Source organism: Rhinopithecus bieti, unplaced genomic scaffold (genome assembly GCF_001698545.2).
Source record: "Rhinopithecus bieti isolate Rb0 unplaced genomic scaffold, ASM169854v2 scaffold_66246, whole genome shotgun sequence".
Classification (NCBI taxonomy): Eukaryota; Metazoa; Chordata; class Mammalia; order Primates; family Cercopithecidae; genus Rhinopithecus; species Rhinopithecus bieti.
The window spans coordinates 394,906-517,896 of NW_016826110.1; the positions used below are offsets into that span (position 1 = coordinate 394,906).

The window sequence follows — 122,991 nt, forward strand, 5'->3', positions numbered from 1 at the left end:
GCCACGGCGCGGGGCGGGAGGGGGCGCGGCGAGGCCCGCGGCGGGGCAAAACTGGCGTGGGCCCTGGCGGCCGCCGGAGCGCGTGCGGCGTGGACTTTGCCAGGCTCGCCACCAGCCCCAGACCCGTTTAGGACCCGGAGATCGAACGCAGCGTCCAGCCGGGGAGTTTCGGCGGCGTTCTCCGGGCACTGCGCGCGGGAAGCCAGACGCAGCGGGGGGACAGCTCGCGTTGGCGTTGCCAGAGTGAGGAAGTTAGCAGGCAGGACTTGACGAGGCTCTTTGGTTTTTCTAGTCCTCAGCCACTGAAGAGGAAGCTTGATGCTTGGCTGTCAGAGACATGAATTACGCACGGTTCATCACGGCAGCGAGCGCAGCCAGAAACCCTTCTCCCATCCGGAGCGCGAGTGAGAAACGGGGCGACCATCACTCCTTTGGGGTGGGACATTCCTCTCACAGCCTCTAAGGAGGGTTCCCTAGCAAGCCACCGCTTGGTTACATCCATGCATACCCCTGTGCACGCTCGCGTTGAGCCATACTCTGCGTGCAGAAATGAAATAGGCAGAGCCTTTGTTCTCAAAGAACTCGGGCTGAAACGGAAGGCGGGTATTTCTGCTGGAGCAGAGTCCGAGCAGCTGTAGAGAGGCGCAGACTGCTGAGGGTCACGGCCTTGGAAGGGAGGGGGCGTGCTAACGAGAAAGGCTCTTCCTGGGAAGCTGAGAAGGGGCAGGCACAGCGTGCAGATGGGTGTGCAGTGGAGAGGGCCAGGTAAATGGGAGAGGTAGGGGTGGGCCATGAAGCTCACAGACAGGTCGGGGCTAAGTGGAGGAGGGCTTCTGCTGTTGTGGCCCTTTGCTGTCTTCCTGATCCCTCTGCCTTCTCTTTGGTTACCTTCATTTAGTCCCTCCACAGGTGAGGCAGCCCAGAAAAAGTTATTCTGTATGTTTATTTTAGACTAGCGTTTGTCTTACTCCATTCAGGCTGCTATAACAAATACCACAAACTAGGTAATTTATAAACAATAGAATTATTTCTCACAGTTCTGGAAGCTAGGAAGTCTAAGATCAATGTGCCAGCAGATTCTGTATCTGGTGAGAGCCCTTCCTTATAGACAGAGGCTTCTTGCTGCATCCTCACGTAGTAGAAGGGGGAACCTGTGTCCTCACATTGCAGAAGGGCCAAGGGCATTCCCTCAGCCTTCTTTTATAAGTGCACCAATCCCATTCAGGAGGGTGGATCCCTCCTGACCTAATCACCTCTAGAGACCCCACCTCTTAAAACCATCACATTAGTATTAAGTTCCGAGTATGAATGTGGGGGGAACACCAACATTTAGACCCTAGCACATTCGATCACTAGAAATTGTTACACTTTATAGTTTTATTGATTATAATGCATGCTTAACTATCTGCTTATAACAATCTTCAGTGAAATTGTTTCTTCTCTTCCATGTGTATTGTAGCTGAAATATCTAGCAGAGGACCAAAATCGATGATCTCGTTGGCTGGTGGCTTACCGAATCCAAACATGTTTCCTTTTAAGACTGCTGTAATCACTGTAGAAAATGGAAAGACCATCGAATTTGGAGAAGAGATGATGAAGAGAGCACTTCAGTATTCTCCGAGTGCTGGGTAAGTATCAATACTTAACATAATTTTATTGGCTCATTTTCATGAGAAATATTCTAAGGCCCATTGATAAAGAATATTAAAGAAATATTCTAAGGCCCATTCATAAACATTCTAAGGCCATTGACTCATTTGGTCATGCAGTGACCAAATACTCACTTGATCACTGAATACTAACCAAGTGAGTATTCAATAGCTAGGAAGGTCTGGGGAAAGGTTTTCAAAGATAATTAAGAGCAGAAAGGATATTGAATGCTGAACACTCCTCAGTGATTGCTTCTCAATTGCAAATGACCAAGAAGGCTTCTAGAAGGAAATACCATTAGAGCTGAGTCCAAAAAAATGAGAAGATATCCAGGTGAAAAAAACATATCAGGAGAAATGAAGAAATGGAAGATCCAGGAGGCAGCAACTTTAAGTCCCCAGGCAAATTTTTAATAATTATATTCCCTTTCTAAACAAGCAGCCATGCAAATACATTGCCCTCATGGGTTCAAATGCCTTTAATTTCTTAAAGGCAAGCTGAAACATATCTGACGACTTTCTTTAGCTGGTCTTCTTCCAGTGATAAAGCATAATTTATGGAGAATCTATAAATTATACTTTATTAAAACCTTCTTTGTTCTTTGATTGAAAAGTATATTGAAATATGTTATTCATGTATACATGTATTAGTTATATAATATGTTAAATATACATAGTCTTATTCGAACATTCCGTAATACAAACAGCTTATTGAGCCTGAACTTCTAGATAGCCATAGAACTCTTCCTAGAGAGAACAAAGAATCGATTATGCAATGATTACTCTAAAGACTTCAGGTTTGGAATAAGAAAGATGTAGATTCAAATCTCAGCTCATTGATTACATAATTGACTTTATGAAAATTTCTGGCTGATTGACTTATGGGAATTTCCTAATCTCTAAGTCTACTGCCTATCTTTTAAATAGGAATATTAATACTGGCAAAAAGCATTTGAGGGTTTTTTAATTAAGTGTACAAAGTGCTTGGTAAAGCTGTCATTTATTATTTCCTGTCTACTACTATTACTATGATTTTTACTACTATGAATTTAAAAATACATTTTATGCTTTAGAATTCCAGAGCTTTTGTCCTGGCTAAAACAGTTACAAATAAAATTGCATAATCCTCCTACTGTCCATTACCCACCCAGTCAAGGACAAATGGACCTATGTGTCACATCTGGCAGCCAACAAGGTCTTTGTAAGGTAAGACTGAAAGGAAAACTCAGCCAAAATGGGGAATTGGAAGCATTCATTTCTCTAGTCATCTCTCAACCACAGAGAATCATATTTTATGGATTACTGGTAGTCTTTCTTGTCTTCACCTAGAATTATAAACAGGCAACTAAAAGACAAGTCATAGGATGCGGGTGGGAGCAGTTGTGGCCGTGGATGGCCTAGGGTGGGTAGGGGATGTTGACTGTAAGCAAAAGCCAGGTGGAAATATTGTAGGTTGATCTATCAATCTTTCCCCTTCGTTTTCCTCATTGTGAACACAAGGACTTTGAAAAATTATCTGTTCTTAACATCATTTGCTAGCCTAATCTGTTAAATACAGAGCATGTGGTCAATTATCCAGACCTATTAACCATTAAAGCAGGATTCCCACTAAGGGAGTACTCAACTCCTACCAACAGCTTAGTGAACACTGCTTAATTTCATCTGGCTCAAAAATTCAAGTTACATTTGATTTCTGCCTATAGTTAGGAAATTTCAATATGATTTTTAAATTTTTTAGAGGGCATACCTTCATATTCCTGAGATAAAAATATTTATATTCCTTTGCATATCTGTCTATGGAATCTCTGTGCTTGCCACTGCTTGTATCTTGTCCCCCTCTTGGTGCATTTCTCTAGATCTATTTATATGTCTGTATCTCTGACTTCTTACATGGATTGGTTCTCTCTCTCCCTCTCCTCGTGGCATTAGTTAGTCCATCTTCTTCCCTTCTGGGTTCCAGGAACTCCACAGATGTAAACACCACTGGTTAGTTGTCGCAATAAAGAGACCACATCTGTGGTCCTCAGTTTAATCTGTTATTTTCTTTTCTTTTTTCTTTTTGATTTTTTTTTTTTTTTTTTTTTTTTTTTTTTTTTTTTTTTGAGACAGGGTCTCACCCTGTCATGCAGACTGGAGTGCGGTGGCGCAATCACGGCTCACTGTAGTCTCGACATCCCTGGGCTCCAACAACTCTTCCACCTTAGCCTCCCAAGTAGCTGGGACTGCAGGTGCACACCAATATGCCTAGCTAATTTTTATATTATTTTGCCATGTTAGACAGGCTGGTCTTGATCTTGTGGGCTCAAGCAATCTGCCCACCTTGGCCTCCCAAAGTGCTGGTATATTTTCTCCTTTGTTTTCCATGGATAAGAGGATTCTCTATATTCATTCTCAGATCTAGATTAATCTCTGACTCCCATTTATCTTTATCTGAAACCAGAGTATTTTCTTTTTCATGGAAATATGAAAACTGTAATCTGGTTTGCTTTAATGAATTTTAATTAAATTATTGTTATGAAATAATGAGTTACAGTAGTGAAAACATTTTTTAAAGTTTTACAAATTAAAAAAACTTACCATTTTTGTATATAATTAGGAAAAGTAAAAGAATTAGTGTTTGAGTCTTTGCTTGAAGAGAAACATTTGTGGTTGTATAAAATGATATAAGAGTATTTTTCAATGAAATTCTTTCCTCAAGAAAGGGTGCTGTGGACTTTTTCTTCCAGAAAGTTGCTCAAGACAGTTTCTTCTTTATCCATCACAGCACCAGTTATACAAAGAAGGAAGACAGCACAGATGGCTAAATACGTCAGTAACTTACTACTTACAGACATGCTTATTACAGGGGCACTAATATGTATCTGGTTTAATATTTCTTCCACGTTGTTCTCCAGGATTCATGTTATTTTAGGCTCCTGTGTTTCTCTCTCATCTTTTAAACAATGCTCCCAGATGATAAACAGCCTTCCCTTCTAATTTAATATATTTGAAATTTGTATGTCCCCTAACTGATGTGGAAAATATATTTACAGTTGACCATTGAACAACACAGGGATTTAAGGGCAATGACTCCATGCAGTTGAAAATCTGCATATAACTTTTGACTCCTCTAAAACATAACTACTAATAGCCTACTCTTGACCAGAAGCCTTACTGATAATATAGTCAGTTACCACATACTCTGTATTTTATATGTATTATATACTATATTTTTACAGTAAAGTAAACTAGAGAAAATAAAATGGTATTAAGAAAGTCACGAGCAAGAGAAAATATATTTACCATTAAGTGGAAGTGGATCATCATATAGGTCTTCATCCTCATCTTCATGTTGATTAGGCTGAGGAGAAGGAGGAAGAGGAGGGGTTGGTCTTGCTGTCTCAGGGGAGGCAGAGGCAAAAGAAACTGTGCATATAAGTGAACCTGTGCAGTTCAAATCCATGTTGTTCAAGGATCAACGCTAATTAGGTTTTCCTTTGATCTGTTAATATGTGCATGCCACCCAAGTGATTCCTTTGGTCCTAGGATGTCTTGTAAAGCTTAAGTCAATTAGAAACTTTTCAGAGGAGGATACTGTTTGTCATAAGATGCCAAAAGCTCATAAGGAAAAGATAAACTGAACATCACAGGCCAATTGGGAAACAAAAGTCAAGTCTTCTATCTCAATTGATAATGGCTCTACTGTTTGTGGTGAGATGTGGGTTGATAAAATGATAGGAAAAAGGACTCAAACTGGGGATTGTGAAACATCACATGTTAAGAAGCAATTATTCTGTGACTTATGTATGATTTAGTCATAATAGACCCCTTTGATTTAGGCTGGAAAAATCTATTGCCTGGCTCTAGTGATTGTAGTCGAAATCATATTATCCACATAATTTCCAAAGATTTGTCAAACTTTCTATTGACCTAGAAATATCCTTTAACACTGTTGATCTCCCTATCCATTTTATTTTTTAAAATTAATTTTTAATTTTTTCTATTGCCATAAAATATATATATAAAATTTGCTATCCTTGCCATTTTTAAGTATACAGTTCAGTGGTAATAAGTACATTTATATTTATTTTTTCTTTCACCCTATCTCCCCCATGTCCTTTCCATCCTCTGGTAACCACCAATCTACTCTCTATCCTTATGAGATCCACTGTTTTAGCTCGCACAGGTGAGGGAGAACATGCAATATTTGTGTTTCTGTACTTGGCTTATTTCACTTAACATAATGACCTCCAGTTCTATCCACGTTGCTGCAAATGACAGGATTTTTTTTTTTTTTTTTTTTGAGACGGTGTCTCGCTCTGTCACCCAGGCTGGAGTGCTGTGGCCGGATCTCAGCTCACTGCAAGCTCCGCCTCCCGGGTTCACGCCATTCTCCTGCCTCAGCCTCCCGGGTAGCTGGGACTACAGGCGCCGCCACGTCGCCCGGCTAGTTTTTTGTAGTTTTAGTAGAGATGGGGTTTCACCGTGTTAGCCAGGATGGTCTCGATCTCCTGACCTCGTGATCCGCCCGTCTCGGCCTCCCAAAGTGCTGGGATTACAGGCTTGAGCCACCGCGCCTGGCCTAAATGACAGGATTTTATTCCTTTTTTATGGTTGAATAATATTCCATTGTGTGTAGACCACATTTTCCTTATCCATTCATCAACTGATGGACACTTAGGTTGGTTCCATATTTTGGCTATTGTGAATAAGTGCCATAATAAACATGGAGGTGCAGATACTGCTTTGATATATTGATATTTTTGTTTTGGATATATACTCAGCAGTGGGATTGCAGGATTATATGGTAGTTCTATTTTCAGTTTTTTGAGGAACCTCTGTACTGTTCTCCATAGTGGCTGTACCAATTTACATTCCCATCAAAGTGTACAAGGGTTCCCCTTTCTCTACCCTCATCAGCATCTGTTATTACTTGTCTTTTTGAAGCTAGCCATTTTGACTGTGATGAGGTAATATCTCATTGTGGTTTTGATTTGCATTTCTGATTGCATTAGTAATATTAAACTTTTTAAATGCCTTTTGGGCATTTTTATGTCTTCTTTTAGAAATGTCTGTTAAGATCTTTTGCCCATTTTTTAATGGGATTATTTGGGGGTTTTGCTATTGAGTTGTTAATCCCTTGTCAGATGGGTGGTTTGCAAATATTTTCTCCTATCCTGTAGGTTGTTCTAGTTCCTTGAAGTGCATTATTAGGTTGTTAATTTGAAGTCTTTCTACTTTCTTGATACAGGCATTTATTGCTATAAACTTTCCTCTTACTACTGCTTTTGCTGTATTCCACAAATTTTAGTATATTGCATTTCCATTTTCATTTTTCTTAGTAAAACTTTTAATTTCCTGCTTAATTTTTCATTGACCCATTCAGGAGCACGTTGTTTAATTTTCATGTGTTTGCATATTTTATAAAGCTCCTCTTGTTATTGATTTCTAGTTTTATTATTGTGGTCAGAAAAGATATTTGATAAGTTTTTTTTTTTTTTTTTGTTCAAACTTGTTTTATAGCCTGAGGTATGGTCTGTTCTGCAGACTCTTCATTGTGCTGATGAGAAGAATGTATATGCTGCAGCAGTTGGTTGAATATTTTTGTAAATGTCTATTAGGTCTGTTAGATCTAGTGTGTAGTTTTACCTCACTGTTTCTTTATGTTGATTTTCTGTCTGGATAATCTGTTTGTTACTGAGAGTGAAGTGTTAAAGTCTCCTACTATTATTGTATTGCATTCTGTCTCTCCCTTTATATTTATTAATACTTGCTTTGTATACTTGGGAGGTATGGTGTTGGGTGCATATATATTTATAATTGTTATATTATCTTGCCGAATTGACCCCTTTATCATTATATAGTGACCTTCTTTGTTTCTTTTTACAATCTTAGATTTGTAGTCTATTTTACGTAAGTGTAGCTACACCTACTCTTTTTAGGTTTCTAATTCCACGGAATATGTTTTTCCACCTCCTCACTTTCAGACTGTGTGTCTTTATAGGTGAGGTAGGTTTCTTGTAGGCTGCATATGATTGGGTCTTGTTTCTTTATCCGCTCAGCCACTCTCTGCCTTTTAATTGGAGAATGGAAACCATTTACATTCAGTGTTATTATTGATACATTAGGACTTACTACTGGCATTTTGCTGCTTGTGTTCTGGTTGTTTTGAGACTCCTCTCTTCTTTTCTTCCTTTCTTACTATCTTCCTTTGTGGTTAAGTGATTTTCTCTGGTACTATTATGAAATATGTTGCTCTTTATTTTAGTGAATCAATTATAAGTTTTGTACTGTGGTTACCATGAGGCTTACAAAAAAAAATTATTGATATAAAAAGTTATTTTAAAGAGGTAACAACTTATCTTGGATCAACTTATCTTATGTTGGAGAAGCAAACAAATGCAAAAAACACACACAAAAAAATCCTCTATTCTTTAACCCCATTCCCCGCACATTTTGACTTTGAGATATCTCAATTTACGTATTACGTATCTTAACAGGTTGCTGTAGCTATTAATGTTTTTGATCGATTTGTCATTTGGGCTTCATATGAGAATTATGAGTGGATCACACACCATAATTACAATCATAGAGTATTCTGGGTTTGTCCACATACTTAATTTTACCAGTGGGATTTTTACCTTGAAAAGTTTTCTTTTGCACATTAGTACTTTTTTATTTCAAGTTGAAGAATTCCCTTTAGCATTTTTCATACGATCTGGTGATGGTAAATTCTCTCAGCTTTAGTTTGTCTGAGAAAGACTTTATCTCTCCATCATATTTGAAGGATAATTTTGCTGGATACAGTATTCTTGGATGATTGCTTCTCAGCCTTCTGGCTAAGATCAAGTGTACGATATTCTTGGATGGGCCAGGAATGGTAGCTCACACCTGTAATCCCAGTACTTTGGGAGGCTGAGATGGGAAAATTGCTTGAGTCCAGGAGGTCAAGACCAGCCTGGTTAACATAGCAAGGCCCCATTTCAATCAATCGATCAATTAAAATAAACCAATGTTCTTAGACAGCAGCTTTTTTCTTTGGGCACATTGAAAATGCCATATCTCTTCTTCCTGGCCTGTACGGTTTCCATTGAGACGTCTGTTGCGAGACAAATTAGAGCTCATATGTATATTATTTTCTTCTTTTGTCTTGTTGCTTTTCATATCTTCTGTTTGTCCTTAGCCTCTGAGAGTTTGATTCTTATATGCTTTGAGGTAGTTTTATTTGGATTGAATCTGTGTGATGTTCTCAGACCTTCTTTTGTGGCCTGGATATTTATCTGTCTCAAGTTTTAGAAACTTTTTCTGTTATTATTTCTCTAAATAAGCTTTGTACTCCTTGCTTTTGCTCACCTTCCTCTTGCAGACCAATGATTCTTAGATTTAGTCTTTTGGGGTAATTTTCTATATTTTGTAGGCATTCTTTGTTCTTTTTTCTTTTTTCCCCAACTGTATTTTCACATAGCCAATCTTCAAGCTTACTGATTCTTCCTTCTGCTGGGTCCGTTTTGATTTTGAGAGCCTCTAATGAGTTCCTCAGTTCAACAATTCTGAGTTCAGTATTTCTCAGTTCCAAAATTTCTGGGGCATTTTATTTTTATTATTTCAATCTCTTTGTTAAATGTCTCTGATAAATTTCTGAATTGCTGTTCTGACTTATCTTGAAGATCACTGAGTTTTCTTTTCTGGTTTTTTTTTTTTTTTTTTTTTTTTTTTTTTGAGACGGAGTCTCGCTCTGTCGCCCAGGCTGGAGTGCAGTGGTGTGATGTCGGCTCACTGCAAGTGCTGCTTGCCAGGTTCACACCATTCTCCTGCCTCAGCCTCCCAAGTAGCTGGAACTACAGGTACCCACCACTATGCCCAGCTAATTTTTTGTATTTTTAGTAGAGATGGGGTTTCACCGTGTTAGCCAGGATGGTCTTGATCTCTTAACCTCATGATCCACCTGCCTTGGCCTCCCAAAGTCCTGGGATTACAGGTGTGCGCCACCACGCCGGCCCTGAGTTTTCTTAAAACTGCTATTTTGAATTTTTGGTCAAAGAGCTTACAAATTGCTGTCTTGTTAGGATCAGTCACCGGATTGATGCTCTCTCATTTTGGGGAGGTCATGGTTTCCTGTTTGCTATTGTTTCTTGTAGGTATACATCTGTTTTTTTGCATTGAAGGATTAGTTATTTATTCTAGTTTTTTGTTTGTTTTGTCCGGCTTGCTTTGCTTTTTATTGGATATATTTGCTTAGTAAATCTCTGTTGCTGGGTCACTGCTTCCTTGTTGGCATCTTCGTAGGTAGCACCTTAAGCCCAGGTTTAGTAAATAATTCGAGAATAGCCTGTCCCAAATCAGGGAGGTCCCAAAGGATTTATTCCATTGGCATGAGATGACTAGCAAAATAATTATACCCAGGAACCTCTGGAGCATTCCTCCTGCAGTGTGGTGCTGCTGAACAATCACTCTGATTTGGCATGCCCTTTTTGCTGAGTTACAGTGCAGAGTTTCCAGGGCTTGGGATTGTAGTCCTGCCTCCCCATTTTGTCTCTGCCTTTCCTCAGGGATGTTTTTTGCTCCAGTCAATCATGATGCTTCCCGAGGGTTAAGGCAAGGACAGGACTCCTGCCAGGGAACCAAAGATGGTGGGGAAACTCTTGGCCACCTCAATCTCCCTTTTTCTAGTGTAGAAGCCATGAGTTAGGGGGAGATTTTCCATGTGCTTGGTGCCAGGCAGAATTGGGAGGAGGAGTATCCTAGATGCAGAAGTATGTTTTTCTTACCATCTGCTCAGAGTTTTTTCACTTCTCTATAGTCCTAGGAACTGACTCATCCTCATATTTGAGTTCTGGGTTGTTTCTGGTGAAAATTTTAGCACTGTATATTTGTTAGTGGTTTTGTGGGCGGGAATGAAGCCAACTTGCTTCTACACCACCATTTTGGAACTGGAAGTCTCCCCCGCCCTTTTGGAAACACTGTCCTCCTCCAGCTCTCTCAGTAGCATGTTGTGTGGTTCTCCTCCAGCCCACTTGCCCTGCCTTCCTTGCAGTGTCCTCCTCTACCCAGTCATTATTTATTGGAGTTCCCTGTAGCTCCATCCTTGAACATCTCTCCTTAGTCTATGTACTTTTCCTGGGTATCTCCATTTACATTCACATGATCAACCATATGCCAGTAACTTCCAAGCTCCTTCCAAATCCATTTGTCCATCTATCCATCTGACATCATCACAGGATGTTTCAAAGGCATCTCACACTAAAACAAATCATTCTCTCACTCAGATATGGATGGCTTTTTGGTTTTGCGTTTCAGTGAGTAGCACCACCCCCACCATCTATCTAGTTCCATAACCAAATACCTAGGCATCATTCTTGACACCTCCTCTTCCTCATTTCCCTATTGTCCATAATCATGTTCCATTACTTTTCATTTCCTAATACCTCTCAGTTCTTCTCTACAATTCCACTGTCACCACTCTAATTTAAGATGACCCTTATCTGTTTCCAGGACTGTGGCAGTAACTTCCCAAACAATCCTAAAAACTTTCCAAACTTTCCACATGTATTCTCACCCTTCTTTTATTCTTTCATCTCACCCTTCTTTTATTCTTTCATACTGCAGCCAGATTGATCTTTTCAAGATGAGTATCTGATCATGCGACTCTCCCTCCCCACTCTCTTCTTAAAATCCTTGCTTCCCTCCCTTGGCTCAAATGCCTACATGGTTGGTCTCTGCCCACTTCTGTCTGATCTCACACCACTCTTTTCTCTACCTTCTGCCTCAAGACACATAATTATTTTGGCTTTTCAAATGTAACTATTGTCACCCCCTACACCAACTCATCACTTCCTCCAGGATGCCTTCCCTGAGTTCCCTCAATGCCTAGGTCTTCCTACAATGAGCTCTTATGTCATTGTGCATCTGTACTTAATATCACTTACCACTGTTTTTAATTGCACATTTATTGGGTAGTTATTTAATTGGTGTCTAGCTTTCCCAGTGGACCAGTAGCTCCATGAGAGTAAGAACCATGTCATTTTGCTTGCTATTTTATCTCTGACACTTTACACAGGCCTGGCTTATAGTAAACATTTAATAGATTTTCAAAGAAGCAATGAAAGGAATAAATGAATGTTAGGAGCCAAACCTCTGTTCACCTTACTCTGGAACAGGAGTTGGCAAACTATGGTTTGAGAGCCAAATCCAGCCCTTCATCAAATTTTGTAAATAAAGTTTTATTGGAATGCAGTCACACCCATTCATTTATATATTGTCTATGGCTGCTTTTTCACTATAGATGCAGAGTAGTTGCAACAGAAATACTATGATCCTCAAAATGTTTACTGTTTGGCCCTTTATAAACAATTTGCTAATTCTTACTCTAGAATCATGTGAGCTCAAACTAAAAAATGGGCTTCTGAGCATGGAAACAGTACTAACCTATGCTGACTAACAAGCTAACCTATGCTTCTTTTGTTAGGTGTTTGAAATGATCATTAACCCTGGAGATAATGTCCTCCTAGATGAACCTGCTTATTCAGGAACTCTTCAAAGTGTGAGTATACATTTTTACAAAAGGCAACTCTGTTGTAGTAAATAAGAAGAAAACTTATAATAAACGTTTTATAACTTTATAATAATAAAGTCAATATCTTATTAACTTTAGAATAATCTATACACAGAAAAATGAAGTAGCATCTTTTATCCATAAGCAGGATAATCTTAAATGATATATACAAAATATGTTAAATGTACCCTCTTCTTTATACATTTCTTTTTAAAAATCCAAGTGTATAGGCATTAAAATTAGGTTATTCAAAATCATGTCCAATTCTCTTAATATTTCACTTTAAATGTAACTTAAATTATAAAAATTTATTTTTATTACTATCTTATTACCATATGCATAAGTACAACCATGTTATATGTCAGTTTAGTATACTAATATGGTATAATTAGGACTTTCCACTCCAAAGTTAGATCCGTGGAACTGTGATATACAGAATGAGGAAGCTGATGATCTGACTCTGCTCTGCACTGGTCAGAGCACATTGCTGAGAATTAGGTTTGTTTGGGGCAGTCTACTTTAAGAAAGAAATGTCCACAACTGGAGCATATTCAGAGAAAGATAGTCAGAGTAAATAGGGAATTGGAAACCATACCATATGATGGATGTTGTAGGAACTGGAGCTATTTTCCCCAGAAAGAAAAGACTCAAGAGAGGCATGAAAACTGTCCTCAAATGCATAGAAGTTAGTCATGTAACAAAAGAATTAGATTTATTTGTACATGACCTTAGGTTAATAGAACTGGAACCACAGGGAAACAATTTCAGCTCTATATAAGAACATGCTAACTGTTGGCCTTACTGGACTTCATAAGAGGTTATAACATTGCCCATCACTGTAGGTGCTCAGTTACTTTTGACTGCCACCTAACACAAATACGGCAAACATAATTCTAGCTTAGAGTAGGGGAATTGAGATGACCTTTATGCTCTGTTGATTCCAACTTCATGGATTCTCTTATTTTTTTTAATTTTATATTATTTTTATGAAAATCAACATATAAATATTATAAAACAATTCCATTTGTAATAGCATCCAAAAGAATAAAATACCTAGGAATGAATCTAACAAAGGAGGTGGAAGACTTGTACATTAAAAACTGAAAAATTTTGCTGAAAGAAATTAAGCAAAACTCTAATAAATGGAAAGACTTCCACTGTTCATAGAATGTAAGACTTACTATTGTTAAGATATTAATACTACCCTAAGCAATTTACAGATTCAATACAATCCCTATCGATATGCCAACAGCCTTTTTTGCAGAAATAGAAAAGCCAATCCTTAAATTGATGTGAGTTTAAAGGACCTAAATAGCCAAAATAATCTTGAAAAAGAACAAATTTGGAAGACCCTCACTTCCCAATTTCAAAACTGCAAAGCTACAGTAATCAAACAATGTGGTACTGGCATAAAGATAGTCATATAGACCAATAGAATAGAACTGAGCATCCAGAAATAAACCCACAAATCCAGTTGATTTCAGTAAGGGTGCCAAGATCATTCAGTGGGGGAAAGGGTAGTCTCTTCAACTGTGGTGCTGGGACAACTGGATTTCCACATGCATATGAAAGAACTTGGACCCTTACCTCACACCATATGAAAATTTAATTCAAAATGGATCAAAGACATAAATATAAGCGCTAAAACTACTGACACTTAGGAGAAAAATAAGGCCAAATTTTTATGACCTTAGATTTGGTGGATTTTTTAGATATGACCAAAAATATGAACAACCACCACCACCACAAAAATAGATAAATTGGACTTGAAGATTTAAACGTGGTTGTGTATCAAAGGACATTATGAAAAAAGTGAAAAAAGAGTCTATACAATGGGAGAAAATATTTATAATAATATATCTGATAAAGCTTTAATATCCAGAACATATAAAGAACTCCTACAACTCAACAACAGAAAGATAACCCAATTTAAAAATGGACAAAGGACTTAAATAGACATTAGTCTGAAGAACATGTGCAAAAGACCAATAAGCACATATAAAGATGCTCAGCATCATTAGTGATTAGAGAAATGCAAAGCAACATAAATCAACATATGAAAGCTGCAAGTTCCATGATCGTGTAGTGGTTAGTACTCTGCAATGTGTGACAGCTGTACCTACAGTCTGATTATTTGGCAAGACTCAGGCTTGGGGAAAAAAATATTTTTAGGTAGAGAAATGCAAATCAAAACTACTGTGAGATACTACCTCACACATACCAGGATGGCTATTATTTAAAAAAAAAAATAGTGAATATGTGAAGAAACTGGGTTCATTCATTGCTGGTGGAAATGTAAAATGGTATGGCCACCGTGGAAAAGTTTGTCAGTTCCTCAGAAAATTAAAATAGAATTACCGTGTGACCCACAGTTCCACTCATGGGTATATACCCAGAAAGAATTGAAAACTGGGACTCAAACAGATACTTGTATACAAATGTTCATTGCAATATTATTTACAATAGCCAAAAGGTAGAAGCAACTCAAGTGTCCATCAGTGGATGAATGGATAAATAAAATGTGTTATATACATACAATGGAGTATTATTCAGCCATAAGAAGGAACACAGATCTGTTACATGTTACAATATGGATGAACCTTGAAAGCATTTTAACTTTAAGAAGCCAAACACAAAAGGACAAATATTGTATTATTCCAATTATATGAAACATCTAGAATAGACAAATTAATAGAGATAGAAAGTAAATGGGTGGTTACCAGTGGCTGGGAAGAGTAGAGAATGGAGAGTTATTGATTAATAGGTACAGAGTCTCTATTTGGGGTGAGGAAAAAGTTTTGGAAATAGACAGAGGTGATGGATGCACACATTGTGAATGTAATTAATGCCACTGAATTGTACTCCTAAAAATAGTTAAAATGAACTAGACAAGGTGGCTCACGCCTGTAATCCCAGCACTTTGGGAAGCCGAGGCTGAAGGATTACTTGAGGTCAGGAGTTCGAGACCATACTGGGCAACATAGCAAAGCACATGTCTACAGAGTTTTTTTGTTTGTTTAATTAGCCAGGCAGAAAGCAGAGGTGGAAGGATCACTTGAGCCCAAGAGCATGGTATTACAGGGAGCCATAATTGCACCACTGCACTTCAGCCCAGGCAACAAAGTGAGACCTTGTTGCTTAAAAAAAAAAATTGTCGCTTAAAAAAAAAAAAAAAAAAAAGGTTTAAAATGGAAAAAATTTTACCACAATAAAAAAACTAAAAAAAAATAATTACTTTTTCTTAATGATTGGATACTCACAATTTACTTTCCTAAACTCCTAAGATTTAAGATTACATAATGCCTGTGAATGTAAAACCAGCGTCTACCTACAAAGCGCGCATATACACAGATGTTTTCACATACCCAAACAGAAAAACAGAAGCTGTATGCCAAACTTTGAGGAAGTATGCTAATAAGCAGTATGCGTTTATTGTATGGCGCAGTATTGATTTGCTTTATTCATGGTAGATGTGCGTTATAAGATTAAGGCCTTTTAAATTTGTCATAAGGAGGATCTGAATTGTTCTTTTTTATGCATAATTCTACCTTTGACTGCTAAAAGAGTGTTTGCTTTTCATTTGCAATTTTTTTAGAACCTCATTCAATTATTATTTCTTAAGTTCCTTTTTTTATTTTAATGCTCAACCATGAATGAGATTCCACAAATTTGTATAAAGCTAAGTCTATAAGCAATGCCAGTACATGCCAGTACAGACTTAGCAATTGGTAAAATATGGAAATTCTACTGTATTGCTTGGTGATCTCCTCATCCCATTCATTGTCCCACCACCACCTGTAATCTCAGAACTTTGGGAGGCCGAGGAGGGTGGATCACCAGTTCAGGAGATCCAGAGCATCCTGGCTAACATGGTGAAACTCCGTCTTTACTAAAAATACAAAAAATTACCTGGGTGTGGTGGCGGGCGCCTGTAGTCCCAGCTACTCAGGAGGCTGAAGCAGGAGAATCTCTTGAACCAGGGAGTCGGAGGTTGCCGTGAGCCAAGATCGCACCATTGCATTCTAGCCTGGGCGGTAGAGCAAGACTCCATCTCAAAAAAAAAAAAAAGTGTATAACCTCAACCCTCAGGAGCTGAGAGCTGCATGCAGGTTTATATATTTTTATGGGTATGAATGAGCAAGTTCTTGGTTAGAAGGAAAAAAAAATAGCACTTACATTTTGTAATCATGACTGACTCAGGCTTTCTTTTGTGCTCAACAGCTGCACCCACTAGGCTGCAACATTATTAATGTTGCCAGTGATGAACATGGGATTGTTCCAGATTCCCTAAGAGACATACTTTCCAGATGGAAACCAGAAGATTCAAAGAATCCCCAGAAAAACACCCCCAAATTTCTTTATACTGTTCCAAGTGGCAACAACCCTACTGGAAACTCATTAACAAGTGAACGCAAAAAGGAAATCTATGAGGTACTGTAGAATGGGTTAAAGCAGTTATGTTCCTGTTTCTTTGTGACTTTTTAGAAGAGCACTATGCAAGCTCCCTTTCTTATTAGCCTTTTGCTTTCAAGGAATATAATTTTTAATAAAAGGAAATCATATATGCTCAGGGTCCTAATAAATTTAGACAATAAATTTCTGCATCTTTCCTTAGTTATGAGATTTTTCTTTCCCCATAATTGATGTTTTAATACAAAAGAAATAGCATCCTTGGCCTGATGTTAAATTTTATGAGATTATTTAATATTTTACCCCAAGTTTGATTTCCATTTTTTCTGTGTTGTTAACTTGCCTGTTCTGCTTCCTACTCCTTGTCATCTTAGGTTACCAAGAATTCTTTAAAAATAAGAGGCATGCTCCCCTTTTATGAAATCTCTTTGAGATACCTATGATGCCTAGCTTTTCACTATAAACATTTTTTTAAGTATCAAACGTATGTTAAGCTCCACAGAAATCTTTGAAAAATAAGAGAAATGTGCCTTTTAGAAAGTCTCTTTTATGTACCTGACTGTGCCCCCAGCCTTTTACTACAAATAGCTTTTTAAAATAAATACCAAACCCTTGTTAAACTCTATAGAATTTAGTCACATCCAGTGGAATCATAGGAAAGATTTCAGCCAGTTCCTTTTACTTAGAAAATTTTAGGTTCAGGCTGGGCGCAGTGGCTCATGTCTGTAATCCCAGTACTTTGGGAGGCCGAGGCAGGTGGATCACAAGGTCAGGAGAACCATACTGGCTAACACAGTGAAACCCCGTCTCTACTAAAAATACAAAAAATTGGCCTGGCATGGTGGCGGGCACCTGTGGTCCCAGCTACTTGGGAGGCTGAGGCAGGAGAATGGCATGAACCCGGGAGGTGGAGCTTGCAGTGAACCGAGATCGTGCCACTGCACTCCAGCCTGGGTGACAGAGCGAGACTCCATCTCAAAAAAAAAAGAAAATTTAGGTTCAAAATATTGTCTCAGGTTGGGTGCAGTGACTTACACCTCTAATCCCAGCACTTTGGAAGGCTAGGTGGGAGGATTGCTTCAGCCCAGGAGTTCGAGACCAACCTGGACAACATAGCAAGACTCCAACTCTAAATATATATATATATACACACACACATATATACACACACACACACATATACACATCTAATACATATATATAATACATGTAAGTATATCTATATACACATATATATATAAACCACAACATATATTTACACATATATATACACATGTATAAACACACATATACACATGTATATATACACATATATATACACAAGTATATATGTACACACACCACATACACCGTCATGTTCTTATGTTTGTACTTCCCGGGCTCTGTCCTGAGTTGTCTTCTTTGTTTACATACCCGCCAGGCAGCCTTGTCCGGTTTTGTGACTGTCTATTCCATTACATACACAATGACTGCCACATTGCCTGGCCCCTACCTCTTCCCTGAGCCCCAGGCTTCTGTATCCAACTTTCTACTGATATCTCCACAGAGATATCTAATAGTCATTTCACACTTAACATGCCCAAAATAGAACTCCTGATTTTCCACTGCCCCACCCCAAACCTCTGACCTCCAGCCTCTCACATTCTCCATCTCCATAAAGAGTGCAACTATGAATGGTTACCCTTTATTCCTGTCTTTCCCTCCTCTGCCTCCCATTCCCCACATCTAGTTCCTCCTGTGGACTGTACCACTGAGCTTATCCAAGTCCATCCATTTTTCTCTGTTGTCATCACTGTCCCCATCTTCTGAGCCCCTGCCTGCCCTCACTGGACTCCTTCAGTGCCTTCTTCACTGCACCAGCTGCATTTCACCCTGCCCTCTAACCAGTCACACTCTTCACACAGCAGCCAGCCACATGTATCCCTGCAGAAATGTCAGTATAAAGCCAGGGTCCGGGCTCCAGTGGTTTCTCCTTGCAGTTAAAATAAAGCCCAAATTCTTATATCTGCCCTGCAGAGCTAGGTAACATGGTCAGTCTATTCTCAAGCCTTCTCTCTTATCATTCTTCTTGCTGCACTTGGGGCAGCCGCACTGTCCTTTTTAACCCTTAAACATGTCAAGCATTTTGCGTATCCTGCCACCTTTGCCCTCATTCATCCCTCAGTCTAGATTCTTATTCTTTTGATATTTGCACAGCTGACTCCTTCCTGTCATTTTAAGCTCTAATGTTACCTGGTCCAGAAGGCCTTCTCAGTGATTGAACCTGAAATAGCCACCCTGTCACTCTCTTCCCTCACCTGTTGTAATGCTCTGCCCAGCACTTTAAAACCACCCATCTAGCTGGGCACAGTGGCTCACTCCTGTAATCCCAGCACTTTGGGAGGCTGAGGCAGGTGGATCATTTGAGGTCAGGAGTTCGAGAGTAGCCTGGCCAACATGGTGAAACCCCATCTCTAGCAAAAAATATAAAAATTAGCTGGGTGTGGTGGTGCATGCCTGTAATCCTAGCTACTCAGGAAGCTGAGGCAGGAGAATCGCTTGAGCCCAGGAGGCAGAGGTTGCAGTGAGCCAAGATCGCGCCACTGCACTCCAGCCTGGGCGACAGAGTGAGACTCCATCTCAAAAAAAGAAAGTAAATAAAACCACTCATCTAATATTTATTCTGCTCATGATCCACAGGCTTATGTATATGCTATCTTTTCCCCTGGAATCTAACTTCCATGAGAATAAGAGCCTTTAATGCCTTGTTCATCTTTTTATCCTCATTGTCTAAGACAATAGACACACAGTAGTTTTTTGAATGAGTACAAAGAATTACAATTCCAAGTGAATTTAATTTTAGATAACTTTTAAGGAATAGATTGCTTTAAGAAATAAACAATTACCTCAACCTTTTTTAGCTTGCAAGAAAATATGATTTCCTCATAATAGAAGATGATCCTTACTATTTTCTCCAGTTTAACAAGGTAAGTGATGATGTGAACTTATTTCACTATTAGAAGATAAGTTGTTGTAAGTTACTGCACTGTGTTGGATATTAGGCTGACTGCGGAGTCAGAACTAATCCACTTTTACATAGAAAGTAAATCAACGATGATTAATTTGCTACTACTTTACTTTTCAGTCTCCCAGTTTTATTATGGAATTAGTACCTTTCTTTTTTGTTATTACTGCTCTTTCCAGAAATTACTTACCTTCAAAACAGTAGCTGGCTTTCTGTACCAGGCACTGGGGCAAACAGTAGATCAGGGCTGATGGACATCTTGAACTCCACATCCAAGTTCACAGCTCCTCAAACATCACCCAGGGATGTGAACTGAGTTTCATCTTTGGCTGTCGACTTCTGTGTCTTGGTAGTGGCCAATTAGAACAATGTATGAGAAGGGTTAGGAAGCCATGCTCAAGCTGAAGGAGAAAGAGGGGTGTGCTCCATTAGCAATGTCTCCCATGGACACAAGAGGAGTCATCACAGGCAGCACACCACACATTTGCCACCCTGTCATTTATGTCGTGAATCTTACTGCAGAGTAATGGGCATTTAGATTGATTCTCACACTATTATGTATGTGTGCTACCTTTCATGATGATTTTTTCTGATAGATGATAATAATAGTAAGACCAAAGCCTGATTCTTCAAAAGCCAACACTTTCTTTGCTCTCAGGGCCGCAGAGAACATACACTTGGATTCGGCTTGCCCCTTAAATATACTGGGAAGAGATAAGAACTCTTTATTTCTCTACAGGGTTTCCTAAAACATCACTTTTGCCTCCTGCCTCCCACCATCAGCATGCCAGCAAATTTCCTTTCTCATTTGTAACTACTTTTAAAGTAAATGTTGAAGTCAGTCTTTCATATTGACTGATTTCTCATCTTCATTCGCATCATTTTTCCTTCTGTCGATCGTAAGGATCAGCTTTCTCTCTGAATACCCTTGAGTGCTGCTGGCCATCTTCATTATAGTCTTGTTCAAACCAGTGTTTCTTGAGTCCCTCCTGTAAGTCTGTTAATCCTGGATTTCAACCTCTGGGGTAAAGAGGACCTGTTTGAAGTTTCCCTAAGTTCATAATAATGGCATCTGAAGCAAATAATAAGCCCTTGTGTGTGTTTTTGGCAGAAAAGCCATGAAGACAAGCAGATGCTAATAAAAGAACATGCATCTTTGTTTGTTATTCCATGTTAAAGGGTTGAAATAAAGGTAAGAGAATATTTGTACTGTTGTTATACAAATCCATCTCCTGTCTACTCTCTATTCAGGATAATCATACAGTGACTAACAGAGCTTTCAGATCAACAGTATTTTTTATTTTTCATTTTAAGTTCAGGGTACCAACATTTCTTTCCATGGATGTTGATGGACGTGTCATCAGAGCTGACTCATTTTCAAAAATCATTTCCTCTGGGTAAGGCCCTGTGTCTCTAACTTGACGCTAGATCTAATAGAGCCAGAGACAGTACCTCAGTATCTTTTAGTCTAGACAAATTTTTTCATTTAAAATGCTTGTAGTCTGCTTGTCTTAAAATATTAGTTTCATTATTAATATTAACATAGGCCTTTTTTTCACTTTATTCACCTCCAATAATCAAAGATTCTTGGCTGTTTATCTAACATTGTAGTGGGACCAGTCAGGTTTTTGATATCAGGTATGAAAGGGCACATTTGGAAATACATAGTCAATCTTGTTTTAAATGTACACTTAAATTTATTTTTGAAATAAGAAGTAGTTTTATTAGAATGTTTTAATTATCTAGATCCTTTTGTCCCCAGGTCACAATTGTCTGTCTGATGAAATCAGGAAAGTGATATGTAATAATTGTTAATATGGAATATCGTGCCTTTTCTCTTTTGACATAGGTTGAGAATAGGATTTTTAACTGGTCCAAAACCCTTAATAGAGAGAGTTATTTTACACATACAAGTTTCAACATTGCACCCCAGCACTTTCAACCAGGTAAGGACAATTTAGGAAATAGGTGTTTTTTTTTTTTTTTTTTAATAATCAGATCAGAAGTTTTAAAAAAATAGATGGTAGAGAACAAAACTGCAAACCTGTTTAGTGACCCATAGTTTGCCTTCTTTGCAGACATGCTTATCTTTCCTAAAGAAATTGGTTGGAATGCATTTTAATTAAAATAAAGTAAAATTAATTTAAGAGAATATGTAAATTTCCTTACAAACTTTGAGAAATTATTGGATCCCTCTGTAACACAACCTTGTAAGAATGAATAGAACAGAAAAGTTTGTGTAGAATAGGACACTTGTTTGATGTATGTTCTATAAAGTGCAGATGGCCCCATGTTTTGCCAAGTTGGGGACTTTTTTCATATTTTTTGTATGTGTTATCAACAGAAGTTCACATATTTTTATATCTGTTATCAACAGAATTTCACTATCAATTTATAACATTTTAAACTTTTTTTTTTTTTTGAGACAGAGTCTTGCTCTGTCACCCAGGCTGGAGTACAGTGGCATGACCTTGGCTCACTGCAACCTCTGCCTCCCAGGTTCAAGCGATTCTCCTGCCTCCGCCTCCCAAGTAGCTGGGATTACAGGCACACATCACTATGCCCTGCTAATTTTTGTATTTTTGGTAGAGACAGACGTTTACCATGTTGGCCAGGCTGGTCTCTAACTCCTGGCCTCTGGTGATCCCCCCCGGCTGGGCCTCCCAAAGTGCTGGAATTACAGGTGTGAGCCACTGCGCCCAGCCTAGAATTTCTATTTTAAATAGAAAATCTCCAAATATGTCATGTAACTTTACATATCTACTGTACATTTTTATATTTAGAGAAGCGGTATAGTATGGCAATTAACAGCACGGGTCAGGAGCTGGATAGCCTGACTGAATTCAGGCTGTGGGACTCAGAAAAGTTAACTTAACCCTTGTGCCTCATTAGTAAAATAGAAATTTATGGAGATTACATTTGGTAAAATATATTAGTATCTTACAATAGTGCCTGCTACATAACAAGTACTGTATCAATATTTGTTATTTTTACTAGTATTGTCATTGTTATTAATTGACATTTGTTTTAAATCACTGACTATATAAGCTAGGCTCAGCTTGTTATATCTTATTGTGGTTTACATGTAATCAAAAGTGATTTGCTTTTATATATGGCGAAAGTTATATTTTCAGGGGATGAAACATGGTATTTTTGATTTTATCTCTTTTAGCTCATGATATCACAGCTTCTACATGATTGGGGAGAAGAGGGTTTCATGGCTCATGTAGATAGGTATTGTATCATTTCTTTAAATATTTATGAACAAAATAGGAGCCCAGTGAACATAATACAGATCACCTACAGTACTGATTTATTCTTCCTTCCTAAGTATCCTGGGAAAGGAGAGACAATAGGAATGGTCTACTATAAGTCAAAAGTCCATTCATTTTCTTAGCGCTTCACCTAGCAAGTCTTCTCAGCATCCAAGGTGTGGTTTGAGAGCAGTGTCCACCCACTCCTAAGGTAGTCCAAAATTCCCACCAGGTTAGGATTTACTGAAATGATGTAATGGGTAAACTATTCATACACATAAATATTTTATTTAATAATGATAAATTGTGAAGGATACATGACATGGGACTTGGCTCAAGTAAAGATGAGTGTGAACATAATTTCCCTAAATAGTCTGTATATTGGTACAAGTTATGGATTACTTTAGCTGTGTAAACGTGGTACCTCCTAGGACATTTAGAAATAAGGAGGAATGGGTTATTTGCATCCCCAGACCAGTGATTCATTATTTCAATAGTATTGTCTTTTATCCTGAGTGATGAGAACCAGTATTTAGACAACTAAACACAAAGATTGATCCTGCTACTTCTAGGTTCCATATTTTACATAGAAATGGACTTGTCTTTTTGAATTTTTATTTTGTAATTATTCTACAGTGAAGGAAAAAACACAGCGGTTAAGTTTATCACAAGTGAAACAAATATGCTCCATTCTTCTATCAAGCATTCAACATTTTAATCAAGATAGAAAACAAATTCTTATAGCCTGGACTCTGGAGCCTTTTTTGCTTCTGCAATCAATGTACTGAGCACATCTATTTCATTGTTTTCTTCTTCTAGGGTTACTGATTTCTATAGTAACCAGAAGGATGCAATATTGGCAGCTGCAGACAAGTGGTTAACTGGTGAGTGGAACGTATATCCGTCCTCATGATAAACAGTGTAAGAGTAGGGGATAAACACTGCATAAAGAAACAGTCCAGGAGTATTCTTGCTAAGGAAACATTACACCATAAATCCTCTTAGAAGCAACATTTGATAAACCTGGGCACAGGCTTTCCTATCCACTTTACCTGTCTGCTGCAAAGAATTTGTGATTTAAAAAAAAAAAAAGATCTAAAAATCAACCTCTAACTTACTTAAAGCTTAATAATACCTATTTTCAAAAATTTTAGTTATTTCAGAATTTTACCCCAAAGGGTAAAATTGTCAAACCATGCTTCTTCTCTAACTAAACTGTACAAAGGCAGATGTCTCATTGACACATTATTTGCCTTCTAATCATTAACCTCATTTATCTCTGTAGTATTATCTATTGCTAACTTGATTACAAGATGTTTTAGATTCATTTTTCTATTATGAAGGTCAAATTAATCACATGGCTTTAATTATATTACTAAAATGCCTTTGATATAAATAATAGTAAACCAAAAATAGCAATTCCTTATTTCTGTCCTATCTTATTTTCTATAAAGTCTTGGTAAAAACAGAATTAGTGGCCGGGTGTGGTGGCTTATGCCTGTAATCCCAGCACTTTGGGAGGCCAAGGTGGGTGAATCACCTGAGGTCAGGAGTTCAAGACCAGCCTGGCCAACATGGCAAAACCCTGTCGCTACTAAAAATATACAAATTAGCTGGGCATGATGGCGGGCACCTGTAATCTCAGCCACTCAGGAGGCTGAGGCAGGAGAATCGCTTGAACCTAGGAGGCAGAGGTGGCAGTGAGCCAAGATCATGCCATTGCACTCCAGCCTGGGTGAAGCAAACCTCCATCCAAAAAAAAAAAAACAGAATTAGTATCTTTTTGACAAGAGCACTATTTTACCACTTTCCATAATAGTACTGAAGAAAAACTTTTGATCAACAGCAAGTTCTTTTTTAAAAAAAATAGTAATGTAAATCAAAATCATTAGGCTTTGTTTTGATTTCTGTATCCTAATACTCAATGAAACATAAAGCCCACAACTACTTCTGGAATTCTTGAATTTTAAGTATTTCTTTTCATAATTAATTACATTCTGATAAAAACGCTAATCCACTGGACATCTAAACTGTTACAAGAATAATAGGATTTGTTGTAATGCTGAAAGAATCCACAAATAATGGAAGACTCCTCTTCTAAATTGAAATAGCCATGTTTGTCTAAGTATGGTTCTAAGTGAAGGAGAGGTGAGTGGGATTTCTTGCACTACCCTAAGACTGACTGCGTTGTAAATATGCACACGTGAGCTATCACTTGCCCACCTTACCTCTCCCTTCCTCCCTCACCCACAGTAACTCGTTGAAATAAAATCCAGAACATCAATTTTCAAGGCTCACAAAATGATATTTTTTAAAATGCTATAATTGAAGGAACTTTTTTAGGAATACTAGTTTCTACTTACTACACTTATGCCATTTAACAACACACTTTGATATCATCCAAAATGCTTTACTTTGGAAGACATTTATTCTCTTCTTTTGTTTGTAGGTTTGGCAGAATGGCATGTTCCTGCTGCTGGAATGTTTTTATGGATTAAAGTTAAAGGCATTAATGATGTAAAAGAACTGATTGAAGAAAAGCCGTTAAGATGGGGTAAAACTGGGAGGCAAAGGGCTGGGAAACCTAAAGAAAAGTTACACTTTTTCTTTAATATTTTACTTGAATAGAAATGGAAAGAGATGCTTCTTGTTGCCCACCAGCCAACTCATAACTTACATAATTATCCAGCTGGTCTAAATTAGTGGAAATACGGTTGTTCATCTCAGCTACTGATTAGCATAGTGGCTGAGCGTGGTCTCTGGAGTCGCACTTGTTGGGTATGAATCCCAGCACCACCCTTTAGGGGATGTGTGGCCTTGAATAGGTTATCCTTTCTGTGCTTTGTCTGTAAAACAGAGGTAGTAAGAATCCCTCTCTCATAGGGTTGCTCTGATGATTAAGTGAGTTAATATGTGTAAAGCCCTTAGACTAGTATGTGGCACATACTCAGTGCTCAGTAAGAGCCACTGGTATTTAAAATGAAGGGTTTTTTTTCTGATGATGAAGATAAAGTATACTCATGGTAGGATATTTGGAAAATGTATAAAAGCATAATGAAAATTTTTTAAATAGCCCATGATTTTACCACCCAGATTTTGTGACCATTTATAGTATAGTTTCTTGAAACGCTTGTTCTTTTAGTATTTTGGCTGTGCACTTATGTTACATGGTTAAAATTATACGGAAAAGTTTGTATCCTGATTTTTTTTTCACTTAAAATTAGCTCATAGAATGTATTCTAGGTTTCTTTTTTTTCCCTCTTTTATATTTAAATTATAAGTCTACTTAGGTTTCATTGGGGCATCAAGTAAGCCGAAAATTCTGAACATTTTTCTGTGTAGCTTTCCAGTTTACCAGATAAATTATTCCTTCTCCATTAATCAAAGCCATTAGCATGTTTGTCAGTCTTTTACACACACTGAAACCTACTGCTAGAGTCAGTTTTGTCTTGAATCATAAGAACTAAAGGACAGATTGGACTGATGATGGCAAAGTGCCATGCTAGTGCCTAAGAGACAAGGTGCTCTAGAAGTTAGATCTAGAGACAGACTGCCTGGACTTCAGTCCTACCTCCACCGCCTTGGGAAAGCTATTATCCTCTCTTAACCATCTTACTTGAGGGCAGGACTCAAACTTTATTAATTGTTCTAACCCTAATCACAGCACATAGTAGGTACTTGATAAACACTTAATTGACTTATTTCAAATAATACATTGTAGTATAACAAATCAATTTGCTACATTCTTTTCTGTCAATGCCATCATCCTCAAAATATGTGGTAAGTGCTTATCTATAGGTATGTCTGAGTGAGGTGCTAAGGATATAGACTTTGTTTTTACTATGCTCTTCTTGAGTCCTCTTCATTTATTCCGTATATCCTGCTACATGTTCTTTTTTTACCTTTACTAAATAATCTCCAGCTTTATCCCCACTTCGTTAGCCCAGATGTTGGTTATCTTGCAAAGAGATTATTACCACTCCCTTCTCTTTCAGCTCCTTGCTTCTAGTACATCCCAAAACTTATCCATGCTACTGGGAGAAATGATGGCTTTCATTTTATTTTTAACCAGGACAGAGAAACCCATCTTCTGCCTTGAAATCTTTTCCCCAGAGTACTCCAGATCGTGTCACTCCCAGTTCCTCTTGTTTTAGCAGACAGTGTAACAAGCAGTTACTTAATGCTTTTGAAGATCGTGATTATACTGGTCAACCCTAACCATCGTAGAAGATAAACTTGAAAATCTCAAAGACTTAATAAGCAGTAGAAGTTTATCTCTGACTCGCATATAATTCTAAGATGTGACCTGCAGCCTGCTGTGTTCCAACAGTGATTCAGAGACCCGTGTTTCTTACATCTCGTTGCCTTTCATTCTTCAATACACAGATTCCAAGATGGCCACAAAATGGAAAGAGCGTGGCAGATCACACACGGGATTATTTGTATGAGACAGCCTTAGACGTCGCTTACCTGGCTTCTGCTCACATCCATTGGTTAGGATTCGCTCTCATGGTCACACACAGCTAGAAAGAGGCTGGGGAATAGGGTACATGTGATGCCCAGGAAGAAGAGGAAATGGAGCTTACCATCAGTGAGCTGTCTGCCTGTGTGGCCATCAAGAACAGCAGCTGTTCCGAACACCCCATCTTGACACGCTTGCTTAATACTTGTATTCCTTCATTTTATACATTACATCTTTTACCTCCTTTTAGTTCTTTGCACCAATTTTCTTCCCATCTCAGGGCCTTTACTCTATGTATCTTTGCCCTCAAATACTGCTCCCTGCTTTTTGTCTGACCTAATTTGTCTTTCAGGCCCCAGCTTAAAAGTAACTTTCAAACTTAATTACTTAAAAATCACTTTTCTAGTTAAACATTTGTTTGTATTTGTTACCATTTATCTTTCTTTAGTAAACTGTCCTTTCTACATTAAAGCTGGAATTTGAGTGTTCTCAGTTTTCCTGTATTCCTGACAGTTTGAGAAGAGATAGCATTTGCCATATTTATTCTGAACATTTTTTCAGTTTCTATGTGTTTAGTTTTGTTCATTGTATGACATACACAATTTTTATATAAATTAGTATTTTTTCTTGTGATTTCTTTAACTGCTTTTAAATTTAAAACATCCTTCCCTACTCTGAGATTAGGCTGAACTATATTATCTTTGAGTTTTTCTTTAGTGGTACATTACCTATCTTCCACAAACTCTCTTAGGTATTAATGCTCCCTGGAAATGCTTTCTACATCGATAGCTCAGCTCCTAGCCCTTACTTGAGAGCATCCTTCTCTTCAGCTTCTCCAGAACAGATGGATGTGGTGAGTGTAGTATTCTCTTCAGAGTAATACTAGCTAGCAGTTCTATTTTTTTAATGCATGTGTATACTTTGTAAATTAGAATATTACTTAATATCTGTTTGGGTTTCTAAAATTCAGGTATTTGTTGACCAGTCATGAACTATCATTAAAAGACCCATTTTACTTTGTTGCTAGACTTCTATAGAAATGAGACTAAATTGGAGTTAGAATTTATTGTCTGCATGAATAATGTTATCACAGCCTACTGAGCTGGGTAAATTGTCATGTTATGAGGAAAACTTCTTTCCTTCCTTTAATGAATTAATATGAGCCAGAAGTACAAATTCATGATGGCTGTCAGTCTCTTTCTCTGAAGAAAAAAGTATCAGCAAGGGTCAAATAGAATAATTTTCTTAATCGCAATCTAGCTTTAATCAACATAAGCTGTGTATGTGGAAATAAAACAGAAGAGCTATAAATTGAACAGTGCCATTAACCTTGAGAAGAGTTTATATTTATCCTTGGAAAGGGACATTTTTGGCATGTTCTTTATTTACTTGCATTCTCATGTCATTAAATGTGTTTTTCATAAGTTCTCTCTGTTGTAATTTATTAGTGGAGTTGGGCAATTGAATCTATATAAAATGCAGGTAAGAGGTTATATAAAATCTAAAATAATTCATGTTATGGATAAAATGGAAAATGATCTTAAAGGCCACAGTACAACAACAACAAAAAAAATCCTGGAAATCCAATGTACTTCGGTCTTCATATTTTAATAGACATTGATGGCATCCTGCACGGATAAAGTTGATGTTCAACTTGACTTTCCAATGCCTTCTGTCAGCCTTAGACAGATACTCTTTGTTTGGATTTTTAAAGTTATTACAGTTTTCCAATGTAGTATCCTAATTTAATTAATTCTAATATTTTTTTCTGTTTTAGGCCTTCCAGGTATTAGCACAACTTATAAAAGAATCTTTATGAAGAAATTAAACTAGGTTGGGCATGGTGGCTCACACCTATAATCCCAGCACTTTGGGAGGCTGAGGAGGGAGGATCACTTGAGCCCAGGAATTCAAGGCTGCAGTAAGCTACGATCACACCACTGCACTGTGGCCTGCGTGGCAGAACAAGACCCTGTCTCTTAAAAAAGAGAAAGAAAGAAATCAGACTAATCATGCTGCTCATAGATTTTTCCAATAAATTTCTTGTTTTGGCAGAAAGAAATGAACACTGGTATTATTAGACTTACAGATTAAATTGAATTTCCTCAAACATGTCCTATCTGTAGTAGTTCAACTAGACACCTTTTAAAGTGCCTCTAAATTCATCAGACGGCCAAAATGTATTTATAATCCACTTAGGCATTTTGAAAAATTTTCAACCTGTAAAAAATTACTTTTATCTTGGATTTATTATAAAGAACTTTATAGTTGCTTTATAATTTCCCATAAATTGTCTTTGAAACTAACATTTTACACTGAATTATTTTGAGATTTTAAAGATATAATTAAGTTCAAAATGGTATATAATGTGTACTTTTTCTACTTTTAGGAAAATTTAATGAGAGCTTATTGCAAAAATTGTTATAATTTGACCGTTATAAGCGACTTTTAGTAAAAGTACCATAAACATTATGTTATGCCACAGAAATTCCTTTAAAATAAAATTCTTAAACTAAACATACCTAAAGGCTTCAGACCCATTAATTCTAAGTAAGGAGGGGAGATCATGGACTTAGGAAAATTTACTACGTTGTATTTTCATAATAGTACATAATCTACAAAAACACATTCTTAACAATTATGTAATTTGAATCTACTACAACCCTTTAAGGTATTGGGAAATACTTTTTTAATGATTTTTTTCTCACCTTTTAAAATCTTTATTAAAGTAAGATATGCTCATTTTAGAATTTTCAAACAATCCAGAATATATAAGGAATAAAGTAAAAGCCACTCACTGTCTCACCCCCAGTGATAACTGCTGTAAGCATTTAGCATTCTTCCTTTGCAATGTTCTTCTCTGCATACACATGTAATATGTAGAATAGGATCTCATTGTGACAGTGTATCATAAATATCCTGTATTCATTTTCTATCGCTGTTTAACCAATTGGCGAAGTGTTCCGTGACCCAGTAATTGTAAAGTTGTAAGTATCTTTGAGGAATTAGGAAGTTTATGTCATTCTTATTGATGCCATCCCTTGTGTATATAAACATCTCCATCACAGTTATTATTTTCCTGGACATCTGGATGAGATGTTACATCTTTCAACAGCTAAAATTCTCAGGCAGAAATCTCATCCTCAAAGATCAAAGCAGCTGTGACCCCAAGCCCAAATCCCTATTTCTAAGGCAACCATTAGTAATTATGTAGGACCGATTGAAGAGACGCAGGGCCTGGAGGAAGACCAAGATGATGAACCTGACAATTCACTGTGGGAACAGAAAATTATAAATTAGACTTATAAAAGTAAAATTAGCCTTCCCCTTACTTTATTCAGTACTTTTCAACAATAACCAAAATTGCTTAGCCCAGCATTGCATAGATGAGTGCCTTGCTTTGGTTTTGTTTGTTTTTAAGTCACCATCATAGAATAGTTGATTTGTAGATCGACTTATAATTCCCAGCTTTCAAGCAAGGGATTACTCCTAACCACAATCTTAAGAAATCTGTTTCTTCAAAGAAAACAGAGCAAGAAAAAGAGTGGGCACACACAGTGCCTTATGACTTAGTGTTTGTTTTGTCTGCTGAGATTATCTTTCCCTCACTAGGAAACTATGAAGTGTTGGAAAATGGAACGTTATTCATTGCTATTGCCATTGTGAATTTTTCCAACCTTCTGGAAAAGCAGTTTGGCAGTGTCTACCAAGAAACGTTAAAATGTTCATACCCTTGAATGCAATGTGTTAGATACTGTGGATTAGCTCACTCAGCATAAATTCTAATTTCCTGCTTGTATCTTTGAGCACTGTAAATGCAAAATGCTCCATTTCCAGATGCCCCTGCAGCTACAGTGTCAGATATGGCTGTCATTCAGGTGCCCAGATTCAGAACTGAGTTAAGAGGGCAGCAAGGTAAGATGTAAGGCATGTGTTTTGCTGACATGGATCCTAGCTAAGGCAGTATGATTTTTATAGCAAGTAGCTTATTAGTTTGGTGGCTTTCTAATTCTGGCAGAAGCAGTGAAATGCTGGTGCTAGAAATGGTTCCTGGAAGCTGCATCTACTTTTTTAGCAATTCCAACATCTTTGGAAACCACAGAATACATGATAGTAAACAATTTTCAACAATTTTGGAAATCAGAATACATGATAATAAACACTTTTTGCTTTAATCAGCTAGAATAGTTTTCATTATCTACAACTGAATGCCAATCAGTATAGCCAGGGGTGTCAAAGGTCTCCAAGCTTGACGATTTACTAAATGGACTCAGGTGTGATTGTGCACGGAGCAAAGTCTGGAAGAAACTTCCAGGCACAAGTTTCTGAGACTCCTGTCTCAGTAGAGTCTCCCTGAGGTCCCAGAGGATGTACTTAATTCCCCTCCAGCAAGGATGTGTGATAACACACGCAACCACACCTCACCTGAGACTGGTGGCCCAGAGATTTTTGTTGATTGCCAGTCACATATGCATACAGTGCCTGCATGGCTGACCTCAGTTACTAAAGCTGCACCCCACAGAGGGAACGCAGGTGTTCGCTGTAAATCACGTTGTTAGGATAAACTAAATGGAAAAACTAAATGGAGTACAGTATGGCTGAAGACCTCCCAGCATGCAAAATGCTCTTATCAGTCAGAATATTGCAAGGGCTCAGTTCCAAGGAGCCAGCCAAGGGCCGCCTTCCTTGGTAATGTGCATGGTTTAAGTGGCCTAGATCCGCTCAATTAACCCTTTCCTCCCCGCCATGGATCCCACTTGTAGACATTGATAGTAAACAATTATGCAAACTATGGAAAATACTTTAAAAATGTGAAGATAGTAATTGCAGTTTCAAAAAGCAGAAAGTTGGGGATGGGGCAGAGCTGTTGTGACTAAAGGTTTCACAAATAGGAAAATGGTTGTCAATTATGGTTCATCCACTTAACTGAATATGAGCCAACCACTAAAACACCATTATGAAGCAGTATTATTCATTTTAGGATGAGATGGAAAGGTGAAAATGAGTATAATAGGAATGAAAACCCAGGGTATAAGAAGCATAGCCATAGTTTAATTACAATATTAACCCTGTGTAATGTTACACAGAAAACATTACCAAAATGGTAACAGTTGGGTACTTTTTTCCTTATTTTCAACATATTCTATAACATGGCTCTTTCATCATTTACAAATACATTTAACACCTTAAGTGAATTGGTGACATGATTCCTTTTTCAGTTGGACAAACAGATTCCTAAAGGCAATGGTAAAAATATATAAATATCAGGTGGCAAAGGGGCTACTACCAAACAGTAGGAATCACATGGAAAGTCACATCCGTGCAATCACAGTCAATGTGGGCCTGGACAAAAATTGCATGGGTGTCCTACCGTTAGTCTGCTTAGCTTCTGTGTGGAAGCCATGGTCTCCCTGGTCAGGGTATACAATGACTTCAAGCAGCTGGAGTAGCTGGTCCTGGTGGTGTTCAACATGGCAATTTCAAGGTGGCCGATAATGGAGCAGTTGTCACTTGGCATAGTTTTCTTGTAATTTAAATTTGACTATTTATTGGTCCAGTTTAGGAATTTCCTCCCCTGCATGTAAGATGCTTTCCCTATAATTCTCATAGAGCATAGTATATCTTCAAATTTCTTTTCTAACACAGCTAATTAAATACTCAGTGGGTAGGAAGTATTAACTTTATCAAAAGTAGGTTTAATTATTCTAGAGAATCTAAAGTCTTAATGAAAGTGCAATATCAGCCAGTCATACAATTTTCACTAGTGATGTGTGTTTATTAACATTTTAAGTTTTCTGAAGTCCAGAACCATACTCTGTTTCTCTAGGACCCAGTGGTAACTAGGAATATCTCATTTTGAAAAGGAATGTATTGGTTAGCATGCCTTCACAGTTACCCTAGTTCCAAGCTTCAGGATTTAAATTTTCACATATATATGTGTGTGTGTGTATATATGTATATATATATATGCGTGTGTGTATATATATGTGTGTATATATGTGTGTGTATATATGTATATGTGTGTGTGTGTGTATATATATATATATTTTTTTTTATTTTTTTTTTTTTTTTTTTTTTTTTTTGAGATGGGCTCTCACTCTGTTACACAGGCTGGAGTGCAATGGCATGATCTCAACTCACTGCAACATCCACTTCTCAGGTTCAAGTGATTCTCCTGCCCCAGCCTCCCAAGTAGCTGAGATTACAGGTGCCCACCACCATGCCCGGCTAAGTTTTGTATTTTTAGGAGAGATGGGATTTCACCATGTTGGTCAGGCTGGACTCCTGACCTCAGGTGATCCACCTGCCTCCGCTTCCCAAAGTGCTGGGATACAGGCATGAGCCACCGTGCCTGACCTTTACTTATATATTTTATTCATTCATTCAGCAAATATTTACTGAGTGCCTGTTACTCTAGACTCAGCATATACCAGTGAACAAATTAAAGAAATTCTTGACCTTCATGGAGCTTATATTTGGGGTAAGGGATTGGTGAGGGATGACAGTAAAATTTATTAAAGTACTTTAAATAGGTTAAGTGCTACAGAAAAAAATAATACAGGGTAAAGGGATAGAGCATAAAAGAGCGGGGATGCTGTTTTTGTTTTTTGTTTGTTTGTTTGTTTGTTTTGAGACGGAGTCTCGCTCTGTTGCCAGGCTGGAGTGCAGTGGTGCGATCTTGGCTCACTGCAACTTCCACCTCCCAGGTTCAAGCGATCCTCATGCCTCAGCCTCCCAAGTAGCTCGGACTACAGGCATCTGCCACCATGCCCGGCTAAATTTTATATTTTTAGTAGAGACAGGGTTTCACCATGTTGGCCAGGATGGTCTCGATCTCTTGACCTCATGATCCACCCGCCTTGGCCTCCCAAAGTGCTGGGATTACAGGTGTGAGCCACCGCGCCCAGCCCGGGTGCTGTTTTTAATAGAGGGCCCAGAGAAGACCCCCAGACCAAGCTGCATTTGAGCAGAGAGCAGCAAGGGAGTAGGCCATGAAAATACTTGTGCAAAGACACCAGGTGGCCTGAACTTGCAATGCAGAACCCCTGAGGAGGAACTGCATCTGGCCTGTTTGAGAGCCATAGGAGTCTAGAATGCTAAAGAGCAAAGAGAGGTGTATTAGTTCACTTGGGTTGCTGTAACAAAGTACCACAAACTGAGTGGCTTAACAGAAATTTCTTGTCTCACCATTCTGGAATGTTGAAGTCCAGGATCAAGGTGCCTGCAGGGCCATGCTCCCTCTGAAGGTGTAGGGAAGGATCCATTCCAGGCCATCTCCTAGGCTTGGTATTTCCTTGGCTTGTGGCAGCATCACTCCAGTCCTCATGAGGGCATTCTCCCTGAGTGTGTGTCTGTGTCCAAATTTCCCCTTTTTACAAGGATACCAATCATAATGGATTAGAGGACCCATCCTACTCCAGTATGACCTCATCTTAACTAATTACATCTGCAACAACCTTATTTCCAAATAAGGTCACATTCTGAGGTATTGGGGGTTAGGACCTCAAAACATGAATTTGGGAGGTAGGGAGACACAATTCAGCTCACAACAACAGGAAAGTGGTAAAGAAAAGTCAGAGATAGGAGTGAGATGGTGGCCAGACTAGGTAAGGCCTTACAGGCCATGTGAGTGTCCGAATTATTCTAATAGAAATTGGAAGCCATTGGAGGGCTTTAAACAGCAGAACAGGCCAGGCACGGTGGTTTACGCCTGTAATCCCAGCACTTTGAGAGGCTGAGGCGGGCAGATCACAAGGTCAGGAGTTCAAGACCAGCCTGCCCAACATACTGAAATGCTGTCTCTACTAAAAGTACAAAAAAAAAAAAAATTAGCCAGGCATGGTGGTGCATACCTGTAGTCCCACCTACTTGGGAGGCTGAGGCAGGAGAATCACTTGAACCCAAGAGGCTGAGGTTGCAGTGAGCAGAGATCAAGCCACTGCTCTCCAGCCTGAATGACATCTCTAAATAAATAAATAAACAAACAGCAGAACAGCATGGGCTGACTTGGGTTTTAAAAGAGCACTCTGACTCCAGCACAGAGAATGGATCAGAAAGAAAAAAGATAGAAGCTGGAAGGCCATGTAGGATTCTGGGGACAGACGCTCTATTTTAACTAGTGTGATCAGGAAAGAACTCTGATGTCATGGCATTTAAGGCAAGACCTAACTGAAGTGAAGGGCAATTCACAAAGGTGTCTGAGGAGAGAAGCAAAACTATTTTTTCCAAGAAAACTGAACATAAAAGGCCACTCAATGAATTTAAGGTAAAATAAGTATTACATGCCTCCTCCTCTCATATAATTTGAATATGTAACGCATCTTATTTCTCTTTTTAGTGTGATTTGACCAATTTGCTTTTGCTTTCCTTATTCCTGCTTTCAGATTTTTTAATTTCCATTTTATTTCATGTGCTTCTTGTAAACGACTTCGTGCCTTTTTTTATTTGGAATTTAGAACTGAAATTGAAATTTTCAGTACTAACCTGCAAAATGGTCATAATTTCAGTACCACTTAGTATTTAAAAGGCTAGACTGCCCAGATGCTACAATAATGTGTTCATCAGAGTTACTGAAAAGGCAATCAAAATTAGAACCTAATAGAGTTCTTCAATGACTTTCCATTTAAGAAAGAAACTAAGTAAAGAGAAAATAGGCAGGGCGTGGTGTCTCATGCCTGTAATCCCAGCACTTTGGGAGGCCTAAGCAGGCGACCACTTGAGCTCTCTGGCCAGCATGGGAAAACCCTTTTCTAACAAAAAACAAAAACAAAAACAAAATTTAGCTGGGTGTGGCGGTGCACACCTGTGGTCCCAGCAACACAGGAGGCTGAGGTGAGAGAACTGCTTGAACCCAGGAAGCAGAGGTTGCAGCGAGCCAAGATTGAGATCGCAGCATTGCACTCCAAAGCGAAACTGGAAGAAGGAGGAGGAGGAGGGGCAGGGGGAGGAGGAGGAGGAGGAGGAAGAGGAGATTTCTCACTCCACTTCAGATGGAGGAGGAGGAGGAGAAGGAGAAGATTTCTCACTACACTTCAGATCTACTGGAACCTGATCTCAATGTTTAGTGTTTGTGATGCTCTTTATACTTGAGACATTGCAGCTACCTGCCAGCCTCAGTTTGCAAGGATTTCCCAGAGGGTCTTATTTTCCAAGGCTCTTGGAATCCTATCTGAATCATCTTGAGAAGGAAGCAGCAAAATACCGGGGACTTGGAATTCCCTAGACACCTAAACCACCACCCTTCCAGAAATGTAATACATAGGAAAGGTTTAAGCAAAAAGAAAAAAAGAGAGTAAGGGAGGATGGATCTGCATACATCTCGACCTAGCAATATCAGTTCTAGGGCTTTGCCTTAAGGAAATAATTTAAGGCCCTTCATTACATCATTTATTAGTGAAATAATTAAACAACCTACATATCCATCCACAACAACCTTCCAGTCCCCCTGTCAGCTGTTCTCCCTTCCCTTGCCTGACTCCTACTCATCCTACAGGGCTCAGCATAAATTCCACTTCCTGGCAGGACCCTGCCCTGGGCCCTAAGACTAGTTAGGGTCTTCTGTTAATTACACATAGGACACGCAGTCTCTTTTCCTGTGTAGCACTTACCACAATAAGAAGTAATTATTTGTGCGAGTATTTGTTCATTTCTCCCTGTTCCCTTCTCCCCACAGACCATAATCCCTGTGAGGGCAAGAACTGTGTATCTTCACAGCTGTAACCTCAGAGCCGATTGCAGTGCAGACGTCTTGCTCTCAATAGATATGTGTTGCCATGGAATTGTACTTTATTATTATTTTTTTAATTTCTTTGAGATGGAGTTTCACTCTTGTTACCCAGGCTGGAGTACAGTGGCACGATCTTGGCTAACCACAACCTCTGCCTCCCAGGTTCAAGCAATTCTCCTGCCTCAGCCTCCTGAATGGCTGGATTAGAAGCACTCACTACCATGCCCAGATAATTCTTTTTTTTAAATTTTTAGTAGAGACGGGATTTTGCCATGTTGACCAGGCTGGTCTTGAACTCCTCACCCCAGGTGATCCACCAGCCTCGGCCTCCCAAAGTGCTGGGATTACAGGGGAATTGTACATTTTAAATGGGTGGATTTTATGCTATGTGAATTACATCTCAATAAAGCTGTTTTGAAAAAAAGGTTACCATGAAAACAAATTAATTGCTTGATTAATTAAACTTTAACTGATGAAAACTGGTATACAGTGGCCCATGATGCGGATAGAAAAAGTATTTGAATTGTATTGAGAGGTGACAACATGCTAGCAGCCCTCACTCTCGGCTCCTCCTCAGCCTTGGTGTCCACTCTGGTGGCTCTTGAGGAGCCCTTCAGCCAGCCACTGCACTGTGGGAGCCCCTCTCTGTGCTGGCTGAGGCTGGAGCTGGCTCCCTCCGCTTGTGGGGCGGTGTGGAAGGAGAGGCGCCGGCGGGAACCGGGGCTGCATGCAGAGCTCACAGTCCAGCGCAAGTTCCAGCAAGCCCTGGCATGGGCTTGGCAGGCCCCGCACTCAGAGCGGCTGGCAGCCCTGGGCAGTGAGGGGCTTAGCACCTGGGCCAGCAGCTGCAGAGGGTGCGCCAGGTCCCCCAGCACTGCCAGCTCGCATGCACCACGCTCAAATTCTCGCGGGGCCTCAGCCGCCTCCCCGAGGGGCAGGGCTCGGGACCTGCAGCCGGCCATGTCCAAGCAGCCCCCTCCCCGGTGGGCTCCCTCAGACCCGAGCCTCCCTGACAGGTGCCGCCCCCTGCTCGGTGGCGCCCAGTCCCATCGACTGCCCAAGGGCTGAGGAGTTCAGGTGGGGCTCGGGACTAGCAGGCAGCTCTGCCAGCAGCCCAGGTGCAGCATCCATTAGGTGAAGCCAGCTGGGCTCCTGAGTCTAGCGGGGACTTGGAGAACTTTTATGTCTAGCTAAGGGATCCTAAATACACCATTCAGCACTCTGTGTCTAGCTCAGGGTTTGTAAATACACCAATCAGTACTCTGTATCTAGCTAACCTAGTGGAGACTTGGAGAACTTTTCTGTCCAGCACTCTGTGTCTAGCTCAAGGTTTGTAAACACACCAATCATGCTCTGTGTCTAGCTAATCTGGTGGGGACTTGGAGAACCTTTGTGTCTAGCTAGAGGATTGTAAATGCACCAATCAACACTCTGTGTCTAGCTCAGGGATTGTAAACTCACCAATCAGCACTCTTTGTCAAAACGGACCAATCAGTTTTCTGTAAAATGGACCAATCAGCAGGATGTGGGTGGGGTCAGATAAGGGAATAAAAGCAGGCTGCCCCAGCCAGTCAGGGGCAACCGGCTCGGGTCACCTTCCACACTGTGGAAGCTCTGTTGTTTCGTTCTTTACAATAAATCTTGCTGCTGCTCACTCTTTGGGTCCATGCCACCTTTATGAGCTGTAACACTCACCAGAAAGGTCTGCACTTTCACTCACGAAGCTGGCAAGACCGGCAAGACTATGAACCCACTGGGAAGAATGAACAACTCCAGACTACTGCCTTTAAGAGCTGTAACACTCCATGGGAGGGTCTACAGCTTCACTCGTGAAGTCAGCGAAACCACTAACCCACCAGAAGGAAGAAACTATGGACACATCTGAACATCTGAAGGAACAAACTCCAGACTACCATCTTTGAGAACTGTTACACTCACCACGAGGGTCCGTGGCTTCATTCTTGAAGTCAGCAAGACCAAGAACCCACCAATTCTGGACACAGTATGTCTATTGACATAAGAACACATTCAAAAAATATGAGGCTGAAGAGCCTTTGTAAGGCAGTTTGTACAATACAATCCCATTTTTATTTGCTAACAAAAGGGTATGTTTATTGAAACTGTGTATATGGATGCCCACGTTGCCAGGAGTCGTTTGGAGTGCTTGTGACCTATCAGTGAATAGGTACTTGTTATCATGGAGCTTACGTTCAAGTATGGGGAAAGTCCATAAGTAATAAGCATCATAGGCCAGGCTCAGTGGTTCACACTTGTAATCCTCGCACTTTGAGAGGCCAAGGCGGGGGGATCACTTGAGGTCAGGAGTTTAAAACCAGCCTGGCCAATATGGTGAAACCCCACCTCTACTAAAAATAGAAAAATTAGCTGGGAGTGGTGGCATGCACCTGTAGTCCCAGGTATTCGAGACGCTGAGGCAAGAGAATCACTCGAACCCAGGAAGCAGAGGTTGCAGTTGTGTTCCCTGGCAGAGGGGGCGGTTCAACATGGTGGGCTGCAGGTCCCGAGCCCCGCCCCGCGGGGAGGCGGCTGAGGCCTGGTGAGAATTCGAGTGCAGTGCATGAGGGCCAGCAGTGCTGGGGGACCCGGTGCACCCTCTGCAGCTGCTGGCCCAGGTGCTAAGCCCCTCACTGCCCAGGGCCGCAGGCAGCTCTGAGTGCAGGGCCCTCGGAGCCCGCGCCTGGGCCCGCCGGAACTTGTGCTGAATTGTAAGCTCCATGCGCAGTCTTGGTTCCTGTCCGCGCCTCTCCCTCCACACGTCCCCGCAAGCAGAGGTAGCCCGCTTGGCCAGCCCAGAGAGGGACTCTCACAGTGAAGTGGTGGGCTGAAGGGCTCCTCAAGCACCACCAGAGTGAACGTGGAGGCCGAGGAGGTGCTGAGAGTGAGGGCTGCTAGCCATTGTCACCTCTCACAGTGAGCCAAGATCAGGGCGCTGCACTTCAGCCTGGGCAACAGAGCAAGACTCTGTCTCAAAAAAATAAAAAATAAAAAGGAATAAGCATAATAAATAAGTGCATTGCATAGTATGTTAGAAGTGTAAAAGGACCGTGATGGGTTGGAGAGGGTAAAGAAGAGGGTCTGGGAATGCAGGGGAGGGGCATGTTGCAGCGTTCATTTGGGAGGTAGCTCAGTCCTCATTGAGAAGGTGAGAAAAGACCCATGTTAGACAAGCAGTGGCTGAGGGAAGAGCAAGGCCCTAAAGCAAGTTTGAGCCTCCTCAATTCAGCAGCCCAGGAACAGGCAGGAGACCAGCATGGCAGCAGCAGAGGAAAACAAGGAGTGTGCAGGCCTGCCTCACTTTATTGAGCTTCAGTTTATAACACTTTGCAGAGACTGCATTTCTTACATAGGGAAAGTTGGTGGCAACCTTCGGCATCAGCGCCATTTTTCCAACCGCATGCCTTCACTTTCTGTCTCTGTGTCTCATTTGGGTAATTCTCACAATATTTCACTTTTTAATTATTATTATATATGTCATTTTGTTTGATAATTATCTTTGACATTACTATTGTAATTTTTGGGGGTGCCACGAACTCTGCCCCTGTAAGATAGCAAACTTCAATAAATGTTGTGTGTGTTGTTTCATATACCAGCCATTTCCCCATCTTCTCAGGACTCCCTATTTTCTGAGATGCAACAATATTGAAATTAGGCCAATTAAGAATCCTACAATAGGCTGGGCATGACCTGTAATCCCAGCACTTTGGGAGGCTGAGGCGGGTGGATCACGAGGTCAGGAGATCAATACCATCCTGGCCAACACAGTGAAACCCCGTCTCTACTAAAAACAATACAAGAAATTAGCTGGGCATGGTGGCGGGCACCTGTAGTCCCAGCTACTTGGGAGGCTGAGGCAGGAGAATGGCGTGAACCCGTGAGGTGGAGCTTGCAGTGAGCCAAGATCGCGCCACTGCACTCCAGCTTGAGCGACAGAGTGAGACTCTGTCTCAAAAATAAATGAATAAATAAAAATAAAAGAATCCTACAATACCAGCCGGGCAGAGTGGATCATGCCTGTAATCCTAGCACTTTGGGAGGCTAAGGCGGGTGGATCATTGGAGGCCAGGAGTTCGAGACCAGCCTGGCCAACATGGTGAAACCTCATCTCTCCTAAAAATACAAATCACTCCTAAAATACAAAATAAAACAAAACAATACACCTAGCCAGGCATGGTGGCACATGCCTGTAATTCCAGCTACTTGGGAGGCTGAGGCAGGAGAATTGCTTGAACCTGGGAAGTAGAGGTTGCAGTGAGCTGAGATTGTGCCACTGCACTCCAACCTGGGTGACACAGTGAGACTCCATCTCAGTAAATAAATAAATAAATAAACAAACAAACCTACAATAGCCTGTAATCCCAGCACTTTAAGATGCTGAGGCAGGCAGATCACTTGAGTCCAGAAGTTCAAGACCAGCCTGGGCAACATGGAGAAACCCTGTCTCTACAAAAACTACAAAAATTAACTAGCACCCTGGTGCACACCTGTAGTCCCAGCTACTTGGGAGGCTGAGATGAAAGAATCACCTGAGCCCAGGAAGTGGTGGCTGCAGTGAGCCAAGATCGTGCCACCACACTCTAGCCTGGGTGACAGAGCCAGACCCTGCCTCAAAAAAAAAAAAAAAAAAAAAAAAGGAATCTTACAATAGCCTCTAAGTGTTTAAGTGAAAGGAAGAATCTCAAGTCTCTCACTTTAAATCAAAAGCTAGAAATAATTAAGCTTAGGGAGAAAGGCAGGTTGAAAGCCGAGATACGCAGAAATCTAGGCCTCTTGCACCAACCAACTAGCAACCTCCCAGAACCTTGGTTTCCTCCTCATTTGTAAAATGGGGCAAATCTGCTTCCAGTTGTTTTGAACATTAACTTAGGTAATGCATGCAAAGCACATAGCATCATTGTTGTTATTTGTGAGCCTTAGAAGACTCTGCTATACATGTCTATTATCAGCAGTTAAAAGGTTCACCGAGATGTGACGCATGACTTTCTCCCTCATCTTTACTGCCAAATCCATTTTTTATTCTCGTTTTCCTTTCTCGTGTACTTTGAAGACCTCCTTCCTTGGCAGACAGACTTTGCAATCCCAGGGACTCCGAGTTTCCTGCATCACCCTGAGCACCACAGAATTCATCTGGAGCCTGGGGAGAAATGCCCCGGGCGCCCTCCAAACATTTGAAGCTTCTCCAGCTTCGCTTGTCTGTTTCTTACTTAGTCTGTGCGCATTCCGCCTAACTTTGTATTTGCTAGATGAAGGGGATAATGATTATGACTGTTTCAGTAAGCAAGAGCAAGTGAGGCAATTAGTTCAATAAATGTTAATTAAGTGCTAACTATATGCAGCTACTCTGAGAGGTGCTGGAAATACAAGACCAGGAAAAGAGCCCCTGTCCAGAAGAAGTTCACAAAAATCTCTTAACTATTTTAATCCCAACAACAAAGTAACTTTCCTGGCTGTTACATAATGTCACATTTGAATTTATCAAGATTTCCTTTTTACCTTTCTTGGTCTTACAAATTTCACATGCCTGAAGTTTCTCATGTTTGCCTTTTTTTCCTCAATAGAGTTGATAGATACCTCTGCTGGCTGGGTCTCTCTTGGCCATCCTGAATAAGTGGTGTTCATGATGCAAATTAAGCATTTGGAAAGCACATTCATCTTTTTAAATGCAGTATTTAGCAAGTTCTTGCTACCTGGAAAGTGTTCCATAAATATTTGTCTTAATCATGAAAAGGATTTTCAAGTTGTCAGGGTACAATTTAATTTCAACATGCTCAGTAAGTCTGGGGAGAGCAGACAGGATGTGCATAATTTGGTATTCTTGGGAATAAGGAGAAGGTGGAGCAATGTGTCGGAACTGAAACTGACACCCAAGAACTTGCATCTGCACTTTGTTTCTTAAACCTGAGCCCCTTGGAACTCAGTATCAGCCTCAGGTCAGGGCAGGTTGGTGGTTGAAGCATTTAGGGAAGGATGTTTATAACAACTTATTATTTTACTTATTATAAAAGGATTGCATGCTCATCACAACCAAAATGAGTAATTGAGGTAGCCAGGGGTAGAGCAGGCCTTCAAACTCCGGTTATCTGTCCCCTAGAGTAGGGCTGCCCAACCCCCAGTCCATGGCCCATTAGGAACTGGGCCGCACAGCAGGAGGTGAGCTTCATCTGTATTTACAGTCATTCCCCGTCACTGCATTACCTCCTGAGCTCCGCCTCCTGTCAGGTCAGCAGGGGCATTAGATTCTCATAGGAGCATGAACCCTATTGTAACTGCACATGCCAGGGATGTAGGTTGCACACTCCTTATGAGAATGTAATGCCGGATGATCTGTCACTGTCTATCGTCTCCCCCAGGTGGAACCATCAAGTTGCAGGAAAACAAGCTCAGGGCTTCCAGATTCTACATTATGGTGACTTGTCTAATCTTTCATTATATATTGCAATGTAATAAAAATAGAAATAAAGTTCACAATAAATGTAATGCACTTGAATCATCCCAAAACCATCCCCCCAACCCCGGTTTGTGGAAAAATTGTCTTCCACAAAACCAGTCCCTGGTGCCAAAAAGGTTGGGAACTGCTGCCCTAGAGTCATGATACAAGACTGTGTCATCTTAGGGATGAGCTGAGGATCACCTGAGTGATGGGTGACCTTGGGGCTGGGCTCAGAGCCAGTGAGAGGAGTGGGGGATATCTTTATGCTGGGGTTCCAGAAGAGGACAAAGCAGCATTGCCAATATGTTTGTGAGATGTTGTCAGAAAAAGATAAGGTAAAGGAATGCAGTTATGCAGCAGGTTCAGCAACACTTAAGAGATCTCTCACCTACAGATGGATGCTTAGCTCACACTGCTCAAGAGAAAGTAGCATAAATGCAACTTAGCCCCTAAATTGTACATTTCAAAGACTCAGAAATATGCAGCCAGAGATTTGTTATCAACGGTCACCAAGAGGGAAGGACAAACACGAAAAGCTTGTGGGAATGATAATTATTAGAACGTTCAAGCATCAATAATTTGTGACAATCTAGGACATCTCAAAAGTCTTTATATTGCATCGCTTTGAATTGTATTTATCACATCCTCTGCTATAGTGAAAAACAAGTTTGAAATGTGAGTGAAGTAACACATCGTGACCAGCAGGCAGCAGTCTTACTTCATATAATTTATTTAAAAGCTTGCAGAAAGAATTACAGTAAATTATTTTATTCTATGTGATATCTCAACAGGAATCTAAATATAAAACTCATATTTAGAATGAATTATAAATTCAATATTATTTAATCATACCATGGCCCGGAGTTCTATGACTAATGTTAACTAAACCTGTTCATTCAACTAACTGCAAAAATACAAGATAGTACATGTAGTTATTAGTTGAATTTATCATCAAGGCATATTTCAGCACACTAGATAGAAAAGTATAATGTCGAGACTACTCTAAGTCATAGGGGGGCAAATATAGTTAAATATCAATTTTCCAATTAAAATATTTAATTTATTTTGCCTTCCTATTTCAGGCATATATACTTTTATATTATACCTTAGAAGTCTCATCCATTTTTTTAAATGTATAAGTTTTCACTTACTCTAAAGAAATATTACTCTCAATGTTTTAGAAAGGTTAATATATGGTTGCAATTTTTATGACATTTAAAAGCATATGTCACATATATAGTCCATTTTGTGTTGCTATAACAGAATGCCACAGGCTAGGTCATTTATAAGGAAAAGAAGTTTATTTGGCTCATGGTTCTGGAGTCCTGGAAGTCCAAGTGCATGATGCTGACATCTGGTGAAGACTTTAGTGCTCCATGATCCCATGGCCGAAGGCAGAAGAGCAAGAGAGGGCGAGGGCAAGAGAGGGCCAAATTGGCTTTTATAACAAACTCATTCCTACAACAACAACATTAATCTATTCATGAGGGCAGAGTCCTCATGGCCTAAACACCTCTTAACAGTCCCACCTCTTAAACCTGTCACAGGCTGGGCACAGTGTCTCACGCCTGTAATCCCAGCACTTTAGGAGGCCGAAGCAGGTGGATTGCCTGAGGTCAGGAGTTTGAGACCAGCATGAGCAACATGGTGAAACCCTGTCTCTATTAAAAATACAAAAAATACTCAGGCGTGGCAGCAGGCACCTGTAATCCCAGCTACTTGGGAGGCTGAGAGAGGAGAATCACTTGACCCAGGAGGCAGAGGATGCGGTTAGCCAAGACCGGGCCATTGCACTCCAGCCTGGGTGATAAGAGTGAAACTCCATCTCAAAAAACAAAAACAAAACCAAACAAAACAAAAAACCTGTCACAATGGCACTTAAATTTCAGCATGAATTTTGGAGGGCATATTCAAACCATAGTACATACTATTCAAAATTAAAATGGCAAACTCCACTTGGTAATTATAGTAAATTTATGTTTACTTGCAAAATATTTACTGAGTCTATTACAGTAAGAACACATTTTTCTTTTTTTCTATTTTGAGACAGTCTCACTCTGCTGCCCAGACTGGAGTGCAGTGGCGTGATCTTGGCTCACTGTAACCTCTGCCTCCTGGATTCAAGCGCTTCTCCTGCCTCAGCCTCCTGAGTAGCTGGGATTACTGGCGCCCCCATCATGCCTGGTTAATTTTTCTTTTTAGTAGAGACAGGGTTTCACCATGTTGGCCAGGCTGATCTCGAACTCCTGACCTCCAGTGTCTGCCTGCCTCAGAATCCCAAAGTGCTGAGATTTCAGGTGTGAGTCACTGCGCCTGGCCACATTTCTCTTTATTTACTTTATTTACATTCAGGAAATCTCTGGCTTCACTAATGCTAATGTAATACATTAATAAGCATGCCTCTGCCCCCAGAATTATGCTGGGCTTTAAGAAGTAAAAGAAAAGTTTCTCGCCTTCAAGGAGCACATAACCTTGTTACAGAGACAGGCCCAATAGACTCTGATGTCCCTGGAAACTCTCAAATTCCCAGATACATGATGGCATATACATTCTCAGCAATTTGCTTATGTTATCAAAGTGGAAAATGGCAGCTGGCTTGCTTTTTGGACAATGAATAGTCAGCTGAGTACTCAATGATTAACAGACTCGTTGCCACCTCACTCCTCAACTCCACTCCAACACGTTCACACATCCACTCTTTTTTCTTTTCTTTCTTTTTCTTTTTTTTGAGACGGAGTCTTGCTCTGTCACCAGACTGGAGTACAGTGGCGCAATCTTGACTTACTGCAACCTCCACCTCCCAGGTTCAAGTGATTCTTCTGCCTCAGTCTCCCGAGTATCTGGGACTACAGGAACATGTCACAACACCCGGCTAATTTTTGTACCGGGTTTCACCATATTGGCCAGGCTGGTCTCAAACTCCTGACCTCATGATCTGCCCGTCTTGCCCTCCTAAAGTGCTGGGATTACAGGCGTGAGCCATTGTGCCTGGCCTACATATCTACTCTTAAGATTAATTAAGGTGATTAATCTTAAGGTGGGAAAGTTTCATGTGCCTAAGTATCAGAGTTCCTTTTCATAATAAAACCAGGAAGTGCTCAATTTATAAATGCCAGGAACCTAATAAATGCATGGCATGATAGATAACATATGGTGGTATACAAGCTTTAAATATCAGCTAGAAAAAAATCAGGAGACAGAATGGACCAAATTACTAGAGGTTGGTGGTGAAGATTGCAAGTGCAGAGTTGGGCAAGGTCCCTGCCAATGAGAACAAAGATTTCCTGATGACAATAAGGTCAGCTGGAGCTGAGATGATGGGGAAGATTCAGAGAGACAGAGAGGAGGAGAGGGGCCACTGGATTGGGAGAAAGGCATGAGAAGGCCGGGCGCGGTGGCTCACGCCTATAATCCCAGTACTTCGGGAGGCCGAGGCGGGCAGATCACTTGAGGTCAGAAATTCAAGACCAGCCTGGTCAACATGGTGAAACCCCATTTCTACTAAAAATACAAAAATTAGCCTGGCGTGGTGGTGAGCACCTGTAATCCCAGCTACTTGGAAGGCTGAAGCAGGAGCATTGCTTGAACCTGGGAGGCAGAAGAGGTTGCAGTGATCTGAGATAGCACCACTGCACCCTAGCCTGGGCAGCAGCAGAAGACTGTCTCAAAAAAAAAAAAAAGAAAAAAAGAAAAAAAAAGGAAAGAAAAAGAAAGGCATGCGTAAACATACAGGAGCCTTCATTGTTATCTAAAGGGAAGATCCTTTACTTAATTTAATTTAAAAAATAATTTGTTCTCTACTGTCCAGTGATCTTTTGTGCAAAATAAGGTTGCACCCAAGAATCTTGCAGAATCCTACTGGTGCTAACCCTCCGTAGGCTGGTTATTGTCATTGTGTCCCCCCAAAATTCATGTCGACATCCTAACCCCAAGAACCTCAGAATGTCAGCTTATTTGGCTGTAAGGTTGTTGTAGATGTAATTAGTTATGATGAGGTCATGCTGGAGCAGGGTGGGCCTTAAATTCAATACGACTAGTGTTCTCATAAAATGGGAATATGTGGATACAGACACACACAAAGGGAGAATGCTGTGTGAAGACTGGAGTTTGCTGCCGCAAGACAAGGAACTACCAGAAGTTGGGAGGGAAACCTGGAACAGATGATTCCTTAATGCCTTCAGCGGGAGCATGGCCCTGCAGACACCTTCATTTTGGACTTCTAGCCTCCAGACCTGTCAGATGATACATTTTTGTTGTTTGAGCCACGTCTGTGTCCACATATTCCCGTTTTATCGGAACACCAGTCATATTGAAATTAAGGGCCCACCCTACTCCAGCATGACCACATCATAACTAATTACATCTGCAACAACTTTATATCCAAATAAGCTGACATTCTAAGCTTCTTGGGGTTAGGATATTAACATGAATTTTGGGGGGACACAATGACAATAACCAACCCATGGAGAGTTAGCACCAGTAGGATTCTGGAAGATTCTTAGGTGCAACCTGTTTATGGTACTTTGTTCCAGCAATCCTAGCAGACTAATAACACCTATCAATCAAAACACACTGCCTTTATCTCAATATTTTATACGTATAAACATATACAGTGAAGTCCAACATAAGCAGTCAGAGGTAGTCACCCCATTAGACTTGCAGATTGGGGAGAAACTCATGCAGAGGACTCTAAGTAAATTCTCATTCACCAATTTATTTATTTATATTTATTTATTTTGAGATGGAGTTTATTATTATCTTATTATCTGTTAACCGTATTTCCCTATAGCAGGCTCAATAACAAAATATAACTCCTTATGTAGGAAAACTCACTTTGTGAAAAATGTTTTGTGTATGTGTATTTCTGACTTGCTCTTGTTGCCCAGGCTGGAGTGTAATGGGGTGATCTCGGCTCACTGCAACCTCTGCCTCCCAGGTTCAAGCAATTCTCCCGCCTCAGTCTCCTGAGTAGCTGGGATTACAGGCACGCACCACCAGGCCCAGCTAATTTTTTTTTTGTTTTTTGTTTTTGTTTTTGTTTTTTTCAGTAGAGACAGGGTTTCACCATGTTGGCCAGGCTGGTCTCGAACTCCTGACCTCAGGTGATCCACCTGCCTCAGCCTCCCAAAGTGCTGGGATTACAGTCATGAGCCACTGCACCAATTTAAAATTAAGTGTAGCTGGTGGTGGAGGCCAGCAAAAAAGTAGCAAAAGGGTCCATATGAGGCTACTCTCTGGGTTTTGCATGAGGTAGAAGGCTGGTTGCACCAATGCTCTATAAATCATCAGCTTGTTGGAACATCATCCTGGCTTTAGGTGTCCACACTAGCTTTTGAGTCATTTTTCTTCTTCTCAGCCAAACATTGCCTCAGCTGACTCATGTACCCTGTGCAGTGGAACTGGGCTTTTAGCTTGGACTACCACTCTGAAAGATGATCCAGAATGCCCCGATACTGATCCTCAAACCTATGACTCTCCATCTTCAGGGTTAGTACTGTGCTGATTCTGAGAAGAAAAAAAAATCTGTCCATATATCCTTGTTTATTTAGTGTACTTATTTCATTGGCATCCCTGTTTCCAAAAAGGACTTGAAATGACTTACAATAAAAACACCTGGCCAAGATGAACATTATCAACCACATGGCTTTTGAAACGGACAGGGTAGTTACACATTCTGTCCAGTCAGCTTTCACGGAACGGTAAGTTCTACTCAGATACCAAATGGAAATGCATGCCTGGTCTGTGCTATTAGAACAACATAGGCTTATGTTTTGGGATCCTTGGGGTGTTGCTTCTTCTTTGGAGTGTCCGGTGGCACCTTTGCCCAAGTTCTTGTCCCACATCCAGAAAGAATCCAGGAAGAATGAGGTATGTAGACAAATGAAGTGTGAACAGGACGAAGAGGAGCTGTATTAAGTGCTGGAACACTTAATTTTAAATTGGTGCAGTGGCTCATGACTGTAATCCCAGCACTTTGGGAGGCTGAGGCAGGTGGATCACCTGAGGTCAGGAGTTCGAGACCAGCCTGGCCAACATGGTGAAACCCTGTCTCTCAGAGGAGAGCCACAGTGGGTGGCTCCTTTCTACAGGAAGCTTGTCCCATCAACTCTGCAGTTCTCAGCAGGGAGGAGGCTCCTCCCAATGGGTGCTCAGCTCTCAGCAGATAGAGTAGCTCCTCTCTGCAGCTGGTCATCCCATCATCTTCCCAGCTCTCCACAGAGAGGGCAGCTCTTCTCTGCAGCTGGTCCTCTAGGGCTTCTCCGTCCTCTGCTCTGCTCTGGCTGAGCTGGGGGGCGGGGTGGGAGTTGCGTCTATGGACCTCATAGGGTAGGAAGCATGTGCCAATTGGTTCATGGGCAGGTCCAGAAAAGGCACCACAAGTCCCCACTCCAGTCGGTGGATCTGGAAGCCCCTTCCGCAGCCTTCTGGCCCTCCCTGGCCCCTTCCACCCAGGAATCTGTCTGCCTCCTGCCATTCATGGCACCCAGGCTTGGCCAGACTTTGCTCCAAGATCAGAGCTGGTGCCAACAGTAGGGAGAAGCCACGCAGCAGGAGCAGGGAATTCCAAGCCTGCAAGGGCAGGGGAGCCTTCCTGGGCTCCCAAGAGTGCAGGAATATCTAAATCTGCAGCCACTGGTTTGGGCAGCTGCAGCTGCGAAGCAGATAGGAACAAGGGCGGGCTTTACCTTCTCCCAGCCCCTAAGAGCCCCCAGCTGCACATTGGGATCCCTCTCTGCCTGATCTCCCTGCTCCCCTGTTGTGCTGCTCCCCCCTGCAAGCTGTGGGGGAAAGTGAGGGGGTGTCCGCCTCGTCCCCATGCCCTGCAGCAGCTGGTATGATGGTAGCCGCACCAGACAGCTGCTGCTGCTGCCATCACTTTCAAAGCCTGAAACAAGTTTTGTCTGCCATAACATTACTTTTTACATAGAGCAGCTAATCAAAGATAAATTGGTTAATATAATGGCAGGAAAAGTGGGGGGAAGTTCTCATTTCTCATTCTTATTATCTGTTAACCATATTTCCATATACCAGGCTCAGTAACAAAATATAACTCCTTATGTAGGAAAACTCACTTTGTGAAAAATGTTTCATGTATGTATGTTTCTAAATTGCTCTTGTATATACTTTTTTTTTTTTTTTGAGATAAGGTCTCACTGTCTTGCTCAGGCTGGAGTGCAGTGGCATGAAGACAGCTCCCTGCAGCCTAAACCTCCCAGGCCCAAGCAATCCTCCCACCTCAGCCTCCAGAGTAGCTGGGCCCAGAGGCATGCACCACCCTACCCAGCTAATTTTCTTATTTTTTGTAGAGACAGGGTCTCCCTATGTTACCCTGGTTGGTCTCAAACTCCTAGGCTCAAGCAATCCTATTGCCTTGGCCTCCCAAAGTGCTGGGATTACAGGCATGAGCCACCATGCCTGGCATTTGTATGTACTCCTAAGTGACAGCACTAAAAAACAAGACACAGAAAAAACTATAATCTGAACCAGTTGTATAACAGGAAAATAATGAGTACAAAAAAAACCAGTAGAAATAAAAATGAATTAAGTCAGTGAATAAATAATTGTTTCTAAGGAAATAACAATACAAGCACTACAAACACAATTCAAGAAAAGAGGTAGGGGTGGGGAATGATTGATGTAATTTAAATGTTTTAACAAATTAATTTTGATTTTAAAAGAAGAAATCAGAGCCCAACAATTTATTTTAGAAAGAGCAAAATGATCATGGGCCTTTTCTCTCAGATATCTTGAATTATACTAAAGTGTCCCAAAACAAACTAACAAAAAAGAACCATTCTTCAAATATATATATATACAGTAGGGTTGCATTTGAAACACAATTCCACATGTACCACCTACACATTACTCCATGGCAACACGGCATGCTCTACTCTGAAAGCTTCATTAAATCACATCCTTGCAGAAAGAAAAACTCAGCCAGTCATCTCAGCAGCCCATTGCACTAACATGACAATAATATTGGCCCCTTCTTGAATTGTTAATCAATTGTCTTGTTGTAAGCCAATTCCTCTGTACTGGCAGACTTGAGTCACAGTAAGACTGATGAAGGATGATACTATGTCTGTTTTGGATGAATGTTTTCTATTTCTTTCTTTCTTCTTGAGACAGGGTCTTTCCCTGTTGCAGAGGCTGGAGTGCAGTGGTGCAATCTCGGCTCACTGCCGCCTCCTCCTCCTAGGCTCAAGTGGATTCTCCCACTTCATCTTGTCCAGTAGCTGGGACTACAGGCATGCACCACCAGACTTGGCTAATTGTTTATATTTTTTGTAGAGACAAGGTCTCACTATATTGCCCAGGCTGGATGAAAGTTTTCTTCTGCTCATATGTGCACAGTTGTCACACAAATCCAGCAGAATTGAACCCATGACTTTTGAATCTGCAACCCAGGCTGTGATTGTGCTAACCATACCACCACTAAAGTCATGGGACACATTTATATGGAGCTTCACTTTCAAATGGTGCACTCCACACTTACATACATGAGGTCACAAGCATCTGAGAGAAAGACCATTATCCCCATTGTGGAAATGAGGTGGTGACGCAAAAGGTGGGAACACACAGGCGCGAGGAGAGAAGGGTGCATTGCAGGCTGGCCAAGGATGCTGGCTGGAGGGCCATCTGCAGAAGACTCCTTCTCCTGAGTAATTCAGTGTGTTGGGGGGCATCTACCCTGCCTCCATGTAATGCCAGCCCATTGGAAAGGGGTTTATTACATTGCACTCTAGGTTGGAGGTATGAAGTGAAATTAAAATGAGAAGAGCACAAAAATTTATGGAGCCCATAGAATCATGCTCTCCATCACTTCGTTTTTGCTCAACAGTGTGGCAAATGAAAGTGCTCTTGTGACCCCCAGGAAACCATTCTGAAGCTGAAGCTCTGCGTGGAATTTTCAGGAATAAATCTCATTGCTCAGTCAGGTCACCATGGTTGCTGATATCTGGAGTTCGAACTTAAGTCAGCATTCCTAGCAACTAAACCATTGTTTCAGGATAAAACTTGCACCAGCTTTGACCATACAGGTTCTTCCTGCCCCGAAATACAAACAAGTTACAAACAAGGCCCTGGATAGGCCTTAAATTAGTAAGGATCTCATTAAAAGAAAGGCTGAGAAATGTACAGCAGGCTCACACCAATGGACAGAAATACTACATCTTTGCCCAAAAACAGTAGTGATGAACTTTGAATGCATAATCCACTTTAGACTGCTCACCAGATTTTGCACGTTTTCCCCAATCATGGTGACACGTTGCACTAGTACACTATGCCTTATACGGTCTCCCATGACCATCTTAAGATGGTTGGACAAAGTCTTCCTAAGACCCAGACTAACGTGAAATTAAATTTCAAACATAAATGATATTTTGTAGCTCATCATGATCTGAGATCACACTGTAGTTCATCATGATCTGAGAGCAGTGACCAACCAAACAGGACTTCATCAAGCAATTCTTTACAGGATTTGAACTTCTCTGAGCAAACCCCACTCCAGGATGGCTAAAGCATGAAGCTCTAGCAACTGTGAAAGGATGGAACTGAATCCGAAAACTGCCATGGATCTCCAGTCTCCTTTCACATCAGATAAAACCATATTCATAAGATAAAGGGCAGCAGGCTCCCTGACTTCAGCATCTGGCCCTTCCCTCCATAACACACAGAAAAGGCGACTCCTTATCAGTTTTAAACCTCATAGTGATACATATTAAAGCCATCACGGTTTAATATTAAGGCTGAATGGAGTAAATCCTGTGGGCAAGCAGGAGCCCCTGGGACATCTCGCCCTAGCCTTCACTCACCTGGCAATTTGACAAATCCCTTCAAGACAGATGGCTCTGATTGTCACCCAGCCATTGGCATAGGGACTTTCCTTTTATCCCTCATTTTGGAAGTTTTTGTGTGCATAAGAGTTACTGCATATATTATACACTCAAACATATGTTAAATTTTATGGTCAATGCAAGGGATTTTCTAGATTCATTTTTACTATGTACTAACTTTGGAACCTAAACCTCCCTGAGAAGCCACCTCCATGAATACCAACTGGCTTCTAACCAAATAATCTTTTCTTTTTTCTTTTTAGAAAGAAAGAAAGAACAGCTACTCAAAATGAAGTCATTGCCTTTCTTTCACATATCTAGTTCCTAATATAGAACAGTTTATTTGAAAACTGTATACATCAATAGTAAGTTTATATTTTCATTAACAGGCACTCAGCAATACCTTTCTGTGTAGAACAATACCTGGATGCAACAGCTGCAAGAACATGAGATATGTCCTTTGTTCTCAAGGGGCTTTAGTCCTAGTTTGGGAAGATGGGCAATGTACATTAATATAGTTTGCATAATGAAACAATTTTAATGTGACTGATAAAAACCATATCACTTATTTTGTTGTGCAGCAAAATTCTTCAGACTGATTAAAATGTAAAATTCATTTTATTTTATTGTTGCTGGCATTTTTTTTCTGTAATTCTGTCACTGAAAATACATTCATCACGTTTAATGTTTTTATTAATCTTCCACCATAAATAAATCATGGGATAAGAGTCACTATCCAATTTATTTTACGGCTTGAAAAAAAGGCACTCTAGTTCTTTCATAAATGAACTGTCACAATAAATTATGCAATGTTCCTAAACTGTTAGACAAATCTGGCATATTTATTTTAAATGAATTAAAATGTATGCAATGGACTAGATTTCCCCACTTATTCACAATACTCGTTTCACTGGTCCGAAATATTGAATCTAATCCATTCTAAAATGCATGAATCATATGGCTAATTTCTCGTGGTGACATTAAGAGCAAATCGTACTGAAGCTCATACAATATTTCCCAGTTTACCACTTCAGAGACACGGTGGTGATGTGTAGTCATCTTAATGTCTAGAATGATACAGTCTGAGAGTTAATATGCAACAAATGAAAAATATTCTCTCCCCAAAACAATCAATATGCATTTGTTTATATTAAATATATTGATTCCATTAAAAAGTTACACTTGGTTGACAAGAGCATAAGATGAAGACATACCTACCTGCTTCTTAAATTCTGTTTCCTGTCATTCCAGGGTCCCACCCCCAGGCCTCTCTCAAGCAACTTCTTGCTCTAACTGTCACCCTAGACAGAGCTGCAATTCTGAGAGGTGGAGTAGATTTTAGGGGATTCTGAGGAAATTCCCAGGGGTCATCCATAGCACCCAAGGTATCTTGAATAAAACTGGGGCAGGTGTAACAGTGCCTGAAGAAACTGGCAAGAAATTCGCAAGCCCGCAGCCCATGCTTGGGGAAGCAGGGACAAGAAGAGGACAGTGGAAGAGTCCTTTCAGCCCCAACCCCAGGCTTCAACCTCTTCTGCCATCAGGAGGAGCTGGGAGGCCATTGGGTAGTTAAGGGCAGTGGTGAATGACTACCACATTCTTCCATCATCCTCAACCCTGGTGACCAAGGACAGGGGCCAGGAAGTGGCTGGAGCATGAAGCAGGGTAGGACACTCCTGACCAAAGGTGACCTTGAGCACTCAATAGGCCTCCATCCTCCTGGGCTGCTTCTCAGCTTCCAGGCCCCCAGGCACTGCTTGCAGAAAGGTATACTCACACCATGGCCTTCTCCTTGAGGAAGTGAGACCCTGATGGAGCCAGGGGCAGAGGCACTTCAGGGGAAGCTGGGGAGGTTAAGCAAGGACACCTTAAAAGGGAGTTGGTAATACAGCAGCCTCTTTGAAGCAGGCAATATTGATTTCTTAACAGTTAAATGCATTCTGTAGGTTGATCTCACAGATAAACAAATGGTATATTCATGGTGAGTCAAAGAGTCAGAGATCCTTGAATTATGTAACTTATGTGTTCCTGACTTTGTATCATATCTTATGTCTAATGCCTTAGGTTAGACAACAACTGCTATTTAAAGCAAATCTATGCCTGAGCCAGTGTCTTATAGGAAATAATCAACCATTTATGCTTTTAGCCTTTGAAAACTGTCCTGGAAGTCAGGCCGACAGGAATGCTGTTGGAGGCTACAACCTGGCTTACATCTGAGAAGTCTCTTGGATGCTTCTAGTAATGGTTTTGGTTCCTCATTTTCCCATAAGTGTTCCCATAATATTATGAAAGAGGGCAAATAATGCTCTCAAGAAAAATAAGTAGCATGAGAGTCAATGTGAGCAAAAACAAGGGGTAGAGACAGAAAACCAGATTAAGCCCTTTAGAACTTGAAGCTTCCAAGTACCACAACAAGCAGGCAGTCAACGCGCAAACAAGTCCAAGCCATAAAATGAGTGTAAGGCAGGTCGGAGGAGCACGACTGTCCTGTGATGACTATTTTGGTACTCTTTTGTAATACTGACCTTTTTAGAGCTGTCTTTGATTCTCCTGCTTTTCTGGTGCCCTCAGAAGGGGGGCCTGGTGCTAGGTAAATCACAGGCTGGTTAATGGCTAAGCAATAACCAGCAGTTTTGCTCGGAGTAAACTCATTACCTACCTTGTCTCTTATGGGCAATAAGCTACAGTTGATTTTCAATATAATTAAATGTAATATTAATGTAACAGTCCAAGATTCCTGAAGGCATCTGGCAATTCCCTTTTTAATCTTAGTCCATTTTCAGTAATTAGTACTACAGGCCAAAAGCACATACATACACAGCAGTATACATCACTGAAATCAATCACATTGACAGAGATCTGCAGGGTCCCTTTATACTCTACTTTCTCTCTCTCCCTATCATTGCTAACTCACATCATTATGCTTATTTACAATTCTTAACTGCCCTTCCTACCCTACGCTCCATACTTCTGAGCAGCAAGTTGTAATTTCTATTCATTTTAGGAAACTGTCCCATTTCATTCATAAACACAATGACAACATTCTTCAAATTTTAGGGATGGTTAATTTCCACATGCTTTTAAAATTCCTATAAAAGCAGCAAGGAAGGCTCATTGGAATTAGCAGTGAGGAAGGCTCACTGGAACAAGTAGCAAGGAGGGCTCACTGGATTTAGCAGCAAGGAAGACTCATTGGAATTAGCAGAAGAAATGCCCACCTGTGACGAGAGAGCCCATAAACCATGATGCTGAAAAAACAGCCATTGCTTCAAGGTCATCTGTACATTCGGTCATACATTCATCATGGATTAATCAATTTTGTCTTTTTGCTGGATGACTGAAGTCAGGGAGAAACATGCTGGTAAAAGATCTGAAACATGTCACTAGAGAGAAAAGCAGAATCAATACCAAATAGACTTGAGGCCAAAGTCTGAATGATATTTCAGACAAACCAAGTGGACTGATGGTCATCTGTATTTTAAAATGCCTTCCTCCAGGATTCTCCAGCACGAGGTTCTACCACCAACTTCCAGCAGATAATTCAACAAAATGTATTGGCATCTCTTGTGCGCCAGAAACTTTACTAGATTAGACCAAAAAGACTCCTAAAGAAAAGCTGCAAAGCTTATAAATGCCTGAATATCATAAAAGAAACATAATTTCTTAAGAAATTAGGTCCAAATAAAGAAACCTACTTCCTCAGCTGGATAATTACAGTTATGACATATGCTCCACATAATCCATAAATAAAGAAAAACTACTGATAAGCATATTTCTCCATGATGGAGAACAAAACAAACCAGCCAATCATTCCTGGAATGAAGGATAGAAATGGTATTTATTACTTTGGGAAGACAGAGCCAGCATCATACTGAAGGTGACAGCATTTGGCCTCTTATGATGGGGAAAAAAAGGTTCAATCTGTTAGGAAACTTCATTTCTGGGGTTGGATCAAGTCAAAATTGTGACATCATCTAAAGTAGACTTTAGTGTCAAACACACTTTCCCATTGTGACAATCCACTTGCACGTGGCCTAGGTCTTTGGGCTCCCCACTGTGGAGCCTCTCACAGTGGACCCAGGCTTTGGGTAGCTGGCTCCATGCTCTAGCAAAGCCTCACTTAGCAGTAGGGAGGTCCCAAGAAGAGAAACCAGATACCCATATAAAGCAAGCCTGCTTAGCTTTCCAGGGTCCTTCAGCTCTTACCAAATGAAAGCCAGCTTGCTCCAACTACTGCCAAGCCAGCATCTTATTCTCCCCATTCTCATCTCTGTAAGTCCCCCAGACACCACTATAAAGGCCTTTGTACACCTCTACCATCCACCTCAGCCTCATCCCTCCTGGCCTTGGCCATACCTTGGGGCTTCTCCTCAGCCTCTGCCTTCAAAAGAGCCACTGTGCCCACACCAGGATATTTGGTGTCACGATTATCCAAACAATAAAAAGACAAGGCTGGGTGTAGTAGCCCATGCCTGTAATCCCAGCAGTACTTTGGGAAGCCAAGGTGGGAGGATCACTTGAGGCAGGAGTTGGAGACCAGCCTGGGGAACATAGCAAGACACCCATCTCTACAAAAAATTGAAAAATTAGCCGGGCATGACAGTGTGCACCTGTAGTTCCAGCTACTTATGTGGCCCAGGTGGGAGGATTGCCTGAGTCCAGAAGTTGGAGGCTGCAGTGAGCCATGATTGCACCACTGTACTCCAGCATGGGCAACAGAGCGATACCCTGTCTCAAAATAAATAAACAAACAAACAAACAGAATTCTGTTTCTTCTCTCTTAATTCTAGTAAACAACTACTCAAAAAAGAGAGCCATCAAAGTTACCAGCCTAGAAAATTACAATCAACTTCATGAGCTTCATTTGGATTTCTCATCATGCAATAGCAAAGTCACAGTTATTCCTACTAAGATCACAATGGCGCTGTCAGAGCCTCCCCTGAGCTTAAGAGCCCCCCTCTTCTGAGCAGCATTTGGAGGTGAGTGGCGTGGTGTCCCTGTCAAGTCTGGGGACGAAGGATTCACCTGGTGGGCCGCACTCCTGGAGAATATGTTGGCATCTTTGTATGTTTCTTTTCCCATATGTTGTCTGCTGATGTTTGTTTCCTTGCTTGTTTGTTTACTTGGGTCACCCAACTCCAACATCCTCCATTGTATAGTGGGAAAGTGGATGTCTGGCTTTCCTTCCTTCCTGAGGAAATTATGAACTAGAAGAACAAACTCCAAGCTAAATACAAGTCATGACTTTTCCAGAATCCAAAAGCAAAGTAACTGTGAAGTCAGATTCTTTACAAAGGGGTCCCCTCTAGAGCTCAGCCATCCCCCTACTCGGAGTCTCCAGGGCTCTGTTTTGTACTTCTCTCACCAAGACATTCCTTTTCTAACCTTCCTCTGCAAATATCCACCCACCTTTCAAGAAATGCCACCCCTACACGCAGGAGGCAAAGTTCCAGATGCATCCTTTCTCCTGCCAATAATCCATGGCCCCACATCTGAGTTACTGACTAAAGTGAAACCCTGGTGGGGTGGGAGGCTCAGCTGTGATGGTCATTAGTGCCCCAAGCTGGCAAACTGTTCAGGAGGCAAGGGCTTTGGTGTGGTCTCAGAGTGAGGTCCAGGAAGGATGTGACCCTTCACGCTGGGTCTTCTGCCCGCTGTGAGTTGCAAGCATGCAATTTGATCTCCTGATTCTTCCAGCTGGATAACCACTTAACCCACACACATGCACACCCCTCCAAGGGACCAATGTCAATGCTGAGTCCAAACCCAGAATGAGGAAGGGGAATATCTTCCTAATACAGTATTGACTCAGCCTTTTCAAGAGGCCTTGCTCTCCTTAACCAGCAAATCACAAGACTAGAGAGAAGTACTAGCTTTCTTTCATTCTTCCCCTAACCCTCCTTCTAATTGTGCTGTTTCAAACTCCCAGGAATAAGGGAAAGCCTAATGTAGGTAGGATCATACACCTTTTATTGTCCTCTTCCAGGAAGAGTGTGAGGTCAAAACTTCCAATGCTCCACTCACTCTCTGTTGGAGGGGTTAGAATTTAGGAGAAACTGGAGAGTACAACTGGGCCTTGCATCAATTACCAAGTAAAATCTCTCTGTGGTTCAACAAGTGGAAAAACAAGCAACTACTTTACCAGGTTACTCTTCTATGTTCTCCAGACCCTCTAATATGTAATGCACAGCTATGTAATAAGCACAGATATAAACAACACTTTTATTAATGGGCAGATACCTCTCCCACCCACATAGATCTCTCTGCCAAAGAAAACCCAATACAGGGGCTACTTGAAGTTTTTGACCAAGAGTTATTATTCTTCCTTTTATCCATATGACTTAGAACTGTTTCTCACAAAGAGTGTGTAGAGTCACCAGGAGGACTTGTTAAAAATCACTGCCTCCTGGACTACTCTATCCAGAGGTCTGGAATGGGAACTTCATCCCCCAGGTGATCCTGAAGCTGGTGATCAGTTTGCCCACCCATAGTTAGTACCAGGTGCCCCCAGCAGACACTATGAGCTGATAGAACTGTAAAAATTATGCTAATTCCCAAAAGGCTAGTCTGCCCTCCTGGGGTGCCATGCTTTCAACAGAAAAAAATAAACTAAATCTGTTCTAAGGAGTAACCACATAATTAGAAGGTTATTACTACATTGTGGAAAGAAATAAATACAGTGATAAAGAACAATGGAATTTGCAGGTTAATTAGTACTACAGTGCTGAGCTTCATGCAGTTACAGACCAATAAAACAAGGACATCAGACTGGCTCACAAAATACTTCCTGATTTCTGAAGCTGAAGAAAATTCATTGGGCTTAAGGAGGTCAAATTTGAGAGCTCACTTTTCTTAGTCTTCTAACTTAGGGTTAGGAGCATAACCATTCAGCAAGTTGTATATGATGTGACTTCATTCTGGCATTTTTGCTTTGCAATCTGTTTATAATTCTCAGCAACAATTTTTTTAATTAATAAACTTTAAACATTATATCAGTCCATATGTTTAGTATTCATTTATTAAGTAAAATTCTATTGAAGACTAAAAACGAAGATGCAAAGATGGCTGAGACACAGCCCTTGCAATCAGGTTGCCTACAGTGTAGCGGAGATGAAAGAAAATCAATCAAGGTTAGGTGTCAAATGAAAACAGGTGAAATACTCAAGAGGAGTTCACCTTGGGAAGATCAGAGGACACCCTGCCTGAACTGGATCTCCAAGGCTTAACAGCTTGTCAGGTGAACAAAGCGGAAAGAGAGACAAAAGATCTAACAGGCATACGGCGGCGTGAATTCACATGGCAGGTAATTTGGACTGGTGAGGATATGGGATATTAGGAGACACAGGCTGGAGACTAATCTGGAAAGGAAGGCAGCAGCCAGTTCATGCTTCAAGTTTGGACCTTATACTGAAGGCATTATGAATTCACTTCAGGATCTTTAGCAGACATATTGTAATATAATTTGCTTAAAAAGAAAAGTCTGAGGAGCTATGGAGGATGCACTGGAGGAGACAGAGAGAGGATCTATCTAGGAGTCTGTTGGTCTGTGGTTGATTAGGAAGATGATGGGGACTGAAGTGAGCAAGACAGGCGATGAGGCAAGGAAGGAAGGTGTTCAGAGATTAATAAGGACAGGATAGATAATGCCAGGCGACCAGCTGGATGATGGGGGAAAGGCAGATGAATGAATCGAGGGTAACGCCAAGATTCGTAATGTAAGTGACTGAGAAGAAAGGGGTACCTGCTAACCAAGCTAGGAAATACAAGCAGAAGAGTAATTGTAGGTCATGAGTTCTGTTTGGGTCATACTGCGTTCAAGTTTCTTGAGGATCATACCAGTCAAGATATTTGGTAGATCACATATGAAAATCTGAACTCGGGGAGATGTGGAGAGGAAGATGTGATTTAGGATAAAGATGACATCCAAAATATTAACAAACAGGCCTGTGATCCCAGCACTTTGGGAGGCTGAAATGTGCAGATCATTTGAGGTCAGGAGTTCTAGACCAGCCTGCCCAACATGGTGAAACCCTGTCTCTACTAAAAATACAAAACAATTAGCCAGGCATGGTGGTGGGCGCCTATAGTCCCAGCTACTTGGGAGGCTAAGGCAGGAGAAGTGACTGAATGAACCTGGGAGGCGGAGGTTGCAGTGAGTCAAGATCGTGTCACTGCACTCCAGCCTGAGCAACAGAGTCAGACTCCATCTCAAAAATAATAATTACACACACACACACACACACACACACACACACACACACACACACACAGAGTATGGATAAAGGGAAGACGCTGACCAATCTGAACATCTACCTGATCAACCAGAAAGGATTCCAGAAACGAACACCTAGCATGGCCATGTGAGAACATACCAGCTAACACCCCTTTGACAGCGGCAATCATCAGAGAGAATGACAGCCCTCAGGGTGAAGAGACCACAGAACACCTACAATGGGGTGGTGCAAAGGATGAAAACCTGGAGGAGGAGGATGAGAAGAAACAGTCAGAGAGAGAGGTAGGAGAACCAAGAAAGATTAATGTCATGACAGACTCAGCAACAGAAAGCTTCAGATGGATAGAAGTGGCAGTAAAAAATGTTGAAAAGACATCTTGTCCACCTTTGTAAGGCTAGGCTATTCGTGGTGTGAATGTCAAGGGGCACCTGGGCAAGTTCAAGGGCAGTGCTCAGGGCATACCAGCAACAATGGATTCTCAAAGCACAGGAGGAGGATGGAGGGGACACTCCAGCACAAGCTAGGATTCCATGGTGGAAGCAGCTAAGTAAATGTATTCTTCCAGTGACCTTCCATAGAGATAGTGTCTCTGACCACGCTGAAGCTGAATTGGAGCTGGGCAAGGCAGAGAGGTTCAAATGAAGGGTGACCCCCACTATCATACCAAGCCTCACTGGGCAGCTGTCCTGCTCATCCTCTCCTTCCTTAAGACAGAAGGCGAATTCCATTCGCCTTCCTGCTCTCAATGAAAGGCTCTCTTTGGGTTCTTTACTAATCTCGAAACTGTAAAAGTATTTTCCCTGTGACTTTTCTCCATTTCAGTGCTGTCTTCTCTAAATGAGAATTAAAAGCAAGTTCCCCACACCGACCTCAAGTGGTTTCTAAGATAGCAAGAGTGCATTTTGCAGGTTCTGAGAATTTAAGAGACGGGGGAGGGGAGGAAATAGAGTGAATGCAGAAATGCTGGAGAAGAAAACTTGATATAATACTGCGGAATATTTTCATAGTGGGGACACAAATGTAACAATCAATAAAGCAGGTGGAAAGTTTGTGCTCTGGTGCAATTGTAAAGAATGTTTATTAAATACTTAAAAACAAAGAAGATTTATGTTTCTCGAAAGAACAGCTGAAAAATCCCTTGAGCTAAAATGTGTTGCTATTCGAGATGCCATAAAACTGTTAAAATATGAGATCTCATTTCAATCTTTTTTGGGGAAAAAATCAGGCTTTGACTCACTCGTAAGACAGATCCCACGCACCCACCCACCAACATGGCCCTTGGCATGGGCGACCTGCCCACGTGTCGATGCAATCGTGCATCTATAGAGCCCTGCTTCCATCCGTTTCCCGAGCTTCAATGTCGTGACGAGAGACCGCGGCTACATCAACCTTGGGCAACCAGATGCAGCCGCGTGCAGCAGCCTGGCACTGCCCGGAGCATGCTCAGTCGGGTCCTGACCCACTTCTGCAGGTCCGACCTCGGGGCGTGGGGTCAGAGGCATTACTTTGTCAGTTTGCCAGGAACAGAGAGGAGCAGAGAGACTGAGAGTTGCTAAAGCTCCTCTCTTGGCACAGCAATCCCTGACCCGGCGGCGGAACATGCCCAGTCTGGCTGCCGGAGTCGCCAGGAGCGTCAATGTGCAAAATCCACCTTTCCGGGTCTTCGCAGCAACCCACCGGGAAGAGGGCGGAACGGGAGTAAAAAGACGGGAGTGGGGCGTGGCCAAGGGGCGGGCACTAAAAGCCTGGGGTGGAGCCTGGTCCCGCCCCAGAAATTGAGTCTCTCTCTTTTTTAAAATAAAAAAAAAAAAAGACGGAAGGTAAAGAGGGGAGGAAGCCACTTACATTGTAGGATCGTGCAGCAAAACTTCTGTAGGTACTTAATAATTTTAGAGTACTCTACTTTTAATTAAAAAATCAACTTATGGTTCATCAGAAAACGTGGAAATTACAAATAATATTTTAAAGAAAATGAAAAAAAAAAATTCCTGGAACCCCACCACTCATAGGTCATCAGGGAACGTCCCGTTGGGTTTTCTTCCAGACTCTTCCATCTGTGGACTCTGCTTTAAGAGACGTTTAAGACTGACAGCGCAGTCGCCCGGGAAGGCCTGAGAAGCTTTTGGATGCAACGTGGTTTGCTCTTGATCGCATTTCATTGCAAGGAGACAGGGTAGGCTTGGGGGTGGATTGATTGGTTCCCATTTAGTGCCCCAGGATGGGACCTTAAGAAGCCTTTTCCTGGGTGTCCTTGAACACGAGTGCGATAAGACGCCCACAAAAGTTGCGGTGGAAGCCCCGGGAGCGCCCCGCCCCACGACGAGGGTCAGTCACGTCGCCCCGGCGGGAGAGACAGCGGAGTGAGAGTTCCACACTGCCGCGGAGGCCCTGGGCTTGCGGGTGCCGGGCTGAGGGGGCCGCCGAGGCCCGGCCCAGAGGCTGAGGGGACTGAACGCTGGACTCCCCGGTAACGACAGCCTACGCTGGCTCCTCCACTGGGTCGGTCCGCTGTTCCGACTGGCTCGCCCTGCACCGCCCGCACCGCCCGCTCCCCTGCCCCCGCCCGCGGCTGTAGCGAAAACCCGGAGGCTACACCCGCGCCTCCGCGCCGCGCGGAGAGCCGCACTGGGCATGCTCGGCTCCGGCCGGCCCAGGCTCCTGTAGGTGGGAAGCTCCGCGCTCCCGGCAGCCGGCGCCGCAGCCCGCAACGCTGTGAGGCGCCGGCGGAGGCGGCTCGACCGCAGTAGGCGCTACCGGGCGTCCGGCGCAGAGTGCGGCGCAGCGGCCGCTGTCGGGCTGGCCATGGCGAGGGGTGCAAGGCGGCCACCTGAGTGGCGCGGCGGTGTCAGGTTAGCTGGGGGCACCCGGCGGAATGGGGCGGAGGGGCACAGGTGGGGGCCAGCCCCGCACCGGGTCGGCGCCGGGGCCGCGGAACTTTCGGGTGTTTGGGCTGACTGAGACTGCGGCGGAGGCTGCGCTGCGAGGCGCCGCGTGGTCCCGGCAGCAGGCTCCAGGGGGTCGCAGGATGCTTCGAGATCCGTGCGGGGCGGGGGCTGGCCGTTTGGGGACGGCCGCATCCCGGGATCGAACCGTAACCTTCCGAGGGCAAGGAGCGCGGAATCCACTGCCAGCTGCAGGCGAGCCTCCTGGAGGTCCTGGGGGAAGGGGACGCCGAGCAGCTGTGAGGGCTTTCGCTGGGCTCCGGATCCCTCGCATCACTGTGCCTCAGTTTCCCCGGACAGGGAGGAGGGTAAGCTGGCCAGGGCTCCGGAGAACGTGAATGCGGGTTCCGCGTCGGGAGGGCGCCCTGTCCTGATGCCGCAGGAGTGCGGGCGGCTGTGGGTGCTGTGAGCCGCCGCCTCGCGACTGAGGCTCTCGGAGTTTGTCGCATTTGACTCCATAACAAGTTGACATCGAATGGCTTCATGGCGTGGAATGGGGAAACGTGCTTCATCGGATTAAAATACAGAGTGATTGCAGAACCGATTTATTTTAAGCTTGATCATTAATCTGTCTTCTCCATCCCTGAAAAAAAAAAAAAAAAAAACTTATCTTGCAAGATTTATAAAGCAAGCTCGCAAAAAAAGGTTTGTAGGTGTATTATCTGCTCACGTTGTAGAAGACAAGATACGATCGAAATGTCATTATTTTTAAGGATACTTAGCAGAAAAGTTTGGTTACTGTGGCAATCTTTGTTTTGCGTTATCTTCGATTTAATGTTAAAAACTTGGAAACCGAGCATTGCAGAAGCTCAGTGTTTTTTGTAGTTTTCTCACTTTTGTTTCTAGATGAAACACATTTTTTTCAGTTGCTACTATGCTGAACATAGTAAAATCCTTCAGGATGAAATACAAGACGGAAAAAATTGTCTTTTCATGAGACCATAAGTTACAAGAGTGTAGTTCTTCTGACATTTTACTTACACAGAAAGTGCAATTTGCGGGTCCCACTGTGGTTTCTACAGTCGTTTCTTCCTAAGCATTTAGTACCATTAACACTATTAGGATTATTGTGTCTAATAGGGGCAAGATAAACAATCCTGTTCTAGTGGGAACGAGTTCTGCTAACTAAAGCTAAATTCTCAAGCCTCTTTCTATAAGGAGCACTTAGTGGGTTCAGTTGTTTTATTCATTAAGCTTATTACAAAACTTCTAGTTTACAATCTTAATAGACCTTAATAGACTTTAGAAATGCATTGACTTTTCATTGAGTTGTGGGTAGGCTTTAAGGTTGGTGCTTGCTTGCGAGCCTGAGATGACTCCAGCTCTAATTCTGGATACTCTCTGGGGTGATTTCCCCCAGTATAGAGTTCGCTCTGTCCTGTGATGCTACATAACCGAGGTTTAATAATAGGAAAGGCTTGAAATGTCCAGACAACAACAGCAGTAGCAACAACATGATTACCATTTTTATGAATTAGAACCTGCATTTTAGCCAATTTTAGCCATTTTAGCCAAATAGTCTGTGATGTTCACTGCTCCTAAATTTATTTCTAAATACATTTATAGAAAAAGAAGTTTGAAAACCCCAACACAAATATTGAATAACTGTGCTTCTCTTTTATATAAAAATGCATCAAGTTTAAAATCTTTCATGAAGTACTGCCTGGATGTACACCTTGTCCTGTACAGTAGGTCTCATATCCTCAGGTGACATTCTCCAGTAGAAGTAGCTAGAGTCTCTCCTTAGCCTTGGGTTCTTCCTGACCTGGAGGAAGCAGCAAGTCCTCAGTTTACTTTTTGTGAATGGGAGGTTTAATACAGATCAATAGGCCCCCTTCTCGATCCAGAAATCCTAAGTACAAATCCTAAGTATTTTCTCAGTGTTAAGAGACACCATGAAATTTAATCAAAGGCTTATTTACATACTGCCCTTGGCTTCAAAAAGTCCACATTTCCCTAACCTAAAACTCGAACAACAACGGGAGTTAGGTTGAAAAGGGGTTTTATTACTGCTCGTGAAGAAAAAAATAGACTTTGTAGGCATGTTACAAAAAAAGGTGATCATTTCTTCTCTTTTGTAGTTAACTGTTGGGTTCTTGCAGCTCACTTGCTAGGCACATGATTTTTAGGTTTATTTCCATGTGTTTAGATTTCTATACTGTATGATGATGTTGGTGACATTAGACATTTACAGCAAATTACTCCCTTCAAAATAGATGTACCCCAATCCCTGTGACCTTAATTTATCCAGCTCCTATTTGGCTTGCAATTTGAATGCTCAAGGCATTTGAAATTGCGCTTAATTTGGACTTTTTATTCTACTTTTTAATGCAAGAACTCTTAGATACTGGAATACAAATAAATATTGTAGGCAAGTTGCTTTTAATCTCAACACAGCCTAGTCAGATTTGTTAAAGAAGTGTTAATTTAGTTTTTGGAATTTAGAAATGCTGATACTGTCACTCCCCTGAGTGGGCATCTAACCCAGCACTTGGGGTGTGACTTGTCTTTTCTAGCCAAGGCCAGGAGGACACTTAAAACTTTGACAATGTTTTCAATCTATGGCATATCACATTATGGTTAGAAATGGCCTTAGTTTGGCATAATACCTCCCTGGCATGGTTAAAAGATGGTTACAAAGGGTTTGGTTGATGTGTCTTGGTGTAACTAACCACTTAAGAGCTATCAGAAGTAGTTTATAAGTTATGCTCCAAACAAAAATCCTGTGAATTTATTGGTCTTGCCTCTGCTTCCACCTGAGGTTTTTACTCATTAAAATATCACATTAATTTTTTTCCACAGACTTTTATAGTTAGGCTCCTAAGGCCACAAAAATGAGTAAGAGTAACTCACAGTCGAGTCAGAGAGATATGCTCGAGGACAAATAAAACACAGTACAGAATGAGCGCTCCAGAGAGGTACGCACATGGGACTGAGGAGGCGGGGGAATGAACCCCATAGATTGGAGGAGGAGAGGACCTCATATTTGGAGTGACATTTTGATGGGAAATGGTATTTCGTTAAGGAATGCCCGAAGAGTTAGAAGTCTTCTAAGCAGAGAAGTAGACACTCCAGGAAGAAGTAACACCATTGGGATAGGCAGAATACTGCCCCCTACCAAAGGTGTCCACTTTGGAATCAGTTAATAGTCTTGCCATGGGGAGGTTATTCAGGATTATATAGCTGGGCCCAATGCATTTCTGTGGTGTGGGAGTTCAACATGGGTCTTAGTGGGCAAAAGTCAGGGACTCTGCAGGACCTTGTTCCTTTGGGAGGCCCTAAGGGAGAATCTGTTTCTTTGCCTTTGCCACCTTCTAGAGGCCACCCACATTCCTTGTTTTGTAGCCCCATCCGTCTTCAAAGCTCGGAATAGCCAGTCCAGTCTCTCTCGTGGGGCATCACCCTAACGCTGACTTCTGCTTCCCTCTTTCACAAGAAAGAACCTTTGTGATTACATTGGCCCTACCTGAGTGATGGCTCTTAAAGACCTGTTTGAACTTCCATTCCCCAGAAATGCAAGATAAATTTGTGTTAAATCCCTCAGTCTGTGGAAATCTGTTACAGGAGCAATGGAAAGCAAATACAGCTATATCCACCCAAAGGTTTGGTGCGATGGACTAATAGGCAAGGGCAGGAGGAGGGGAACAAAGTGGTCCTTTTACTGTGATGAGCTCAGTGTCACGTGAAGGAGTTTGGATTCTGTCCTATCATAGATAAAATATGGGAAACCAGAACATGAAATCAACAGACTGATGCCAAATTTACTTCCTAAAAACACGGTGAATAACTAAACCCCAGGTTTCACAGGGCAGCTCGATAAAGGAAGTCCAGCCAGAGGTGGTCAGTGGCCAGTAGAGGTCTGGAACCAGCATGCTGTAATTCAGGTCTCTGAATTCATCTGAAATGGCAGCACTTGTATGCATGTATGAAATTAATAGCTTAAAACCTTGATTCACAATAAGAAGGACGTCATAAAGCAGCAGAGGCAAGTCACATTTCACTTTGTTTCTGCTCATTGTCCTCTAACAGTAGTCAGCTGTTCTGCTGTGTACCATGCACATGTGAGCAAGGGGCTGTGAAAGCTAAAATTCAACATAATTAACTTGAGAATGATGAGATTTCACATGGGCCAACTCTGATCAGTTGGTAATAGCTGCTTGCAATGTCAAGGGCTTGTATTGGTTCAGCTGGGAAATTGCCACAATCAATCACCAATGTTGGCATGGGCTCCATATTTGACATTGGCGTTGAGGGATGTGGGAGTTGACAGCTATAATACTAGATGAACTAACTTCTGGGTTTGAATATTAGAAATGTAGTAATTATTTTCAAACATATTCATTTAGTCTCTTTTATGTACAAGGCCTCAATATCTACCTTGCAAAAAATGTGTTGTCTCCTGGTTGAATTGACATCTTTGTGTCCGAAAAACCTAAACTGAAGGATTCATCTACCTTAGTGTTATTTGAGTGGCTTTGAATTGAAACTGAACTCTATGTAAGAAAATTAGATTTTTCAGACAATGCGGTAAAAGAAGCGCTGGGTTAGCAGTATCTGATACTGGAAACAACAGTAAGACTTGACTAAAATTTATCCTAATAGAAACAAAACTTTATATTGTATAGCTAGCATCCATTTGTATAACTTCATAAGACTTTTACCCAAATGTTCTCGTAGAATGTTGCAAAAATAATTGTTTTCTATTGTAAAGTACTTGGTCAGTGTAAACCATTCCCTCTCTCTTAAATTTTAATAGGGAAAAACCAGGATGTGGTAGCTGGGTATTTAGGAGTGAGAACCACCAGCCTCTGTGGTAGAGTTGTGCTCTGTCTGTGGGCAGGGAAGGAAAGGAGGCATTTTAAACAACTCCCATGTAGTTAATTGGGTTATCTGTGTCAGGCTCTGCAGAAGTGCAGAGGGCCCACCTGCTGTGGCCTTTGGAATACTGTACCCTTAACTATTCCCAATTTTTGTTTTTTATTGCTCTTTCTCTGAGGGCTTGTCCTCTGCTTTCCCTGGGTTCTAACCTGGGTCCTCTTGTCTTGCTTGTGGCCCCCTGTGTTCTTTCTGGCTGACTTATTTTTCCTCATGACTGCATCAGTCACCCATGCACCAGTGTCCAGCCTTTCTCAAGTCCATATTCCATCCATTCATTGATTCATTCAACAAGTAGTGACAGGTTGAAATTTTAATCTAATGAAGGGTCAAATGTGCAAAAAGACAATTATAGTGAAAATAGGAAGTTATGAGTAAAAGGTGGTGAGAAAAGGAGTGTCAGGGGCTATCTGGGGAGTCCTGGAGGGCTATTGAACCAAGACCTCAAAGCTAGGGGTTTGCCAGATATGCAAGGTAAGAAAGGGAACTTGGCTGGAGGTGGTGCTGTGGGGGAACTACTGGGAATTCGGGAAAGAGAACTTGCTGGGGTTGGGGGGATGGGAGGAGGGAGAGTTGGAAAGGGAAGCTCCAGAGATGCAGTCAGGGAGGTGGATGGGAGTCAAAATGTGAAGAATCACCTAGGTCCTTCGTAGGACTTGAGTTTCACACTGTTTACACAACGAAGACATGGAATATGCTTTAGATCTTTCAGAATCAGCTGACTTTAATAGTGACATAGTACGTGGATTGGAGGCAGGTCAGCAAGGAAGGAGTCCAGTAGAGATGATGAGCACATAACCCAGGGGAAGCCCAGGATGTGGCAGCCCGATATTAGGAGTGAGAATCATTAGAACTCAGTGATTGATTTGTTTCTCAGGGCAGGGAAGGAAAGGGGACATTTTAAACAATGCCTTTGTAGTGAATTGGATTCTGTCTCAGGTACAGCAGAAATGTGGAAGGCCCATCTGTCTCAAGGGATAGTGGGGTCACAGCATCTCTCAGGGGTTTTTCTACCAAAGGCAAGACTTTGCAGCACCAGAGAGACTAACTTCCACTGCCTGTACTTAACCAGAAGATTTCAGGCAGGGGAGGAGCTGCAAAGCCCACACACAGCACCCTGTGTGAGGGAAGAAGTCAGAACCTTATCACAGGCAGACTTTGTAAGAGAGACATAAAAGAAAAAAGAAATTAATTCCCTGATGGTCCCTTTTGGACTGAAGCATTGGGGACTTGCTAATGAGACTGAAAGAAAATTGTTGTTGGTTGGGCTTCCCTAATTCTGGATTGAGAGGGTAACTTACTTAGAGGCTGTGCTGAAATTGACTCTGGAGTCAACAGGAAAGAGGAAAGCTTGCTGAGCAGATGCTGAATATAATCCCAACCCCTTCCTTCCACTGAGGATTTGAGTCTGCTGATGGTGTGAGGAAGAGCATAAGGGAAGGGTTTGCTCCTTGAGGAAATACATGGGTAGAATAAAGTGCTCCATAATTGTCCACTTCTGGGACCCACTCAGTTCAGGTGCGGGCTGAGACGAATTCCAATCATTCTCATCGGTTTACGAAAGCAGTACGTCTCCTTAACAAGATAGAATGCATCTGTTCTCAAGTCTTTACCTTTCATATGTGTGTGTATATAGATGAGGTCTTGCTCTGTTGCCCAGGCTGGAGTACAGTGGCAAGATCATGGCTCACCGTAGCCTCAAACTCCTGGGCTCAAGTGATCCTCTTAACTCAACCTCCAGAGTAGCTGGGATTACAGGCACATGCCACCATGCCCAGCTAATTAATTTTTTTGTAGAGATGAAGTCTTGCTATATTGCCCAAGCTGGTCTAAAACTCCTGGCCTCAAGCTGTCTCCAGACTCAGCCTCCCACAGTGCTGGGATTACAGACATGAGCCATTGCACCAGGCTGCATCTGTATCTTTCTGTTCCTTCTTGAAATTAGCAAGGGCTCTATATTTGTGGCAGTAATGACCACCCTGAGGAGATCAGCCAACTCCTTTCTTCTCCAAAGGCCAGACTCCCCTGCAAGGAAGTAGGTAGATATACAGCGACTGTGCTTAAAGATTCAAAACCCATTTTCTCTGGTCCTAGGCAGGGAAAGGTATTTGAGTGAAGACTAAGTTAGTGTTTGACTTCCAGCACTTCCTGTTAGGTCTTTACTGTCCAGGATGGCTGTGGGTAGCATCAACTCTTTAGTAACCAGTGAGCATTCTTGCTTCTCAGCTGCTGTTACTAAGTTCGTCTTGAAAATTGCTGCTTACCTGCTAAAGCTAGGTGCTGGACTTCACTGCCCCACTCCCGGCCAGGCCTGCACTTCTGTCTGCCGACTCCATGCCATTTCTGCTGGCAGCCCTACGTTGATGGGAAGGTGGTTTTTTGTTGTTGTTGTTGTTTTGTTTTTCTTCAAGGTTTGGACAATCCTAGATTACTTGGTCTTCGAGTCCTGCTCTGGTTAGAACTTCTCAAAGGTAACCTGTTTTTCTCCATTTCAAAACACTTTTGCGGAACTTGAAATTCATTTCCAGAAAACATCTGAGTATTACTGATCCTTTGCCTTAATGGGGGCCGATCATTTCTCCCTGTGCCTCTGTACCCAGGACCTGCAGTGGACTTTTGATTTCTTCTTGCCTTTGTAAGGCATCTCATCTCTACCTCCAAGTTATGGCTGCCTCTCCTTCTTTCACTGGGGTGTTAGTTCTTGTGCCTAAGTAGTGGATCAAATGTCCCAAAGTCCTCTTTATCATTTCTCCTAAGACGCCCCAGAGGCCTTCTTCTGGAATAGAATTTCTGAAGGAGTTCTCTGCTGTCCCAGAGCTCTCCAGACAGCCTTCCACAGCAGATCCACTGCATGATGCTTGCAAAAACCAATGCCACCTAGGTTTTTATTACTGGCATGCTGTGTTTCTTTCTACCCTTATTTATCTAGACTAAACCACTACTCTTGCTAGGAGAACTGTCTGGTCTCCTTTTATACATTCTGTTATCTTCCCAGCTTGGCCTCCTCTGAATTTCTATGGCGTTTACCTAGTTTAGCGCGTGATTGCATATTGCTTTGTATGCAGGTGTCACCAAGATTCTACGCACCTTTGGGATAAAGGCCTGGTCTTAAACTGTTTTTAATCCCCATAGTAATTGGTACCAATGGATAATAGTGGCCTCATAAGTACTTTGAGTTCATTTAATTGATATGACTTGCTCCTAATTGTGTTTATCACTTAGATAAAGTTGACTGCCCAGTGGAGAGATCGTTGAGATCACCTGGAAAGCGTGCTCAGCCTAACAGGGCCTCTTTCCATCGAAGCTGAGAGAAAAGCAAAGTGGAAACCACTAAAGCCCTATTTTCAACTTTCTTCTGGTGGTTTTGTTTAATTGCAACAATTTGCCATGTTGTCACACTGAAAAACACTTAGGTGGAAGACTGACCTTAACCACTAAAGTCAGGAAGAAGATTATTAAGATGGAATCAAATTCTGAAAAAGATTGCTCTTATGAACAAAATTGTAAAATAATTAGTTACACTGTTATGAGGGTTGCCCAGGCTTTGGCATGCATTCAGTGACCACCATGTGCAGGTAACAGGAGCCCTGGACTGAGAGAAGATGTGGGCTCTGCAAGGGGCTTTTTCTGTAGCGTTGGTGGCTTGGCCCTGGATTCTTACACTGTTGTGTGAGCAGAATCACAGGCCTGTTCTGACCTTAGAGTGGTGCTGAGGCTCCGATGAGATATCATCCGTCAGGGTGTTTTGTAAGCCATAAATGCTAAGTGAATTGTAAGGGAAGTTATCATAGCGCTCTTAGTAAGAATTAAATCCAGTAGGGTTTGAATTACAGGATCTCTTCTGTTTTTCACCAAGATCCAGTTCTTAGTGAAAGAGCCTATAATGACACTTTACATGGGAGATTCAGGGAAGTGTTCACGATGCAATTCCACTTTGTGATAATGGGCTGGTAAAGAGGAAGGAGGAAATGCTATTTAACTACCCTCTCCAGTTATTGAGTGCATCTTTTCAAATAGATGAAATGTTATCCTGATGAAAGAGGAAACCCTAGGTGATCCAGTTCCTATGCTGTGAATTTGAATGGTCTTAATCAAACAACCACAGACACAGGAGTGAGGGACAGTTCGACATTTTGAAATATAAATTAAGTAGGCGATTGCTTTTCCCTTCAACAATAACAAGAACATACATTTCCGGCATCTCCGCCTCCTCTTCTGTGTTACCCTGAGCCTCTGTTCTCAGGCCTGTCTTTATCACCAGGCTCTCAAATTCCACTGTAAGCAAATGATGCATTTCTGAGGACTCACTTAAAGAAATCTTGGTTTATACTTAGTTCTGTGGTTAAAGAATAGACGTTTTCTAAAACTGTCTAAGAAATGAATAGAATTTGTACCAAAGGTGAGCAGTAAGTTAGTAATAGGTCTAACTTAAAGGGCATATAAGTAGAATAAATTCGCTCAGCAGATATTCAGGTGTTTGTTTTGAGCAAAGTGTGTTTCTGAACAGTGGGTATACATCCGTAAACAGCAGCAATGACAGGAGCACAGCCCTCTGAGAGCTCTCATCCTAATGGGGGCACAGTATGTAAATACGTAGTAGTTAATGCTCTAAAGACAAAGGCAGGGTCAAGGTAGATAGAGCATAATGGGGTGGGCACTGTTTCACATAGGTGACCAGGAAGGGCCTCGCTGATTAAAGGCCTGAGGGTTCCAAAGGAAATGTTCCAGGTATCCCAGAACTCATTTCAGATGGTGGAAATAGTAAGTTCAAGGATTCCAGGGTTTACCCATTCCAGGATTAGCAGAGCCCAGGGAGGCTGGTGGGGAGTGAGCGAGCGTAGAGAGGTTGGATATGGAGGCTGTGAGTCTGCCAGAGGCCTACTGTCAGGCCATAGCAAGGCTGCCTCTGACTTTTACACTGAATGATGAACTGCTGGGAAAATGTACGTTGTAATAATTTAAGAATTTTAGTGTTTTATTTTCATTATATTTTGAGGCATTCCCCATGCACAGATTGTTACTAATCATTAAATAATAAAAGTAATGAATGCATGGTGCTAAGCACCATCAACAAATATTTGAATGCCAACCCTTTTTTTGATGGTAGAATTTTGTTGATGATAAAAATTACATTCCCAAATTGCCGGAGTAGACACAAGGCCTCTCTGAATTATCAAGTGAAATGAAGGTTTCGAGGCCCAAAGACACAGGCCTTGGTCACACCCCCTGTGGAACAGCTCAGATTTACACAACCAGCAGTTCTTGGTCTAAAGAGGAAAAGTTGGGTCTATGGCATGGCCACAGGCACTCGGTTCATCACCTGCCCTTAGTCCAGGTAACAAGGTAAAAGTAGTGAGGCTCAGGCTTCACTCCAGGTTGCTCTGGAAGTGAAGTTGGAGGGAGAAACCTGCAGCTGTGCCCAAGAGGACCGGCCCATCCTCCATATAGGAAGTCCTAGAGGAATCTGGGCTGATTCACATCTGCAGTGAGATGAGGGCATCTGGAGAGGGTATGAATGGAGCGTCCTAATACTTTGAGAGCTTGAATCCATTTATTCCCTCATTTTATTGTCCAGAATGTAAGGGACACACAAGAAGTTGTCTTGCCTGTGGAAGGCAAGTTCTCACGGGCTGCGTGGTGCACAAGCTGTGTCTGTGGCCATCTGCCAAGTCACAAATGGCTTGGCCATCACAGTGCTTTGCCCTATTTGTATTTACTGCAATGAAACGTTTAGCAGTGCACCAAGAACTCCCTTGTTCTTTCCCTTTTCTCTTTACCCCTCACCATTTCTTCCCTTTGCTACTGCAGTCTTACTCCTGGTTGTCATGATCATATTATGATAAATTTGGAAAGGACCTAAAAGATGAGTCTACAGCTTGGAGAGATCAGCTGACTCCCAAGGGTCATCTTGTAAATAAAAAATTGAGGAAAGGAGTGAGCATCCTCACTCCCAGCTTGTGGGTCTTAATCCTAAAATTCTAAGCTGGTCTACTCTTCACACGTCACCCCAGAATTTCTGTTCTTGACCTTAACCTCAGAGCCCAACCCATCTCTCATCCCGGGCACCTGATCCTATCCATTTGCTGTATTATAATCTCAGCTCCACGACTGCAGGGAGACCTGCAGTGAATTCTTCACACTGACTGTCGCTAAGAACACTCTATGTGTTTCTATTAGAAGTTGTTCTGTGTCTCGGTTGGGTACTATTAATACTATCTTTCAGGCTCATGATGAGTTAAGTAGCTTTATTCTGAGCTGTCCCACCACAAAATAATTAACCACCCTTTGTAAGATTGTATGTGAAATTACCCTCCCAGTTCCAGAAAAGGGGGTTTTGTTTGGCCAGTTGGGAAGCCATGTGTGCACAATCAAATAGGTGGGAGAGGTAGGAATTGAGAAAGGCACTTGCATTATCAAAGGATCCATAATTAGCAAGAAAATGTAAACTCACAATTATTTCAGGTCCTGAGTCATATTAGGAAAGCATATTAAGAAGATTGCCCTCTGATTTATAGACAGTGTGCTGTGTGGGCTGCAGAGAGGACAGGGTTTGCTTCCTCCATCCAGGCAGAGCGTGGGCAGCGTGGACTTGTGGGCAGACAGCCAGGGATCAGCACCTCCATAAAGCACCTCCCTGGTACATGGCATCCTCTAGCCATTTTTCTAGCCAAAGAAGAGTTCTGACTCACTGATGTGTCCAGGCTTCCAGACATCCATCAGCTCCTGCCTGGTTTCACTCTGAATATAGGAGCTTCACACTAAATACATCAGGAACTTCTTGGAAAATGGGCTTGAGATCAAATAAAAATAATTGAAAGCTGGCAGAAGTAGTGCCATCTACAGATTAGCAGGTGACATAAATTCATTGGACTGGAATGAAAATTCAAATCTCTACGTGCATACTCCAAATGAGTAGGAAGAATGTTTTGAAAGGACATAATTTTTTAAAGGAGGGAAGTGTTGGAAAAATATTCTAATGAAAAGAAAGACAGCAGCTAGAGATGCTTCTGTTCCAGTTTAAATTGAATATAGACTCTAATAAGGATGGTGTCAAAGATCAAAGAAAAATGTGAATACAGCATTGTAACCCTTTGATGTGCATTGTGATCCGTTTTAGGGCTTGGTCTGGCAGCATAAAGGCCCCATGCACCAGTGTGTCTGTCCCATTTCTATTCAGTTTCCAGATTTGACTAATTCCTTGGATCATCAGATTTCTGGAGAAGTGTCTCTCTGATCAATTAAGGATGACCCAATTAATACAATGAGCTATGATGGTGCCACTGCGCTCCAGCCTGGGTAACAGTGAGATGCTATCTTAATACGTGAATGAATGAATAAGAATAAGAATTTGACAGTAAGTATGTGCTGAAACATCAATAAACTCTTCCAAATGATATACCTGTGATTAGAATAGCCTTCATTGCATGTTTCAAGTGCTAGAACAATTTAATAATTGCCTTTATGGAACTAAGAAAACAATCCCAGTCCTGATCTGGGATTATTATTAGCCATCATAGTCTTTTTATTTTGGTTCTAAGCCACTAAATTAATTGCATGACCATGTGCAATACCATACCTTCTCTAGGCCTCCATTTTTTAGAATAAAGAAAAAGCTTTATGAAAAGATACCCAAGTTCTTCCAAGTCTAATGTTCTAGTTCTGAGAAGAGATGTGTAGACGTGTTTTTATCTTGCTTAGTAATTATATATATAGAGAGAGCAACCTTTAATGTAATTTCTCCCTGCTCCTTTATAAGGGTTTGTGATTCTCTTTTTCTCTTTAAAAGACTGTAGTAAAGGTCCCTTGAATGTCTCCCTTCTGATGATCAGGCTTAACCAACATTTATGTTTAGTAGGATATCAGCAGTATGTCATCTCCATATTAGAGTGATTTTTTAAAATAATGATTCGATGACCCTGGGCAATTTAAACAGTATATTTCTGAGAGCCTTATTTTGTATTATTTTTAATCAGGAAAACATACCATGTGAACAAAGTGTGGAGATTCAAGAATTATTTCTTAATATTATGCCCCATTAAAAATAAAGTTTTATGAAGATGGCATCTCTAGGCCTGTAGTTTGTTTTTAGGTTTGGAAAACAGTGATTTAACACAGATCAGTTTTGAAAAGTACGTGCCTTCTGTGTATTAAAAAAAAAATAATAACAGCATAAAATAAAATTCTGTAGAGGCCGAACGTTAGTGTAGTTGGAGTAATAATGTTGTGGCCCCTCTCAGTTGTTCTATGGGCTTTAACAGTTCATCTGGTGGCTGTTCACAGCAATCCAGCAAGTCTGGGTGTATATTTAGTTCTACCCATTAAGTAGCTGGAAATTTTCCTAACACTACACAATTAATAAGTGCATGTGGTACCAAGAATGCATGAGGTCTCTCCTGAGTCTCATTTTCCTCCTGAGGGACAACTACTTTAAAAAGACAGGCTCTAATTCTTCTCATGGTGTGCTGCTGTATAGCTCTTAATTTGTGAGTTTTTATATTTAAATGTCATGACTGTGGCTTGTCATCACAACACCGTCCATCAGCCAGGGGTACAGAGAGAGGAGATGGTGAAGCTAGGAGGAGCAGTGAGGAACCAGGCGGGAGCGACCATGTACTCTGCCAGGTCGCTGCTAGCAGACAGGCCCTCATCCAAGAGTGGCAGCGGAGTACTGCCCAAGGGAGTGGTTTGTTTGAATTTCTTAATTTGTATATTCCACTGACAGTGCCAGGCATTGGTTTTTAGCAAATGAGGCACTCCCTTCCTAAGAGTTGTCTGTATAATCATAGGTACTGCTGGTCAGGAGGTCTTGTACTACTTCAACCTGTTATCAAATAGTCATTCTGTACATTCTAATTCCTGTACTTCTTTGCATCTGCCCACTTCTTTCCCTCCCCGCTGCTTTTGGTTCAGGCCCCTGTTCATTTCCTTCCTGGATATTGTATAATACTAGTCTCTTAGCCAGCTGTACATTGCAGCCATACGAGGATCAAGCTGATCTTTGTAAACACAGAACTAGCCCTGCCACTTCTCCTTTTCAAAACCTATGAGTGCCCCCATCCTTGGCATTGCATACTGTCTGGTCATTATCTGGGCCAGCCTGCCTTTCCAGCCTACTTCCCCCTCCTCTGTTCTTGCACACACTACCTGGCCATCAATGCCTAATTACAGACATTTCCCCAGGTTCTCTGTAATCACCGTTTCTTTCAATATTCTATTCCTCTTTTGGGTCAGCTTCTCTCCCCTGGTCCACTTGGGGACTTCTTTAAAGAATCACTTCCAGAAAATTCCTCCTGGCTCATCCAAACTATATATTAATACTTTGATCTCTTGTCTGGTGCCCCAGTGGATCTTTGACACCCTGTAATGGGCAGCTGTCACACTGCCTTATAACTGTCCATGTATGTTCCTCTGTCCCCTGCCAGATTCTGACAAGAGGGGAAAGGCCTGAGTCTCACCTCTGTGCGCCTCAACCCCTGGCAGTGCGCCCAGCACAGGGTCATTTCTCAGGTAATGCATATCGATTTGGATTGAACTGATCCCCTAGATGCTTCTAAAAGTAACCTAAAAGCAATGCCCTTTCATACTTTCCTGTGATTATCACATTTGCCATCTGAATTAGGTATTACCTTTGTGTGATTAGAGGCTTCGAGAATCTCTGTACAGAAATAGACTCTAGAACATGGACAAGAAAGGGCAATATGAATCTCTGTAGTAGGAATTTGGACATTGAGATAAGACTTAGCTGATTTATCACTTAAATGATTTGACTCTGGACTGTGGTAATGGCTAAAGGAACATTCTTGTTCCATCGATTTCTTGGCCCTTGACTTTAGATTCCCGTATGTATCTGTTTTCATGCTGCTAATAAAGATATACCTGAGACTAGGTAATTTATAAAGCAAAGAGGTCTAATTGACTCACAGTTCCACATGGCTGGGGAGGCTTCACAATCATGGCGGAAGGCAAAGGAGGAGCAAAGGCATGTCTTACATGGCGGCAGGCAAGGAAAGAGCTTGTGCAGGGAACTCCCATTTATAAAACCATTAGATTTCATGAGACTAACTACCACAAGGAAAATATGGGGGAAACCACCCCCATGATTTAATTATCTCCACGTGGCCCTGCCCTTGACACATGGGGATTATTACAATTCAAGGTGAGATTTGGGTGGGGACACAGCCAAACCATATCACCATAGTTTATATTCAGAGATCACCCTGATTACCTAAAATTCAGTATAGTTGATGCTTGAACAACATGGGTTGGGGCACCCAGCCCCTCCCCATGCAGTTGGAAATCTTTGTGTAATTTTTGACCCAGAACTTAACTACTGATAGCCAGTTGTTGACCAGAAGCCTTTCTGATGACATGAACAGCTCATTAACACATATTTTGTATGCTATGTGTATTATATACCATATTCCTATAATAAAGTAAGCTAGAGAAAAGACAATGTTATTAAGAAAACCTTAAGGAGAAAATATATTTGCCATCACTAAGGGGAAGTGGATCATCATAAATGTCTTCAGCCTTGCCATCTTCAAGTTGAGTAGACTGAGGAGGAGGAGGAGGAGGGGCTGGTTTTGCTGTCTCATATGTGGTGGATGTGGAAGAGGTGGAAGCAGAGGCAGGCACACTCGGTGTAACTTCTGTTAAAAAAAAAAAAAACCTGCATATAAGGGGACTGAGCGGTTCAGACCCATGTTGTTCAAGAGACTCTATGCTGATCCTGAAAGATGTTAGGTGGGATAGAATGGGCTTATGAGAATTTTGTTCCCTTTTTTTTTTTAATTGCAGAAACAAATTTTTAATTTTTGTTTAAAAAAGACATGGATATTTTGAATTCATTATGATATATGGGAAAGGAAGTGGCCGAAACATATTCATAACTGAAATGGCTTGAGTTGACTACCAGTTTTGAAAAGATAGCATTCATGTCTTAATGAGTATTTTATTGCCACTTTCCAATTCATATGAAATTGGGTTTTCCCAACTCCGTGCTTCATGAGTGTAACCCTATGAAGAATGTGCTTTCATGTAGAAGGTAGCTTATGTGCCTGTGGCATCATTCCCACGCAAATTAAAATAGGGGTAACTCTCAGTAGGTGTTGCAACAAAATCCAGTTGTATCACTCTACGAATTATTCATCAGAGTAGATGGAGCAATACCCAAATTGACTCTGCCAGGAAGGAAAAACAATAATATTCATTTAGTACAAAACACCCCTTACACAAGAGTTCCTTTTCCTTCTAGCTCCAGAAATACATGGGCAACAGTCTTACTGATTATAGGTGGAGAAAGAAGAAATAGGACTGAACAAAGCATTTTATTAAACATTTTTAGATAAAATACAATGGGAGGTAGGGAAGGGGTCAAAATAAAGAACATTTGATATTTGCTAAATATTTCTCTTTTGTTCTATTTATAGAAAATAAAGTAGTCTTTCAGAGTTTTCCCAAAGATTATGAGATTTAACAACTTGTCCATTGTAGCTTTTGTTAAGCCTGGTTTTGAAATCTGTGGTCTTTGTTCTTGTATTTTGAAGGACTGCATTTTAAGCTGCTGGATTATAGTACTTAGGGTTTACTCTTTGCTGGCTCAAATCCCTTTCACAATGTTAGATTGTTATTTTACTCTTTGCTGGCTCAAATGTCTTTCACAATGTTAGATTGTTATCAGCTAAACTTTTTTTTTGAAACAGCGTCTCGCTCTGTCGCCCAGGCTGGAGTGCAGTGGTGCCATGTTGGCTCACTGCAACCTCCGCCTCCCAGGTTCAAGTGATTCTCCTGCTCCAACCTCTCAAGTAGCTGGGACTACAAGAGTGCACCACCATGCCTGGCTAATTTTTGTATTTTTAGTAGAGATGGGGTTTCACCATATTAGTGATCCACCCACCTCAGCCTCCCAAAGTGCTAAAATTACAGGAGTGAGCCACTATGCCTGGCTCAGCCAAACTTTTCGTGGTGCTGTCTGTAAGATCCTAATCAAACAAGCTGAAAAAGTACATTTGCAGAATATTTTGCCAGCATCCAAAGTCATGTGATATCTTATGTTCTTCCGGCAACACATTGTAATTTGTTCTTAAATAATTGCCACCGGATTCCATATAAGCATGGCTTCATACAGCAAGTGTGTAAACATGATTATGGGTGCCTAGCAATATGGAAATCCTCCTGAACTATATGTATAAGTTTTTGCTATCCAGGAGCTCTTCTTGTAATCGAGAAGGAATTTCCTCAACACAAAACAGAAAAGTGCAAGATCATACACCAGGGAGCGGTGTCAAGTTTGGTAGGTGCACATGCCGTGGGGTGATGAGAAAGACTAGAAGTTTCTACCCTGTGAGCTCTGGGACTTGCAGAAAGGAAAGGCAGAAGAGGGCCTGGAGGCTGGATGGGTGGTCAACAAACATCATCTGTAGGTGGCACCCAAGCTATTTGGTGCCCCTCCTTCCTACCCAACTCCAAGCCCATAGCATCTAGAGAACATATTGAAGTTATCTGTACATCTTTCCCCTACTAGACTGTGAGTGGACATGGTCTGTGGTTTATTGAGCTTTGTGGCACTTCCCATCCCCTAAATCCTGGCAGTGTGCCTAGCACATAATAAATACCTTTTGAAAAATCTGAAGTGAAAGAGTAAATTGAGAGTGAATTCTTACTGAAACTGTTAATTCATTAGTGTTAATTTGGTACTTTACTTTGAATCAATTTTCACAGAATTTTAGAGTTAAATGCTTCTATACAAACAACCTGTAAATGATGCATTATGTCTTCTGTACCTTAGTAACTCTTCCAGATGGGAGAGGATGAGAGTAAAAATGAGGAAGAGGGAAACTACTTTGCTAACTGAAATTCCTGCATAAAATGAAAGTCTCTGCTTCTGTATCTCATAAGGTCTCTAAGGGAACTAGATTCCATTTCAGAACAGTTGCTGTGTTTGTAGCCCAAAGCACCTGCTGACATTATTAAAATATAATAGCACAGCAGTGTCCCCTTCTCTTTACTCTGCTAGCACAATGTGTTTGCAAGTAGAAAGCCAAATATGGACAGCCTCTGTTTGAAAACAGAGTATCTTGAGATATGCACTTTAAAATTCAGTTTGATTTTCCATTTGTTGCATTCTCTTTAATTGGGGGAAAAAGTTGTATTTACCACCCATATTTATTAGAACCCATCTCCCAACCTGTCTTGTCTCTGATTCTCCCCCATGGTATTTAGCCGGGCATCTGCTATGGCTTGGGCACCAGGGAGTCAATAATGAGTGACCCAGCTCTTGTCCTCAATATGCTCACCACAGAATACACCTAAGGGGGCAGCTCATGCATTCTCAGACTTGAGACCCTGCAAAGGACCCAGTGCTGAAAGTCATTTATAATTATTTATAATTTATAATAACGTTTTAAAGAAAACTCAAGGTCTGGCTTTTAGAAGACATAACTTAAAAATAGATTCAAGAAGCATAATTTCAATAAAGGATGGTTTATACAATGTGCTAATAGTTCTTGTTTATCAAGGCAACAGTACATACATGTTTGATACACATTTGATTGTGAATCCTTATAATTATCTTGTACTTGCCCAAGACACACAGCCAGTGAAAGTGGTTCTGTCCAGAATCCTGGCCTTGTCTCTCTCTCTCCCGAGGCCATGCTCTTCACAGCTGTTCTGTATTCAATAGGTCAGCTTTCCAACCACAAAGGAAACCACAAGTTTAGCCAAGTAAAGAAAAACATTTGCAAAGTCATGGCAGGGTGTCTATCATGCCACTGCAGTCTGTGCTATCTCCCTTGGCCACAGGGTTTCGACTGGTGGCATAATGTGTTGGCTTCCTAGGGCAGGAAAGCACTCCAGTTTAGTGGGGTGTATGGAAATCTATGGCAAAACAAAACTCTTTTCTTTCCTACTGAAAAAAAATACGATCTGAAGCTAATTTATCATCACCAGGTGCCCCTTCAGTGTTACTGTAAGCAGAATTGAAATAACAACTTCTGCCTTTGAAGAAGGCATGGCTATAGGATTAGAATGAAATGGAGGATAGAGGACTAGGTGAAGGTTAGATCTTTGGATATAGAAGTACAGCCAACCATAATGTCTGGTGATGTTCCCCGGCCTGTGGAAGGCAGATGAGATTGAAACCAGGGCGTACATGAGTGATCTGGAGCCCGTAAGTGTAACAGAGCGGAGAGCGCTAGATGAGGTGGAGCTCATAGGAGCATGGGAATGAGTTGAATGAGACAGTAAGGAACATTCTGGAAACTGTAATGGGGAGTTAGGAGAATGCCAGAGCGATCTGATGCAGTCCTTCCAAATGCCAGCAGAGCCCAAGCCATGACCAGTGACGTAGACTAGAAGTCACGTTTATTGGGAGAGAAGAGGTTAAAGAGCACCTAGGTGAACAATTAGGTCCTCCACAATGAAGGCAGGTAATGTGGAGGAAAGAGAGCTTGTCGTGGTAAATGAAAGCAGCCTGAATCCATTTTGGAGCTCTATGAAGTAAAATATAAATTTAATATACAAAATATATTTGTTCCTATAAAAGCTATATGTTTTGATATCAAAAAACAAAATTATGATTTCTGTGAGAAATATGATTCACATCCGGAACATCTTATGGTTGTGTTTCGTTTAAAAAGTACATAGGTTTGGCTGGGTGCGGTGGCTCACGCCTATAATCCCAGCACTTTGAGAGGCCGAGGCTGGTGGATCACCTGAGGTCAGGAGTTTGAGACCAGCCTGGCCAATATGGTGAAACCCCATCTCTACTAAAAATACAAAAATTAGCCAGACATGTTGGTGGGCACTTGTAATCTCAGCTACTTGGGAGGCTGAGGCAGGAGGATTGCTTAAACTTGGGAGGCGGAGGTTGCAGTGAGTCAGGATCACTCCACCGCACTCCAGCATGGGTGACAGAGCGAGACTCCATCTCAAAAAAAAAAAAAGTATGTAGATGTTTGTATTTTAGCTGCATTGCTAACGTTTTATAGTATTTTTAATGGATGAATGCTAATGTTTATGTATATGTATTTTGTTTCCTTAAAACAGGTTCTTGCTCAAGTACCAACTCTATGGACCCAGGACAGGTTTGTCCCATGACCTGCTGTGAACAGTGTGTTGTCTGATAGAAGATTCGGTTGGCAAACCATCTCTCTATTGCCTTACAGAGCAAGCAAAGAAGATGGATCGATTGAAGAGCCATCTGACTGTGTGCTTTCTACCTTCTGTGCCCTTTTTAATCCTAGTATCCACTCTAGCCACCGCTAAGAGTGTGACTAACAGCACTTTAAATGGCACTAACGTGGTCTTGGGCTCTGTGCCCGTAATCATTGCCAGAACTGACCATATCATAGTCAAGGAAGGGAACAGTGCCTTGATTAATTGTAGTGTTTATGGCATCCCTGACCCACAGTTCAAGTGGTATAATTCCATTGGCAAGCTGCTGAAAGAAGAAGAGGATGAGAAGGAGAGAGGAGGAGGTAGGCTTTAAAGTTGTATCAAATGTCATAATAAAATACAAACAGGAGCTTTGGAGCCAGCACCCATGATGTTAGTTCTTCTCATGCAAATGATTTAAAGATCTCATCTTGTCTTGTTTTTCTAAGGCAGGAGAGCGAATATATATCCTTAAGGATTCAAAGAAGCAATTAATTCATTTTTTTCATTCACTGACACAAAGGACAAACACAGAAGTCTTTTAAAAGGCATCTTGGAATTTTGTAATATAATACATCCAATACATTGTAGAGACAAATGTAAAATGGATTTTCCTAAGTAATATATTCAATTTTTAAGGGAGTTTTGTTTTCTTTCATGGAGATGGCTGGAATAAACAATATAGCCATTGTTTATCATTAAATGTTCATTTAATTCATTGGCTGTGGATTTAAAGACCACACTTCTGAAAAGAAACTTCAGTGCAAGTCTCAGCCACTGGCTGGGATCCTTCTGTATTCCTGGAGTCCTGGCTGCAGTTTCTAGACTGAGGCAGGGAGGGAGGGACGATGCAATAACACGGAAGGATGTGGGGCAACAGGAGACTGCTTGGCTTTTAATAAATGCATTTGTGACCAAAAAGTGTGAATCACCTCACTCTGGGAAAGACTAGCCAGAGAGAGGATTGGGTCTTTGGGAATCAGTGCATTTCTTGTTTTAGATGCGAGAAGTAATTGTCTGAAAACCCAAGCCTGGTCAGATTGACCAGAAGCAGTTAATCTGCTTTCCTAGGCATTTACTGTGTGAAGTAGAGGGGTTGGGGTGGGGGAGTGAAAAGACCATTGTTCTGAAGTAGCAGCTTATTAGTTTCTTCCATTCACATTAGCCTCCTGTTCCACAATTCTTTAACCAATGAGCAATCCCCAGAAGAGTTCCTGCTCCAGGAAAACCTACATTTTAGATCTCTTTCCCTCATGTTATCTTAATTGCCCTGAAAAAAAGAATAGAGGCTAATGCTCTATATCTCCTTAGGAGCTAAGTGAATGGAGTTTTCTTGCAGTTGCCTACTTCTGGTTCACAGCTGTGTTCCGAATGGTTAAGGCTCCTAGCTGTCTAATTGGCCGGATTGTGGGGTTTGCTGTAGTGCTGTCACTCACATTGCTTTTGGTTAGCCAGTCAAGGTTGTAGAGCATTATAAAGCTTCTTCCTTTAAGTCAAAAATATTATATATTATGAATCGTGTTTAACCTAGGAGAGTCGAACTTTTACCCACCAAGAGGAATTGTGGGACCATAGCAAAGGTAAATTAGAAGGCACCTTGGAGATGTTATAGTTCAAATGCCCCTTTACTGAAATTTGCCCAAAGTCCTGCTATTATTAAGTGGCTATGACTAGGCCTGTAATCCCAGCACTTTGGGAGGCTGAGGCGGGCTGATTGCCTGAGATCCAGAGTTTGTTACCAGCCTGGCCAACATGGTGAAACCCCATCTCTACGAAAATTACAAAACTTAGCCAGGCACGGCGGCACACACCTGTAATTCCAGCTACTCAGGAAGCTGAGGCAGGATAATCTCTTGAACCCAGGAGGTGGGGGTTGCAGTGAGGAGAGATCAAGCCACTGCACTACAGCCTGGGCGACAGAGTGAGACTCTGTCTCAATTTTAAAAAGTGGCTATGACCAGAACCTTTACTACTGACAGTGGAAAGTTGAGGGAACACAGCCCCTAGCCCACAGTGGTTTTGGTTCCTATAGCCCTTTCCTCCAGGACAAGTCAGAAGGCAGTGATGTCACACTTGTGAACAGGGGGCAGTAGCCATGGTAACAAAGACACTGCAGCCCAGGTACCTTAGCAGGTCTTTCTGCAGGGCTGAGCCATCGCTAGGGAACCCAGGGCAACTGAATCAAAGGGAACAAAGACCCCAGACCTGGATCTCCCTTTTACATGGACCCTGAAGCAAAGGTTATCCCTGGGTATTAAAGAGCTGGGTTGGGGCACTGAACTCCTCAGTCCTACAGAGGAAGAGAACTGTGGGAACAGCATAGTGCTGGGGCCTGAATTTCAGTTCCAACATTTTGAGGATTATCCCAAAGTGTAGTATCTTACTGCTTCTGAGTTACATATGTGGTGTCTTAGCGAAAAGGTCCTTGGAACTGCTGACTCAGCATTGGCAAGCTGACTCTGCACCGTGCCTCCTTCATCTGTATATTGAGGGCGTTGAACTAGTTGGTAGTTGTATTTGGCTCCATTTTCTTTTGTTTGTGGGTGCTAAGATGGACTATAGTAGTAGCCTGTCAGTAGACTCCAGGCTAGTGGCTGCCAGTCAAAAGCCTTTGGCGCAGAGAACCGCTCCATCAGAATTCAGCACTCTGGTTTGTAGCCAGCAGCCTTGCTGATAAATCAGTTAGCTATTTTAAATCTCTTTAAAACTTTCAAGTTTTAAAAAGAACTCGTGACACTAGTACTTGATGTTCCAGCTCAGCTTTTGTAATTACAATGCATGACGGTAATTTCAGAGCATAAGCAACATGGGATAATATACAAAGCAGTGTACCTAACAACCAGGCAATACGCAGAAAACAACAGAAATGAGAGATTCTTGCTCATAAAATATCAGAATCTGAGAGCTGGAATGGCCTATTGGTAAACCCATAGTCTTTAACTTTTCATTTTTGATGGGGGAAATGCCCATATTATAACATGGACATAGATTTCCATTTTTCAGGCCAATAGGCAGGAGTTTAAATGGAGCAGTTTTTTTTTTTGTTTGTTTGTTTTGTTTGTTTTTTTTAATAACAAAGAGGTGATTGAATATAGTATGAAAAATACTGGGCCAGGCACCGTGGCTTATGCCTGTAATCCCAGCACTTTGGGAGGCCGAGGTGGGTAGATCACGAGGTCAGGAGATTGAGACCATCCTGGCCAACATGGTGAAACCCCATCTCTGCTAAAAATACAAAAGTTAGCTGGGTGTGGCGGCACATGTCTGTAATCCCAGCTACTCAGGAGGCTGAGGTAGGAGAATCACTTGCACCTGGGAGGCCAAGGTTGCAGTGAGCCGAGATCATGCCACTGCACCCGAGCCTGGTGACAGAGTGAGACTCCATCTCAAAAAAAAAAAAAAAAAAAAAAGGAAAAGAAAAGAAAAATGATACTAATATCCTAGAACCTTATACATTAAGACTACTGTTAGAACCAAACTAACAAAATTATAATTTTCATTAACAACTGCCATTTACTAAGTCCCTGCACCAAGTGACATATATTATTTCTAATCCTTATAATAAGCCCGACAGTGAAGTGTTATTAATCCTCATGTATACAGATGAGAAACCAGGTGAAACCAGAGGATATGACACAACCAGAGTGTGGCCAGCAGGTGTTCATTTTCCCTCCGTGACCCACCACATCATCCTTTAGATTCCCATAGGTGAAAAATGTTGAAGAGCCTCTCACCCAGACTGAGTGAATGTGAGAAGAATTCCTAGATGGAAAAGGCATCCTCACTACCAATAGCAAGGTCAGACAGTGTTAGGATTTGTGCCGGAACGTGTGTGTGTACATGGCATGTACATGCACAAAAAGGCGCTCAAAATCATCTGTGAGTCACTCAGGGAGCACACTGCCATTCACTTTGTGATTAGACTGGAAAGGAGCAATTTCATGTCTTGTTTCTGCTGAAAAGCTGAGAGAGCTGTTATTCATGCCGGCCCCTCCAGGCCCAGAGAGAATGGGGCTATTTCCTGTCATTGGCAGGAGCAGCAGCTGGTTTGCTTTGCTTGCCTGGTGCTGTCACTTCAATTCCACAGGATCAGGAGAGGCTCATGTGTGATCTCTATTTGGAAGACTTTTGTTTTTGTAGTTCAGCAAGATCCTGTTTGGGGTAGTCCACCCACCATAAAGCAGACAACATGCAACAAGCAATAACCACAAATGGCCACGAAATATACTGTTTTCAGTTTTCCTTTTGCTAGAAGTGAGTAGAAATGTATAGTAGCCAGGAATTAAGTCCTAACTATTTCAGGCACTAATTATCCAGTATATTTTCACTGTTGCTTCTTACTGTGACTTTAAACCATTTACATTAACATTAGCACCTAAGATAAGTAACAAGGGTTTCAAGAAAATCAACTGGTTTCAGCCCTTGTATAAGTTTGAAATTCTTCCATTAAGTTAGGTTTTTTACTTTTCTTGTGGATTTGTTTTCTGTACTCCTGTAGTGTCTGGTTGCCAAAAACAAGCACTGAGTCCACAATTGTCATAACTGCTACTATAGTGCTAGGGAATTCATTATTATAAATTTTGCCTCTAGTTTACATTGCTCTATTGTTTTATCCCTCTACTTTTGCAAGTTTCTTTGAATAGATTGTAATATGCCTTTTAACTAATTCTGCAAGGGACCATGACAAACTGTGTCAGCCAGTGTTAAGACTGTAGTTATCACCCCCCTACTTAATATTTACATATCAAGAGGTCAGTGTCCATGGCATTAAATGTAAATTATCCTTTACCTCTAATATATGCTATATTAACGTGTTATACTGAATTCTTGTTTAGTATATTAAATATTTGAGATTTAAAACACTCATCAAGGCCAGGTGTAGTGGCTCATGGCTATAAGCCCAGCACTTTGGGAGGCCAAGATGGGAGGGTCACTCGAGCCCAGGAATTCAAGATCAGCCTGGGCAACATAGTGAGACCCTGTCTCTATGGAAAAAAAAAAAAAGTTAGCAGGGCTTGGTGGCACACATCTGTAGTTCCTGCTACTGGGAAGGCTGAGATGGGAGGATTGCATGAGCCTGGGAGTTTGAGGCTACAGTGAGCCTTGATCACGACACTGCTTTCCAGCCTGGGCAATAGCAAGATCCTATCTCAAAAACACAACATCAAATGGTACCAAACACAATTTATGATTTGTGAACATATTATTTATATGTTATTGGAAAATATGTAATTATGAATATATGATTGGAAATTCAGAAGAATCACACTATATAGTCTTTAAGGAAGTTCTTTGACTTTTCTGAACCATAGTTTTCTTGTCTATGAAATAGAGATAATCCTTTTTTACTAAAAGTGGGATTGTGAGTCTTAAATGCTTAGCAGAGGTACCTGGAACATAGCAAGCTCTCAGTAAGTGGCACTGCTATTATTATTGTTAATATTGTACTATATCCTCACAATAATATGTTTCAATTGCTAAAATCCCTGTTTCTTAATGTAGTGTGTTTTGTAAAGAAAGGAAAGAGTTTTCTGGGTAATTTAATATTCTGTCAATTTCTCAACCTTTTCAAAACTCAGTAAATGCAAAACAAATTCGTATCCCTTAAATGTTATTTGAAATTTCAAAATAATGTCCTGACTGCTATGACAGTGAGTTTGGGATTCTCATCAGAGGTCTCCTTTCCTGGTGCATCACTTCTGCGTACAAAGGGCCTTTGATATCTAATGTGCTTCTACCTCAGAAGACAGCAGTGTATGTGGAAATTACGAAGTACTATGCAGCAGATGAACTTTGCATTTGCCTAACCCCGTGGTCCTCAGCTGGGACCTGTTTTCTCCACAGAGGACATGTGGCCAAGTCTGGAGACATTTTTGGTTGTCATAACCAGTGGGGTCAGGTGGGTTGTGCTCCTGGCTTCAAGTGGGTACAGGCCAGGGGTGCTGCTAAACAGCCTACATTGCACAAGACAGACCCCTACAATAAACAATTATCCAGCCCCAAATGTCAATAGTACCCGAGATGAGAAACTCGGCTCCTAACCCAAAGGAGCAACCCCTTGGCTAACTAAAGAATCATTCCAAAGTAGATCCATAGAAGCAGTTTAATTTACATTACTACGGTTAATTTTCTGAATTGAGCCATATCAAGTGCCAACCTGGTGACCACCATGTGTGTGTTTCTTCAGTAAATTGTGCTCCACTTGGGATGTGAGCCCAGATAGCTTTAGTCTTAGCAATGAAAAGACCCTTCCAGATCCATCTCAAATATGATGACAGCTAAGATTCCCGAAACGGAAGTGATTTATGTGAACTAAGTATAGGGTGCTCTTGTTTTGGAGGACCACCTGTAGCTACTCTCTAGAACTAGACTATTATGAACCCACATGGAATTACATACTTGGCACTTTAAATATTAAGATTACCAGATCAAATTAGCTAGAGGAACAGATGTTTTCTTTTCCAGGAAATAAAAAGACAGTAGGTTCTTTTCAGATATTAGTACCTTGAAGTAGAACAGAACTAGATTCTGAACAGCAAAATCCTTCCATCCCCACCTTCCTGAGTTGAAAGCTTAGCTAAGCCTGTATTATCCCAGGCCACCTTTGCTCCACATGATGTAAGAAATAGCTTGTTAGAGCTGCCCTAGTCCTCTCTGAAGAGGTCTCTTGGGAGGGTTGTGGGTGGGGTTGGGACGGCACAAGAGCACTTGCAGCTTCTGGGATTCATAACCTGATGCTGCAGTGGCTTCAAGGAGCTGTCATCTTCTGCAGAAGCCTTGTAACAGGTGCAGCCGTGCAGTGCTAAATTTGCTTTCAATTATGTTTGGTAAAAAGGCATGAATCCTTTCTCTTCAGTAGCCTATATTTCACAAAATATGTGCCACATTTATAGACACAAACACATATGCACACATCTTGTGCTTCTTTGAAGGGTGCTGATTCTACGAAATCCTTGTTTGAGTGAATGTTGTATTTCATTTATTGTTTGCATAAACATTTATTGGAACTCTCACTATCTGAATATTTTTAAGTTGGTTTCAAGAAACTAACATACTTGTTTTGGCAGATTTAAATTCTTCTCCTGGGAAAGCATGGGTGTGTGAGGCTTAAGAGCCAAAGTGTCTAAACAGGATCGTTAATACAGTTTTAATCCATTTATACCACTCATTGGGAATATAGACAAACCATACGTCCATCACTGTTTACACACATGCATTCATAAAAAGATGTCTCTGAGGAAAAATAGGTCATTTTTTTCAAATAAGTGATTGGAAATTTTAAGAGCTTAGCATTTGGGTATAATGTTAATTTTTTTTTTCAGTCAGCTTTCTCAAGTTGAATATGTAATTTTTAATGCTCAGTGATCCTAAGGTAAACCTGGAAAGAATTAAGGTTTCGGTAGAAGTGATGTTTGGAGAAAATCTATGATTACAGGATCTGTGGAGGTTGTGCTCTCACTTCCCCTGTGATTCCTCAGTTCAGAATGCATTGCTCATTGCTGCTCCTTGCTGTACAGCAATAATTTACTCAGAAGTTGTTTGTGTGAGCGTTAGTTCTGATGTTGTTGTATGTTGGTTTCACACTAAGTCACAGTCACCCCTGGACTGTAGAATCTCTTGCTGTTTACAGGTTTAATTGTAACCATAGGATGCTGTTGATCTGTTCTCTCATTGCTAGATGGGCTACCTGGCACTGTTCTGTTGAGGAGACATTGGGCCATACCACGTGGGCATCTCAGGTCAGCTGCCTTCCTGATGTGGAACTGACCACGGTTATGGCTTCTCCCAGAGAAAGTGAGCTGGGGAGGAAAGCTCTGAACTATGTCCCTGGGAAGAAACACTGTTCTTAAAAGATATTTTTATATTACCTTGGTTTGTTTACATCATTACTGTTTTTCCAGTCAACCTAGGCTTGCCTGATTTGAAGAATTTCAAGAAGTCTAAGAGTGAGTCATAGGCTACTTTCATTTTAAGTTGTGATCAAATCAGCCTTCCAACAGTGTTACCAGCCTGACCACTACCTGCAGCACATGGGAGTGTCCCTTACCCTACATTCTCAGCAACATTAAAAAAAAAAAAAGGAAAAGCATTAATGAAAGAAGGCTGAGCTAGGCAGGAGTCGGCCATCCAGGCTGCGGTGAGTTGTGTGTGATAGAAGGGCCATGAGTTACCGGGCCTGCCCCTCACACCTACCCAGCCAGGCAGCCGTCACTTTCCACTGCCGGCAATGTCATTAGCGACTCCCCTTTATTCTGGCAACCTGAAAGATGAAAAGTTGTTTTAAAATGACTGTAATCTCTATAAATGTAATCATAATTTACATATTAGTGATTTTCTACACAGAGACACCATTCACATTTCTTGTTTTTGCCAATGATCTGTTCATAGCCTTTTCCTGTTTTTTCTTTTGGGTTTGTCTTGACTTGCTGGATTTATAGCTGTTCGTTATGTTTTAGAGTCATTAAGCATTTGTCTGTCAGACATTCTAGAATTTTCTCCTGGTTCGTCATTTGCTTTTAATTTTAATATGGCATATTTTATAGGGAAAAAAATTAATTTAGTGGAAATCTGATCCACTGGTGTTTTCCTTTACAGTTTCTGAGGTGCTTGAAATGCTTTAAAAGGACTTCCTATTTCAAGGTTATAAAATATTTTATATCCTCTATTAATTTTATACTTTTAATTTTACATTTAGATCTTCAGAGTAGTTGGAATTTATTTTTATGTATCACATAAAGGAGGAATTTGCCTTTATTTTCTTGCAGATGAACAGTCATCTATCCCAATAGTCTTCCACCCCACCCCCCCAACCCCGCAATTTGAAACGCAGTCATCTTCATCTTTAAACTTCCTATGCTTGGCTGCATCTGCTTCTGGACTTTCGGGTTTCCTCCACTGATTTATTCAGAGTTCACACAAGGCCTTATTGGGAAATGAAGCAAGACTTGAGGATGGGGTCTTAACTGGGCTAAGTGTGTGAGCCTGGGACTTGGGGTGGGGAGAAAGGAGGCCTTGCAGGCGAAAGGGAGCATGTGGGAAGGTCCTGTGGCCCTTCTTAAGAAATACAGTAAGGCAAACCTGTCAGGGGAAAAGTCATGTAAATGAGGTTGGGAAGCAGGCGGGGCTCCCGTTCTCCTGCAGGATAGATATAAAGCTCTTGCACATTTGGGGGCCCTCTTGTAATCCAGCCCTGCCTTCCTCCATCTGAGCCCTTCTCGGTTTTCTAGTGGTCAGCTCCAGCGGCTCACAGTGTTCTCTCTTGTGCTCATGTGCTCCCTGTGACCTCAAAAGTTCTTTCTCTTTTACTCCCATTCCTCTCCCTACCTGTGCCAGCGGATCTGGGTTAGCAGTGGCCTCCTCTAGGAAGCCCTTGCTCTCTGTCCCCTTTAGTCCCTCCCAGATGCCATTATACTTACCACATGATGCCGTGGTTGTGTCTCAGCGTCTGTTTTTCTTTTGGAACTTGATTTTTTTTATTGCAGTCAGGGGTCATGTCTCACTCATCTTTGTGTTATCATCATCCAGCATGGAGCTTGGAACGTAGACAGTTTGCTCAATGATATTTGTTGACTGAATTAGTGAACAAGATAAAAAAAGATCACTGCCCTTCTACAAATGTCAGCTTTGTTGTGTGGCATAACCCATGTACTGCAGTACAGCTCAGAAACAACATCTGCTAGCTTTTGTCTTTGCAAAGGAGAGACTATCACCACAACACTGTTATCCACCTCTAGGAGATTTTCACATTTAACTCTTGTGCCTGGAGTTTCTTGGTGAAGACTGTGACAGGTCCCTGGCAATTTCTAGTCTCAGGAGACATGAGATGCAGCAGCTTTTGTCCTGCAGCTTGTGTGAGCATTTTAGTCTAAAGCCTCAGGTGTGCATCACCTTCCAGAACAGGAGCAGAGAGAGAGGGGATGGAAGAAGGGTATTTTGGGGGGGGGGATGGGGGGGCGTGGCTACAGTCTGCACAAGGAACAGGAAGTGTGTGACTGAGCCCAAGTGCAGGAGGAGCGTGAGAGTCTTTCTTCTTCTATTCAGAAGGTCATAGCGAAATGGCTGCGTCTGTTGTTTCCTCCAAAATCATCGCATGTAGAACTGAATTGGCATCCGCTGCTGACATTTTGGATTTTATTTGTGCTGAAGTGATGCAGCTTCATGAACATTCAGTGCATATGCTTGACATTCCCATTCAGTACAGTTTAAACTACATGGGGACTGCACTGTGTATCCCCACTTCATGTGTAAAGCACTGAAGATCTGTGATAGTCACCGTAGGTGTTTGTATAACTTTCTGGCAGCTGAAGTCAGGACCCTTCTAGAATGAGTTGCAGGGCCAGGTATTTATAGACGGATGCAAATGGTAACATGCAGCAACAAGAACGTTTTCGAGATGTTCCTGTCTGGACAGGTGCCCTGTGGATGGAGATTCTTCTTGAGCATGAGTCCAAAGCTGATGTGGGAGGAGTCTCCAAACAGAATTTGCACCATCTTTAGTTTTCAGAGCTGTATATGGCAGTAGAATGTGCAGAAATCTTTATTTTTCACTAATAGAAGGGCAGGCTGAGGCTGAGAGGAAATATTTGGAGTCTTGGTTCCCAGAACAAATTAATGTATTGGCCTTTACAAAAAAAGGGGGTGGGGAATACAGACATACATAACCTTCGAGGCTGCAGGACCTTAGTTTCCTTCTATGCTAGTCTTAGAACTGTGTTGACTTGCAAAGAGTTGGACTTGCTTTGTGGTCTGGTAATAGTATATTCTCATCCAGGTCACATACTCATTTTACCATATCTCACCCAACAGAATTCTAAGTGACATTAACATTACATTAACCTGGCCAGGCGCGGTGGCTCACGCCTGTAATCCCAGCACTTTGGGAGGCCAAGGTGGGCGGATCACGAGGTCGGGAGATGGAGACCATCCTAGCTAACACGGTGAAACTCCGTCTGTACTAAAATTACAAAAAAAAATTAGCCAGGCGAGGTGGCAGACGCCTATAGTCCCAGCTACTCGGGAGGCTGAGGCAGGAGAATGACGTGAACCCGGGAGGCGGAGCTTGCAGTGAGCCGAGATCGCGCCACTGAACTCCAGCCTGGGCGACAGAGCAAGACTCCGTCTCAAAAAAAAAAAAAAAGAAAAGAAAAAAAGACTGGGCGTGGTGGCTCTCGCCTGTAATCCTAGCACTTTGGGAGGCTGAGGCGGGTGGATCACAAGGTCAGGAGTTGGAGACCATCCTGGCTAACACAGTGAAACCCCATCTCTACTAAAAATACAAAAAAATTAGCCGGGCGTAGTGGCGGGCGCCTGTAGTCCCAGCTACTTGGGAGGCTGAGGCAGGAGAATGGCGTGAACCCGGGGGGGGTCGAGCTTGCAGTCGACGCCGAGATTGCCCACCACTGCCTGCCAGCCCTGGCGCGACCAGAAGTGGCTATCTCCACAACAAAAAAAAAAAAATTAACCCATAAAATAAAGATGATTGTTCAAGAGGAATCTAGTAATGGACTGAAAACAAAAGAGACGTTTTGGTATCCTTGTCCTCCATTGGAAACAGGAAATTGCTGGCAGAGAGGGCTGTGGTGATCTCATTTAGCTAGTTTGTTAGCGTACAGCGCTATAGGTAATAACCCAACTGCTTTAGGATTATAATATGTGCATTCATATTTGTCGTGGTTTATAGTTAATATAGTTTACAGATACATGGCTGGGCTTTAAACTTTCAGAATAAATAAAATTAAGTATTGGATAAAGTATATGAAAACCATTAAGTCTGGGGACCCACTGTGCTGGATTAAGAATCTGAATATACTCCTAAGTAATAATTTATCTGTTAGACATCTCACAGATTTCCCCAAAACGAACTACACATGTCGCCGAATTAGACTGCATTTAATTCCAAGCTATGCCCCTTTTAACAATGTCACAAAAAATGTTTGAAGGGTCTATCAGTAGTTGTCTGAATTGAACTGTTTGGTTGTAGATTAGATAAATACATATCAGTAGACAAAAGCATATCTGAAAACTCTAAAAGTTCATGTTCAGAAACATTTTTAAGTATTCAATAGAGAAAAGCATTGGGATGTTGTAACTAGTATTTTCACATTTTATTTTTCTGTAACACTTAGAACATAATTATTACTAAAGTTGTTACTTAGGTTTGGGGGACAAGCTGTTGATATTACCATCAGATGCCTGTCTTGTTAGTGTTCTGTTCTTCTGTATCCAGGTTCAGACTACTTTTTCCTTATATTTATAGATAATTGTTCCAAAAAGTGGTACAGATGGGGAGGAGGTAAACAAACTGATCCTAACCATTCTTCACACAAATAACCTTATCTTCTCACCCTCCTCCACTCTATTTTCTGCTATATTTTCCAACAAAAGGAAGGTAAATATGAGAAACTGCAAGCATAGCCTGTAAGTCTCTAGAACCCAATGTCTTCTGTATGGAATAAGCTTTCAATCAGTTAGAGTTTTGTTCTGTTTTTGTCCGTGCCTGCTGCAGTCTACTTTTATGAGACATGCAAATTATAAGAAAATAAATTGACAAGGTAACTTTCCTGGCCTCAGGTCATTGTATATTTGAATAAATCTGCAGCTGAAATATCAAAATTTGTGTTCCTGGAATGAAAGTGATAGAAGCCTTGCCCATGCCCCATCTGAATTAGCGAGAATTTCACAGACCGAGTAGGTTGGTTTGTTCATACACATTCACAAGAAGCTGAAAATTCACTTGATTTTCCAAACCAGTGTTTTCTACTCTTGGAGGAAATACACTGACTGAATTGTTAGAAGAGGGTTACTCAGGGACACCAGAAACTGCTCTTCACAGATGTTCTTTCAGAAGGCACAATCATGTGACAACATCCACCAAGAGGCTCCCGCCGGATTCACCCTGGCCAGTGGGCAGGAGGAACTGTAGAACCCCAGGAGGTACCTCATTGGCGCCTCCAGCTTCCTTAAGAAAGTTCCTTGGAGCAGAGGACACTGCTGGAAAACAGGCCTTCTGTTGCCTTATTCCCTAGTCCACTGGAACACTGGATTAACAAAACAACAAAAGAAATGCTTTTGGGAATTCCCAGGCCTTCTATTAGAATTAAAACAGTGCCATAAGGAGAGCAAACAAGTAGTATACAGTGCAATAATAGATACTTAAAAGGAAACTATGTGTTCAGTTGCCCCAGCTCTCAGGAGAGGTTTCTCTAGTCGGCTCCGGGAACTAGAATGTTTTTATGGAGAAATATCTGCCTGTTCCTTAGAACTCCCCAAAAACCTAACTGGGATCTTCATTTGCTCTATGGGACAGTCCAGGGAGGTAGCAGGGTTTCAGAATGGCTCAGACCTAACACCCTGAAGCCACAGCTAGTATCATGTTTCACAGGGGTCTTTGACCTGCAGGTAGATGGGCAGGCTAAATTCAAACCAAAGTGTTTCACTGGATTCAAAATATCATTCCTGAGGCGATGCTAGATCCTTTCCAGAGAGGGCAGTGGGGGTAAGAAAACTCGCATGTATTATCAATATGTGTCCTCCTTCGTGTCAAGCTTATTTTCAACTTGATGGATCTGTAATTTATTTGCAAGGCTAAACCAAATTGATATTAATTCCTATCCAGCCTCTGAATACTCACATTGTTAGCTTGTAACTTTAAATAGTATAGATAATTGCGGAGTCTCAAAATGAATGACACAAATTATGTTTTAATTAACTGAGATCATACAAGGATTACTTCAGTCTTAAATTAGAGAAACTCAGGTAAACAATTTAATTGCATTAACCTCCCCAGTGAACATATATTCAATAGAGGCATGCTTACTGGCAGGTTAGAGAATCAGTTGCTTTTAAAGTTAAGGAGTTCTTCAATAAGAGCACAGTGTTTTCCAGATTGTTTATTTCTCTCTTTTTTCACGAGGATGTGGAGTTAGACGATATGGTTTGGTAGTTAAGAGTGCAGCCTCTGGAACTTGAGTTCATCTTCCAGTTCTATGGCTTCCAAGCTGGTGCCCTTGGGAATGTTGTCTAACCTACTGTGCCTCAGTTTCCTCATCCTGTAAAACAGAGGCAGTGTCAGGGGCCACCTTGCAGAGTTATTGTGAGGATTCAATGAGCTGATGCATGTCACTGCCTGCCACATAGTAAGCACGTGAAGTAGATGTTCATAGTAGTAGATATTCTTAGAAACATATCAGGTTGTGTCCTTAGTTGAATTTTCTTCTCTCGCTTCCGACAGGAAAATGGCAAATGCACGACAGCGGCCTTCTGAACATCACCAAGGTATCCTTCTCAGACCGAGGTAAATACACGTGCGTGGCTTCTAACATCTATGGCACTGTGAACAACACGGTGACCTTGCGCGTCATCTTCACCTCTGGAGACATGGGTGTCTACTACATGGTCGTGTGCCTGGTGGCCTTCACCATCGTCATGGTCCTCAATATCACCCGCCTGTGCATGATGAGCAGCCACCTAAAGAAGACCGAGAAGGCCATCAATGAGTTCTTTAGGACCGAAGGTGCAGAGAAGCTGCAGAAGGCATTCGAGATTGCCAAGCGCATCCCCATCATCACCTCTGCCAAAACTCTAGAGCTTGCCAAAGTCACCCAGTTCAAAACCATGGAGTTCGCCCGCTACATCGAAGAGCTCGCCAGGAGCGTGCCTCTGCCGCCTCTCATTATGAACTGCAGGACTATCATGGAGGAGATTATGGAGGTGGTTGGGCTGGAGGAGCAGGGGCAGAATTTTGTGAGGCATACTCCAGAGGGCCAGGAGGCTGCAGACAGGGATGAGGTCTACACAATCCCCAACTCTCTGAAGCGGAGCGACTCCCCCACTGCCGACTCAGACGCCTCATCGCTGCATGAGCAGCCTCAGCAAATTGCCATCAAGGTGTCAGTTCACCCACAGTCCAAAAAAGAGCATGCAGATGACCAAGAGGTTGGACAGTGTGAAGTCAAAGATGTAGAGGAGACAGAACCGTCGGCTGAACATTCCCCTGAAACTGCAGAGCCTTCTACTGATGTCACATCCACCGAGCTAACATCAGAAGAGCCAACACCTGTTGAGGTACCAGATAAGGTACTGCCGCCAGCTTACCTGGAAGCCACAGAGCCAGCAGTGACACATGACAAAAACACCTGCATTATTTACGAAAGCCATGTCTAATACCAACCCCGAAAAGCTATGCATATCAAGAAAATCAGGGGCTGCTCCTTGTAATACAGATGTAGTACGCACTTGCCGCTAAGCCTTACCAGGAGACTCTCATCCCTTAGGTAGGAGTGATGCCACTTTAAAAGGAGAAACACCTGCCTGCAGTGAATGGGACTGGAATTTCCCCAGTAGAAAAGGATGCGAGAAACATCAGGGTGCAGAATTGGTATCAGACAGAAGGTGTCTATGTGATAATGAGTTTTAGAGGCTGATCTCTGCCAAATACCTTAATTGGTGATGCCTTCTTGGCAAAGAGTACACCACTGTAAGATATTCTGAGCTCAAGAACCCTGTCCAATGCACCCTGCATTGCTTTTCCTTTTAAAAAGTATAGGTCTGCTACAATAGCAAATGCACGTACGTGGGTTTTTTGCACTTTCTTCTCAGTTTTAATTACTTTCGCTGTTCCTTTATAATGGGGTCATTGTTATTAATACTAATTGTTCTTTCTGGTGTAGTCCTCATTGCCATTTTTGTCCTCATTTTACCCTAGAACACGTACCTCAGAGACTTTGGTATCAGTCACCAGGACCAGGGCTGATATCTACAAGTCACATTACATTTGTCATGTTCCAAAGTAGTTATGAGGCTTGTTATTTTATTTTTCATTCCCCAGGCCTGTTTTCATAGATTGCTTTTTTTTGTTTGTTTCCAACGAAGCTGCTGTTGTGAAACTGAGAAAAACTTTGCCCCGGAATAGCACTTTAATAGTTAAAAATGTGTTTACCTGTCTGATTCAGAGAGCCTTTTAGTGAGTTCAGCTGAGATGTAGAGGGAGATTGTAAAAGGTTAAATATACCCACACCACCCATGGAAGTCACTTTTTATGTTGAAGTTACATCATCCTCCAAATAAAGACTGATTCTTTACCTGGAAAATGTATTGCTTCCAAAGACATAGGATTCAATGTATTCCTGTAGGTTATAGAATATTGGTTGGCTTCCAAACAGGCTTGCAGGGACCAAATGCTGTTGGATGACATATAACCAGGCCCACTTTTTGTGAACTGCATAGCTGACTTGGTTGTCCTTTAAAGGGGAGAGCAAAAGGTTAGGGTAATAGCAAAGGGAACTGTGCCATCAAATTTTATGCCAAAATTGTTGAATAATTATTCAGTCCTGCAAGAAAGTGGTTATATGTGAGGTGCATGACCTTATGGAAAGAAGACAAAATTAGTCATCCAAAGGCTTAATACCTACTGTGCCAATAACCAGCTACCTGACTCTGGACACGTCTGGGCCTCAGGTCCCTTATCCGTAGAAGGGGCAGATGAGATGAGCTCTGAGCACCATTGAAATGGTCTCGCTGTCTCACAGAACCAAACTGATATTAACATCCTTGCTCCTTTCCACAATCACTTTAAAGTTTTTTGCATTCATCTCTCGGTCCACCTAACATTTTCATGCTGCATTACTTAAATATGTTGGTTTTGAGAAATTGTAGCATTTTAAACAAATTGTGGATCTTCTCCTTCCAAAAAAAACCACTAGGACCACATCTGCAATTAAGATTTAATATCGGTGAGAATGAGTGGTGTTATTTAATTTTCCCTTATAAGCAAAGGAGACAGTAACCTTAATACACTCATAGGGGCCTTGGCCACATCAGGTAGTGGGGTTGTGATGTCCAAGATTGCATGGACCACATTGGTGATGAGAGTAGACCCAGATATTTAGTCCTCACTCTGTCACCATCTGAGGAAGTGACCTTGGACAACTCCTTTCCTCTCTCTGGGGTTTAATCTTTTTCATCTGTAAAATATGCAGGTAGTACTCAAGGGTCTACAGGATCCCTTCTATTTGAAACATTTATAGTTTCATGGAAAGTTTGCAGTCTCCCAGGATAACCTACCCCCATTGCATGAGACAAGCAAAAATGGGTCCATGAAGTTGGATGCTTTTGCCATCCAAACTTTACAACAAACATTATCTGGCTCTGTAATTGAGGGCAGTGGGCTTGGCTTTAAACCTAGCCTTGATTTGTTTATGTATAGATAACTGTTGTAGAAGGTGATAGGACTTGTTATGGAGTTTGATTAGACATCTCTTGAAAAGTACTGAACTGTTGACTTCTGGTTAGAAGTGCTTTGGGCAGTCACATAAAGAAATGAGCAGTGAGAAATGAGGAGAAATTATGACTCCTGTTCAGGCTCTCGGAACTAGCATCGTATGTTTTTGGGTTGCGGAAAAGTTTTAACGCCACCTCTTAGGATATAAAAATTTTCCAGTTGTCATGGAGGTCCACAAATTATTTACCATGGGTTTATGTGCCCAAAGTGACAACAGAGGACTTACGTTCATTTTGTGATAATGTATGAATGTTACCCCATTCTATTCTGTTGTCATTCCACCCAAACCCGTGTGCAGGTTTCCACATGGAAGCAACAGGAGAAGGCATCCATTCCACCTAGACATTGAATAGTGATAATAAGCTAAAAGTGGGCAGATTTTCAGTGGAGCAAGAGCAGAAATACGTGGCCAAAGAATGTTTCCCGATTGGTTTTGCTGCTTTAGACTGCAGTGGGAAGAGCTTATGTAGATTTTCAAAACTTTCTCCCTCTTTAAGGCATCGTAATGCTCTCAGTTTTGATAATAGCTGACATAAAGGGAGGTTGACTTAAAATGGGGATTTCTCCTTCCAAAAATGCTACACTCTTCCTATCCATCCTACAGCTTCTTTATGAAATGAGAGGCCCTCCTGCTAGAATATGAAATGCAGAAGACCTCACAACTTTCAGCTGATTTTTCAAACATAAAGTGAACTGTTCAGCTTCACAGTAATTCATGTGAGCGTGACTGAACGTGAATGCATACACACTCATGCACATTGGACTCATTTGGGCAGTTTTAAAAGCTTGACACTAAATCCAAAGCCTCATCCTTTGGGTCGTATGTAGTCATTCGTAAAATCAACTTCTGGCTTCTGAGTCATCCTGGTCATATCTCTAGCAATGTTTTTCTTGAAATTCTGAAAATGATTCAAATATGTGTGTATATTTAATTCACTTAGATGATCTGTAAACTTGGATGGTATTTATTCTAAATGGGGAAAACAATTTTATATGGAAAATCTATGTAATTTATAATGGTTTTGTTTTATATATTATATTTTCATATCTTTAGGGCACATCTACTATCCTCATCTTTTGTATACCATACTTAGCAAAAAGAAATACTAATACTTGACTAAAATCTCTAGGAACCAAATGTGATACATGTGATATATAACTTATAGAAATCACTCTAAAAATCTCTGAATGTCTCATTCATCCCAAGCATTACTGTGCTGTGTCATTATGTCCAGAATGATTTGTCTTGGACGCTTATGAGCATTCCTTTTTCACAACTAAGGCTGAAAGACCTGACATCTCACACAGTGGGGTTCTGGAATTCCCCTTTCCTCATTTATCTGTTTTTATTGTTTGTTTCATTTTTAATTGCACAAGTCTATGTTGTCTAAACTTTGTTTTGAAGGGCAAGTGTGAGATAACAAGAAAGCAATGTGATAGAAAGACTGGATGAATTTAACCATGGCTATGTAAATTATTTTAATGGACTGGTAAGATGTTTCAAGTCTAATGCTTGGATCTTTATTTACTGGTGATCTAGGATCTGCTCCGCTCTTTAGCACATGAAGAAAATGTCAGGTACAAAGGACATTTGCATGTTTTGAACAGCATGCTCTAAGCCCAGTGCAGCCAACACAGATTGACTTGACTGTAGAAACACCAATTCCAGCTGCTGGAAGAAATGGTTTAGAAAGGCAAACCAGATACCTTTTATTCTGCCCTAGGAAATACAGTGTTGATCAGTCCTAAAACTCTTCAGTAGTAGACACTGTGGTTCTTTTCCTTTCAGTGTTTCATTTGGTACCAAAATGGAGCATTTACCTTATATTTCAGATACTCTGTTTTCTCAGCATTGTTCAGATACTTTCCTTTACCGCTCTTCACATATCCTTTTGGCAGTCACTTGAGTAATTCTATAAATGTTTCTATTCTTGGTTTTTAAACCAAGTTATTCATAGTCTTTAAATACCTACCAAATCTCATTATATTTTCACACCCATATCTTGGGCATCAAGATACTGGTTATTTAAAAAAATCCTTCAGTAGATAACACAGTTTATTTTCCTAACGACATTTTTAGGGTTTCTTCATTGATCAGCCAGGTTTGGGTTAAACAAATCAATTGTAGGGGAAAAATCAAATAAAACAATTGCTTATTGTATTTTCTAAAGGACTGAGCATTTATCGTTTATTCAAGAAGATATGAGGATGATAATGATCTTTTACAGATTTTTTGGAGATGGAATTTATAAAGAGGCTAATACTAAGAATACTGCAATCAAAATTGAAGCTAGAGAATGTAAAAATAGAAAGTAAATAGTTCTGAGAATATTCTGGCATAAATTATTTTTATTTAGCCAATAAAATAGCCTCCAAATGTGTATCTCAGACACCATAGAGCTGCTAACAGTGAGAGTCAAGGAAGATGCTTGTACTTAGATTTCGTTTGTTGTATTTCAGTAGTTCTGGATGTCCTTTGTTAAAATTGGAAAATGGAAAAATGCCTCTAGACAGAAATGTCAATCTGGTGATTTTGTGAACTGTAAAATGTTCACTTTTAAAAATAAAGATGTAAACAAATGACTCATACATAAGTTGGTATTACAGTAGCAAAAACAGAAAACCATGTGATCCATCCTGTATTTTGATTGATGCTTTAATAAAGGGTTTGCACAGGTGTGTGGAATGTGTGTTGTGTCCCACCTGAAGGGTGTGTAACTGTGGCTTGACTCATTCTTTCCAGTGGTATAAAACCTGCAGTGTGTTCTTACCCCTACCCTGTGCATCTGCAGCATTTCTTGGGAAAAGAGAAAAATGAAGTAATTTGTATTTAAAACCTGCATAATTTTGTCCCACTACAGAAGCCTAACTCTGTCCTGACAAATCTTATAGCAATCGATTTTAATGTATATCAAGAAATAATTTTTAGCACATCACATCGAGCTAGGTTTAGAGAATCCAAGAAAGAAACTCGCATCCCTAAAACATGCCACAGGGAGAAGGCATCCGTAGCAGAAATGCCACAAAGCACCTGAACAATACCAAATCCAAGAACATGCTAAGTAGGTTCATTTGACAATCAGTAAACAGCAAAAATGAAATTCCTCTTGGATAAGATGATTTTGTGGAGTGTATATAAGTGAACCAAGAAAGGAGACTACCAAATGGAGAGTGCAACAAAAGAAATGGGTGGCAAATCAGTATTGTTCAGGGCAGACCAAACAGGCAAACCAAATAGCTGAGTGAGTTATCCAATAAACTGTGCTTGTAGCCATCCACAGGTTTGCTCAGGTAAAAAAGGATTTAAGCAAATTTCACTGGCATAAATGGCAAAATTAACAGCGTGTCATCACAAACGAGGAAACAGGAAACTTTTGTCCTAACGGGAAATTCTTGTGATCCCTATTTTCAAGACCAGAACAAACTGCTAATTTTTTTTTTTTCAGGTTTTGGAATGCTGTGTTCTACGTGGGTCTAAAAGGGATGTATCAGCCAGGCTTAACATTAACAAATGATTTTCAAAGAAGCGTGTAGTCACAGAGTTGGAAAATACATGTGAGGGTATCTGATTTATTTCAAGATTTGTATTATACAAATTTATTCTACAATATCCCTGGCAAGTACTAGTTCAGCTCTGTCTGAAAATCTCTGAGAAAGGGGGAGCATATGATCTCATGTGTGTTCTGTTGTTAGCTGTTAAGTGCTGAGTCAAAAATCCTAATAGTAGTACCCCACCAGTCCTTGCTGAGACATCTGGAGCTGGAAGCATGAGTTAGTCCTGCCACAATAAAATCGTCTTTACTGTCAAGACAAAACTGAAATTATATATAAAAGATTACAAAAAAAGATTGGGTGCGCCTGATACTACTACATTAGTTATGTGCCATGTGGTAAACACCCTTTTGAGTGAATGGTTTCTGCCAACAGGGATGTTAAAGACAGAATCAGTTATACCCCTCACCCCTTGAGATGCAGTAAAGCTACATCTCCTTAAAGAGTTGTTCAGTAACCAGGGAAGAAAATGAGTGAACCAGCAGATTAATTGCCTCAGTTGATTAGTATGTTTTTGAAGGACCATTAGAATTGACTTCCTGAAAGAAGGACAGATTAGATAGATAAATAGATAGATAGAGAGATAGATGATAGATACAGCTATAGATAAATATGTGTATGAAGTGGCATATTGGCGTATTTTAAAATAGCAATTGAAGTATAGCCGGCACCAATTGCATTTACACTGTTAGATAAAATAAAGACACAAGGGGAAAATAATTTTCCTAAAATATGAAGTAACAAATATTACATAATCTTTAAAATGAAGGTTGATACAGTAATAATGAGTTTTTCAAAAACAAATTTCTCGCTACTGATGTATTTTCTACCTCTGGCCCAGTTCATTGAAAGAGGTGAATTGTTTTGGTGAGCCCTTGCAGCTAACTAAACGAAGTGGATTTTCTTGCAATTGATTTGTGTTTTAAAGTTCATTATGGAATAGAAATCCCTGTGAACCATGCAAAAAATCACGTGAGCATAGAAATCCAACAAAATTAGGGGACTTTTTGCTGTTCAGCATAAATGGTGCACAGCATCTATTTCCCGAAAGTTTTCATGATTTATATGAAGCTGATGTACACTGGCGACCCCTTAAGTGATGAGTGCCTCTGATTTAAGTCAGATTTACTACTGTGTCTGCTGGTGCTGTAGACTTCTGTTTAGACACTTGGTGAGATGCATGGACAAAGTCCCAAAGCTTTGCGAGGAGTCATAATTCTACAAACCACCAAAGTTTTTACACAAAATGGAAAGAAAAACGTGTGTCTGAAGAAGGTAAAGTAATCCTGCAACAGCTGCATAGATTCCCTCATAGTTAGCTGATGTTTTCTATTCTCTTTCCTGCTAGCATTACCTCAGCTATCTGACCAGCAGACCAACTTCTTATACGTAATGTAAAATGCTTGGTTATAGAATAGAGTCCAAGAGAAAATTCATCTACTGTGTAGCAGGCCCTTTATCAGTTTAATGCTGTGTGTGTCTGAAATTATTTAAAACCTTACAAAAACTAGGACCTGGCATCAAATTTATGGAAGTGTTTTCATCTAATAAGAAATTTGATCTGTGATGATTGTTGCGAAAAGAAAAAAAAAATGTTTTAAATAATCTGAAAGTGGTAAGACGTCAGAAAATTTAATTGCATAGTCTACATTCTATTTGTAGGGAAAATATGGCAGTCAATAAGAGGAATCTGTGATTGTTAGATTGTTTAATGTGCAGAGTAACTTTCTGTATCAGTTCAGCCTAAATTATTTGTTTTCACAATAATAGTTGAGATGCACTAATGATATTTCTGAACCCTGTCAGATCCTGAAACAAAATCCAAATTTAAAATACATATTTTAGTATCATGTTGACTATTTTGTTACCTTATCTCGTTCCGTAATGAATTTGAGGTGATTGGATTAAAATATATTCAACTTTCTTTGAATCCTTTGAAATTAGTAATTGCTGTGTTTCATACAAGCTCACAAACTCTCAGTAACTTATTAGTCAAACATTTTACTCCCAATCATTTTGAATCAATGAGAGATTTACAGTATGATTATAAAAACAGAGCAGGTGGGTGATCTATAAATGTTTCTTTAGGAGATAGATCGCTGGAACAGGGTCACAATGACACTGGAAAGGTTCTCATTCAAAGCCACTGAAATGTCACCATGAAAGATTTATTTCTTCAGTAGAACATTGTTCTTTTTATGCAAATGCCCTAAACTTGTAATCACCATTAGCCCCTGTCAGGAATTATTTATTTGTAGTACGAGCTGATTTAATCCTATGACTCTACCTAACAACCCACTGAAATCAGAGAGCCTAGGGGGACCGGGATGTTGAAGAGGGTAGAGAAGAAGAGGGATGTTCACTGCTACAGGACTTCTGGGAGGGCTGGCCTGGCTGGAGGACCTGAACAAACAGAAAGCATCAGAAATGGGGACCTCTTGGAAGCGCAGGACACGAGTTGCCTAGGAGAAGCATGAGAAAACTGAAAAATAACTTCTACTTCATCCTGCTCCCCAGGATCAGCCATGCCTGGATAGCAATGAATTTTTAAAATACAGCAAATAATCTGTCTACTTAATGTAAATTAATCCTTAACAATCCCAGAAAGTTATACTCATTAACCTAATTTCTAGTCAAGATATCCCTTCAGTCTGAATCTTGGTTGTCTCCTCAGTGATACAAACCTCAATCCTTAAAGCATTTTGGTCTAAGCTATCTGGTGTCCTGTTATAAAAATCATCTTGTTACTGGGTGCGGTGGCTCATGCCTGTAATCCCAGCACTTTGAGAGACGGAGGCAGGAGATTACTTGAGGCCAGGAGTTCAAAACCAGCCTGGCCAACATGGTAAAACCCCATCTCTACTAGAAATATAAAAATTAGCCGGAAATCACTTGAACCCACGAGGCAGAGGTTGCAGTTGAGCTGAGATGGTGCCACTGCACTCCAGCCTGGACAACAGAGCGAGACTCTGTCTCAAAATAAATAAAATGAAAATACAAAAATTAGCTACTTGGAAGGCTGAGGCAGGAGAATCGCTTGAACCTGGGAGGTGGAGGTTGCAGTGAGCTAAGAGCCAAGATCATGCCACTGTACTCCAGCCTGGGTGACAGAGCAAGATTCTGTCTCAAGAAAAAAAAAACAAAGTTAACTTGGCAAATCATTTCCAGGCAATTGCTGATATCCTCCAGGAAATATTGGCTTTTACTGGTTCTCACATTTCTGCCACAGTTATCTCTGGTCACCTCCAGACATTCTTGGTCACCATATGCACGCCCTAACACACAGAAAATGTCCAAACATTCGTTTTCAATGCTGAGTTAATTTTTCCACATTTTCTAGGGAGCTTTGAAGGATAAGCCTGTGTATCTCCTTGATTCCACCTCTCTTCCCAAACTTCAAGGTGATCAGGCCTAATTTATCTCCACTGACCTGACTCCTTCTTATTGTCCTGATCCCTGGACCTCATAGTTCATTTTAACTTTTCCCTTTCTGAGCCTCCACTGACATGCACCCCGCTGCTGTCACCACCATGAGAACCCTGCCTTTGTTCACCCTTGTTCTTCAGGACAAGTAAACTCATCTCAGAGGCCTCAAGCTATTGGGCCCTGAACTGCTTCCCTATGTGACACTGCGTACACACCCGTTTGCCCCTTCCCATCATACCTGCACGTGTTCATGTGTGCACGTGCACACACTTCACACATTTTCAACCCAGCACTTCACTGCAGCCAGAGGCAGGTAAGGAGGAGAAAGAAGTGCTGACAGGCTGGTGATTCATTCTGATTGTTCTCAGAAACAGTAACTATATCAAGAGAACTGATCTTATAATAGCAGAACCCATCATCCTACAACACATGTGAAACCTCCCTATCCCCTCTCACGTCCTGCATGGCACAGCATGTGGACAGAAACGCCCCCTCATCCAAAGACAGTTCTTTGTCTTGGTTCTGACACTCCTCTCCTCAAGTTTAATGACATTCTAGAGGCAGTAATGAGGGTGGGATTCAGAGCCAGGTTCAAAACTTATTTCTGCTAGAGGCCATCTGCCGCCACTCTGTCACACTCTCCTAAATGGCTGAACTCTATAATCGCTGCTCCAGGAGTCTGAGAAGGGCCTTGGATCCCTGAGCTCCTGGCTGACCTGGCATCTGGCAGTGTGTGTGGCTCAGTGGCTGCTTTCTTATGTAACATCAGCCCCGCCCAACCCTCGCTGTAAATCCTCTTTCCTGGCATTTGCAGGGTCACAAGAGTCTGGACTCTAGGTATTATTTAACTAAATGGTAGAAATTCTTTTGAACTCTCCATGTAAATCACTTCTTTCTACTTATTTGCTGTGCTTCTCTGAGTGCCTCGTGGCCTCTTTATCACCACCTGTTGAAGGAAATGTTAGATCCAGATATGGATGGAAGGTGGACTCAATTGGTTTTTACTTTTATGAGAATATTTTGCAAATAAAATCTTCCTTGTTCTTACTAAATACTCAGGAATTTAATTTCACCAATTATAAAAGGGCTTACTTTGTAATCTGTTCTTAAACTGAGTGGGAACAAATCCTATTGTGGTATGGAGTTACATTCTCTTCTTACCCAGTAAGCAATCAGTTCATAGAAATGAATAGGGCGTATTTATCCTGATCAGTTTCTCTGATCTAATAACCCTGGGTCTATTTCTACTTCATACTGTACTGTGTATTAAATTTAAGATAAATAGCTGGAAAAATGTGTAAGAAGAAAATATGGACAGTGATTCCAGGTATTTCTCATAATTCCCCCATGCCTGCCTGTGTGTTGCGTTGTTTTTCTGCAGACCAGCTGATTAGGGCTTCCTGAAGTTCCACAGGATGTTCTTTATGTTAATTGGTAACTAGGTAATTGCATGTCTCATCAGGATTCCTACAAGTGAACAGTAGTGCACTAATTCTGATGAGTAGAAAAGTTGGTCAGGGAAAAAATAGAAATTTGTTTTTATAAAAATATCCCTCATCTTGATACATCTTGACTCGCCAGAAAGTAATGTTTCTCAGTGAAGCACAGCAATCATCCTTTTGTAAAGTTCAAGTAATAATCTTCAGATGAAAGCCATAAAAGTACTTATAAATTTGGTGAATAATCCTGAAGCACTTATGTTATTAAAAGTGTCTTTCCGATTAAGACTATCTCTGAAACAGAGAACTAAGTATCCTATTTTGTAGCTGGCGTAACTCTCAATTCATCACTCCTTAAAGAAATCTCCCTCATAACTGATCAGCTGAGCAAAATAATTTTCCTTTTTTCTTTATTATATTTTAATTAATCAGATGATAAGGTTTGGACACACAGAAGAAGCAGAAAGCCAGTCACTTTGCAGTGATTCAACTTTCTTTATTGGGGTTGCAATAGTCAAGGAAATAACATGCTCCAAAGAGAACACAAAAGTGAACAAAAATGGTTCCTGTCCTGAAGGACTTCACCTTTTTGGAGACTGCATCAGATATTGCAGCGAATAACTATTATAAACAGAAAGTAGTAACTACCAGTAATAAATGCCTTCGTTGATAAAGAGATAAAATCTTAGTGAAATTCAAGGGAAGGCATAACATACTTCTGACTGGGAGGAACCAGGAGAACTTTGTGAAGAAAAAGATAATTTCAGATAGTCTGTGTAGATAAGATTTGAACAGATAAATGTAAGGAAGAAAGACTTTCTGAGAAAGAGACTCAATGTCAACTAAGAGGGCATGGTCATAAAGGCAAGGCTGCACTTGACCGGACTCTGGAATGTGATGTGGGCGGCGTGAGGAAGAACGCTGGGCGTCATCACCTAGAGCTGGCTCAGAGACCTTGAATGCCTGTGAGCAAGCTCTGGCCCTACCACTTGGACAGTGTGGACTCACTAAGAAGTGAGTGGAACTGAGAGACCCCAGCTTTAGAATGATGAATGGAGAAAAAGTGGAGGCAAGAGGGCAGTTCAGGAGGCTGCTGATGAGGTCTGACCTAGGTTAGTGGCAGCAAGGGTGGTTCACAAGGAAGGGTTGTAAGAGACATTTCTAAGATGGCATCATCAGGGACCCCGCAACAGATGGTTTCTGGTGCAACAGAGAGGGAGGAGCAGGCCGGGTGCGGTGGCTCACGCCTGTAATCCCAGCACTTTGGGAGGACAAGTTGGGTGGATCGCAAGGTCAGGAGTTCGAGACCAGACTGATCAACATGGTGAAACCCCGTTTCTACTAAAAATACAAAAATTACCTGGGCATGGTGGCATGCATCTGCAATCCCAGCTACTCAGGAGGCTGAGGCAGGAGAATCACTTGAACCTGGGAGGTGGAGGTTGCAGTGAGCCAAGATCACTCCATTGCACTCCAGCCTGGGCAACAGAGTGAGACTCCGTCTCAAAAAAAAAAAGACAGAGGGAAGAGCCAAAGATTTATCAGAGATTTTAAGTATGGATGACTAAGAGAATGATAGCACCATTAGCAGAAATAGGGAGGAGAACATAAAGGAAAGGGAATGTTTGGAACAGTTATAAGTTATTATTGTGATTTTTAAAAATCCATTTTAGCTACTTAAGAGTGACATAGATATATTTATAAACATGGGATTTGACAGAAATGTTTTCTTTCTCCCCGTACATTTGGGATTATCAAATATCTTCTTGTCCTTGGATTTCTTCATGTGGCAGGACTTTCAAGGCCTGCTGAAATAGAAAAATATGCAATGGCATTTTGTATAGTGAAAATACAATACAAAAACACTGAGTTTTCTAGCACTTAAAAATAGACTTCTGTTGGAAATGGAGGCTTAACATCTTGATAACTTGACATGATAATTACTAGAAAGTCTCATTGTTGTTCAGAAGTCCCCAAACCAGTGAAGAGAGGGGAATTAGAAATACAGGTTGAGCAAACAAGGAGAAATGAAATGGTTTAGGATGCTTTCAGCTTGGTAGTCAGTAGGAGAAAACCCAACTCAAATGACTTAAACGATATAGGATTTTTTTTTTTTAATCTCACATAACAAGAACTCTGGAAGTAAAGAGTTTTCCCGATTGGCAAACTCATCAGCACAATTAAGTACCAAGGTTTTCCTCCAGCCCTCACAGTCTCATTTTCTCCTTGGTCTTTCAACTAGGTTCCCTTCTGGTGTCCAGATGGCCAAAGCACCTACAGGTGTTATCGGATCACACCTGCCATTTAGAAATGAAAACACAAAAGGACTGTTTTTGCTTCTTCTTGTTTGTTTGTTTGTTTGTCTCATTTTGTTTTAAGGAAGGAAAATTTTTCTCTTAAGTGTGCCAGGCAGACTTCCCCTCCCATCTCATTGATGAGCACTGAGTGAAATGCTCTTCCCTAAATTGGTCACTGGCTTACACCAACCATAGTAAACACCCTGTGGTTAGGGCCAGTCTTCCCTGAAATCAATAGCTACTAAAAGGGGCAGGCTGAGTGCTCTGGCTCACTCCTGTAATCCCAGCACTTTGGGAGGCAGGTAGATCTCGAGGCCAGGAGTTTGAGACCAGCCGGGGCAACATAGCAAGAACCCCATCTCTACAGAAAACACAAAACTTAGCTGGGCATGGTGGTATGTGCCTGTAGTCCCAGCTACTTGGCAGCTGAGATGGGAGGATTGCTTGAGCCTGGGAGGTCGAGGCTGCAGGGAGCCAAGAGACAGAGCAAGACCCTGTCAAAAAAAAAAAAAAAGAGGTTATATGAGGGCTTACATGAGGAAGGGGTACAGGAGGGATGAATGCATTTGGGGAGCAACAAGTGATATTTCTACAATCCCAACAGTAGGCAAGAGAGAGAGAGAGAGCATGACCACAGGAGTACACCAAAAGAGAAAATAATCACCTTGAGAGTGAATTTAGGGATGGATTTTTGTTAACATTTCATATCAATGAATTCAGAAATTGAGAAGAATCTGCTCTTATTTTTTGTCACTGTTTCAAGGGATTTTCGTAGCCATAGAAACGAGGACTGATTGGCACAAAGTTCCTGGGCTCTCCAGCCACAGTTGTCATTTGGAAGGGAATTCTAAGTCACCAGAGAACTAACACTTATTCTTGGGAGAATGTGAGAGCAAACCCTCCTTACACTGCCAAACTGGCACAGGATAGTGCAGCCACTCTGCAAATGAACAGTGCACAAAAAACAGGCCGAGGGAGAAAGCTTGAAGTTCTGAAAGCCCTCTTGAGGGAAGAGAGAAGGCAGTTCCTGGGAACTGTGAACTAATGCCGTCAGAAAGTGGAATCATTGATTTCTATCATGAATGACTAATGATCGTGATGGTGTGGTTTAGAACAGAAGTGCAGCTTCTACAGCCTGAAGAACTACCGGCCTTGTCTCCTGTGATGTTCCATTTCTACTTGCTTAATAAAAGCATCCCAATAAATTAGACCATCTCACGTTTGTTTAAACTTGTACATTTCTGATTCATGAAGTATTTACCCATGAATCCAATTACCATTTTCATTTGCCATGCCTCTAAGACTTTTTTTACTCAATTAAGGATGGCTGATACATGTATAAGGTTTGGGTAAGATAAATACTATGTATGCAGCTGAGCTGTTGGTATCTTCATGTCAAAGCGCCCAGGATTTTTGGCATGCCTGTTTGATTGATTCATGTATTTGCTGTCACTAGGTAATATGAAAGCTTTGAAAAATTCATGCTAAAGTATCCAAATCCAACTGAATCACCACCTGTCCTTGATCAGCAAATTAATAAACCACCCTTTCCTGGATTCCCAACTCACTGGGCCGTATATGAGCACTACCGCAGCCAGGTAGTCAAGGACACCTCGGTCTGTTCGTTGGCTGTACCATTCTCCATTCTCCTCTATTCATGTTCTTGCAAATCAATATATTTATTGGTATACCAAAATCAAAATATCCTACTATGGCAAATAATAATGGTGGTGATGATGAGGATGATTAAAGTGATCATTCATTCAACAAATGTTATTGATCACCTTCTAATGTATATGTGAGGTACTATTCCGGTTTCTGGAGATGCAGGAATGAACAAGGCAAAGTCCCTACCCTTATAGAGCTTATGATCCAGTCAGCACCACCAGTAAACACATAACCAATTGAGTAAGATAATTCTAGAAAGAAATAAGTAATGTGAACAAAATAAATCAGTACAGTGGTGTATAAAGTTATTATATACATAATATATTGTGTGTGTGTCTCTTCCCCCTCCGTACATACACACACAACACACATAAACTTGAATAGAAATTATTACTAAAGTTTTTATTACAGATACACTTGCATCCATTCAGAAACCTCCTCTGCGCTGGCCGCAATTCAAGATTACTTTACAACAATAACAAGTTGCATCAGAACAAGGGCATCAAATCTAACAATTCTTTAATTCATTCAACAAATATTGACTAAGGGCCTGCAACATACCAGGCAGGCTCTGTTCTGGGCACTGGAGATATGGCCTCTAACAAAAGAAAGTTCCTTCCCCATGTAGCTAAAATTCTGGGGGGAGAAAACAGGCAATAAGGAAATACGCAAATCTGTAGTATATTGGATGTTAGTAAGTGCTAAGGTGAAAAATAGTGCAGGGTAAAGAGAAAAGGAAGTATGGCAGGTGGGGCCAAGTCTGTGTTTCGTATGTAGGGGTCTTTGTATCATGGCCTCAATAAGAACAAGTGTACAATCCCTAGAGGGACAGTGCTTGGGTTTCTCCAGAAACAGCAAGGATCCAGTATAGTTAGTGAGTAGGGAGCCAAAGGAGCAAAGGCAGGGGAGTCGAGGCAGCACTTGCAGGATCTTATCAGCAATATTAAGAATTGTGGCCCTAATTTGAGATGGGAAGCCTCTGGAGGCTTTCGAGCATGTGAATACATGATCTAGGAAATCTGCGAGATGGGAAACTTAAGTACTACCTTAAAGTCCAAGGATTAAAAAGAAATTGCACGGGGTAACAACCCTAAAGACTTGCCTTCATTCGACTGGCCCCAGTAGGGGATAGCACCTCCTTCTCGGAGCCCAGTTGCTTTGTACCACAGCATCTTCAGCCTGTGTTCTCTGCAGAGTCTGACCAGGAGTACTTTACTCCACTCATTTCCACACTTTGGCAATGCACCCTGGGGTGGATATTCTTTCGGCAGCTCAGGATCTAAACTCCTCTCCTGTGTTTGAGGAATCTCCCACCCCATGAGACAGAGTCTGCCTCTCACTCTAGAAGCTGAAAAAGCTTAATATGCTACCAGCTTCCCTTGCAACTGAGACATGGCTCCACAAATAAGATGATAACCTCCTTAGAGGTTGAATAGGAGAGCAGGGGCCACACAGCATCCATCCTTTTGAGGGGGATCAGTGGTAGCACTCCACTGCTCCAGGACCAGCATTGACAGAGAATCTGCCATCCATGCTAGCATATGTGATGATGGTGGTACAAGTTGCAGGGTGTATATGCAGCCACTTAGGCTGTGTGTTGTTCTGGTTATCTATTGCTGAACAACAAACCTTCCTTATACTCACAGATTCTGTGGGACAGGAATTTGGACAAAACACAATAAGGATGACTTGTTGTTTCATGATAGCTGGCCTCTTGGATGAAACTCTAAAATGTCTAGAGGTGACTCCAATGTCTGGGGATTAGAGTCATCTGGAGACTTCACATGTCTGGGGCTGCGCTTATATGACTCAAACAACTAGAAACTCACTGAACATTTCTTTCTATCTGTAATCATAGGCCTTCTCCTTATTGTCTCTGTGCAAAACTAGGGAGAAGCTGGACCTTGTACTTGGTGACTCAGAGCTCTGAGAGCAAGTGACCTAGCCTGGGAAGTCACATAGCATCATATCTGCTATAATCTATTTTTCAAAACAATCACAATGCCTATCAAAATACCAGTGACATTCTTTACAGAAATAGAAAAAAAATCCTAAAATCTCTATGGAATTACAGAACATCCAGAATAGCCAAGAAATCCTGAGGGAAAGGAACAAAGTTGGAGGTATCACATTAGCACACCTTAAAATATACCATAAAACTGTAGTAACCAAAACAGCATGTTACTGGAATAAATACAAACACATAGACCAGTGGAACAGAATAGAGAACCCAGAAATTAACCTACATATCTGCAGCCAACTGATTTTTGACAAAGGTGCCAAGAACAATCATTGAGGAAAGACACCCTCTTCAGTAAATGATGCTGGGAAAACTGGATATTCATATTCAGAAGAATAAAATTAGACCTCCACTTTTGCCCTATACAAAAATTAACTCAAAATGATTCTGAACCTAACTGTAAGACCGAAGACTATAAAACTACTAAAAGAAGACATAAGGGAAATGCTTCAGAACATTGGTCTGGGAAAGGATTTTATGAATAAGACCTCAAAGGCACTAACAACAAAAGCAACAATAAACAAATGGGAGTATATGAAACTAAAATATTTCCACATAGCTAAAGAAACAATCAACAGAGTGAACAGACAACCTACAGAATGGGAGAAAATATTTGCAAATTTCCAACAGGGGATTCACATCCAGAATGTACAAGGAACTCAAGCATCTCAACAGCAAAAAACAATCCAATTTAAAAATGAGCAAATGATCTGAACAGACATTTCTCTAAAGAAGATATACATAAGGTAAAGGAATATATGAAAGTGCTCAGCATCACTAATCATCAAGGAAATGCAAATCAAAACCACAAAGAGGCATCTTCTCATTCCAGTTAGTATGGCTATTATCAAAAAGATAAAAAATAACAGATGCTGAAGAAGATGTAGAGAAAATGGAATTTTATATACTGTAGGTGGAAATGTAAACTCATACATAATACAACCACTATGGAGAACAGTGTGGAGGTTCCTCAAAAAACTACAAATAGAACTACCATATGATCCAGCAATCCCACTACTGGACATTTATCCAAAAAAGGAAATCAGTATATGGAAGAGACATCTGCCTCCCAATGTTTATTGTAACACTGTTCACAATAGTCAAGAAATGGAATCAACCTAGGTATTCAACAACAGATGTATAGATAGAGAAAATAGTGGTAAATATACTCAATGGAGTACTTTTCAGCCATAAAAAGAATTAAATCCTGTCATTTGTGGCAATATGGATGGAACTGGGGGACATTATGTTACGTGAAATAAGCCAGGAACAGAAAGTTAAACACTGCATCTTCTCACTCATATGCGGAAGCTAAAAAAAAAAAAGCTTATCCCATAGAAGTAAAAAGTACGACAAAGGATACTCAAGGTTGGAAAGGGTAGGAGGAAGCGGGGAATGGAAATAGATTTGTTAAAGGTACAAAATTGCAGGTAGATAGGAGTTCTATACCACTGTAGGATGACAATAGTTATATGGTTTCGAGTAGCCAGAGGGAGGATATTGAATGTTCCCAACACAAAGAAATGATAAATGTTTGAGATGATGGATATGCTAAGTACCATGATCTGATCACTACACATTATGTGTATCAAAACATCACTATGGAACCCTATGAATATGTACAATTATTATGTCATTTTAATAAAATAAAATTTTAAAAATTAGACAAGTTTTTTTAAAACAGCCACAAGCTCACTCAATTCAAGGGAGGAGGACAGAGACTCCACCTGTTGATGGGAAGAGTGTCAAAGAATTTGCAACCATGTTTTAAAATCACTACAAGTGTCTTTATTAAACCGTGTGCCATCCTTAGAAATTCTGTGAGCTAATCAATATCCTTTAAGAACTCTTTCTCTGATTAAATTATCCAGAGTTTATTTCTTTTACTTGCCTCTAATAACTCTGATTAGCAAAAATACCAGCCTCACCTGAAGAATTATCCTGCCAGAAAATTCAATAAAATACGATATATGCAAATGAACTAGAAGCTATGGACCACAGCCAATCTCCTCATTCCTAGAAGGCAAGCCCTGGCGTCAGGGCCAACTGCACACCTTCTACATATTGCTAAACCCAGCCCCCTTATTCTATTGCTAGTACTGTTTCCCATCTTCATCCCTCATCTTCTCTTACTTCCCTGTCTATAATCTCATCCAAGTCAGCTAATCCGCCATGTTTGCCATCTACTTGAAACTCTCCTTGCTTGGCCAGCCATACAATGCTCTGGAGAACCTGCCACCTGCTCACCTCCTTCCCTATCCTTATCTCAGTCTCTCTAGTCACATCTCTCCTGCCCCAGCCATAAACTTTCCACTCTTTATTTCTAGGTTTTTGTTTGTTTGTTTTGTTTGTTTGTTTTTGCTTCAGGAACAACAAACAGCTCAAATACTCCTGTGCTTCTTCCCTCTGTGTCTTTGCTAAGGGAAATCCCTCCATTTGCAATACCTTTCTTCCCCACTTTCTTTTCCAACCTCCCCTTACAAATTTCTGGCTAATTCCTACTCATTCTGGATCACCTCTCTGGAATCCTTCCCTTCTGTCCTATATGAGTTGATGCCTCTCCTTCTTTGAGTATCTCTGGGGCTGCAGTTAGCATATTGTATCTGTTCATAAATCTGCTGCCCTTCTTGCTTGTGCATCTATGAAGATAAGAGATGGACCTTGCGCATCTATGCATCCTCAATATCAGGATTAATATTAGCTCACTGTAGATAAATTTTGGCTAGATAAGTGAAAGAAATAGGCAGTGGGTTTTGTGTCTGATTGGATTTGCACTCATTTCTCCAAAACTCTGATGTTTAAACGAACACAGATCACAACAAAACCACCAAAACCCAAAAGTCCATTGAATCTTACTTGTTTCAATATGGAAAGACATTATTTAATAAATAATAGCAGAGAGAGAGTTTAGTAAATAGTGGCATCTCCTTGTATGGTAACACTTCTGCTACATGGAGTATTTATAACATTTCACTGACTTTCTACTGTGCTCTTGAAAAGACTTGAATTCTCAAATCCAAAGCATTTCAGCTTCCATTGCCATCTCTGAAATCAGTTCATGGTTTTTGTAACCATAGAACCTTGGCTCTATGAAAAGTGTGAGATGTGTATGTGTATGTGTATGTGTATGTGTGTGTCCCTTTTCTCTGATCCAGCATTTTCACTGCTTCAGTTACTGTTGGAGAGAAAAAAAAATCTAGAAGTCCCTTCAAATTTGAAACCTCCATCCATCTTCGGTATGTCAGACTACGTAAGCCTCACTAGAGCTGTCAAAGGACAATTTTTCAGACTGCTAAGTCTAAGGGCACACACACGGGCAAGTCAGATCAAACAACAGGGGAAAAAAAAGGAAACTAAGAGTAGATGCTGCTGCCTATTTTGACTATTCATGAAATCTAAAATTCAAGAATTTTCTATACAAAACACATTTGGCCAGGCATGGTGGCTCACACCTGTAATCCCAGCATTTTGGGAGGCTGAGGCAGGCAGATTGCTTGAGTTCAGGAGTCCAAGACCAGCCTAGGCAACATGGGGAAACCCTGTCTTTACAAAAAAATACAAAAATTAATTGGGTATGGTGGCGTGCACCTGTGGGCCCAGCTACTCAGGAGGCTGAGCTGGGAGGATCACTTGAGCCCAGGAAGCAGAGGTTGCAGTGAGCCGAGAGTGCACCACTGCATTCTAGCCTGGGTGACAGAGCCAGACTCTGTCTCAACAACAACAACAAAAGGAACATTTTACAGGGAGACTCAGGTGTTTAAATCTCACCTATCTACAGATTTATTATTTGTGAATAGTTTCCCACTTAGATGGCCCATGTTTTGTCTGGAAATAGCACCTTGCCATTACTTCATACGTTTCAAGAATATCTGTCTTAAGGATCAGTGAGCAAATACAACCATCAAACATCATGAGCTTCCCAGAATATTAGAGGTATAAAACGCCAAACTTGATGGTGGCCATTAACATAAAATGCTGGGAAACATGCTACATTTGCTTGTTTCTTTGTGTGTTTGCTTTCCAGTGAAGTATAAACATCAAATATCAGGGGAGAAATGTACTGATTCACCAGGTTTAAATCTTTCAGAGGCTAAAATACACTTCCAATATTTTCCCATGTAGCTATTTTAGACCATAGACTGGACTTGTGCCTAATCATACAATCAGATTGTTTCAACTACCCAGATACATGTGGGCAAAAATAGTAATTCCTCACCAAGTTATTATTAGTTTTTCCTGCCTGAATCATGGCTGAGACCTATCTGTTTTTAGAAGGGATATTGACATAATTAAATTATAACCAATTTGATATTTCCTTCCTAGCTGATGCCTCTATTAGCAGCTTCTAGTTGGAAATCCTCTCCTAAATGACGTTTCCTTTCCTAAGCCTTGTCAGTTTCTGTGTGAAACTTGAGCCTTTAAGGAAGCCAGACCTACAGTGTATGTTACCGAACATGCTTTCTATTATAAAAACATTGGTATTGTGATAGCTACTACTGTCTTTTATTTTAGATCTTTAACGTTAAAGCCAATCACCCAGCCGAATAAGAGATTCTGCAATGGTGAGAATTTCATATTACATAAAACGTTAGAATCAGAATGGTCAGGTTGATAGTGATAACATAACGATGCCCTTTATCTAACAGGGAGCACGAAATATGGGGATCACTACATAAATATGAAGTGTGTGTGTGGAATCGGAGTGACCACTTGGGAAGTTTTATTTCACTTGGTTTGATACAATCGTCATTGTGTCAATCCTAAGCCACCTGAAATCATTTCTATTAGTGGATGTAATACAACTATTAATTTGAAGTATAGTTATAATAACAAAAGCTGCTTCGTTATTTAGAAGATATGAGTTGGGTGGTACTTTTAAAACAGCATTTGGTGCTTCCCTAGTTCAGGTTTAACATGAATTAGTGGCCCAATTAGCCCTTTGTTATGAAGTAGGTCTTTGTGAAAATTAGGCCAAATTTAAAATGTGTGTGTGTGTGCACACACAGGAATGCCAGCAAAAATCATACAATTGAGTCAATCTCAGAGATTTCATGAGTTTTATTAAGCAAATATTATAAATACTTGGACCACATGAAGAGAATAGTAATCATCTAGTTATTCTGGTTGCTACTTCCAGTCTCAACTCACAGAATGTGTTCTTGCAAGGGAGTGATCCAAGGCCCAGGAGGACTTGACTTTCCTCCTGCCCGCAAGGCTCATCACTCGCAGCCTGAGGACCAGACCTGTGGACAGCAGGGAGAGGAGGAGGGGAAATGGGTTTGGCTTTGTCAGTTTTTCATTTTCCTTTTATTCCCACCCACCCCCCGATACCTAATCTGTCTGTTTTCACCAACTCCCTATCCTGTACCCCATTTCTTCTGGGTCTCATGCTTATTCAGGTGTTCAGCAAATCTCCAGTTGACTTTAAATCTGATAACTTATTAAGCAAGATCAAAGTAACGTCTCTGATGGTGGAATTTCAGGCAGATGGTGATGGGCAATTGGACTCAGGACAGGTGATTGGAGCTAATTTGAGAAGGGAGTTTTGAGCCCTTATCCCTCCCAATCTATCTACCCTTAGGTTCTAAGAGTGAGAGGTCAAGAATGTTAGAAATATCCTATCATTCCTGTGTTTGCCCATCACAAACCTCACCAAATCAAACCCCAACCAATGCCCTTAAAATAGATAAGCCAGAGATACTGGCTTAATCTGATCTATCATTCTCCTATCAATAAAATATTTGTAATACCTATTAACAACTTAGAGCTCATTCTACAGTGACAGATAAAAGTAACATTTTAAATCAGATCAGATAGAAGCACTGACAACATTTAATAAAATGTTTCTAAGCAACAGGGTAAAAAAATCAAAGAGTTTCAATAAAGCTGACATTAATAGAATAAAAAAGAATCCAAAATAGCCTCTTTTCTTATAAGCAATTCGCTCCGGAAGGTAAAACAAACTCCTTCCTGAAACTCAGCCTATTGAATAATAATGTTTTCCCAAACATCCGACATACAGTCTAGCATGGAATGGCCAGGTAGTAGCCAAGGTTTAATGTGTATCAAAAACTTGGAGAGTAAGCACTGAGAAATAGCGACAATTTAAATGCACTGGCCATATGATATGCCTTTCTTCAACCCTTAGTTATGAGCATAACTTACAAATAAATAGGAATGCTTTATGTATGCTTTGGGCCCATCCAAGCAGAACTTTTGCTATTCCACTAGCTTTGTCAGCAGGATAGATTTCTAAAGAGAAATGAGCGTCTGTAATAGACCCAAATAAGTACTTAAAAGATTCTAGTCTAGAGGAGAATATGTCATGCATTTGTGTCACCCTAATGCCCCCAAACCCAAAGCCCTTTAATACTTGTAGATCAATTTTCCCACCACTGCCTCTTTGAAATTGTAACTTAGAAATCAGTGAACAGTCTCATTAGCTTATCCAAGAGATAAGGACAGTGTGTGTGAACAGTCTGTAGAAAAGGCAAGTGGCATACAGATGCATATCATCTGCTCTCTTTCACTCTGCATGTCCTCAAAGATACACACACACACACACACACTGGCTTAAGAAAGAAAAAAAGGAGGCCCCTGTGCTGGTCATTGGTCTGATTGACAAACCAGTATTGGATACTTTGATTTCTCCATTCCTGCTGCCAGCTGGAGGCAAATGCAGAGAGTCAACATAGGGGGCATGTGCATCATTTTATTGGAGAAAAAGAAGCTTGTGTGACATACATATATGCAGGAAACTTTTTTTTTTTTTTTTTTTTTTTTTTT

At 41.2% G+C, this 122,991-nt stretch overlaps 2 protein-coding genes and 2 long non-coding RNA genes across 14 annotated transcripts in view; 2 read left to right on the top strand and 2 right to left on the bottom strand.

Moving 5' to 3' along the window:
- The first annotated feature begins 25 nt into the window (after positions 1-25).
- Positions 26-29,831, top strand: AADAT (aminoadipate aminotransferase). Its single transcript, XM_017863294.1, has 14 exons — positions 26-404; positions 1,460-1,628; positions 2,723-2,855; positions 12,094-12,168; positions 16,402-16,611; positions 19,491-19,556; positions 20,909-20,991; positions 21,444-21,540; positions 22,767-22,828; positions 23,668-23,732; positions 25,298-25,402; positions 25,991-26,037; positions 28,062-28,163; positions 29,088-29,831. Exons 1-14 carry the CDS (start codon positions 338-340, stop codon positions 29,127-29,129), a joined length of 1,323 nt encoding a protein of 440 aa, XP_017718783.1. The 5' UTR covers positions 26-337; the 3' UTR covers positions 29,130-29,831.
- A 27,562-nt stretch (positions 29,832-57,393) lies between these two features.
- Positions 57,394-104,489, top strand: MFAP3L (microfibril associated protein 3 like). Of its 11 annotated transcripts, XM_017863304.1 has the most exons (6): positions 57,394-57,593; positions 58,112-58,300; positions 63,600-63,728; positions 84,418-84,455; positions 84,537-84,848; positions 98,756-104,489. In XM_017863304.1, exons 3-6 carry the CDS (start codon positions 63,682-63,684, stop codon positions 99,685-99,687), a joined length of 1,329 nt encoding a protein of 442 aa, XP_017718793.1. In that variant the 5' UTR covers positions 57,394-57,593; positions 58,112-58,300; positions 63,600-63,681; the 3' UTR covers positions 99,688-104,489. The 11 variants fall into 11 exon arrangements, with proteins under 11 accessions (XP_017718793.1, XP_017718798.1, XP_017718796.1 ...); XM_017863309.1 differs by lacking the exon at positions 63,600-63,728; XM_017863307.1 differs by lacking the exon at positions 63,600-63,728 and having other exon boundaries at positions 84,418-84,848.
- Positions 79,770-86,379, bottom strand: LOC108522860 (uncharacterized). The gene is made up of 3 exons (XR_001883625.1): positions 86,337-86,379; positions 82,904-83,058; positions 79,770-80,021 (listed from the first exon to the last, which is right to left on the bottom strand). It is a non-coding gene; the product is annotated as an uncharacterized LOC108522860 (long non-coding RNA).
- A 16,834-nt stretch (positions 104,490-121,323) lies between the features above and the next one.
- The window catches only part of LOC108522854 (uncharacterized), a 14,023-nt gene continuing 12,355 nt past the window's right edge, over positions 121,324-122,991 (bottom strand). Inside the window, exon 3 of the long non-coding RNA XR_001883620.1 lies at positions 121,324-121,448. This is a non-coding gene — a long non-coding RNA (uncharacterized LOC108522854). The remainder of the gene's footprint in view (positions 121,449-122,991) is intronic.

Excerpts from the sequence above, each read along its gene's own strand:
- AADAT (XM_017863294.1), top strand. The coding sequence starts at position 338 with ATGAATTACGCACGGTTCATCACGGCAGCGAGCGCAGCCAGAAACCCT. Across the intron at positions 25,403-25,990 it reads AGAAAAGCCGTTAAGATGGG|TATTTTGGCTGTGCACTTAT; the intron begins GTAAAACTGGGA and ends TTGTTCTTTTAG. Across the intron at positions 26,038-28,061 it reads GGTTAAAATTATACGGAAAA|GTATTAATGCTCCCTGGAAA; the intron begins GTTTGTATCCTG and ends AAACTCTCTTAG.
- MFAP3L (XM_017863304.1), top strand. The coding sequence starts at position 63,682 with ATGCAACGTGGTTTGCTCTTGATCGCATTTCATTGCAAGGAGACAGG. Across the intron at positions 63,729-84,417 it reads TTTCATTGCAAGGAGACAGG|GTTCTTGCTCAAGTACCAAC; the intron begins GTAGGCTTGGGG and ends TCCTTAAAACAG. Across the intron at positions 84,849-98,755 it reads TGAGAAGGAGAGAGGAGGAG|GAAAATGGCAAATGCACGAC; the intron begins GTAGGCTTTAAA and ends CGCTTCCGACAG.